Here is a 144,179-nt window from a genome sequence, read left to right on the forward strand (position 1 = left end):
AAAAAAATAGAAAAAAAATATTTAAAAAAAAAATCAAGGAAGGCCTGCTGACTAAGTGGCCTTTGAGCTGAAGAGTAAGGTGGAGGATACCAGGGAAGAGAAATTTGCAGACAGAATGGCCTGTGCAAAAGTCTTGAGGAAGAAAAGGGCTTTCCACCCTTGACAACCAGGGATAAGAGGCCAGGTGGCCAGTTCAGAACAAACAAAGGGGACAAAGCACAAAATATGTTGAGTGGTAGGCATTTTACAGGTGAGGAAACTGAAGCTCAGAGAGGTTTTGTAACATGCTCAAGCTTACCCAGTTGGAGGCTGAAAGTCAGTCCCAGAACCCATGTCAGTTTGACTCAAAGCCTATTACTCCTAACCCCTCCAGCAGACTCCCCAAACCATCCTCATTTTAAGAGTCACCTGAGGTGCTTGTTAACATACAGCTTTCTGGGCCCTACCCCAAAACTTCAGAATCAGAATCCCATAAGGAGGAGGATCGGAGTCCCACGAGAAAGAGATGGGACATTCAAATTGGGTAACTTGAGGAGAGTTTCATAAAGTGACTGGATTAAACCCCTAATACAGGAGGGAAGCCCAATCCCCAAATTCTTGTCTGTTTCCCCTGTGTAAGAACATACAGACCATGCACTAACTGAATGAAGGTTGGTGCCTGAGAGATCAGTGCCATCACTCTGTCAATTAATTTGGCTTTCACATATGGGCTATTTTTCTAGAATACAGGATCACTACATTACGAAATGCTAATTGTTTTTGCTATCCTGCATGACCTGCCTGGAAGATGAGATGCAAATTAAGACATAATATAATTATGGCTGCTCTCACCGTATTCAAATGTATTTTTCCTCTCCAACAGGCTCAGGTAAGTGGCCCTTATTTTGTTTAATTTCCAGCATTCTACTCTATCTCCCACCTCTTGCAGCCTAGGGATTGTACCCTGATGAAATGTCTAACGTTACCACAATAGTGAGATTTCTTGTTTTAAACAAACATATTAGAACTTCGGCATGCAAATAAGTCTTGTCTTTCTAAATGATCACCTTGGGAAGCTAAATATTTAGTCCACATGGGTGCATTTTTATACCAGTGAATTCTCATTAAAGTACTATATCAAGACAAACCCTGACAGATAATAGTCGTCAGAGAAGGATGACTTACATCAGCTTGAGAGCCACGTGTAGAGACAGGGCTGTGTTTTCCACCTTAACAGCACAGAGAATTTACAGGTAGGCAGAATCCTCTGTGCTGCTTTACCACCAGCTGGTAAAGCCTCCTTGCCAGCTGCCCACCCTGATTCAGTCCCATTATCCAACCAGGACAGAATGAAATACCTTACTGATGGACATGTTTCCAGAAGGCACGGGGAGGGGGAGGAAAGAGGGAAGGAAAAGATCGTATCAAGGGGAAATAAATGTCTTTTGGCAAAGCACCTGAAAATCTGGTGTTAATAAGACATTGTTAAGTACTTAAGAATGCTGTAGTGTGAGTTGTTTATACTTGTAAATACACGAACCTGCTGAAGTGTTCAACCAAAGTGGATTGGTTAAATAATTTATGGACTATCCGTACAATCGCATAGTTTGCTGTGATTTAAAGTTATGGTATAGACCTATCTTCATTGACATGCAAAACTGTTAAGTGACAAAAGCAGGTTGGAGAACTTTATGTATAATGCAATCTCATTTTTAAAAGATGTGTTAATATGTATGTGTGAGTGACTATGTGTATGTGTGTACACAGAGAAAAAGGGAGAAGGAGACCAGGAGAAAGAAACAAAAATGAAAGGAAAGATTCTAATGAAACACCAAGATATAAATGGATATTTTTGAGAGACAAAAATTATGGGTGATTTCTTTCTTTTTGCTTATTTCTGTTTTCTACTTTTTCTACAAGGAACATGACTTGCTTGTATAAAAGGTAAAGAAGGCTGCCAGAAAGAAAACTGAGTGGATGTGGCTAAAGATTATCATCCAGGTAGTTATCAGCATTTACTATTCTATGTTGTCTTTTAAAAGCAGGCAATCTTGTGCCATAGATACTGTGATAGGATGTGTACACAAAGCTCTGGAGTCTACAGCTAGTGCTCTTTTGAAATCATCAGACTTTGCATTCCAACATGTATCATTAACTGAAAAGCAAGATGAAAATCCAGGAAATGTATAGGGTATGCAACCAGTATTTTGCAAGAAATTTTTAATTTTTAATGCAAAAAATTTTTAATGAGTCTTTTGTACTACTCACTAATTTATGTTTTCTATCATGTTTCACCAGGATTGTACCTATGTGATTGGCTTAGTGGGTTAGTATTGATTTAATATTAATTACATTCAAATGTCCATATGCATGCTTTTTTTTAACATTTCTACTTGGTCTCTTTTTAAATGTTAAAGGTAAGATGACCTGGGTAGAAAGGAACAGTTTCAACACCCTAGCAGCTAAATAGGTGAATATTTTTACCCCATCCTTTTTTATAGGAGGTTAACAAAGAAAGTCAAATGGAAAATAAATCACAATTGAGGGTTTGCTGCTAACAGGCATGTAGGAGGCACATGTTCTCGTTCATGATTCTATTCTGGATTCAATATTAACTTCTCTTGGATGACAATGCTGCCTCTTTTGTTTCCCCATTAACACTGTGCACCCAATGGGAACATTGCCCAACACTAATGAGCTATTCACAGGAGAAACAAGAACAGGGTACCCGGAGCCAGGGTAAAACAATTAGAGGGGAAGGGAGACTGTTGGCTCCTGACCTATGTTGAATTGCTTTTAAGAGGCAGAAACAGATTTTTAATTATGTAATCCCTTTGTTCCTCATTTCCTTTAAAATGTAAAGGTCAAATTCTCCTTGCAAATGCTGAGGACCAGATCTGATATTATTGTATCTGTGACAACTGGCTGGACTGAAACCAGAGGAGGAGCCCTGTTCAACGGGATGGATGGAAAGCATTTTTTTTTCCTTTTTGTTATCATCCAGAGTACTGTTTGGAATAATTAATTAACAACAACTATCTTTCTCCTTTTGCATCTCATTTTTCTTTCCAAATGCCATTCTAAGGGAAAGTTAGTCTGCCTTTACTAAGAAGAAGAATTGTTTCAAGGCATGAAGATTTGGGATAAACAGAAGTCTAGTTAACTTCAACTTTTGCAACCTCACTTTGCCTTGAGGTTGCTTTAACCTACTTTTCTCTTTCTCATATTTTATTAAGTGTGCATTTCAATGATGGAAGAGGTCTTCCTTCCCTCTGCCCTTTGTTCCGCACCCTCACTCCCATCCCAGCCCATACCCACATCCTTCTGAGTCCCGCTAAGTCAACCTCTTCAATAGTGACTTCCCCGGTTACATCAACTCCCTTGTCTTGTCCTGTTCTGAATTTCTGCATATTTCTGTTTATGCTATTCATGCTGGCACTTGAGCCCACATTGTCTCATCTTTCTTTGGCAAGAAATCTAATAAATGGACTGCATCAGTTCACGTGGCAGGAAATAAAATGAATTAAGGCACAGCTGTGCCCAGAGATTCAATCAGTGTTGTTGGAATCTCTCCCTCCTTCTCTAGCTCTCAGCTCTGTTTTCCCTCTGTGCAGTTTCTTTCTCAGGCAAGCTCTCCCCACGAGGTGCTTGTATGATCCTAGCAGTTGGAGATCCCAGGAAAAGAGGACCCTCTTTCCCAAGTTATAGCAGAAGTCCTAGGGCTGATGGCAGAGGCCCAGCCCTGAGTTATATGCTCACCTCTGAACCTAGGGTAGAGATCAGTTTCAACCAAAATCCACACTCTGTGAAGGGGAAAGAGGTAGATCCCAAAAGAAAAGAGGGATTCTGATACCAGAAGGAACAATGCTGGGCAGACACACACCGCCCCCCAAAAAAAGTTGTCCCTCTCACTTAGCATCATTACTGCCCCAGATTTATGTGTATATACCTTGTTTCACCTGCCTAGAGAGTAAGTTCCTGAAGATCAGAAACTTTCACTACCCTCCAGCATCTGGCCCTGTATGAAACACATCTTTAGTGAATGTATATGTATATAGAATATTCACTAATGGTGTATATAAATATTAATATATATACACACAATTTTTTTTCATTGAATCAGAAAATTCCTTTTGTCAAACAAATGAGAAGCTCAGTGTAAACCTCATTTGCTATAGGGCTGGACACCTCCGCACACAGAGCAGAGGAAATCCCATCTTTTGGGGCCAATAGATAGTATTTTCAATGGTGATAGGCCCCCATGGTTCCTGATTCCCTAATTGGAAATACCAAAATGTTGGCCACTCCTTATGCTGTGTGGAAAATTCCAGATGCTGATTCCTTTTGAAGAGCCTAGAGCAGGAATCAGTGAACTTTTTCTGACATAGACTACACAATACATATTTTAGGCTTTGTGAGCCATATGGTTTTTGTTGCAGCTATTCAGCTCTGCTGCTGTAGTTCAAAAGTAGCTCTAGACAATATATAAATAAAGGAATATGACTGAGTTCCAGTAAAACTCAGACACTGAAATTTGAATTTCACATCATTTTCACATGTCATAAAATATTACCTTCTTTGATTTTCTTTCAACTATTTCAAACTAAGAAATGCATTCTTAGCTTATAGGCCATAGAAAAATAAGGAAGGCGCTAGAATTGGTTCATGGACCATAGTTTGCCAATCCCCGTCCTAGAGTATTTTTGTTTTTTCTAGAAAGACCTTCTTACAACTTTACTGGAATAAGATAGAAGCAAAAACCAAATTTGGCAAGTTTAACACTTTCATTTTTAGGTTAACTTTTTGAGAGAACATAACCAGTTGCAGTATCAATGTGCATAGTACTTCAGTGTACTGAAATCTTTCAGATATCTTCTTAGTTTGAGGGCCTACAAAGTAATTTAGCCATGTTCACTGGGGTTTTATAGAATTGAAGCCACAGACGCTTAATACCAGGAAAAAAAAACTATAGATTTTAAAGTATCAGGTTACCAGTGAACATATGGATAATTTAGTTAACATTTACATTACCATTTATTCAGCCCCAAATTGATCAAAACACCTAGTTAATGGAGAAGGTAGCTTTTCTAAATTCATGTATAGATTCAATCAACATTTATTGAATGCTTACTATGCTCCAGACATTGAATAGCAGTAGCAATGAATATTTTACTTTATTTCGCAAAGGAATTGAGGTAGCTAAATAACAACTACACAGTGTTCTAAAATTGTCAAACTGTTGTCAATTTATGTCATTGACATGTGTGTGTCACTGCATCATTTAGGTGTCATTGTGTCATTTAATTCTCATCCTAACTTAGCGAATCATTTGGGAATGTTTATATTATTATTATGTTAACCCACTTTCCTACGAGAAAACAGAGAGCCAGTGACGTTAGGCAACTTGAAGAATCAGAACTCGAACCTAGGTTCTTTGGCTCTACATGCTTTTTCTTTCCGTGATACTTGCTCAAAAACAAGAGACTTTGTGTGTAAAGGCAGGCCCTTTGTGAACATCAAATATCTATGGTATACCTGAGATTTTAAAATCCACACATGAAGACAGATATGGAACAGTCAGGCTATCAGTCTGTTTACAAAAACAGAAGTTTAAATAGAAAATCCTGTCTTGTGAGGCAAACAGAATTTCCAGAACAGAAGATGCCCCATTTGCTGTGCCTTTGGAAAACCTGAGCAATGGAAACGCAGGCATAATTTCTGCAGACGATACAAACATACTTCCCCATGAAGAGGATAAACTTGGCAAAGGGGGGTCAAGGTATCATCCTTGACCCCCCTTTGCCAAGTTTATCCTCTTTGCTCTTGTCACACACAGGTCCACTTTTCTTTCCCTCCTGAGCTAAAGTCTGTCCAACAAATCAGAAGCCTTCTGATGAATGGTGATGGCCTAGGACTCTAAAACAAAGCAGCTGTCCATAAGGGACATCACTCATCCCAGGTGTGGGGCATGAAGTATTGCAGACCTTAATGGCCCTGTAGTCACACAGTCAACCACCTTCCTCTTGGGGAAACTCCTACCATCTCTCTCAAGAATCAACCTCATTCACCAAGCATCCCTGATCTTGCCTGAGCATTCTATTCCCATGCAGAACTCTTCTCTTAGCACAAATTTAGCACTTGGATAAGGCCTGATAGCCTTAGTTCAAGGTTATTTAACAGTACCTGTGTATTTATCATATCTCCAACTAGAATGTAACCTTTTGACATCAGTTTCACTTCCTTATATCCCCGCCCTGTTGTTAATATCTACCCCAACAGCAGTCACTGTGAAGTCTATTACATCAGTGGCCCAATGCCCAGTATTCACACACTTGTGTGCTCCCTTCCCATTTAATTGGGGTTTACTGTGTGACTAATCATTGACTGCAGTGAAAGTGACACTGTGCCAGTTCCCAGCCTAAGCCTTGAGAAAACCTGCAACTTCTGTTTTTGAGCTTATGGGAGTTCTGAGCTACTATGTAAGAAGTTGGGCTACCCTGCTCTTGAGAGAGAGGCTCCTCCATCCCAGTGTCCCAGTTCAGTCCAGCCCCCAGCAGACCCATAAGGAGTGACCATCAGTAAGACCCGGCACAACTATCCAGCTGACCCTGTATTACAGAATCATAAGAAAATTAAGTTTTATATTTTTAAGTGATTAAATTTTGGATTTGTTATGCAACAATGAATAACTAAAACAGGTACTCAGAAAATATTTGTTGACTCAATAAATGGATGAATGGAGTTCTTGACTGATTTATTGCTTTTGCTTAAAAATACCATAGCAACAAATGTGACATTAAAAATTCATAAAGAGTGATCATAAAAAAGGAGAATGTATGAAAAAAGATAAAATAACATTTATTTAGAAACTCCAAGGCCCAGACACTATACTAAGGAATTTTCACATTCACATTTCATTTTCTCAACAACCACCCAATGAGGTAGATTTTTTTCCCCTACATTTTTTGATAAAACTAAAGTTCTGACAAGTAAATTAACTTGGTCAAGGTCACGCAGCTATAAAGTATAAAGACTTGGATTCAAATACAAATTTTTGTGCCTATAATGCCCATATTTTTCCCACTTCATTGTACTGCCCTAATAGACATTGTAGTCTGGGGGATAACTATCAGCCCCAGCTTCACCATTGGCTTTCCATGAGATTTTGAGCTTATTCTATGATCCCATACACACAGGTTTCAGCTCCCTATTCATGACACTGCTAGGCTGATCCTGCCACCTGCTCCCTAAAATTCATCCAAATTCCTGGAAAGGTTATAAAATTCCAGCAACTTTTCTTGAATGACAGGTGCTTATCCCCTCAGGACAGTCAGGGTGCAAGAAGCCCTTGGGACCGTGAGACAAGACTCAATGATCCCTCTGGACCAGAAGCACCTTTGCCAGTTATATCCCAGAAGCTTATAAAAGCAAGAGGAAAAGGGATGTGCCCCAGTCCAAGGACACCTCTTTAAATGCACTCCCAAATCCTAGCACACACATAGATATGCTGGGTAAGTCTGGGTGTGGTAGCAAATAATTATGCATTTTGACAAGTTCTCCAGTGGATTCTGAAGCACAGCCCGGTTTGAAAACCACTATTCTAGTCCATTTAAAAATATAACTAATTTAAAAAATTTTTTAAATACAACTAATTCAGGAAAAACTGTTAGTCTTCACTTCTCAGAGTATATGTCATACTGATGATATGTGAAAGATAATACATTTTTAATTATGTGGATTGTCTATCTTGGCATCTTCAATTCACTAGCTGTCATCAACCATCTTCTTTCATGCTGACTTGCATAAAACCAGTTTAATATCTCAAAAACTGAGTTTTTAAAATCTCAGTAGTCATCCTAAAACTGGTGCCATTACCCCATAAAATGACAAGATATATTTAGGTTTGCCTCTTTGAACAGTCACTAATGTATCTTTACTATAATGTTTCCAGCTGAGATAATTCAGTAGATTTAAGAATGTGTACCCTACCTTCATGTTTCTCTACTTTGCCAATTAAATGTAATGTGTTATGACTTCCAGATCAAAGCAGAATCTGGCTAACATCCTCTCATAAAGTTACTCCTATGGTTGTGCCTTTATCCTCAGTCAAAAAAAAAAAGTTACTCCTCTGTTTCCACTAAAAGTATCCATGAAAATGTAAGACAAAACCCACCACACATATAGCCAAGTGATCAATAACCTCATGCTAGACAGAATCTTAGTGGAATCAACAGAAAGGCCAAGGTATTCAGAGTTGCACTGAGAAAAACCTATTTGTTGTTCAGCACATAACATACCCTGGTTTGGATTATGAAAAAGAAGCCATTTGGGAAAGAAATGTGCAAACAAAAAATATATTTCTATTTTCACACTTCAAGTCCCCTGGCTCAGAGTCCAAAAGAATGCAGCAACCAGAGAAAAAGGCAGCTGCCCTCTGTTCTCTCTTGGATGCTTCTCCATATGTCAAACACAGTACTCTCCTTCCCCACCTCACTCCTCCAAATCTCTGCTCCAGGCAGAGACTGGAAATTCAAGAAAATGGTAGAGCAATAAGTATGTTCAGAGGTAGGAGGTGCAAGGAAGCACTAGTGGCACCTGGTGGCTTCTACCATGGGAAGAATAAGTTCTGGGGATTGTCGTTCTGTTTATTGTGGTGGTTCGCAGATCACAGAATCAAGCATTAGAGATCGAAGTCATGTCAGTTAAACAAATGCCAACATAGAATGGGCAAATTGGGTTGAAATCTCAGTGCATTGACCTCCCTTCACAACTCCAAAAACAATACCATATCAATACATCTGTGGACCATAGCAACATATCAATATATCTTTGTGAAAACTGTGGGTAAGGAAGAAATAAGAAAAACTCTACTTACACTGTCTGATGACAAACACTGGGTCTGGATTCATCTCACCTTGTTGAAGGAAAAAATAATGAACACAAGTCTATGGGAAAAATTACAAGACAGAAAACAATATTTAAAGAGAGCAAGAAAAAGATCTAACCTCTGAAAATAAATTCCTTTTATATTCAAGAAGCAAATTTCCAAATTCTGATTAACATTCCAAGTCCAGTATTGAAAGACACAGTTTCTAACAAAGAGAAGCAGGACAAGGAAATGAGAAGGTAAAATGATAAATGATTTTAAGGAAATTATAAACAATATAGCACACAGCACAATTCTGATAAATGGTTGGGCAATATCTACTAAAGCTGATTATATGTATACTCTATTACCCACAAACCCTCAGTAGGTATAATATTGACCCTAAGAAACTTCACAGAGGCACCAGGATACAAACTGCAACAATGTTTATAGCAGCATTGTTTGTAGTGGCCAAAAACCATAGAAAATCTAATTGTCCAACAGAAGACAGGATAATGTGGTGGTATACACAAATGATAAAAGACCATATAGAAATGAAAATGAGCAATCTATAGCTAGTCACAACGACACAGACGACTCTCAGAAATACAATGACTTGTGAAAGTAGCCAGACAAAAAATTCATATTGGTTGATTTCATATCTAAAAGGTTTAAAAACTAGACAACAATATTTAGAGATGCATACTTAGGTTGTCAAACTACTAAAAAAGCAAAAGTCAGGCAGTGATTGCCATCAAAGTCAGAAGAGTGTTGCTGTTAAGAGGAGCAAAGGGTTTGTGCTGGGGATGAGGCATGTGGGGGCCTCCGGGATGCCGCCGTGTTCCATGTCTTACCCTGGGGTGACACACACCATTTATTTTCATAATTCCTCAAGCTGCACATATAGGATTTATATATTATACTTTTCTGCATTGTATATTTTATGACTTTTTAAGGTTTTATAAACATATTAGCAGAATTAAAATCTAGGTTGAAGGAAAAGGCAGGTTTGATAAAAGAAAAAAATGAGGATAAATTTGTACACTCTTATAGAATATAAAAGAAAAGACTAAAGATTAGTTTTAAAATGAGATAATATAATGATCATGAAGGAAAGAGAATGGAGAGGCCGGGCGCGGTGGCTCACGCCTATATTCCTAGCACTCTGGGAGGCCGAGGAGGGCGGATCGTTTGAGCTCAGGACTTCGAGACCAGCCTGAGCAAGAGCAAGACCCTGTCTCTACTAAAAATAGAAAGAAATTAGCTGGACAACTAAAAATATACAGAAAAAATTAGCTGGCATGGTGGTGCATGCCTGTAGTTCCAGCTACTTGGGAGGCTGAGGCAGAAGGATTGCTTGAGCCTAGGAGTTTGAGGTTGCTGTGAGCTAGGCTGACACCATGGCACTCTAGCCAGGGTGACAGAGTGGGACTCTGCCTCAGAAAAAAAAAAAAAAAAGAGAATGGAAAGATTGAAATTTAGACAACTGATGTTCTCAGAAAAAAGTTCAAAATGAAACAGAAAGATATAATAGGTACTAGGCTAAGTACTTCATATAAATTAACTCACTGAGGCCTTACAATAACCCTAAGATATTAAATACCATGATTAGTTTCCTTACACTAGTGGGAAAAGCAAGGTCTAATCTTCCTAAGGCTTTATGACTCGTAAGTGGTAAGCATGTGAGTGGCAGATAGAAGTCTTGACCTCTCCTCTGTCTGTGAGTTCCTAAGGTCAGCTCTCTAGGCCACCACACCACACTGCACCCTACTTTTTCCTGCTCTGGATTAAAATACAATATACTACAACACTTCAGGTTAAAGCATAGTAGAAAAAATCTTTTAAAAGATTTCAGGGGAAACTCATATTTTGATCCAAAAATTTTATACGCAGTTGTAATAGTCTGGCTGCTATTATAAAATATCATAAACTTGATGGTTTATAAACAACAGAAATTTATTTCTCGCAGTTCTGGAAGCCGCTAAATCCAAGATCAAGGCACCATCAGATTCAGTGTCTGGTGAGGGCCTACTTCCTCAGAGATAACCTTCTTACTCTAACCACACATGGCAAAAGGGGTGAGGAGGTCTTTCTGGGGCCACTAAACCCACTCATGTGGACTCCACCCCCATGACCTAATTACCACCAAAAGGCCCCACTTCCTAATACCAGTACCTTGTGGGTGAGGATTTTAACATATAAATTTGGGGGGGATATAAACATTCAGACCATAGCAGCAGCCAAGTTGTTCATACTTGTAAAAGCAGTAAAACAAACTCAGATATTTTAGAAAATATACTTACTCATGTATAAACTTTAAAAAAAAATCTTTGAAGACAAATTTCAGTTGACCACGAGAAGCAGCCCTAAAAGGAGGTAAAAAGGAAGGAGTCATGACATTTCAGAGCTCTGAAAATGACTGATACAAAGACAGATTTAAATGTTGTAGAAATAGTTTTAAAAAAGAAAAACTAAAGCAATGTCAAAACATTCTTGATAGATACAATTTTTTAAATATTTTTTACAATAATCTAGATTTTAAAACCTAGAATACATTAACATAAACTGGGTGGGTGAGGAGCAACGAGCAACAAGCAGGTAGAAAGCCAGCCTGCCTGCTCAAGCACAGTAACTGAAGACGTGGCTGTACGCTTTAACAGAGAAATGTAAGTTAAAAAGTGCTTTTGAAAACTAAGTGCTACTAGCAGAATTTAAGAGTGTGTGTGTGTATGTGTGTGTATCTCCAAAGGAACACAAAAGTAAAGAAAATGAGATCCTTATTTCAAAACAATGGAAATGCAAAGAAATATCAAAACAAAACATGAAGCAAGATGCCAGTAAGACCAAATGTATTAAAGTCAAAAGGCTGCAAATTGAATCCAACACTGCTATTTTGGAGAGACCCATTTAATATAAAGTGACATAAATGTGATAAAAGTAAAGGAAAAGGAAAATATACGAAGGGCAAGGACAAACAAAAAAAAGCAATGAAAATACTAGTATCAAATTAAGAGAAATTTAAAGCCAAAAGCACTACACAGGGCAGATAGTATCAATTTATATTAATAAGTGCTATGGTCCTTAGCACCACAATAACAGTCAAATCTTTGCTGACTAGAATTATATTAAAGCACATACAGGAAATATTTTCTTAGAAATACAAGATTACATTTTCAGTAACTCAGTAGTTAAAGACTTTGACAGTCTCCATCATGACAAATTGAGTAGGCAAAAAATAAACAAGAACAATGTTTTAAGAAATACATAATATAATCAATTTAATGAATATATATATAAAATTATATATGTCAAAAGCAGGAGCCACCTTCTAAAAACCTTCTAAGTAAAAGAAAAAACCCAAAACTACCATTAGGATCAACTTAGAAATAACCAAAATGGGAACACTGTACTACATATAAAAGGATATAATATCACCAATGAAGTACTCAGAGAAAAAAGTTCATGAACACTTTAAATATTAAGCAAGTGGCCGGGCGCGGTGGCTCACGCCTGTAATCCTAGCACTCTGGGAGGCCGAGGTGGGCGGATCGTTTGAGCTCAGGAGTTCGAGACCAGCCTGAGCAAGAGCGAGACCCCATCTCTACTAAAAATAGAAAGAAATTATAGGGACAGCTAAAAAATATATATAGAAAAAATTAGCCGGGCATGGTGGTGCATGCCTGTAGTCCCAGCCACTCGGGAGGCTGAGACAGGAGGATCGCTTGAGCTCAGGAGTTTGAGGTTGCTGTGAGCTAGGCTGACGCCACGGCACTCACTCTAGCCTGGGCAACAGAGTGAGACTCTGTCTCAAAAAAAAAAAAAATAAAATAAAATAAAATAAAATAAATATTAAGCAAGAGAGTATCAAAATAAATGAACTGAGCACTTATAAGAAAGCAATAAAGCAAGTCAAGAGTAAGTACAAGCAAGGAATTCATAAAAGAAGAAACTAATGAATAAGAAAACAGAAAATATTAGAATCAATAAATAACTCCAAAAGATGGCTCTTTAAAAGAACCAATAAAATAGAAAAATTTCTGTTGAATCTAATCAGGAAGCAGACAGAAAGTACTCATAGACGATCAGGAATCCAGATGTGAGAACATTTTTCTGATAAAAGATCAAAACTTTTGAAAATCTGGATCAAACAATGAAATATTGTTTCACACCAATTACTCTGGAAAAAAATAGAAAAATCTGGTCGGGCACAGTGGTTCAGGCCTGTAATCCTAGCACTTTGGGAGGCTGAGGTGGGAGGATCACTTGAGCCCAGGAGTTCAAGACCAGCCTGAGTAACATAGTCAGATCCTATCTCTACAAAAAATTTAGAAAACAGCCACACATGGTGGCGCACACCTGTAGTCCCAGCTACTTGGGAGGCTGAGGCAGGAGGATCGCTTGAGCCTAGGAATTTGAGGTTGTAGTGAGCTATGATGACACCACTGCACTCTAGCCCAGGCAACAGAGTGAAACCTTGTCTAAAAAAAAAAAAAAAAATTGGCTTGTGAAGGAAAGTGGTGGATTAGTGGTGACCTCCGGGCTCTCTGCTCCCAGAGTAGGAGGTGAAGAACACAGACAGCCACACACGAAGGGATCGCTCTCCCACAAGAACAGCACTGTTCTGAACCTGCAGAGAAGCAGTGCGGGACAAGCAACGCTGGGGGAAAAAAAAAAAAGGTGAATTGGAAAATCGACTGCAAAGCCTAGAAAGTACGAGATATACAATAGGGAATAGAGCGTGGGACAGCCACACTGGTCGGCCTCCAGGGCAGTGTGATTTGACCCACAGGTGGACCACGCTTCCTCCACCGACCTCCACATCCATTCAGGTAGGGAAGCGCCTGAAGTCAGTGAGAAGTTGTGGCACGGGATGACAGGCTGTGTAGAGAAGAGACATTAGCGAGAAACAGTTCGAACTTTCCAGGGCTCTGTGCTAGGTCCGCACTGGGCGGGGGAGGGACTGGTCTGAGAGGACACTTCCTGGGTCCACAGGAGGGAGTTTGGAGACAAGCATCTTGTCTCTGGCACTCACTGAGACCAGAGCAAAGGAGGTAAATGCCGAAAGGGATTTACCCCTGGAAACCGCCAGAGATTTGGCTGGCACAGGGTGGGACAGACAGTGCAGGAGCCCCTCCCTACTGGACTGACATGAGACAGTGGGTCAGGGAAGCAGGGGGCAGCCGGTGGCTCGTTGAGACAGCCTGCCAAACCCAGCACCTGCAGCCCCCCAGCAGTCGCCTTCAGTGCTGGCTCTCTGTGGGTGGGCAGCCGCCATTTTGGGGTCCATAGCCTAGAAATCTGTGGCCCCTCACGGTTCTGGGCACCACCCCTTCCCCTGCCCAGCAGAGCAGGCCCTACCCTTGGAGGAGGGGAGTAACGAGAGAAGCCACTTTCTGAACATTACTCCCCCAAAACAGCCACTTGCCTTTTCGCAGGGGCAGGACAAACCCTGCCCTTGGAGGTGCGGAGTAAGGGGACTCCCGGCAGCCTCAGGCGGCGCTCCTCCCCCGGCCCAGCCACTTGTATTTCCGCCCGTGGAGGGGTGGAGTAACGAGAAAAGTCGCTTTCTGGGCTGAGACCCCAGGGGGCCTCAGGCAGCACCCCTCCCCCAGCTCGCTGGCTTGACTTTCCCTCAGGCAGGGCAGACCCCACCCTTGGAGGAGGGGAGAAACCAGAGAAGACGTTTTCTGAGCTGGGACGTGTGGTGGTATCAGAAAATGCCCTCCCCCGACTCCCTAGCCTGGCAGGCAGACTTCACCCTTGGAGGCAGGGAGAAGAGAGAAGAGTCACTTTCTCAGTGCAATTGGTGTGAATCTGTGGGACCTTGGAACTAAGCAAAAGGGGACAGATGATTGATTCAGTCCAGAGGGTTGGTTTTGATCACCTGATAAGAACATAACAGTAGGGCTCGCCCTTGGCGCCCAGGCCACGAGCTTTGGGGCTTGTGGTCTGGGAAGGAAAACCCTGGCCAGAGGCATCAGCGATTGCACCAATTGACACCCCCCACCTGGAGCCACCTCGCAAGTGTGGCCAAAGAGCCTTGAATAACACATTAGCAGTTCTCCCCAGCAGCAGATCAACCAACCACAGACGTATACGCTCTCAGGTTTGCGGGTACCTATTGCCCTTACGCCGCCTAAAGTGGCAACAGGGCTTGAGTAACCCTTGAGAGTGACAAGACATTTCCCAAAGATCAGGACACTTGTATACCCCATTCAAGGGTTTAGAGCCCAACACAAAGATATTGGAATACCTTGATAATCAACTCCTCCACGCAAACTACAAGCAACAACAGAGAGGGTAACCCCATAGCTCAGCACAGTGCCTTCCATCTCAAACTACTGGAGGGCAGCAGAGTCACACACACAAGAGGGATTCATCACCTGGGAGTTTAAGCAGGTGTGGGACCTCATCAGCAAGGGGTCATGGCCGGGCTGTCCTGGAGCATCTCTGAGAGAAATAGCCCACAAGTATGGGGGTGACAGACAATGAGGGAAAGGCTGATGGCCAAAGACCAAACAGAATAGTCTTCCAGCCAGAAGCCACTGATGACAAATGTCCATTCCTTGATCTCAGGACCACACGCAAGCTCCGTAGGAGCCTGATCACCCTCAGGGAAAAGTGCAGAAAGAGGGCATGGATTCTGCAGCAAACCACCTGGGCTTACATCTCAAGTCTGCCACTAAGTACCTATGTGATCTCGAGCAAGTTACTTAACCACTCTGTGCTTAGTTTCCTCACTGGCAAAATGGGAATAATAATGGTGCCTGTCTCAGAGGTTATCCTGGCACATAGAACCACGTTTAGTACAGAGCTGGTGATGAATTCATGTTGTCAGTTACTACTGAAGACATTATTAGTTTGCACGTGGTGATGCATCTGTACACAATCTGTACAGTGCAATCTGTGGGCATTACCATTAATACTTACTGGTTCTAAAACTTTTTGTAAGGTCTTTAAGCCTCAGTTTCCTTGTCTGTAAAAGGTAGATAATAATATGGGGTGGGCCGGTCGAGGTGGCTCACGCCTGTAATCCTAGCACTCTGGAAGGCTGAGGCGGGAGGATGGCTTGAGGTCAGGAGTTCGAGACCAGCCTGAGCAAGAGCGAGACTCCGTCTCTACTAAAAGAAATAGAAAGAAATGATCTGAACAGCTAAAATTATATATAGAAAAAAAAATTAGCCAGGCATGGTGGCACATGCCTGTAGTCCCAGCTACTCGGGGGGGCTAAGGCAGAACGATTGCTTAAGCCCAGGAGTTTGAGGTTGCTGTGAGCTTGATGCCACGGCACTCTAGCTCAGGCAACAGAGCGAGACTCTGTCTCAAACAAAAAAAAAAAAAAGGGGGTGCCCAACAGACAATGCAGAATCAGACAGTAATGCCTACCACAGGAATGATGACAGCCAACACTTACAGGACATTTATGAAGTGCCAGGCAGTGTTCTAAGCATATTACACACACTCAATCATTTAATCCTCACACAACCCTGTGAGTTGGTACTACGATTTTCCCCATCTTTCAGCTGAAGAAACAGGCCCTGAGAGGTGAGGAAACGTGCCCAAAGTGACTCAGCTGGGGAATGGCAAAGCTGTGCCTTCAATCAGACCTTGTTCGAGGTCCCTGCTCCCGAATGCTTCACTTTGCCAGTCCTCTGCTCTTTGTATTTGTGTTTTAAGTCAACATCAGTGGGTTTTTTTCCTTAAAAGATGTGGACTAAATCTGTTTTCTTCTCCTTGATAGATGAAAATATATTTGATTATACTAAAAAGAAAATCTCTGAATCTAAACTCTGTTGGGTTACCCCTACTGGGAATAGCAAATAGTCAGAACTTGATACTCAGAAATAGCTGAAACACCCACTATTCTAACATTTAGCAAAGTTGTTTATCCCCATATGATAATTTACGCAAGCATAGAAACTGAGTAAGAGTGACAGAATTTTTAACATTTTAGGATCTAAATATAACTTTCTGATATAAATTCCCCTGGGTACAGTACTTGTACTTTTGCTGAATATGGAGCATCATCATACTTTAAATCTATATTTAGGTTGTGACCAAAATGAAAATGTGGCCAAATATTAAACATCCTATGAGAAATCATGGGTCAAAAATGTGGTCACATTAGGAGATGATAGGATGAGGGGACCTCAAAAATCCCACCCAGCCTCTCCTGTTGTGGTATAGTGTCCACAGTGGCTGCTTTCAAAAGAATTGACTTACAGGACAAATAAGGAATTTCACGTATTTATAATTTTCTTATGGGAACTCAGATTTTGAAAGCCTTTCATGCATGATGTGGAGCTAAGGTATTTTCCAATTTTGTATCCTTTCAACAAACTATTTTTTACTATTGGGGTCCAATTATTTCAAACAGGATTAAGGATTCGCTTTCAAAATTCAAGGACTAAAGCATAGGTATTGATAGGAAAAAGATCACATAAAGAATTAGAAAAGTTCAGAATTTAAAGTGGAGGAGAAAGGTATCAAAATTAGACTTGAGTTTCCTATTATGTAGTAGCTACTGCCCCCCTGCGGTGAGAAAGTATCAGTGCCTTTAGATTATATTTGCCTCTTAATTTAAACAGCATTTTCTGACATGTTACTCTGAAATACTTTCCTCTTTATTTTTAGTATATCATTCTTTATTTTATTTCTTTAGTCATTCTCTCTTTGTTCACTGAAGGCTTAATAATGTAAAAAACCAAGTGAATTAAAGTGTTCACTCAACTCAAGAGCTATTTCAGCAATTCTACAAATAAGTAGAAAATGAAAATAACACAGAGAAATGTAATGACACATCTCCCAACAGAACAAAAGAGCACAGAATAATTCGAATCTCTTGACAAGTTTTTTTCATAACCCTTCCAAAATTTAATAGTAAAGAACACTTGGCTGGAAATAAAATTGTTATATTAATTTTATTAAATCACAAGCTTCAGAAATAAAGAACAATATACTCTGAGTCATCTAACACATGGAAAAGTCTTCCATTGATTATTTGAAATGAAATTACAATTTTCCTTCCAGGGAGTTTTTTGGGAGGATAATTGATTAAATACTTTATGCCTCTCTCCCTGCAGATTATCTGAGTGGTAGGTTAGTTCTGTTTCTAACTTTCTAGAATCATCAGCAACTGATATTTTTAGCACAAGGCACTGCTTTATAAATCATTTCTATCTCTAGTCTATCAGCACTTACGTAACCTACATACTATTGCATATATAAAATTATTATTAAATGATAATATCCCTGAGCTATTTTTTAGCTGCAATTGCAAAAAAACATTTAGTGATGTTACACAAGGTGTCACAGAGTTGTGCAAAGGAGTGTCCGTTTTTGGTTCAGACTCCAAGCAAGGAGGGACTCTCTTCACTAAAACACACTTCCTGTGGCTTCAGCCCACAAAGAATCCCCACACTTCAGGGCAGACCCAGCAGACAGAAAGAATATAAACAACATTCTGCAGAAAGCTGCAGCATTATGTCACCATTTTTATTAACAAGCAGAGCAGACAGCTGGCCTTGTCCAGCATTTTGGAGGCACACCTAGCCTTTCATTAGAATTAGTTGACAAAGGTGGGTCGTGGTGGCTCATGCCTGTAATCCCAGCACTTTGGGAGGCCAAGGCAGGAAGATCACTTGAAGCTAGGATTTCAAGACCAACCTGGCAACATAGCGAAACCCCATCTCTACAAAATATTAAAAAAAAAAAAAAAATAGCCAGACATGGTGGTGCATGCCTTATAGCCCCAGCTACTTGGGAGGCTGAGGTGGGAGGATTGCCTGAGCCTAGGCATTTGAGGTTGCAGTGAGCTATGATCGAGCCACTGCTCTGGGCTTCAGAGTGAGATTCTGCCTCTAAAAAAAATTATTAAAAAGTTGATAAAGATGTGGCTCTTAAGGTTGATTTTAGGCAGCTTATAAGCAAATCTTGTCACTAGGAATAAAGGCACTGAAGTAAGGAACCGTATACCCCAGAGCAAACACCATGGGGCAAGAGTTGAGTGGGTGGGACTCAGGAAAAAAATCTCCATGTCCTGGAGGAAGGATACATGGGAGAACAGAACTATTCTCAAGACATACTGATTAAAAGTATCCCAGAGAGAAGAACAAGAGAATGATAACAGAATTCCCTGAGTATCATTTATACTCTTCTTGTGGATAAAAGTGGGTTGGACTAAGATGTCAAAATAACATATTATAGATAGCAGATTCCAAGTGAGCTATGAGACAGAGCATCCTGTGGAAATGTAGATGAGACGGTGCATGTTTCCCACTTCATTAGCACCTGGCCATTCTGAAATGAGGCTATCTATGTCTATGACTTAGAGTTATCTTTCAGTCTATTAGATAAAAGTGACCCAAAAATCATCAGTTGGCTAGAGTCTTTATTAAGTGGTTGGGGAGGTGAGAGACTACACACATTGAGCAAGTTTAAAGGGACAACTGGAAACAAAAATGCAATAGCTTTCACAATTATAATCCATGTTCCCTGCTCATTCAATGCACTACTTAAAAAAGGTGTGGGGTGAATTTTCTGTTGTCTTCAGAAAGCTGCATATTAGTCATCCTGCTAGATATTATTAGAAATGCACCTAGACCACATGAACCTTATCTGTTCTGAGTGGACAAATAAGGTAAAATAGTGCATCTTCTGGAACTGTGTCCCAATGTGCCACACATTTCACTTCTGATTCATTTTCTACATGTTGAATCCTTATACTTTGCAATACAGGCAGATCAAAAGGTAAATCTTCATGGTCACTGTGATCTTTGTTTCATGAGTAAGTTTAACCCATCTCAAATAATGGGGATTTATTGTACCTAATGAGCACACTTGGGAGTAAGGGTGAAAGGATCCCAGAAATAGCCATGCTTCAAGACTCAGGGCCGTCTAGGAACTATCCCCTAGCAGAAGGCATTTGTGGACCTTCACCCTGATGTTCCACCATCAATACACCTCTTCCACTCCTTGTTTCTGCTTTATCATTTTTCCTCTCATTACAGAATGTCTGATCCTCCCTGAATCTTCCTATTAACTTTTCAGGGAGGAGAGTGTAATTAGTCTAGTTAATTAGCATTATCCTTACTAGGGAAACTTTTTCATGCCAAGTCATTTCATAGGTCAGCAGCCAGTCCACGGATTGGATGCTCTTAGGAAACTTTATTCTACCCCTTTGCTTAAGGAAGAGAGTGAGGCTGGCTGCTTAGTTCAGCACAGAGCTGCAAATGGGAGGACGTGGGCATGATGAATGATACGTCTGGTATACTAACGTTAAGGATTCGTGGTTTTTACTCTGTACAGATAACTTTAGATTTTGTTAATTAACAGATTTTATCTATTACAGAAACAGAGCCATATATAACATACAGCATATCTACATCATTGTTATTTTATTTTATGACTGCATTATTCTTTTTTTTTTTAAGGCGGAGTTTCACTGTGTCACCCAGGCTAGAGTGCCGTGGTGTCATCCTAGCTCACAGCAACCTCAAACTCCTGGGCTCAAATGATCCTCCTGCCTCAGCCTCTCAAGTAGCTGGGACTACAGGTGCGTGCCACCCTACCCTGCCCCCAGCTAATTTTTTCTATTTTTAGTAGAGACAGGGTCTCACTCTTATTCAGGCTTGTGCATTCTTCTTAATAAATAAAAGTATGCTCTGGACATGTTTAAACATACCTGTATTTTAAAATCACAGCTTTAATAATCTATTTATTATAAGAAATCCCCACATCGGTCCACAGAGCTATTATTTAATATTTTGTGGATGGTCTTACAGAAAGGTGGAGATTTTTCAATCCCATTAGTTTTCTTCAGCAGATATAGGCAGATTCTTAAATGTTACAACTAATGATATCAACTTAAAACCGAAAGGTACAGATGGAGAAGCAGATGTAGCTGTCATCGTATATGTAGGCTGAGTAAGCACAGCAGGCACACTGAATGTTCTTGCCAAAGAACCTGAAATAATAAAACATTAGCTCCCTGAAACCATGCTGGACTTTAGACTCCAAATGGAAACTAATCATTACAGTCATTTATAACAAGCCATGTCAGAAGTGCGTATGGCACTCAGTAAGTAAATATAATCCAAAAGGCCCGTTGTAAATACATTGGAAGATTAAGAGAGCCACCACACAACGAACACACAAAACAGAACTGTTTGTCCTAAGTCTGCTCAGAGACTGTCACATTTATTTTTCTAACTCCAGGGAGACCCTTGTCTATCTACCCCATAATAAGTATCTAACCAATTAATAAATACACTTAAGAACATTTCATAACATGCCTTAGCAATCTATTTCATGATCCTAAAAAAATGGGAGACATCTTCCTTAAGATAATTGAAGACAATTATTAATTAAGCCATTTCAAAATTTATTGCTCAGGATCTTATTTTCTCAACATCCCTATTAAAATACAGAACCTAATTCTGGGCATTATCAAAACCCAGAATTCAATGAAAACATTCTCTTTGGTCACATGATATTGTACTACCATTAATATTTCAGCAACTCGATAGCCTTTTTAATAGAAATACTTCCTTGCTGAAAAGATATACTTGATAAATCAGTAGGCTTAATGCTTTCATTAAAAATAGAATTTTAGAATCAAACATTGCAAGAGATCATACATTATGGCATAATCTGTGCTCAACAGAGAAATCCTGTCTGACTCTGTGCTCCCTACCTACCTTATTAGTATTTAGTAAATAATTAAAGAGCAATCTCATCTAGTCTTGTAACTTCAGCTTTCAATTCTACGCTTATGGGTTCCCAAACCTGAGTTTCCTGATTCCAGAATGCGACTGATTGCCGGACTTCTTCCTATGGAAGCCCCAAAACATGACAATGTTGCTCTTAGCTGATGTTGCCATTTAAATTGTAGTCTGTAGCAGCAGGAGGACTAATATCACCTGGAGTTTTTTAGTATGCAAAATCTCAGACCTACTAGATCAAAATCTGCATTTTATCAATCTCTCTCGGTGATGCCTATGCATGTTCAAGTTTGAGAAGCACTGTTCTGATTCTCTCATCTCTGTTGAATTTTATTTCTTTACAAATGTTTTCAAACATGTAGAATACTTAACCTATCAGCATATCACAAGGATTTCATGAAGATTAATTTTTAAACCTCTGCAGATTAAGTTATTTTTAAATTGCCTTGAAGAAAGTCTTCTAAGCCACTAAATAAAGTGAAATGTGATCCTTCTTTATTGGAGGTTCTTTAATCAGTATACCTCTCACTTCAAAGTGACATCTTTACTGCTACTCATAAGTAATCTCCAGATTTGTTATTCTTAGAAAAAGATCTAATTCCTACAAAAAATTGTTAATTTTGTGGATTTCCTTATTTTGCCAAAACAAATAGTGCAGTCCCCAGGACAGGTTAAATGTATACATAGGATCATTCTGTAGATGCTTTGCCCTGTTAAGGCAGCTGAGCAAGGTCTTGACACAGTTCAGAAAACAGCAGCTTCCCCAGCAGAGCAAGCCACATTTTCCATAGGAAACAGATTCATAACACCAGGCTCTACAATATACTTTTCTCCGCCTAAATACTAAGGTTCTTGTGGTTGGGAAACAACACAATACAGTTCCGTGGACAATGTGTCCACAATGTCCTGCTTGGGAGCATTCTTCTAATTGGTAATCACCACCTGCCTGTCCCGCTTTAATGACAGTATCAGAAAGTGCCAGATGGCTTTGTAGGTCAATGGTTATCGTGTAAAATGAATTAAGTAATTTCTCCATAAAATTCTGGTCAAATCTTACTTTGGTATGTCACGTAGGAATCCTTTCCGACTCAGTAATATTATCTTTTCTCTAAAAGTGTAAGTCACTCAGAGCATTCAGCAACTGACAGCTATGTTGTTTGACTTGTCCCTGAAAGCACTTTACAAGGGTCAGATGACCAGTATGATATTGTGGGAGGATCCTTGAATGAATTGGGTAAGGAGATAGGACTTGATGACCTCGATGGACCCTTTAACTTCAAAATTACAGTTTCTCAACTTTGTAACTACTTCTACATTCATGAGTGGTAAATATATGATTGTAACATCAAGTCTTACCTTAAGTTCATTAAAGGAAAAGATGGCGTGGTCATTAAACAATTAAAGAATTATGCTTCTTGGCCGGGCGCGGTGGCTCACGCCTGTAATCCTAGCACTCTGGGAGGCCGAGGCGGGTGGATCGCTCAAGGTCAGGAGTTCAAGACCAGCCTGAGCGAGACCCCGTCTCTACTAAAAATAGAAAGACATTATATGGACAACTAAAAATCTATATAGAAAAAATTAGCTGGGCATGGTGGCGCATGTCTGTAGTCCCAGCTACTCGGGAGGCTGAGGCAGTAGGATCGCTTAAGCCGAGGAGCCTGAGGTTGCTGTGAGCTAAGCTGACGCCACGGCACTCACTCTAGCCTGGGCAACAAAGTGAGACTCTGTCTCAACAAAAAAAAAAAAAAAAAAAAAAGAATTATGCTTCTTAATTGGCCTAGACCAAAATTTTTGAATAGGTATTCATTTAAGACTTCAATTTTTTAAAAAACACTTACTTAACTCTTAGAAGAGCTGACACTCAATTTCCTTCTAAGCTTTAGAAAGGAGTTTGATTTATTAAGATTTTCAAACTATCACCACCTTTTAGGTTTCATGGAACATCTCCATTGATTAGTTTTGTTTTCCATCTCATTAAAATTCTATATTTGATCATTATTTCCTTTGCCTTTCTTTCTTTAGGTTTATTTGTTGTCCTTTGCTATTTTGGGGGGTTGAATGCAACATTCATTTCTTTTAAGTTCTTTCCCCAGTTACATTTAAAACAGCATAATTCTGTGTAATAATCCTTTTCCCCATAAGTTTTGTCATATAGTACCTTTTATTGTTCGATTCTAGATATACTGTAATTTTCATTAAAATTTCTTAATTCATGAGTAAATCAAACCTGATTGCTTTCCAAACAGTGGTGTAACCAGAATAGACAGCAGGTTTGAGTTTTATTATCACCCTGTGCCAGCAATTCTAAACCAATGTCAGTGATAAAACACCTCAACCTGAAAAAAATTTTATTGGCCTAAGATCTATATTTCTATGGTTACTGCTAAGTTTTAATAATGCGTGTGCAACATTTTTATAACCTACCCTTTAATAAACATTGTGTTCTACATGGAACTTAATTTAGAAAACTCCCAGTTTTCTGAATCTGGCCCCAACATACAGGGACACTCTTACATTTAGAAGATAAGTTAGTAACATTTTTTTTGAATCATTTCCACTCCCTTAGAGCTGCAGTTTGTGTTTTTAATACCTGTGGTATTATATATCATGGTGTTTAAACAGTAAATTCAAAATAAACAATAGTACAGTAATTACAAAGATGAAACAATTCTGTCAATCTATCTAATCACTTAAGAGTTTTTGTGATTAAATTTTAAAATTTAAAAATAGCAACTAGAAAAATTTTAAAATAGCAACAGTGTGTCCAGGCGCGGTGGCTCACGCCTGTAATCCTAACACTTTAGGAGGCCTAAGCAGGCGGATCATTTAAGCTCAGGAGTTCGAGACCAGCCTGAGCAAGAATGAGACCCGTCTCTACTAAAAATAGAAAGAAATTAGCTGGACAACTAAAAATATATAGAAAAAATTAGCCAGGCATGGTGGCACATGCCTGTAGTCCCAGCTACTCAGGAGAATTGCTTGAACCCAGGAGTTTGAGGTTGCTGTGAGCTAGGCTGACCCCACAGCACTCTAGCCCAGATGACAGAGCGAGACTCCGTCTCAAAAAAATAAAAAATAAAAATAAAAGACTAACCAAGAAAATAAATCACTGCATCAGTAGTACAATTTAAAGTTTTTTCCTGTGAAGTTTTAGATAAGATTAATCAAAACCCCAAATATTTGCCAATAGTCTAAATCAGGCTTGAACGATGCACAGTGAAACACTAAGCTTTAAAACTGCTCCTAGAAAATGAGCACACAGAAAATGTAGAGAAGGTTATGAACTAGGCAACAACAAAATATAAGAAAATAGTCATTTACATGGAAAAAAAGAATCAAATTTCAGAGAAAAGCAACAAAAGATGCTGGTCAGTATTATCCATAGGTGGGGAAGAAAAAAAATCCATAGATTTATTTAGTAATGTAACTTTATTATTGCATACCTGGTAATTGTTATATTCACTGGATAATATTAATAACACATTAAGCCTAGACAAGCTGTTGTTTCAATTGGTAAAGGAGAAAGAATGAACAGAAGAAAGGAGAATGCTTTCGTTTTGTAAGGTAAACTATTAAAAAGCAAACAAGAAAAATAGAAACATCTGTAGAATTACTTGATAAAATGCTCAAGATGAACACAAATTAAGCATATAAAAGTATAAAAAGTACATATACATGCATGTATATTGGAGACATTGAAAATTAATGTAAAGACAGTGTCAGAAAATAATCCTAACTTGTCAGCACTGTTTGAAAAATAACTGAAAAAAATGTTCATTTAAAATAAGACCAAGTGCATTAAGCCACGGGATTTAATTTGTAACATCAGTAAGAATACATTTGCTTTTGTCACTATATAGATCCCAAATACCACACCTAAGTAGAACTAGAGACTCCTATCCAATACATCTTTTCAACTGTGTCCTTGCATCATTTTTTCTAGGGGAGACTTGATGTAGTATACAATGTTACCAGGCCAACTTGTTTGGATTTTATTGTGGACAAGAAAAGTGACATGATCAGATTTTTATTTCAAAAATAGCACCCTTCTTACAGTGTGGTAAGTGAACTGAAGAGAGGAATGGAGAAGAGGACACTGAGGAAAGCAGACTGGCTGGGGGCTATTGCACCAAAACAGGTGAGATACACTGAGGGTAGAAGACCAAGCAGTAAGATGGTGAACAGTAAATAGATTAAGGAGATATTAGAGAGGTTGAATTGTTAGAATTTGATTACTAAAGCTGTTGAGGAGAGTAAGAGTTGAAAATGATTCTTTGGTTTCTGGCCTTAACTGGATAACTACGAACATTCATTAGATGCACTCTCTGAGTTACGGAATATGAGAGGAAAGTTTATCAAGTGGGGAACTAAATAAAGAAATGTCAGCTCAATTTTTAAATCAGCCAACAAAAGAATAAATTTATCCTGTTACACCAAAATATAAATGTACATAGATGAGGTCTAGGGTTATTTTTAGAGATTATGCCAATAGAAGTGGTAGGTTCAAGAATGAATTTCAAAATAGTTCTGGGCAATGTACCAAAGCCTCTCAGTGCTGCTGACAATTTAGCAAATTTTTTTTTTTTTTTTTTTTGAGACAGAGTCTCGCTCTTTTGCCCTGGCTAGAGTGCCATGGTGTCAGCCTAGCTCACAGCAACCTCAAACTCCTGGGCTTAAGCAATCCTTCTGCCTCAGCCTCTCAAGTAGCTGGGACTATAGGCATGCACCACCATGCCCAGCTAATTTTTTCTATATATTTTTAGTTGTCCAGATAATTTCTATTTTTTAGTAGAGATGGGATCTCGCTCTTGCTCAGGCTGGTCTCGAACTGCTGACCTCAAGCGATCCTCCCACCTCGGCCTCCCAGAGTGCTAGGATTACGGGCGTGAGCCACCGCGCCCAGCCCGCAAATATTCTTTATCCACCCTGAGTTCTTTAAAGGGATGCTGTGGTCTAAATGTTTGGGTCCCCTCAAAATTCCTATGTTGAAACCTAATCTCCAATATGCTATTTAGAGGTAGGGCCTTTAAAAGGTGATTAGGGCATAAGGGCTCTGCCCTCATGAGATTAGTGCCCTTACAAAAGAGGACTGAGTGAGCTTGTTCACTTCCTTCCCTTCCACCATTTGAGGACACACAGAAGGTGCTATCTATGAAGCAGAAAGCCATCACCAGATGCCAAAGCTACCGGCACCTTGATCTTGGATTTTCCAGCCTCCAGAAATGTGAGAAATAAATTTCTGTTGTTTATAAATTATCCAGTCTAAGGTATTTGTTCTAGCAGCCCCAATGGACTAAGACAAGGGCTAAACATTTTTTCAACAGTCTATTTAAATAGCTAACAATTTACAAGTAGCTAAAGTATACACAAAAATGACCCAGGATGGCCAGGCATGGTGGATCATGCCTGTAATCTCAGCACTTTGGAAGGTCAAGGAGGGAAGATCACTTGAGGTGATCTGCCAAGGCCAGGCATGGTGGATCATGCCTGTAATCTCAGCACTTTGGAAGGTCAAGGAGGGAAGATCACTTGAGGTGATCTGCCAAGACCAGTCTGGGCAACACAGCAAGACCCCATCTCTACCGGAAAAAAAAAAAAAAAAAAGTTTTTAAATTAGCTAGGCATGGTTGTGCACCTGTAGTCCTAGCTACTCTGAGACTGAGATAGGATTGTTTAAGCCCAGAAGGCTGCAGTGAGCTATGACCACGCCATTGCACTCCAGCCTGGGTGACAGAGCAAGATGGTAAGCTAATAGGGTATGATGATGTTAACATACTTGTTCATCTTTAACCCTTAAATACATGTTAGTATGTTAGCACCTTCAGCTGTATATGATTTAGAAGTAGAAGAGAGGCCAGGCACGGTGGCTCCGCCTGTAATCCTAGCACTCTGGGAGGCTGAGGCGGGTGGATCGTTTGAGCTCAGGAGTTGGAGACCAGCCTGAGCGAGAGCGAGATCCCGTCTCTACTAAAAATAAAAAGAAATGATCTGGACAACTAAAAATTATACATACAGAAAAAATTAGCCAGGCATGGTGGCGCATGCCTGTAGTCCCAGCTACTCGGGAGGCTGAGGCAGGAGGATTGCTTGAGCCAGGAGTTTGAGGTTGCTGTGAGCTAGGCTGATGCCATGACATTCTTAGCCTGGGCAACAGAGGGAGACTCTGTCTCAAAAAAAAACAAAAGTAGAGGACAGTTTAGGGGTAAGTAACATCTTATTACTCAAGCCTCAAGACAGCATTCTTAATGAACATAATTTAAGGGGCCAGGTAAATTAAACAGGTAACATCATCGCATGGTCTTTCCTCAATTCAAAACATGTGAACTCCAAAACAAACTAACCTTATGGCAAAAATGAATAACTATTTTCAAGGTGATGGAAATGCTCTAAAACTGATTGTGGTGGTGGTTATACAACTCAATGAAAATATGTATGGTAATGTAAATTATACCTCAATAAAGCTGCTATTTTAAAAATGAGTAACTTTTAATCCACTATTAGATTTTAAATGGTCTAATTTTACATTAGGCTTCTTAGGCTTTACTAGATTTCAAAATAACCAGAAAAAACAGAGAAAAGTATATTTTATTGGCATTTAGGCCTAGCACAGTCCAATTCAAATAAAACAGAACAAAGTAATTTATTTAAACTAATTGAATATATCATATAAACAATTTTTGCTTAAGTTTCTGTTTTACCATCATACGATTGTGTTCATGCAAATACAATCATCAAAACTGTCCTTCTAATAATATATCATAGCACCACCTTTTATTTGCAGTACTTGATACATAAATTTCATTGTCAAAACACATCTGGCTTTAGCAATGTAAACATATTTGCTACAAGTAAACTTTAGATGATAAAACTGAATGATACTAATGAATAAATCAAAATAGAACTGAGCATCACCACATGACATAATTAAACAAACATTATATAATACTGTCTCAAAAAGAACCACAACTTAATAAATTTCACAAAAAGGAAGCAGAAACAAAGAGTAATGCGTAAACTCCCAAAGTAGTGTTAAAATACTGAAGGATACAATGTAAAATTTACCTCACAAAAACATGGGGAAACAACAAAACCATGCAGTGAAAACCAAATTGGTTTAGTAGTTACAAGAGTCATTTTACTGCAAAGGCTTACTAAAATGCACTCTGACAAAATGATTTATTTTCTAGCTCTCCCTTTTAAAAAATTATCATAATGTTTTGTCACATAAGTTGGGTACTTTGTAGAAATTTCACATTTATTGTCAGTGTGGGATCATTATCCCCAAAAACTTTTCATCTCTACTTTTCCAAAAACCCAAAAACCATTAAATTATCTTCATGAAAATTACCACTATAAAGTCAAATAACTCCTAAAGAAATCATCATAAAAATAAATCTGCCTTAACAGAGTAAGTAGAGAAAAAGTATATGTATAAGTGCTGAAAATCACAAAAAATGGAATAAGCAAAAATGTTCACATTTATCATTACTTTTTTTTTTTTTTTTTTACTTTCTGACTAAAATTAAGAAAGAAGTTTCTAAAATGTCAGCAAGGACATTCAGTGCTGCTTTGGATTTGTCTGCAGTGTACAAATGAGTGAAATATCTGCAGTACGAGGCAGACTTTATTTTTACCCTTAAACATAATTCAGTTATAAAGACCTGAAATTTCTAAAACCAGTTATAATACTGTGGCAGGCAAAACAAATTTGTTCTTATTGCTCTCATTATATTCCAGCTTAGTCTACAAACGTGAACATTTTTCCTTATGTTGTCTCAAACTATACTAAAAAAAAAAGTCTAAAGAGAGATCTCTGTTGGTTTCCACAGATAAACTGAAAAAGGAGAAAAATGAAATTGGAATATTATTTTATCTTCTTAAATGTCCTTAAAATGTTTAGCACTTCAGGCAGCACTTGACACAGCAAGTTTCTTCAAGTGATCCATAAACACTTGTAAACTAACATCATCTGTTAGAATAGGTGCTCCAGACTCCTAGAGGAAAAGAAAAGATATTAGCTATGATTAAAACATAGCCTTGGAATGTATAAGCAAATGTTTAAAATAGACAAGGAAATCATTTTAAGTAAAATAATGCTTATGCTCCTGTTGAATGAAAAATAATCTAACTGGCCTTAGTCCCTGGTTTCTGGGAGTGAGACTCTACATTCTAGAATTCCCTAAGCAATAGAAGTGTCTTTGTCATTCATGGGCTGATGGGACTACACCTGAGTTTATGCTATGAGATGAGATGGCTCAGGATGGGGGCTGGTCACCAGCAAGACCAATGATGTGATTAGAGGGTTGGGGCTTTAAGACAGCCTGACCTCCAGACCCTTTGTCCCTGGCATTTTAACAGAAAGGCCAGCTGGAAGGAAGTAAACTCATAATATCGTTTTTAAAATAAACTATGCTTATCAAGTTTTCAAGTCATTTTAATTGATTTCTGTTATTCTAGATAATTAACAAGAGTTAGGGGAAATTTCTACCATCAATTTTAATAAAAATTATGTTGACAGAATGACGTTGGTAACCTAATCCATTAACAATGAAATTTTACTAAAGCTAGAGAAAATATTTCCAGAATTTATATCTGAATTTTAAATTTTCTTCTGATGCTCAATTTCTTATTTATTAATAAATATATAAAAAGTCTAAAACAGAAATTAAATAATTTTCAGAAGAGATCAGCAAGTTAGTGGCAAATATATGCTCCTATGGTTCTAGTCTGGCATAGCCACAGACATGCTATAACCTCTCCTGAATACAGGAAAATCAATTTTATCATGTTAATTATTAAGAACTTGAAAAACTTGATAATGAAGGGAGGCAAAAGCACTAATTATCCATAAGACTTTTTTTTTTTTTTTTTTAAGAGACAGGGTCTTACTCTATCACCCAGGATGGAGTGCAATGGCATGATCATAGCTCATGGCAGCCTCAAAATCCTGGGCTCAAGCAATCTTGCTACTTCAGCCTCCCAAGTAGCTAGGATTACAGGTACACTGCTATACCCAGCTAATTTTTAAAAAAAATTTTTTTTTGGTAGAAACAGGGTCTCTATATGTTGCCAAAGCTGGTCACAAACTCCTGGCATCAAGTAATCCTCCCACCTTGGCCTCTCAAAGCACTGGGATTACAGATGTGAGCCACTGAGCCTAGCCCTCATATGACTTTGAAGAAGGAAGTCACTTAACCTGTGTCTTAGTTTCCTCATCTGTAAAATAAGAGAAATAACAAGATCTATCTTACACAGTTGTTGCAATGATTAAATGAGTTAAATTGTATAAAGCAAGTAGAACAATACCAGGCACACAATATGTTTTAGCCATTTTTATTATTCCTTCTTTTGAAAAACCTATTATAACACTGAAATAATTCTCTTTATTCTACATTCCTAGTTAACACAGAGAAGCACAGGTCTCAAAAATGTGATCTAAACCAATAATACACTGGTGGCTCTTGCTTTTTACTTCCTGTAACTAGACCAAATTTTTTTTTCATTTTACAACTGTTTTTCACTTCAAGTCACCCAACCTCCGATCTATTTCCCCTAGTCATGGATTTTCTAATTTATATACTGCAGAATTCTTATCTGAAATTATAAATACTAATGCTCAACTCAATTTTATCAAAAATTAGCAGTTGATTGATCTCAATTTTTCAAATGGGCCTCTTTTCTATTTAAAATATATCCAGGATTAGGCAGAACGGTTCAAGCTTTACATTATTTAGTATATGAAGCACTACAGCAACAGAGGCCTCCAGGACCCTGTCACACAAGCTGTGTTGCAGTGGTGCCCTCTTCAGGCCATTCATGGATAATACTTATCACTAGGTACTTGGATTTCTGACAAACTCCTTAGATGTTAGATTTCATTAATTTTTAGTAAAATGCTTGGCTGCTAAAGTTAATTCCCTAAATTGCAATCATCAAATTAGCTTAATTATTAAAAATTCACATCTGCAGTCTTGACAGATCTGAGTTAAAATCTGGACCCTGCCACAGTTTAATTATGTGATCTTGGTAAGACATTGAATTTATATGAGCTTCAATTTCCTCTTCTGAAAAATAGGATTAATAGTACTCAACTTATAGACATTTTTAAACAATTAAATGAGAATACATAAAAATCTTAGCATAGTGATTAAAACAGTATAGATTCAATTTATTATGATTATAAAAATATTAACATAATTTCTCATAATAATCATGCATCAAGAAAGACCTTAAGTTTTTGTTTATGCCTCTAATGCCCTTACTTGCACACAGTAATAATTAAACTTCAAAGTTTAAAATAGGTTTTCTTTCCTGTGTCAAATATCTTTAGGAAAATTTTTTTCCATTGATAACAGTGAAACCTAACAGCTAATATTTACTATTACTGTCCATATCAAGCACATATATTATTAAGCTCTGTAGACAAGGAAGTGAAGGCAAAGAGAAGTTAAGTAACTTGCACTCTCAACTACCAGCCTTCTACACTTCCAAGATTAAGCTCCTTCCTTGATATAAAACCTCCTGTAACTATGCCTGCTAGTTAGACTTCAGGACTTTTAGACTTTGGATTCAATTTATTTATCTATATCACAAAACCTCCTTAATTCCTAAACACCTCCACAGAACTCCCATATTCTTATCTGTGCTCTCTCCTGTCCAGATCTATTCTATTTGATATATGCTATGTTTAAGGTACTGTGGGAAGTCAAAAATGAGAGTAACAGTTATTGCCCTCAAGTAATTTATAATCTAACAGGAGAAATAAGTGCCATAGGAAACGGATGGGAAAAACGGGATGACAGGCAGTGATACTACACAAATCCAGTCATACAATCACAGGAAGACTGTGATATGGTTTGAATGTTTGTCCCCTCCAAAACTCATGTTGAAATTTAATCCCCAATGTGGCAGTATTGAGAAGGCAGTGCCTTTAAGAGGTGACTGGGTCCAAAGGACTTGCTCTCATGAATGGATCCATTCATGAATTAATGAATTACCACAGCAGCGGGACTGGAGGCTTTGTAAGAAGAGGAAGAGACACCTGAGCTATCATGCTCAGCCCCCTCACCATGTGATGCCACACACCACCTCAGGACTCTGCAGAGAGTCCCCACAAGTAAGAAGGCCTTCACCACATGCAGCCCCTCAACCTTAGACTTTTCAGCCTCCATAACTCCATAACAAAGAAAAGAAATTTCTTTTCTTTGTAAGTTACTCAGTTTCAGGTACTGTTATAATCAACAGAAAATAGACTAAGAAGAGTTTCATGGAGTCAGTGACCTTTGAAGTGAACCTTGAGGGATGGGCAGAAAATGTCCAAGTGGTGATACATAAAGTCACAGAGATGGGAATATGCTCAATGTATTCAAAGCAGAGTGAGAAGTCTAGTTTGGCTAAAAGAACTACATAATAGCTAAAGGTAGAAAAAGATATTTGGGTCAGGCCAGGCGCGGTGGCTCACGCCTGTAATCCCAGCACTCTGGGAGGCTGAGGCGGCAGGATCGCTTGAGGTCAGGAGTTCGAGACCAGCCTGAGCAAGAGCGAGACCCCGTCTCTACTAAAAATAGAAAGAAATGATCTGGACAGCTAAAAATATATAGAAAAAAATTAGCCGGGCGTGGTGGCGCATTCCTGTAGTCCCAGCTACTCGGGAGGCTGAGGCAGGAGGATCGCTTGAGCCCAGGAGTTTGAGGTTGCTATGAGCGAGGCTGACGCCACAGCACTCTAGCCCGGGTGACAGAGCGAGACTCTGTCTCAAAAAAAAAAAAAAAAACCAACAACAACAACAACAACAAAGATATTTGGGTCATACCAGAAAGGATTCTCAATAGCAATATAAAGTGTTTATATGTAATTCAATAAAAGGTTACGGAAGATTTCGGACCTGACATTCAGGACTACTACATTAGGGAGACTATTCTGGCCACTGCCAAAATAAGAGAAAAAAAGCTGAAGCACTAAGACCATTTAGCAGGTAATTCCAACAGTCCATGTGAAAAGCACAAGAACCTGACGTCGGTTAGGGACAAGGAAAGGGAAAATAGGGCAAAGCATTTGTGATTAATTATGGGCAGAAAGGAGAAACTGTAAATGACTGAAGTTCTGAGCCTTAGGAATTGAGAGAATAGTGAGAACTTCTGTAAAAACAGGAAATTAGGAAGAACAAGATAGTATTTAAAAAGAAGTCAAGTTGGGACATTCGGCTTTATAAAATGTCTATAGGAAATTCAAATGATGTGCAACAGACAATTAAAGAAATTCAAGTCCATCACTCAATGTGAAGCCAAACAAAAGACAGAGGTTTGCAAGTTAGCCTTCAGATGAGAGATGAAGTCCTAAGAGTGAATACAATCACCCAAAAAAAAACAGCGAATACAGAGAAATCAGGACAAAATCTTGAGACACCTCTATATTCAAAGGGAAGAGGCCTTAATTGCAATTATTGCTTCATTTCATTTATTTTCTACCCAACCTGGACCCCACAGTTATATTGTCATAAATTATTCTACCCTCTTACTAATGTGCCCATCTTTCCCATTTCCAGTCCTAAATTATCCCCAAAGTTTTTTATTATGGAAGCATGCCCTAGAAATTTTTAGTAAATAAAATGCGTCCTCACCACTGCTGTAAGAGCCTTTTATTCATCCTCTGTTGATTCCTTATATTCCTTAAACCTGTTTTTAATCTTTTCCATTTTTCATCCTTAACCCCAGCCTTTCTCACCCTTAAAATAATCTCCTATTACTGAAAAGGAACAGGCAATTATCTAATGACAGCTTCCACTCCACCTCAAAATCTTTCTGTCTTCCCCCTCTTCTCACCTTTTGCTTTTGCAGAAAGAAATGTACTGCCTTCTTACCAGTGCTTAACCCCCATATAGTGCCTGTGATCATATCGTCTCCTTCTAAGGATCTTAAACATCTATTCTTTTGTGTCTTCCCCATACTGGCTCCTTACATTTGGTCTACAATTAAGTTCTGTGCTCTTATCCTAGTAACAATCAAACCTATCCTACTATTTATCCTCAGGCTAAATTTGCAGTTGAATCATTTACACTTACAAACTCCACTTCTTTGCCACCAATATCTTATCAATCTATCTTACTCAACCACTATATTAAAACTGCTTACAAAAGGCCACAAATGACTTAGTCATTTGGCTTAGTCATCAAATCTGAGCACATTTTCTCAGTCTGTATCCTGCAACTGTTTACACCATTTCGGTGTTTGTTTCCCCCTTCTTATTCCTTCTATAAAGTCACCTTTTATAACACACTATTCTTTTCATTCTTCTTCTACCTCTCTGGTTATTTATTAAATATTCCTGCCACTTGTACTCCTTGAAGGTTTTGTCTCATCCCTCCTCTATCTTTCTACTCTCTCCTCAGACAAACATTCACTGTGATAACTTTAAGTATCACCTTTCTAAAATCAACTTTCACTTCCTTACCCTGACCACCAAACCCAAATTTCCAATAGCCTGCTCAATATGGCCATCCCATTGTGGCTCGTGTAGATAGTATCTCAAACTGACAATGTCTAAAATGAAACAATTTCTCTCCACCTTCCCACTCACTGGTATGTGTTTACCTAGTCACCCAGGTTTAAAATCCCAAATTACCTTATTTCCCCTCAACTTAAAATATTTATTTTTTAAAAATTCAACCCGGCCGGGCGTGGTGGCTCACGCCTGTAATCCTAGCACTCTGGGAGGCCGAAGTGGGCGGATCGTTTGAGCTCAGAGTTCGAGACCAGCCTGAGCAAGAGCGAGACCCCATCTCTACTAAAAATAGAAAGAAATTATATGGACAGCTAAAAATATATATAGAAAAAATTAGCCGGGCATGGTGGTGCATGCCTGTAGTCCCAGCTACTCGGGAGGCTGAGACAGGAGGATCGCTTGAGCTCAGGAGTTTGAGGTTGCTGTGAGCTAGGCTGATGCCACGGCACTCACTCTAGCCTGGGCAACAGAGTGAGACTCTGTCTCAAAAAAAAAAAAAAAAAAAAAAAAAAAAAAAAATTCAACCCTACAGAAAAGATGAGAGAGAAATACAATAAACACCCATATACCACATACCTAAATTCAGTGACATTTTGCCACATTTGCTTTATGTTTTTGCATATTTTTCCTTTTTTTCTTCTTTTTGTTAAATCATTTCTGCAAGTTGAAGACATTATGACATTTCACCCCTAAATACTTCAGGATATATCTTCTAAGATTAAGGATAATCTCCTATATAACCACAACACCATTATTACACTCAAGAAATTGAATAATATTATACTACTTCTCTGATATATATTCTATATTCAAATTTCACAATCATCCCAATTATGTTTTGGGTTTTTTTTTTTTTTTTTTTTGTGAGACAGAGTCTCACTCTGTTGCCTGTGCTAGAGTGAGTGCCATGGCGTCAGCCTAGCTCACAGCAACCTCAAACTCCTAGGCTCAACCGATCCTACTGCCTCAGCCTCCCAAGAAGCTGGGACTACAGGCATGCACCACCATGCCCAGCTAATTTTTCTATATATATTTTTAGTTGTCCAGCTAATTTCTTTCTATTTTTTCAGTAAAGACGGGATCTCGCTCTTGATCAGGCTGGTCTCGAACTCCTGACCTCGAGCGATCCACCTGCCTCGGCCTCCCAGAGTGCTAGGATTACAGGCGTGAGCCACCGCGCCCCGGCCCCCAATTATGTTCTTAACAGCTATTCTCTCCCTCTAATCCAAGATCCAATCAGAATTCAGATTTGTGTATAGCTGTCATGTCCTGGAATAATATACTTTCTTATAACTTCTAATCAAGTCCCATTGAGTCTACTTTTGAAATATCTTCCAAATCTATTCCTTTTTACCATCGTGCCTTCATTTCCTCTCACTTGGATTACTTCAATTAATATAGTTTCAATCTACAAACTGCTCCAAATTAATCTTAAGATTTGGCTGTACTATCTAAGGCTTAAATTTAGCCCTGTGCCCAAAAACCTTCAATGACTCTCAGTTACTTACTAAATAAAGACTCAACTTCTCGGTCCTCAACTTGACATTCAAGATCCTCTACAATCTGGTCACACAACACATTTCCAGTTTTATGTTTTATTATTCAGCTCTACATGTAGTCTCTTACCTTAGCCCACACTATCTTCTACCTAGAATTCCCTTCCTCACGCAATTTCCACTTACTGAAATAATAACCATTCTTAAAACATTTAGGGCCAGGTGCGGTGGCTCACGCCTGTAATCCTAGCACTCTGGGAGGCTGAGGCGGGTGGATCACTCAAGGTCAAGAGCTCGAGACCAGCCTGAGCAAGAGCGAGACCCTGTCTCTACTAAAAATAGAAAGAAATTATCTGGCCAACTAAAAATATATATAGAAAAAATTAGCTGGGCATGGTGGCACATGCCTGTAGTTCCAGCTACTCGGGAGGCTGAGGCAGTAGGATCCCCTGAGCCCAGGAGTTTGAGGTTGCTGTGAGCTAGGCTGACGCCACGGCATTCACTCTAGCCCGGGCAATAGAGCGAGACTCTGTCTCAAAAAAAAAACAAAAAAAAAAAAAAAAAAAAAAAAACAACCATTTAAATGTCCCTTTTTTCCTGATCTCATACCCTCTACCTGCTGTCACTGTGCAACGTCTTCCCTCTTCCTCTTCAAATCCCTATAATACTTTATATCTTTCTAAAGTCACATCTGCCTTGTATTTTACTTAGGTATGTATCCTATCTCCAATACTTGACTACAAGCTCTTCAAAGGCAGGGATGATAACTATGTGGCTTGAAGTGCCAACACAGATTCCTGTACATATCGAACACTCAACAAATATTGATATGGTATATCAAGAGGTAGGACTTCTACCAAAATAAACTATATCAATAATGATTTGCAGGCTTTCCTCCTTTCCCACTCAACTACAATCCCTGGCCTCTCTTGGCTTCTTGTGGCCTTTTGTGGTTCATGGCCTAGCATTAAGCTGGAATCATCACTTCCTGTCTTATATACTTTATTGCTTTTTGTTTCAAGGATATGGTGCTACACTTGGAATATGAAGGGATTCTGTCTATTTGACAGGATCACTTTTTTATTTTCTGTGGTGCCACCAAATATTAATTCTGTTTTCTACTCTTATTTTTTCATTACTTTTCCAACAGAATCATGCTAAATGCATAGGAAAAAACATAGCTTTCACTAAAATAACAAACTATAAATACACAAGGAAATAATTTCCAGGACCTGCTATTTACACTTACCTGCCCCCAAGCATACATATTATTATGAGTCTGTGAAGGGTTGACTTTTGAAAGCAGGAAACGGGCCTTAAAAGCAAAGAAGAAATAACATTATCCATCAAAACTAGATTTAGTCAATATAAGCTCAATAAATATACCATCTAAAATAAATTTTATTTGTGTTGGTAAAATTAATTTTATTAAATCAACTTTTTAAATGATTAGCTACATTTTAAAGTTTTATAAATAAATAATAAATGCACCCTCTTCTCTCCAAATCATATATTCATAATAACAAAGAAACTGTTGGCCAGGCGAGGTGGCTCACGCCTGTAATCCTAGCACTCTGGGAGGCCAAGGCCGGTGGATCGTTTGAGGTCAGGAGTTATACAGAAAAAATTAGCCGGGCATGGTGGTGCATGCCTGTAGTCCCAGCTACTCTGGAGGCTGAGGCGGTAGGATCCCCTGAGCCCAGGAGTTTGAGGTTGCTGTGAGCTAGGCTGACGCCACAGCACTCTAGCCTGGGCAACAAAGGGAGACTCTGTCTCAAAAAAAAAAAACAAAAAAACAAAGAAACTGTTGAGTCCAAAGCTCAGCATATAAAAATTAGATGTGCAACAATTATAACAAGGTTAGTGTGAAAATACTAACTACTTCATCAGAAACATCAGAAGTTCGAAATCCCAAATAATGATAAAAATAAAAACCATGAAAAATAAATATATAAATAAAAATAAAAACCACCTATATATTCTTTTATTTAAACAATGACTCTCAAACTTTTTTAGACCACAGGTCTAAAATGTTGAGACAACTTACCCAACATTTTACCCATCCACCCACTATGGCTTATCTGATATCAAGAAAATAATATAGGCCGGGCGCGGTGGCTCACGCCTGTAATCCTAGCACTCTGGGAGGCCGAGGCGGGTGGATTGCTTGAGGTCAGGAGTTCGAGACCTGCCTGAGCAAGAGCGAGACCCCATCTCTACTAAAAATAGAAAGACATTATATATGGACAACTAAAAATCTATATAGAAAAAATTAGCCGGGCATAGTGGCGCATGCCTGTAGTCCCAGCTACTCGGGAGGCTGAGGCAGTAGGATCGCTTAAGCCAAGGAGTCTGAGGTTGCTGTGAGCTAAGCTGACGCCACGGCACTCACTCTAGCCTGGGCAACAAAGTGAGACTCTGTCTCAACAAAAAAAAAAAAAAAAGAAAATAATATAATAAGATATATAATATATTAGATATATGATATAATAGATATATAAGAGTATAATAAGATATATAAGAATAAAAGAGAAAAATGGCAATACATAAGGTGAAACATCAATGAGAGAACTAGTCAAATTTTTAATTCATACTGGAAGGACACAGGCAGTCGTATCTTTTAAAATTTAGTATTATACAAATCTTTTTCTACTCTCTAAGTAATTAGTTTAACATAACAGTCAAGAGCACTGGCCCTGGATTCAGAACACCAGGATTCAAATCCCACCTCCTCCATTTACTGTGTTCCCCTGGCCACAAGTAACCCAAGTCTCAGTTTTATTATCTGTAAAATGGAGATGACAATAGAATTCTTATGAGGCTCAAATGAGATAAAGCATATAAAGTACTCTGCAACTTCTCAATACATGACGGCTCCTATATAAATACTTTAAAACCTTAATAACTGCTATCATTTCTGAATAATAGTTACTGATATTTGCTACCTATTTTATAATACTGTGCTAGGAACTAGGGAATATAAAGCATGGTCCCTGCCCTCAAGGAGCAAGTGAAACAAACTTATAACAACTTATAATTAATGTACTATAACTGACAAGAATTACAAGGGAGAAATAAGTATCTTATGAGTGTACATTAAGGGAACCTAACTTAGCCTTTTGAACGGCTCACAGTACCTGCATGTCTATATACATATATCACATTTTAACCTCATAACCCTAAAAATTTTCATAATACCACAATGCTTTCTTATTACATGACAATTTATTTTCTAGGAAACTGGGGCTGAGTGCAGTAGCTCACTCACATCTGTAATCTCAGCATTTTGGGAGGCTGAGGCGGGAGGATCACTTGAGCCCAGGAGTTCAAGACCAGCCGGGGCAACATAATGAAACCCTATTTCTACAAAAAGTTTAAAAAATTAGCTGGGCATGGTGGCAAGCACCTGTAGTCTTAGCTATGCAGGAAGCTAAGCCAGAAGGATCACTTGAGCCCAGGAGTTCAAGGTTATAGTGAGCTATGATAGTGCCGTTGCAGCCCAGCCTGGGTGACAGAGTGAAACTCTCTTAAAAATAAATAAACAAAGGAATAATAATAATAAAATATTTTCTAGAAAACTGGAATGACATGAGGAAAATGTAAGAGTTATCACCAACTTCATATTCATAGACTTTATCAGTAAATAGCTTTAAGAAACTTTATTTTCTGTGCTGTTCACAGCTTGCATACCACCACAATGCCACCCTGGCCCTGTTAAGAGAGCTGAGCTAGAGGCAGAAGGTGAAGGAAACTGCCAGCTTTAAGCAACTGGTCAATAATCTTATTGCTTTGCTCTCAAAGCTAATGCGTTAAGCAAGCAAGGCCAGGTGCAGTGGCTCATGCCTGTAACCCTAGCACTCTGGGAGGCAGAGGCAGGAAGATTGCTTAAGGTCAAGAGTTCGAGATCAGCCCGAGCAAGAGTGAGACCCTGTCTCTACTAAAAATAGAAAAAAAAAACAGCCAGACGTGGTGGCGTGCACCTGTAGTCCCAGCTACTCAGAGGCTGAGGCAGGAGGATCACTTGAGCCCAGGAATTCGAGGTTGCTGTGAGCTAGGCTGACACCACAGCACTCTAGCCTGGGCAACAGAGCGAGACTCTGTCTCAAAAAAAAAAAAGCAAGCAACTTTCCCCTCCTGCCTTTTTCCCTTTCTGTTTGCTTATGAGGCAATCTATTCAAATTAAAGTCAGAAGGCAAGTAGGAACATCTCACTGTAAAACCTATCAACAAACAAACACACAAACTAACACTACTTACCTGGCTGCCCCCGTGTTCAGTGTCAATGTATCTTGGCATTGGAAATCTGGAGTGAAGAATCTCCTGTGCATCATCCACTGGGGCTTGCAGAAGGTGGCGGAAATTTTCATATTCTGGCATATCCTGATATCCTGACTTCCGCCACTGCGCTATGGTCTAATTTTGAAACAACAAAAGAAATTGTTTTAAATTTCTTGCCCATCAAAAAATCTTAAGGGAAAAATTTTTTAAGGTAATCTTCAGAAAAAAAATCATAGATCATTCCATTATCTCAACTTTATAAGTTACAAATACTAATTTCAGTAGAGAAAATATTCTGAAGTAAATAGATGCAAAATTAGGATATTTCTTCTCCTTTAAAATTAAAATGAAATAATACTTAAATAAGCCAGAAAAATTTTTAAACAATATGCTTATCAAATTAATGTTAGCTAAAAGCTATCTACCTAAGCTTATGGTATATGAGGAGGAATTTTGTTACAGAAGATTTCCCAGAGACTTCAAAATTAATGACTTACTATAATGAAGTCTGTACCAATGGACTTATATTCTGGAAAGACATATAAACATAAAAACTTTAATAATAGCAGCAATAACATTAGAAAGATAATATACCTGTAGAAGACCTAGTGAATCAATTCTTTTATTAGGGTAAATGGCTCTAAAAACCATGTAATTAAATCATTCAAAAATCTAAACCTGGTTTGGTTTCTAAGTTAGCTGAATCAGTCAATGTATATTCTTTATAGCTATATACCTCTCCATATAGCTATGTATACACTGTACTTCTGATTTCTCCTTTAAGCACATTAACAAGCTGTTTGAAAAAGCAAAAATTACTATAAAAACAAAAAACAAAAAAATCAAGCTCTGTCAGTATTACAGGTATTATTCTTAACAAATAAAGGGCATTACAAACTGGTATGAATTAAAAATAATCAAAAAATAATAATCAAATCTCTAAAGTTCTGGATAGTTATTACTTAAAAAGGTATTTTGAGTAATGCCTTTACTTTTACAGTGCAAATGTAAAATCATTTACAAGTAAAGCAACTGGAAAAATAAATCTGCATAAGTTACTAAAATATCAGACTATAAACTCGAGAGCAGGTCTATGAAAAAAATAATCTCTGTATCTTCCAGAGCGTCCAGAGTACAGTGCTTTTTACAGAAGCAGCACTTAAATACTGGCTGAGTGAATAAATGCAGAAATGAATATAGTTCTGCTAAATACCTGGATTAAAGCTTAATGTCCACTCAAATATTGTGTTCTTTTTAATCATTTATCATTCTAATTAAGTTATGAATTTTAACTCACTTATGCTTTAAATGAGTTTTTAAGATCATGTGTCATCCTGATCAACTGGGGTTAAAAAAAAAAAAGATATAAGAAAGAAAAAAAAATTTTTTTAATAAAATAAAATAAAAAGATCATGTGGAACACTTTGATAAATAACTTCTTATAATGATTACATAAAATAATAAAAAGCCAGCCACTGACAAAGGCTGGATTTTCCCCTCTTAATGTTTTCAGGTAAAATCCAAGTGTCATATGTCTATGTATTATGTCAATGGGTTTACTTTAACAACACTTTGCCTTTATGCAAAATCCATTTGTCCAGTCGTGTGTGGACAAATGAACAAAATAACCACAGGTGGGTCAATTACAGTTGAAGCCTAAAAACCTATAGTAGGAAGAATCACATTTTATACATTCTTTATAAAAATGGGAATCAAAGTTTATCATATATAAATCTCTAGCCACATAATAGAGGGGAAAAAACTTCCCTAGGTAAAAAGAGTTTACATGCATAGCTTTAAATGCTATGGAATCTTACCTCACCATGATAAATCAAAATCTGGAAGAATGTGTCCATGAGAAGAATACGATCTGCAAGAATGCTACTGCTATCAAGAAGAACCGGCTAACATGAAGAAAACAAAGAGAGATAAGGGAAAGGTAAAACAAATTACTTAAAAATACAAAATAGATCTTTCTAGGATTATTTTCTAAATTTTTTTTTTTTTTTTTTTTTTTGAGACAGAGTCTCACTTTGTTGCCCAGGCTAGAGTGAGTGCCGTGGCGTCAGCCTAGCTCACAGCAACCTCAAACTCCTGGGCTCAAGCGATCCTCCTGCCTCAGCCTCCCGAGTAGCTGGGACTACAGGCATGCGCCACTATGCCCGGCTAATTTTTCTATATATATATTTTTAGTTGTCCATATAATTTCTTTCTATTTTTTAGTAGAGATGGGGTCTCGCTCTTGCTCAGGCTGGTATTTTCTAAATTTTAAATTTATATTTTATTACTTAAAAGCTCTCGCTATTATGAATTCTTATGGTGTATTTTAATTTTCCAAGGAATCTCTTTAACCTGAGGTAACAAACAATTAAAAAACAGAGTAAAGTGAAGAGAAAATCAAGAATGGCACCTGAGTGAAATGGGAAATGGCACCACTGAGTGAAATGCTCTCTTCGGGACAGGGCAAATTCAGAGCAACAAGAACATAGTTCTGTGTATGAAATGAAAGGGAGTAACCTGGACTGGTGACATAAATAAATTTGGTGCCATATACACAAAGACAATAATTAAAGCTATGGGATTAGACTACATCTCTTAAAGAGAGGGAAGTTAGGGAAGGCCAGAAGATTGAGCCCTTAAGCATGCCGACACTTAGAGGTCTGAAAAGGAGAAAGAAGCAAAAGAAGACTGAGAAGGAACAGTGAGGGAATGGAACCAGTCAGGTATAGCAGGTGTCACAGAAGCCTAGAGTAAAAGGTTTTACCTAGTCTTCACTACATAAATGCTGTTAAGAGCTCTGGCAAGATGTAGTACACTGGTGATCTTGATAAAAGTGGTTTCAGTATAATATTAGGGACAAACGCCTGACTAATACAAGTTGAGAAGAGACTGTCAGATGAAAAAGTATAAACAACAAATAACTTTTTTGAGTTTATAACCAGGAGCAGAGAAATGGGTTGACAATTAGAGAAAATGTGGAGCCACAGTGGGTTTTTCTGTTTGTCGATTTTCTTTTTTAATATGAGTGCTGTTTCTGTGTTAATGAGAACGATCCATATGGACAGAAAGTGATGATGCAGGAGAAAGAAGACGACTCCAAAACCAAAGCCTTAAGAAAACGAAACTAATGGGATTCATGGATTAAACAGAAAGGTTGAAATTTAATACGAGCAGCCACCAGGGATAGTGGGATTCCAATTTTCTTCTAAACACTATTCTACCTTTTTGTATCCTTTCTTTTGCTCCCTCTGCTGCGACAGTGGGTCCGCTCATCATTTGTGGCGTATGTACCATGCTCTGTAAACCTATACCTTGCTCTTGCCCTATAATCCTATCCTTCTCTCCTCAATAAACCTCATTTTTGTGCTTGCCTTAAAAAAAAAACACTATTCTACACTTTCCAGAAATCTATAATTTACATATATTATACCAAAATAAGAAAAAGTTTTTACTGAAACATACTTTCCTGATTCAAAGAACTACAAAGCCAAAATATATAGCTAGACCAACATATTAAAAATATTTTTTTCAGCCAGGCACGGTGGCTCGACCCTGTAGTCCCAGCTACTTGAAAGGCTGAGGCAAGAGAATCACTTGAGCCCAGGAAGTTCAAGATCAGCCTGAGCAATAATATACCAAGACCCTGTCTCAAAAAATACATATATTTTTCCTCTAGAAATATCTGGCAAATTACTAAAAAAATTGTAGTAACAAAATAAAATATTTTACCCACTATTTTTACAAAACAGTGAATAATGGCAACATGAGGGATCATCAGCCAATGGATATGATAAGGCCGGGCGCGGTGGCTCATGCCTATAATCCTAGCACTCTGGGAGGCCGAGGCGGGTGGATCGCTCAAGGTCAGCAGTTGGAGACCAGCCTGAGCAAGAGCGAGACCCCATCTCTACTAAAAATAGAAAGAAATTAGCTGGCCAACTAAAAATATCTATACAAAAAAATTAGCCGGGCATGGTGGCACATGCCTGTAGTCCCAGCTACTCGGGAGGCTGAGGCAGTAGGATCGCTTAAGCCCAGGAGTTGCTGTGAGCTAGGCTGACGCCACAGCACTCACTCTAGCCCAGGCAACAAAGCGAGACTCTGTCTCACCAAAAAAAAAAAAAATAGATATGATAAATATTCTCTTTATACTGACCCTTTCTAAAGTATTATATTCAAATATAGTCACTACATACTTTAAGTATGTAAAACAGACAATTTTACCTACAGAATATAAAAACTGTTCATTTGATAATAGGTTAAAACAATTGGGACAACCTTCTAAGGTTAATGGATGTCTTATCAGTCTTCTAAGTATATGTCTTTATAATCAACTATATTTTATGTTCTCAAAAGACCAAAGGAAAATCAGGTTATATTGAAATAAGAGACTTTGTTTAGACAGAATGTCATAACTGTCAGACACCAAACTCTGGAATAAGCTATAGGCTACAGAGTCCTAATCACTTCTGGACATTGCTAAAGACATAAAGAATAATCATAAGTCCTAGAGGATCTGATCAACCAAATGCCTAGACAAAATAATCTACAAGTCACATTTTTACATATTCTTTAAACAATTTCCTAATATAGCCTAGCATGATATATAGCACATAGTAAGCACTCATAAAGATTTTAAGTTAACACATGAATACCTTTTAATTAAATTCCTATATTTAATAACTATATTTCAAAAAAAACTTAATTGCTTTCTTTTTTTTTTTCTTAGACAGGTTATGTTGCCTGGGCTAGAACGCAGAAACATCATCACAGCTCACTGCAACCTCAAATTCCTGGGCTCAAGCAATTCTCCTGCCTCAGCCTCCCAAGTAGCTGGGACTAAAGACGTGCACCACCACATCCAGCTAATTATTTTATTTTTTGGAAGGCAGCTATGCTCACCATTATACCACTAACGCTATTTTATCTTTTGTAGAGATGGGGTTTCCTTATGTTGCTCAGGCTGGTCTTGCACTCCTGGTCTCAAGTGATCCTCCCACCTCGGCCTCTCAAAGTGCTAGGATTAAAAGTATGAGCCACTGTGCCCGGCCCTTAGCTGCTTTCACTTTTTTAAGGCCACAGATAGCAGTAACAGACAAATTTTTTTTTTCCTGGCTATCTTACCTCTGGAGGTCCACTAAAAGAATATGCATACAGAATAGGCTGAATCATGATTAGAGACTGGGTCAGATCTTGACGCATAAAATGGTGACGATAATATGAACTCTCATCAGGACTATTGTTAAAAACTTGCAAGAAAGAAGATCTTCTTAAATGAAACATAAACTACAAGATAAAACGTGAGATAGTTTTTACTGATTTTAATATTGTGACAGGAGTTTAATGTTAAAAGCACATAACTATTAACGCAATAAAACAAGTTATAGTAAGAACATTCTAAATTGTATTTCGCAGACAGCAATCTTATTCATAATATTTATCAGCTGCTAAAAAATTCTATAATAATAAAAACAATTAAAGTAAGAGAAGCGACTCAAAAGGAAAAAAATAGGGACAAAAACCCCTTGCTCAAATCTAAATTATTCAGAGGCTATGCCAGGCAGTGCATTATCACCATTCTTTGTTTTTATTCCTCATCCCTCTGACAACATCTCTGGGCTTTTTTATTATTACTCATTACCACCACCAAAAGATTCTAAAAGAACAAAAAGACAGATTAACAGTTTTTGTATAGCTTTCAAAAAATTGCACTGAGAAGGGTCTACACTGGTTTACAAAAAAGTACACCCACATAATTTCTTAATATTTAAAGTTTTATCTATCCCTAAGAAACATTCCCCAGACTTTGTTTCACTACTTCTTTCTCCTTTCACTTTCTCCCCCTTCATCTACTTCTCACATTAAAGAGATCACAGGGGGGGACAGTTAGACCATAGCTACATTGGGTCTTTTGACACAATCAATAAATAGGATTACCTCAAAGTACTTCCATTTACCTTTAGTCACTTATCTTAAATTCTTTCAGCCCTCAAGTCCCAATATGCCTACATATTGCTCTTGCCTGGGACTCACTCAACAGTTCTCTCCCAACACAGGCCACTCACTGAAATTCTCTATCCTTTTCTTTTTTCAGTGATCCCTAATTCATTGACAAACTCTCTTACCCCTTACCACTTCAGTCATTCCTGTTTACTCACAGGAATGTCTAACTGGTAAATTTTTAGGTAAATATTTAGGGAATGAAGACTTCCCTTAAATTTAGTCTATGTCCCCTTTTAGAAGATCATTAGGCTTTGAAAACCCAAGAAACAAGGTATTTCCAGGTCCTCTGCTTCCTATTTCCAGCAAAGGGGAAAAGATGAAATGCCCAGATCTCTCTGAAGATCTGTAAGCCTAGTGAGAAGAGTTGCAGTAGGAAAAAAAGAAAAAGGAAGGTAAGTGTGAAGAATTTAGTCAGATACTTAGGCTAATGCCCTCATTTCTTTTTTTTTTTTATAAATAGAGACGGGGTCTCGCTCTTGCTCAGGCTGGTCTCGAACTCCTGACCTTGAGCGATCCTCCCGCCTCGGCCTCCCAGAGTGCTAGGATTACAGGCGTGAGCCACCGCGCCCGGCCTAATGCCCTCATTTCTTTACCTACTAGTTTCTGCTATGAAAATGAGGCCTGAGAATTCCCAAAACAGAAAGGATTTTGGCTGCCTTAAGACAAGCAGACCCCGCCTTTTCTGGGTTCTCCAAAACCTCACCAAGAGGTTTTAGGGCAGCCTCCCTCTATAAGCATGAAGCTTCTAGATCACAAATCAGTAAAGTATCTTCAAAGAAACAGAGTAGCTCTGAAAAGAAAGATGAAGCTTTAGACAAACTTTTCATGGCCAAAAATTTGAATTTCCTTATCTCAATATTAATCATCCTTCCAAGCTGAGCTAAAATACCATCTCCTCTAAAAGATGCATCAAACCATCCATTTGGAAAGATTCCTTTAATTTTCCTTTAAATTTTATATATCTCTCATAGCATTTCTCACTTTCTGTTCTGTGCTGTTCATGTGTATTTCAGGTCTCACGCTTCAGACTGAGAAAGCTCCTTGTAAGTGGGATCCAAGTCAGTCATCTTTATCTTCCTTGCACATAGCACTCTAAACATACAGACTTTTAAAAATATCTACCAAATCAAGAGAAAGAGGGATAGATTCCACTCCTCCAGGTGAAAAATATTCTGTAAGATAAATCAAATTAGTTTCTTTTCTATTTACCTGGTATGGCCTCATAAAATTGTTCTCAGGTGATGATACCATGCTGCAAGACTAGGTAATTGGTAAAATTACCTCAGAAGAAATTCTTTTGATGCCACTGTAATCAGATTCCCTTATATCAGAGGAAAGCTAATCAGCCTTACACCTAATTCTACCCTCCATAGGGTTCTAATGTAAATCTCTTTTCGCCACAAATAAATGACTATTTTTTTTTTTTCTTTTTTTTTTTTTTTTTTTGAGACAGAGTCTCACTCTGTTGCCCGGGCTAGAGTGAGTGCCGTTGCTTCAGCCTAGCTCACAGCAACCTCAAACTCCTGGGCTTAAGCGATCCTACTGCCTCAGCCTCCCGAGTAGCTGGGACTACAGGCATGCGCCACCATGCCCGGCTAATTTTTTTTGTGTATATATATTTTAGTTGTCCATATAATTTCTATTTTTAGTAGAGACGGGGTCTCGCTTTTGCTCAGGCTGGTCTCGAACTCCTGACCTCGAGCGATCCACCCGCCTCGGCCTCCCAGAGTGCTAGGATTACAGGCGTGAGCCACCACGCCCGGCCATAAATGACTATTTGTAAGGCCAAAAATACTGTATACTTCTCACCAACTACCACAGCACAATATTAATTTCTTAGCTATCCCAAAACTTGCCTAACCAAAAGAATAACCCAATAATTTAGGTTTTGTAAGGTAAGCAATAAAAGACAACAGGAAAAATTTGACCCAATGCTATTGACAACAGAAGAAAACAATATGGACCTTTTTTATCTACTTACCTGTGGATAAAGGGAGAAAGTTTCTGAAAATCTGAAGGAACTTGGATCATCTTTGTGATACTCTCCAAATTTCTGACACTAAACAAAATAAAATATGTTAGCAATATATTTCCTGGAATAAGAGCTAACACTGTTGCCTGTATACATTCTGTTGACAGAAAGTTACTACTGTTTAGGAGGCAGATACTTGATATAGCATAAAATTATATTACTTACAGACTTACCAAGAGACTGATTAAAACCAAAGAAAAATATCTGAATTTCACACACAATACACTGACCCAGTGCAATAACACTCACTGAAAAATGTTTAGAATTTTTTTTTCACTAAGTGTCTCTGATGGCAAAAAAAAAAAAAAAAGCTCTTAGACAATGACCAAAAAAGCTCAACATGTGCCCCTTAAGACTCTACCTAAAAAAGAAGCCAACTGACAGAAAGATGTGCTATCAAAATACCACAGAGGCTACAAAAACAAGTTGCTGGTATAAAATTTGGTACACCAGAAACAATACCAAAAAGAAGGATCAGAGAGACCAAGAGGCAATCTGGTAAATGAAGAAACAAAAAGGCAGAAATTAGGAAATAAAGTAAAGGAGACACCTACACTGACAACAGAGAAATAAGCCTTCTGTGATAATGTGACAAAAAACTGGAGAATTAAGTGAGATTATCTACATGAGAAACCACGTAGCCCAATGACTAGTACTTACTAAGCACTCAATAAACTGATAGCTTCCTCTCCTTGTACTTGAGCAAAGTCTCTGCTCTTAAAAGTTTTTATAGTATTTATGAAACTGGTCTATTTTCTGGCAATTTTTCTTTTTCAAAACATCAAGGGGGTTACAAATGTTTTTCTTACATGGATACCTTGTATTAATATAATGCTTAAGTCAGGGCTTTTGGTGAGGCAATGTTTATCATAGTAGTTGCATATGAATCATGGGCAAAAATAAGCAAAATAATAAACAAAAAGTAACGAAAGGTTTATTGCTACATGTAGTACAGGACTTTGCCTAGAATGTTCAATTGTATCATTTATGTATTTATCTGTGCACTATACAGCTCATAAAAACATACAACTGGTTTGATAGCATTTTTAGCTTCTAGGAAAAAACTATTTCAAAATCACAATTAACCGAGGACAAAAAAGCTACAGTTGTGTAGCCAATCCTCAGAAAATAGACCTTGGATCTCGGAATAAGAGTGTTGCTATCTTCAATGACTCCTAATAATACTTCACTAATGAAACTTACAGATTAAGACAATAATCTTCACTGTATATGATAGCAACTAGCTACATGTCAGATTTTAAATTAATTAAAACTGAATAAAAATAAAAATCTAGTTCCTCAATTACACTAGTGTTATTTCAATTGCTGAATAGCCACATGTGGATAGTAGTTCTCTAATGGACAGCACAAATTATAAAGCATTTCCATTGTGGCAGAAAGTTCCTCTGGACAATGCTAATCTTAAATATCAAGTACACTTTAAAAGATCTGGAATATCAAATATAGTGAAAAGGTTCTGTAAAAAAGGTAGTATGTCAGGTATTATTCAGAACTATCAATCGCATTATACCATATTAAACATATATATTTTAAACTGTGTCTAAAATTCTGCTAAAATAAAGCATTAGGTAAATCTGATGTTATGATTAATGAGGGTAACAAAAAGATTGTTGACTTTTATAGTTGGGTAACTGAAGATGTTCAAAAGGCTAATTCCAGCAGCACAATTCACAATAGCAAAGATGTGGAAACAACCCAAATGCCCATCAATACATGATTGGATTAGTAAGCTGTGGTATGTGTACACCATGGAATATTACTCAGCTATAAGGAATGATGAAGATACGACATCTCTGTGGTTCTCCTGGAGAGAGTTGGAACCCATTATATTAAGTGAAGCATCCCAAGAATGGAAAAACAAGCATCACATGTACTTACCAGAAAATTGGTTTCCCTGATCATCACCTAAATACAAATCTGGGAACGACACCAATTGGATATCAGACTGAGGTGGGGGGTGGGGGAGGGGATGGGGGTATGCCTACACAATGAGTGCATTGCGCACCGTTTGGGGAGTGGTAACACTTGAAGGTGCTGACTCGGGAAGGGGGGGTGGGGAAGGGAGGGATATATACCTCATGATGGGTGCAATGCGCACGACCTGGGGAACAGACACGCCTGGAGCTCTGACTTGGGGGGAAAGGCGGTACAGGAGCAACGTATGTAACCTGCAATTCTGTATCCCCCATAACAAGATGAAATAAAAAAAAAAAGAAAAAAGAAAAAGTCCATCTTTACAATGAAAGGTACTTATCAGTGGGTTTTACTTGGGCTAGTAATCCAAGTTGTACTATTCAATTTTGTGTCATATGTGACAATCTACAAATGTACCAATAGCTCCAGCAAAATGGAAAAAGCACTTTAATACAAATCACAGTCATCTGACATATTAAGGTGCTGATTACTTCAAATAGCTAAGCATTTGTTAAGACAAAGTCACATTCAGTGAAAAGGCTCAGAAAGTAAGGTTTTGCAGAGCACAACTTATTACCCAGAAAAAAAAGAAAAGTCACACAGTGGGTGAGAACCTAATAATGCCAACATGTAAAATTACAATAAGTAAAATGCTAGGATAAGATGCAGTCTGAGAAACTGAAAAGGTTCCATTTTAAAACAGTACAATATGTCAAAGCATTGATGACATGTCACATGATATTGAAGAGTTTGTGTAATGAGCTGAAAAATAACAGTGTCTCTACATGTTGATCAGTTAATAGGTTTCATCAATGTCATGTCAGATTTCTAAATAATAATGAAATTCAGGAAAACTTTTCTGCTCCAAAGAGAAATTTTTCTGCTGCCCTAAACAAGCCAAGGTCAAAATATATTTATGCTTTATCTTCCTATCTGGAAATAAAAGATGCATCTTGAAAGAACTGAGTTGGCATTTATACTGATGGTGTCCCATCAATGGTGGATCCCATGAGAGGCTTAATCTCTCATTAAAAAAGACACGCTAAGGCTGGGCACGGTGGCCCACGCCTATAATCCTAGCACTTTGGGAGGCCAAGGCAGGAGGATTGCTTGAGGTCAGGAGTTCAAGACCAGCCTGAGCAAGAGCGAGACCTCATCTCTAGTAAAAAAAGGAAAAAATTAGCCGAGTGTGGTGGCGAGCACCTGTGGTCCCAGCTACTTGGGAGACTGAGGCAGGAGGATCACTTAAGCCCAGGAGTTTGAGGTTGCTGTGAGCTGGCTGATGCCACGGCACTCTAGCCTGGGCAACAGAGACTCTGTCTCAAAAAAAAAAAAAAAAAAAAGTATGTTAATATCATAATGATGCTTTCTTCACAGAAGTGCTGATGTAAAAAAAAACTTGGAGATTAAATGAAAGTTCTGGATGATGCTACAAAAATGGCTAACTTTTACTAAAGTGCTCTAGGTCATAATATAAGTAAAGTAATGAGGTCCTGGCATGTTAAAACCCAAGTAAATTGACATTACCAATAACTTTATTAGCACATACTTTAATAATCTAGAACCAAATAATCAAGACTTGTTTACATTTTTCCATGTTAATATGGGTAATTTTAATACCCCAATTTCTTTCTTTTAAAAGATGCACATTATAATACTTCCATTAAAATGAAAGCATAAAACTAAAACCATAACAATGAAGAAAGAATTATGGAAAAAACCAATAAAAACTGTTGTAGTAATTCAGAATTAAATTTGGAACTAACCTCAACCAGCCAATAAGAATAGAAAAATAGTAGGTTCTATAATTGTCACTCTTCTATTTTAAGGAAAAAAGGCAATCTAGTTTACTGGAAGAGCTCACTGAATTCTATTATACTATTCACTACTGTGCTACTATCTCAGTAATTGTGAATAGGGGTCCCTCATAGAGTATTTCAGGTACACTGTTAAGTAACTTTGAAGGAGATGATCTACAACAAACCTTTAACACAAATGAAAACACAGATTTAGCAAAGCACATTGTTTACTTCTTACCAGTCGAATGAGCTGTCTGTCCAGCCACCTAAGCACATCTGGCCCCTCCTCTGTTTCTGCTCTATATATTGCCAGCCGGGCCATAAGAATAGCAGCTGCCTCCTGGTCAAAAGATGCAGCGATGTTTTGGATTTGTGTTTGAGCATCTGCCCAGCTAACGACAATAAGAAAGTGGAGAAACGCTGCTAAATTATTATATTCACAATATCATAGTTGGCTACCAAACAAATAGAAATTTAAAAGATATAGAAAACTACTTCAATAATTCAAATTTCCAATACTGGACAAATTAGCATGCTTTTTAAAAACAATCATTAATATCAGTTTCAGTCTAGCATTCACTGTTTTTCAGAAAAATATAACCAAACCTAAAAAATCTTCTAAAGTAACTATAAAGGCGGATCTCTAACCACATTTCTTAAAACATTAAGATTTTTACAAGTAAAAATAATAGGATATGTGTGTGCACACATAAATACACAAGTCTCTGCATCAGACTTTAAAATTTTATTTCTTCAATTTTGTGAAAGCAGAAATATGGAAATACAAAAATAAAAGTTTTCTCTCAGACTAAGTAATTCTCGTTAAACTGGAAAATGAATAAAGTGCTAGAATTTTTTCCTCATTGGTCTTTAACTCAATCATTAGTGATACAAATCACATAATTAAAATTACTTTGTATTTGGTTCTCTCCATGTTAACGCATTGACTAAAACCAATTAAAAGTTAATACGGGCCGGGCGCGGTGGCTCACGCCTGTAATCCTAGCACTCTGGGAGGCTGAGGCAGGTGGATCGTTTGAGCTCAGGAGTTCGAGACCAATCTGAGCAAGAGCAAGACCCCATTTCTACTAAAAAAATAGAAAGCAATTAACTGGACAACTAAAAATATATAGAAAAAATTAGCCAGGCATAGGTGGCACATGCCTGTAGTCCCAGCTACTCGAGAGGCTGAGGCAGTAGGATTGCTTGAGCCCAGAAGTTTGAGGTTGCTGTGAGCTAAGCTGACGCCACGGCATCTAGCCCGGGCAACAGAGTGAGACTCTATCTCAAAAATAAATAAATAAATAAATAAACAAACAAAAATAAATAAAAGTTAATACGTAAAATTTTCAGTGTAAGGGATTAATTGATATTATGTAAAAAACAGCAGTAATTCATTAGATTCATATGTTCTGTAAATCCAATCCAGTCAAACTGATCCTAGGTAGACCCAGTAATAGTTTTTATTTGTTTATTTGTTTAATATTTCATAGACATAGTAACTGGCAATATTTATATACTTCCTGAAAATAAATGCTGAACCACTTTTACATATAAGAATGATCCCAAGGGAATTCAAGCAGTAACATATTTAAAATTCTTCTTCCTTCTTCCTCTATTTTTAATTTTCTTTCTACAGACAAGTAATTTTTAAATATTTTCTAGATGGTTGACAAGTGTGAATTATCTCAGTCTTGTGAAATAGTAAGAGGCAGAAAGGAGTGAGAATGAGTAAAAGAGGACACTAAATTTTGAAAATTATTTTTAACCCAATTTAAACAGTGATTATATGAATAGTTTAACTGTTAATTATTTAATTTTTAAAAATCAAAGAATTAAAACCAAAATTGTTTGAATCTGTACTTTCTCAATTAGGATGACCATGATAGTTGCTTTAAACTGAACCACAAAGGTGACATTTTTTTCTTCTGAAAATATAATGGTACAATACATTAGCAAGTAAACACATGAAAATTTACTAATGATAATTTGGTTAGCCATAAATTAAAATGTATGACCTTAAAGCCAAATTCAAAGGGCTTGTCGACATCGTAAAATTTGCCCTCTGCATTTATAATAGCCCTTCACTATGATTCTTGTATCTAGTTTCAAACCAAACTTTTGAGATTAAAATTATTTTCTATATGAAAAATAAGGTTACTTTGTTTTCTCAGGAGCCTGAGTCCTTATTTTCACATGGCCTTTTCACCTAACAAAGACACTTGCCTGGACCCGGAAAGTCATATTCCTAGTAAATAAAACAAACATGAAGCCCTGATTATTGAAAATGGTCAGGGTAAGTTAACTTGAAAAGATGGGTGCTTTGGTGAGACACGATGCTATAAATGGTACCTTAACACAAATAATATCTCTGTACAAATGGCCTCACAAATTCTGTGCAAGCTGAAAATACAGAAACCCATGAAATTTCTCAAAAGAAAGCTCACTTTTTCTTGAAAGATTAATCTAACTTTTTTAAACTTTTCATTTAAAAAATATTTTAAACACTGTAAGAGAAGAATGAACTCCTATATATCCATCACCTAGATTCATCAATTGTTATAAGAGCATTTTAACACATTTGCCTTCTCTCTCTCTCCCTTTATACAAACACATTTTTTTTTGCTGAACTTTTCGAGACTAAGTTGGAGATAGCATGACCCTCTGCCCTAAATACTTCAGTGTGTATCTCCTAAGAACACAAAATTCTTATGTAGCCCCACTCAATTATCAAATTCATGAAATCTAACACTGATAAAATGCTATTTTCCTATATACAGACCATATTCAAATTTCCCCAATTATCTCAATAACATCCTCTACAGCAAATTTTTTCATGACATAGGATTTTATCCAAGATCACGCATTGGCTTTAGTAGTAATGTTTCTTTAGTACCTTTTAATCTGAACCAGTTATTCAGACTTTCCTTGCCTTCCAAGACATTTTTGAAGAGTGTAAGCCAGTGGCTTTATGAAAAATGTCCCTCATTTAATATGTCCAGTTGATTGTTTCTTTAAGCACATGTTTTTTGGATAATCAACATAACTTACACATTGTGTACGTGTGTGTGTGTGTGCGTGTGTGTGTGTGTGTGTGTGTGTGTTGAGGGGCATAAATAAATCGACAAGTTTGGCAAGAATCAGTACTTCCAAGTTCCTTATTTGAAATCAGAACAAATCTAAGGGAATGTCCAGTTGACATTTTTCTTCAAATGAATAATATAGTCCCTTACCATTGTTCCAGGATGGTAAGTCAAAGCAAGGCAGCAGAACAGGATGCTAAATCTATGCACAACCCTGTGCTAAATAATAGATCCTCCAACACAAAAAACATTCAGTCCAAATGTTGGGCTCATGTCCATCACTCACCTAAACAGTCTTTTGGTTTTCAGGAATTAAGCTAGAGTTTAAATACGGTTAAATAAAATGAGAGCTACAGAGGCCTTCAGTGTCCATTTTCTAGTCCATGCCTAAATTAGGTAAGTTTACTGATCAACACTCTCCCTACCTAGATAATCAAGTTCAACACAAACAGAAATAAAGACCAAAAGCCTGTTCACATCTAGACTCACCTCATCCAAGAATTTCTTCCTAACTTCATTCCATAACCATTTTTCCTTTGTTTTATACTTCACAAAAACATACAGAAGGATATCAAAGTGGCTGAGAAATAATTTATTCTTTTTTTTTTTTTTTTTTTTTTGTTGAGACAGAGTCTCACTTTGTTGCCCAGGCTAGAGTGAGTGCCGTGGCATCAGCTTAGCTCACAGCAACCTCAAACTCCTGGGCTCAAGCGATCCTACTGCCTCAGCCTCCCGAGTAGCTGGGACTACAGGCATGCGCCACTATGCCCGGCTAATTTTTTCTATATAGATTTTTTTAGGTGTCCATATAATGTCTTTCTATTTTTAGTAGAGACGGGGTCTCGCTCAGGCTGGTCTCGAACTCCTGACCTTGAGCAATCCACCCGCCTCGGCCTCCCAGAGTGCTAGGATTACAGGCGTGAGCCACCGCGCCCGGCCTAATTTATTCTTAATAAAAATAGAGGTACTAAATTCAGTTCAACTTGTCTTTGCAAATGCTGTGCAAAGAACACATGACCAAATACACACCCGATTCAAAGAATCTATCATACGGATAGGAATAAGAAAAAGTATCTGTTGTGCCTAATTATTCCCTTTTGGAGACTCTGCTTATATCAACAAATTAGGACATGATTATGTTAAACAAAATACTATCCTATATAATCTTAACTGTTAGAAACTTTATCTTTTGTGATTTCAACAAATGCTAGTCAAAGTGTAGTATGCAAACCAGTGCCAGTTTGCCATGACGTAAGAGCAGAAACTGAGAATAACCATTTAGAAACCTTCTGAGCAATAGGAAAAAATAATTTTATGTCTAATGAAGTTCATAATAAAAAAAAAAGGCATTTGTGGTTTGAATGGCTTTTTGAAATTTTTTTTTTCTTTTTTTTTTTTGAGAAAGAGTCTCGCTCTGTTGCCCAGGCTAGAGTGAGTGCCGTGGCGTCAGCCTAGCTCACATAACCTCATACTCCTGGGCTCAAGTGATCCTCCTGCCTCAGCCTCCCGAGTAGCTGGGACTACAGGCATGCGCCACCATGCCCGGCTAATTTTTTCTATATATATTTTTAGTTGTCCATATAATTTCTTTCTATTTTTAGTAGAGATGGGGTCTCGCTCTTGCTCAGGCTGGTCTCGAACTCCTGAGCTCAAACGATCTGCCCACCTTGGCCTCCCAGAGTGCTAGGATTACAGGCGTGAGCCACCGCGCCCGGCCTGAAATTTTTTTCTTAGTGTTTTATTTTTATTGTATTTAATAAACATCTGTCCCCAAAGGATTAGGGAAAAAAACACAACTGGTCCTTTACCATAGACAGTTTGAGGACTGGTCTAAACCACACGCTCACATAACAGATTAAGTATGTTCATATCTTTTGCATTCACACCCTCCTATAACAGTACCTAAAGCAAAAGCTGAATGAAGACTTAATAAATGAACTAAATGACTCATAACACTTGAAAAAAAGCTAAGAATCATTAATTGAAAAGTAAGTAATGCTACTGATTATTGTGCCATATTATTATATATGTATATGTAATGGATTTTACATATATATTATCACAGTCTATTATAGGAAAATGTTTGCTTTTCTCCTTCCCTCATGGGAATAAGGTAAATAAAAGAATGTTTTGAAAGGTGTATCTTTTTTTTTTTTTTTTTTTTTTTTTTTTTTTTGAGACAGAGTCTCACTCTGTCGCCCGGGCTAGAGTGAGTGCCGTGGCGTCAGCCTAGCTCACAGCAACCTCAAACTCCTGGGCTTAAGCGATCCTCCTGCCTCAGCCTCCCGAGTGGCTGGGACTACAGACATGCACCACCATGCCCGGCTAATTTTTTCCTCTATATATTTTTAGTTGGCCATATAATTTCTTTCTATTTTTAGTAGAGACGGGGTCTCGCTCTTGCTCAGGCTGGTCTCGAACTCCTGACCTCGAGCAATCCACCCGCCTCGGCCTCCCAGAGTGCTAGGATTACAGACGTGAGCCACCGCGCCCGGCCTGAAAGGTGTATCTTAGGAGTACTTTTTTTAAATTGCTCTTACAGTTCTTAACAATGAATACTCTAACAATAAGCTAGGTTAGAAAGAAATAAAATAATTAATCATAAATCTTCAGTTGCTATAGTTATAAATGTCACCAAAATAAGAACCCAGTTTGGAGCATGACCCAGAATAGTTTTAATATCAGAATTAAATCTCTACCATATGCAACTTACTTCCTAGCAATCGTGGTCACTCGAATGCGTCTCTGCCCACTTGAATGCTGATACTGAGTCACAAATTGGATTGCACCGCGCCCTCCTTGAGGAATTGGAGCGTTATGCTGTGTAAAAATAATGGAGTAAAAACTAAACAAAATCTGCTGTGGCGCTGTCTTATAATCATAGACTATATATCCTAGCACTAATAAAATTAATTCTACAATTGATTAAAAGGATGCTTGTTTCCAGTGTATACAAAACAGTCATGATTTGCCATACAGAAGAAGAGAAATGGATTTGTGGGGAGAGGGAAAATAATGAAGGATGAGAGGAGTGAGTCCTGCTAGGGAATCACTTTTCAAGTAATATATATCAGAGGGACATGAAAGAACAAAGTGAAAGGAAAACATAAAGAAATTAACAGATAAGGAAAAGCCTAAGTGAAGCAATTTAAGCCTAATTGCACAGGTTGAGTATCCCTTATCCAAAATAATTGGGACCAGAGTATTTCGGATTTTGGGGGGATTTTGGAATATTTGCATTATATCAACTGAGCATTCCAAACGCAAACATCCAAAATCCAAAATGTTCCAGTAAGTATTTCCTTTGAGTGTCACGTTGGTGCTAAGAAAGTTTCAGATTTTAGAGCATCTCAGATTCAGATTTTCAGATCTGGGATGTTCAACCTGTAATTGGATAAAGAGAAATCAAGTCTAAGTCCTCCTTCCCTAGGTATAGAAGATGAAAGAACTTTTAGGAAGATAATCACATCATGAACAGGTAACGAATGAAAGACTATTAATAGAAAGAGACTAACAGTAATATATAATAATCATCATCAGAAAGGAGTAACAAGTAGTCAATAGGGAAACTTTATTCAAGCCCTTTGACTTGAACATTCTTGCTTTGTTTTTTGTGTTGTTTTGTTTTTGTCAGTAAGAGGCATTATCTTTCTCACAAATTTTAATGGTGTAAAAAAAATTCGTATTACTGTCTTAGGAAGGCTGACCATTAATACTTTGTGGTTCACTTTATGCCTAATAACTATTAGTAAATAAGTCAGTAATTTATATCATTTACTAATGGAATTAATTACCTCCTGTAGCAGAAAAAAATTTTCAAATATGATTACCTTCCAATCTTTTTCTATGAATTTTGATATATTAGATTTTCTAGTAAGAGGACTTATATATCATTATATTCCTTGGGACATCTAGGAGGAGCTATATACCTAAATGCAAAAATGCATGGCTAGATGGAAATTTTAAATAATTTCATTTATGCTTTAATTTTGTGTTAAAAAAGAAAACAAAGTTGGACTACCGAAAATTTGGCATTTGCAGGTTTCCCTGCATTTCTATTATAATATGTTCTCTCACCAAAAAGTTTAACCTTGAAAAACAGAAAATAACAAATACTCCAATCAGAATGATAAACTTTGGGTCATATTTACTATTGGAAAAAAATATGAAATATTCATGGCCTAAAGTAAGTACTTGTTCAAATATACTTTTTGATATTCAAATACAGAAAGTCATACCTGATTGACAACCTCAAAATAAATGGCTAAGGTTGTAGTGGGACTAAGTCCACATATCTTCCACTGACAAGTGCCACCTGTTCCAATCTCCTGTAAAAATTAAATGTAGCATGTTTGAAAGCTATACACATCACTTAGTAGTACCATATATATTAAAGTGAAAAAGTAAAAGAAAACCTGCAGTAAGAAAAAATTTTTTCATGTTTCAAACTAATTCTATTGACTGTTAAAAGCTTAAGATTTTTAAAACCATAACATGAAATAAAATTAAACAATTTTACAAAATAAACTTACAAAACAATTCAAATTCTTGCTAAGAAAATTACAAAACTATTGATACAAGTTCCTCATATTGTCTTTAAAAGCACACACTATGTAATGGAGAAATTACATTATCCTTCTATCCAACCATTTGATCTGTATATGGAGACACTGATTTAACACAGAGGTTCTCTGGATCAGAATTGTAAGCAGTCTGACTCCAAGAAAACTTCTTAGATATAGATAGATCTTTACTATGCAAACTGCTTAAACATTCATTTTTTAATTTTGTCATTTTCAAAGCTGATTATCTATAACACTTTGTGTTATTTGTTCCATCGTCCTTTCTATAACAACATGATTCTACCGTTGTAGAGTACATGATAGCTCCATTACATGAGATAAAGAGAAAGAAGGAAATTGAAACTTAAATCTGGCTAATTTGGTTACTTTGTTTGAAATTCTAGTAATAAAAATCAATTTAGAATTAATTTTAACTTTAGACATCTTCAAATTTCCAAGTCATGAAAATTATTTTTTAAGCACACTGGGGCAAAAAAAGCATACTTAGGCATAAAAAGGAAGACTGGTGACAGCACAAAAGTTTTAATTAGGGGTGGATGGGAAAAGGGTATGCAGAAAGTAAACACAAACAGAGGTTGACCAGTAGAAACTGAACCACATAAAACAGCCTATACAAATAATTTGAAAAGAATGCTACAGGCTGCCACCCTAAGTCTTTGTTGGTGCTGCTCTGAGAATTAACTGTATTTTCTTGTTAGAGTAAGGGTGACTTACTTTTGTCCTTACGGTACAGGGGTTAAAAAAAAAAAATGAATGTGACTTACATTTTCAGACACACAGGGTCCTTTAGAATTGAGAGATACACAGGGTCCAATAGCTCCTGAAATCTTTATTTCCCTTGAAGTCTGTAAAATAAGAACATAATATGTTTGGTTTCCTTAAAGATAAGCTCAAATGTTCAACTATAAGTCTTAAGAATATAGGATATCCATATTTATAACTCAAATGCCAACGAAAATATATGAACATTAAAAATAATCAATGAGCACACACCTATGCTCAGTGCCAAATTCAAACTCTAGTGCTAACTTAATTTTAATCTTCTATCAGCACATAGGAAGTCTACATTTGGGAACCTCATCCTGAATTCAAACTTGTATCTACCCAAAATTCACATATCCTAATCCAAAACCTTAGCCACCATCTTCTATTTTTCCTCCCATAAAAAATCCGTCACCAAGATTGGTCTCTGCCTTGTCTCCACTGCCACCAAAATTTAAGCTATCACAATACCTTCTATCTAAAAAAAAAAATTAGGCCGGGCGCGGTGGCTCACGCCTGTAATCCTAGCTCTCTGGGAGGCCGAGGTGGGCGGATCGTTTGAGCTCAGGAGTTCGAGACCAGCCTGAGCAAGAGTGAGACCCCACCTCTAAAAATAGAAAGAAATTATATGGACAGCTAAAAATATATATAGAAAAAATTAGCCGGGCATGGGGGTGCATGCCTGTAGTCCCAGCTACTCGGGAGGCTGAGACAGGAGGATCGCTTGAGCCCAGGAGTTTGAGGTTGCTGTGAGCTAGGCTGACGCCACAGCACTCACTCTAGCCTGGGCAACAGAGTGAGACTCTGTCTCAAAAAAAAAAAAACAAAAAAAAAATAAAAAAATAAAAAAAAAATAAAAAAAAAAATTAGAAAACCTACTTCAATTTTCTTGAGATTCTTTTCCTGACATATCCTGAATACCACTGTCAGATGAATCTTAAGCAAAACACATTCATTGTTAATCTACCGTGACTTCTCCTACATAAGCGTCTCCAAACTACAACCAACCCACATAATTATGCCTATTTCCCTTACACTCCAATACAAACCATCCACTCTCACTGAGTAATTTTCTCAAACATACCATGCTGGTTCTCACCTCTAGGCCTCTCCTCACACTGGCCTCCTAAGTAAAATGCATTTTTTTCTGGCATATTTCAAACATCACTCTAAGTCACACGCTCCTAGAATTGTGTCCAACATACATTCATTTTTCTCTTCTAAACTTTTATCTCACTTTTATAATCTACTGTTATTTCATTCTATTATGTGTGTTAGTTTTGCCTTTCTATCAAAAATAAGTTTCTTGGCCGGGCGCGGTGGCTCACGCCTGTAATCCTAGCACTCTGGGAGGCCGAGGTGGGCGGATCGTTTGAGCTCAGGAGTTCGAGACCAGCCTGAGCAAGAGCGAGACCCCACCTCTACTAAAAATAGAAAGAAATTATATGGACAGCTAAAAATATATATAGAAAAAATTAGCCGGGCATGGTGGCGCATGCCTGTAGTCCCAGCTACTCGGGAGGCTGAGACAGGAGGATCGCTTGAGCTCAGGAGTTTGAGGTTGCTGTGAGCTAGGCTGACGCCACGGCACTCACTCTAGCCTGGGCAACAGAGTGAGACTCTGTCTCAAAAAAAAAAAAAAAAAATAAGTTTCTCTATAACAAGACGTGTACCTTAGATATCTCTTACATGTCTATAATTTCCTAGCATAATGCTGGGCACATAGCAAGCATTCAATAAAATAATAAGATTAATAAAAAATATTTAATGAAAATTCAAAATCAGTGTGCTTGAAATACACTTGTAACTAATAGTAAAACTTCAGATTTTGGCCGGGCATGGTGGCTCACGCCTGTAATCCTAGCACTCTGGGAGGCTGAGGTGGGAGGATCATTTGAGCTCAGGAGTTCGAGACCAGCCTGAGCAAGAGCAAGACCCCATCTCTATTAAAAAAATAGAAAGAAATTAGCTGGACAACTAAAAATATATAGAAAAAATTAGCCAGGCATGGTGGCACATGCCTGTAGTCCCAACTACTCAGGAGGCTGAGGCAGGAGGATCATTTGAGCCCAGGAGTTTGAGGTTGCTGTGAGCTAGGCTGATGCCACAGCACTCTAGCCCAGGCAACAAAGTAAGACTCTGTCCCAAAAAAAAAAAAGAAAAGAAAAGACTTCAGGTTTTTTTAAATCAAAATTTGAAATGAGTGATAGAATTATGTAATAATCATTAATCATAAAACAATTACTGATTATCCAAAGGACAAAGAACAGTTTCCTCCTAAGTTAGATAACAACTCCTGCCATTAAAAAAAAACCTTGCACTGGGCCCAGCATGATGGCTCATGCCTATAATCCTAGCACTCTGGGAGGCTGAGGACAAGAATTTGAGATCAGCCTGAGCAAGTGTGAGACCTGGTCTCTACTAAAAATAGAAAAAATTGGCTGCGTGTGGTGGCACATGCCTGTAGTCCCAGCTACTCAGGAGGATGAGACAGGAGAATCACTTCAGCCCAGAAGTTTGAGGTCGTAGTGAGCTATGATGATGCCACTGCACTCACTGTAGCCTAGGTAACAGAGCGAGTCTGTCTCAAAAAAAAACCCAAAAAATAAAAAAAAAACTAGCACTAACATAAATACATATAGCACTACAAAAGATAAAACATACTTTAAAAAGCGGAACCCTATATAAAGAAATAATAAAGAGTTAAAGGAAATTTTACCTATATTGTTCTACTTTTCTAACAATTGTTCAGAAATGCTCGAGTGAAGTCTTGCACATTTAATAATGACATTTTTCTGATGAACAAAATTTCTAACTCAGGTTTCAATATAAAATAACCACTATTTTTAAAGCATATATTTTAAGTTATGGTGAAGCCTACAAGATTCTCTCTTGATAATGTATCACACAAGTCAAGTTTTGGTTCTTACCTTTATTTCTAATGTACCACCAAAGCCCATTTTAAACTGTCCATGCATATCTTTGGTAAAAACTCTTTGAAAAGTTTGCTTGAATAAGGAAGTGTTGAAAGAATCACCCATTACCATGTATCCTCTGCATAGAAAAGAACAAAAAACAATGTACATGACACAGTTACCAGGTCAACATATTAAAACCAGAAAATTAACTCTCAAGACTATGAACAAATCTTAAAGATATTTCCCAAAATGTGCTGTATTACCATTAATTTTTAGAACTCAAATAAAAATATCCTCACCCTACAAATAATCTCAATTCTAAGGGTATCTGAGTGCCCCTAACACCTGCATTTGTCCTCGGTAATCTTTTTAAATTCTTCTTTTAATAGGAAATACATCCACACATTACAAAATTCAAAAGGTACAAAGGGTATATATTAACAAATGTGTCTCTCCCATCCCTCTCACCCAGTTCTCCATATTGGTGAAGACAGGTGACAGTTTACAGCAAGCATTCTCATTCAGACATACATATATATATGCATACATTGTAATGTGTCACATGAAACTTATGAGTATTATACCCAATGAACAAGAACAGAGGGACATTAAGGGAACATTGTCACTTTATGTACTTATGTTTCTTTAAATTTTTTTCAGTAACCATGTACCTACTTTTTTATTTAAAAGTTGTTTTAAAAACATGATTAAAAACTATTCTGGGCATTTCTTCTCTACTAGATTAGCAAAAAATCACAGTTTGACAATATAGGCTGTTGGTGAAGCTGTGGGAAAAAAAGGCACTCTCACATATTGCTGGTGGGAATGCAAAATGATGCAACTCCAACGCAGAGGAACTTGATAGTAACTGACAAAAATTACCTACAGATTTTATCCTTAATCCAGGTACCCCACTATTAGGACTATCTATCCCAAAGATATTCTGGCAAAACAAAAACAAAATGCAAAATATATGCACACGGTTATTCACTGAAGCACTATTCATAATAACAAAAGATTGAAAACCATCCAAATGAACATCTATTAGAGACTAGTTGAATAAAATACAGTACATCCATACAACTGAGTAATACACTGCTACAGACTGATTTCTAGGATATAAGTGAAAAACACAAAGTAAGGGAAAGTGTGTAGAATATTCTGCTGTTTCTATAAAAAGGAGGATCACACACATGCATACATATACACATACATACAAATATTTAGATAGATTTGCTCATATTTTTAAAAATATTTTAAGTATTTTTAAACAATAAAAGATACAATCAAAAATTAAAACAGGCAAAAGAATAAAACTGATGTAGTATAACTAATAGTAATTTCACTTTTGATAATGTTAAAAGTTCCCACTTATGTTATCTCTGATAATTATTAGCCACTGTATTTTTTAAATTTTGTTTTCTATTTATGTTAGTGGCATATAAAAATATAGCTGAACTTTGTACAATGACTGAACCAGAAGTTTTGCCAATTTCATATTAATTCTAATAGGTTATCTGTAGATTCTTTCAGATTTTCTACGTTTACAAACATGTCATCTATGATGATCCATGTTATCACTGTACCTGATAATGCATCTAGATTAATGACAACTTATATCACACCATTTCTTTGCTACTTTTTACCATAAACCTCCATGAAAGAGTTGTCCATACTCCTACTTCTACCTTCTAAATACATCCAAAATCCAACCACTTCCCACCACCTGAGCTACCACTCCTTGGTATTCTTGCACTCCTATACTCTACTGAAGACAAGTGTAATCAGTGATCCTTTTAAAACATTAAATCAGATCATATCAGTCCTCTACTGAAAACTCTCCAATGACTTCCCATCTCACTCAAAATCCAAAGCCCTTAAGGTAGTCAAAAGGCTCTTAAAATCTACCCTCCTCATTCACTACACTCCTGCTACATTGGCCTCCTTGCTATTTCTCCACATTCCAGGTATGTCCTCAACTTTGCACTTGATATTCCCTCTGCTTGGAACACTTTTCCTTCATATATGCACATGGCTCACTCTCACTTCCTTAAAGTCTTTGCTAAAACATCACCTTCAATGAGGCAATCGCTCCCTTCTCATCACATTTAAAACTGCAAACCCCTGTCCTCCATTCCTGACTTATCCACTGTACCTATCTCAACTCCTCTCATTTAGAACTGTACTGTCTAATGTGGCTAGTTAAATGTAAGTGTAAATTGATTAAAATTAAATAAAATTAAAACTTCAGTTCCCCAGTCACACTGGCCACATTTCAACGGGACAGCACAGAGAATATATTCATTAGAAAATCATACGAAAAAGCCCTACACTAGAAGATAAGCTCCACAAGGGCAGAGATTTTTACTTTGGGTTCATTGCTATATCTCCAGTGCCTTAAACAGTTTGCCACAGAGTAGGTTCTCATTAATATTTACTGGATGAATGAATTAAATAAATAAACCTGAGAAACCAGTTGACATACCTAATTGAGTTTTTTAGAGCCTAATTATCTCAGAAATAATGACTGCTAACAGAAGAAGAGGGAACAGGTCCCAAGTCATTCTGTGAAGTGAGTTATCATTCTGATACCGACACCAAAAAAAGATATCACAAGAAAACTAGAGATCATTATCCTCTGTGAGGACAGATGCAAAAATCCTCACTAGTATACTAGCAAATTGAATCCAGCAATAATAAAAAGAATAATATACCATGACCAAGTGAGATTCAACCCAGGAAAACAAGGTAGGTTTAAAATACAAAAATCAATGGAATACACCATATTAATTAAAAGACAAAAATCACATATCATCTCAATAGATGCAGAAAAAGCATTTAACAATATTTAACACCCTTTCATGAAAAAAAATAAAATAAAATAAAAAAAACACAACAAACCAAGAATGGAAGGGAACTTCTTCCACCTGATAAAAGGCATCTACTAAAACCCACAGCTAACATCATTTAATGGTAAAAGACTAAATCATTTCCCCTTAAGATCAAGAAAAAACACAAATGACGGGCATGGTGACTCCTGCCTGTAATCCTAGCTCTCTGGGAGGCCAATTCTAAAGTGTATATGCAAATAAAACCAATCAAGAATAGTGAAAAAATTTGAAAAACAAGAAAAAGATGGAGGACTCATACTTTCCGATTTCAAACCGACTACAAAGCTACAGGAAACAAGATATTGTTGCGCTGACATAAGGATAGACATATAGATCAATGGAATTGAATTAGGAGTCCAGAAACAAATCCTTAAATTTAAAATTGACTCATTTGGAATGGACTGTTGCAAAAAGGAAAAAAAAAACAGAGTTGACTGATTTTCAGTAAGGGTGCCAAGGCAACTCAATGGGAAAAGGAGTCTTTCAACAAATGATGCTGAGACAAGTGGATATCCAAATTCAAAAGAACAAAGTTGAATCTCTTTCTCACTCCATATATAAAAATTAATGCAAAATGGACCATAGGATCTAACTGTAAAAGCTAAAAGTAGAAAATTCTTAGAAGAAAACACAAGAGCACATCTTCATGATCTTGGTTTAGGCAATGGTTTCTTTTTTTTTTTTTTTTTGAGACAGTCTCGCTTTGTTGCCCGGGCTAGAGTGAGTGCCGTGGCGTTAGTCTAGCTCACAGCAACCTCAAACTCCTGGACTTTAGCGATCCTACTGCCTCAGCCTCCCGAGTAGCTGGGACTACAGGCATGTGCCACCATGCCCGGCTAATTTTTTATATATTTATATTTTAGTTGTCCATATAATTTGTTTCTATTTTTAGTAGAGACGGGGGTCTCACTCTTGCTCAGGCTGGTCTCGAACTCCTGACCTTGAGCGATCTACCCGCCTCGGCCTCCCAGAGTGCTAGGATTACAGGCGTGAGCCACCGCGCCCGGCCTTAGGCAATGGTTTCTTAAATAAGAAACCAAAAACATAGGTAACAAAAGAAAAAGCATGACCCAGACTTCATTAAAATTTAAAACTTAGCTGGGCATAGTGGCTCACACCTGTAATCCTAGCACTTTGGGAGGCCGAGGCAGGAGGATTGCTTGAGGTCAGGAGTTCAACACCACCTTGAGTAACAGCTAGACCCAATCTCTACTAAAAATAGAAAAAATTAGCCAGGCATGGTGGCATGCTCCTGTATTCCCAGCTACTCCAGAGGTTGAGGCAGAAAGATTGCTTGAACCCAGGAGTTTAAGGTTGCAGTGAGCTATGATGATGCCACTGCACTCCAGCCCAGGCAACAGAGCGAGACCTTGTCTTCAAAAAAAATTAAAACTTTTGTGCTGCAAACAATACCATCAAGAAAGTGAAACTAAAACCCATAGAAGAAAATAATTCTAAGTTATATATCTGACAAGGGACTTATACCTAGATACAAAGAACTCGTAACTCAATAAAAAGAAAATAAACAGCCCAATTTAAAAATGGGCACAGGATCTAAATACACATTTCTCCAAAGAAGACATGCATATGGCCAGTAAGCACATAAAAAGATGCTCAACATCATTAGTCTTCAGGGAAACACAAATCAAAACCACAATAAGATATCACTTCACACCCACTAGGACAGGTATTATCAAAAAGACAGACAATAACAAGTGTTGGTAAGGATGTGGAGAAACTGGACTCCTCATACTTTGGTAATAGGAATGTAAACTGGTACAGTTACTTTGGAAAACAATTTGATGGTTCTTCAAAATGTAAAGCACAGATTACTACATGACGCAACAATTCCACTCCTAGTTACATACTTAAAGAAACAAAAACATCACGTCCACACAAAAACTTGCACACAATGTTCAAAGCAGCATTATTCATAATAGCCAAAAAGTGGAAATAAAATGTTCATTAATTGATGGATTAACAAACAAAATGTGTTATATCCATCCAATGGAACATTATTAAATGAAGTTAGGCCCCTTCTTCACTTTTTATTTAGCAATAAAAAGAAATGAAATATTGGTACTTCATACAATATGGATGAACTTTGAAAACATGCCGAGTAAAAGAAGCCTGTCAAAAAAGACCATATGATTCCATTTACATTATTGTCCAGAATAGCAATTAGTGGCTGCCTAGGGCTGAGAGGGTTGGGGGTAAGGGGGTGGAGGAAGAAATGAGGATTGACTGCTGATGGGTACAGAGTTTCTTTCTGGGGTAATGCAAATGTTCTAAAATCAAATTATGGTGATGGTTGTGCAACCTGTGAATATATTAAAAACCATCAAATTGGCTGTGTGTGGTGGCTCACACCAGTAAGCCTAGCACTCAGGGAGGCCAAGGCGGGAGGATGGCTTGAGGTCAGGAGTTCGAGACCAGCCTTAGCAAGAGCAAGTCCCCGTCTCTACTAAAAATAGAAAGAAATTAGCCAGGCAACCAAAATAGAAAAAAAAAAAAAATTAGCTGGGTATGATGGCACATGCCTATAGTCCCAGCTACTCAAGAAGCTGAGGCAGGAGGATGCTTGAGCCCAGGAGTTTGAGGTTGCTGTGAGCTAGGCTGACGCCACAGCACTCTAGCCCAGGAAACAGAGCAAAAACTCTGTCCCAAACAATAAATAAGTAATATTTAAGAAAATAGAAAATGAACTGGCCGGGCGTGGTGGCTCACGCCTGTAATCCTAGCACTCTGGGAGGCCGAGGTGGGCGGATCGTTTGAGCTCAGGAGTTCGAGACCAGCCTGAGCAAGAGCGAGACCCCATCTCTACTAAAAATAGAAAGAAATTATATGGACAGCTAAATATGTATATAGAAAAAAATTAGCCGGGCATGGTGGTGCATGCCTGTAGTCCCAGCTACTTGGGAGGCTGAGACAGGAGGATCGCTTGAGCTCAGGAGTTTGAGGTTGCTGTGAGCTAGGCTGACGCCACGGCACTCACTCTAGCCTGGGCAACAGAGTGAGACTCTGTCTCAAAAAAAAAAAAAAAAAGAAAATGAACTAAAAACCATCAAATTATATACTTTAAATGGGTAAATTTATGGTATGTAAATTATACCTCAAAAATGCTGCCAAAATAATAAAACAAAACAATGACTGCAGATTATCAAAGTGAGCTTTTAAACAGATCTTGCACCTTTACAACTCTATTATTTTAGAAAATATTTTAAAGTGTGCTTTACTAAAAGAAATATCAAAAAGTGTTAACAGATGTGTAAACAGATCTTGAAGTGGTAGGATAATAACTCTTTTTTTTTTTTCCTGAACTGTGATTATTGGTTCCTATTTGTAAACTCATCATTAGTTCATGATTACAAAAGTGTAAAAATCTAAAAACATACCCAGTAAGGTTGGGACAGCACTTCATCTCCAGGAGACCTGTCTGATCTAATGCACATGCATAGATATCAATAACATGGCCAGTTGTAGCAGCTCGATTAGCCAATGCTTCAAAATGCTACAAAAGATTTTTAAAAGTTAAATCAAGGTAATATATAAAATCATCCTATAAACCTTTTTTCCATCAACAGATCAAAATGATCTAAGAAAAACTAAAAGAATAACCCATCATAATTTAAATATGATTTATTCTTATTTAATTCTCTATAGTGTTCATAAAATGATACCCTAACTTCTGTAAGTCTGACATTTTCACAATTTTTTCCTTAAATCCCCTAAATGAAGCTAAATGTAAAGAAAGGCATATTGAACATCTTGTTCTTCATATATAAACATGGTAGAAGAATAACAGGGAACTCTTCTTCCTGGCTAAATGCACACCCAAGTAACAAAAATATCCAAAAATAGTGAAACAATACAAAGCAGTAAGATAATCTAAAACATTTTTTAAAACTCTAACCTAGAAAAATTCCACACTTAAAAAGGAATTAGTTGGCAGAAAAAAAAGCATCCACTAACAGAGATAAAAATTATCTGTCATTAATTACTTTTAAAAATACAATAATGACTACCAAATAATATGAGATAATACAGTAAAACTAAACTAAAACTGAACTCTAGGGAATTTTTTTTAAAAATTAACAAAGACATTAACAGGTAGAACCAATATAAGAGAGTCAAGAATCAACATTAGTGAAATGTACTAACATAAACCCAAAAAAATGTGAAGTTACATGAACATAAAACAACTCACAAGAAAATGATGGAGACTATTCAAGCTATGAAGAATACTGATACCTAGAGGAAACATTAGGGACTGTCTCTTAGAAATGAAAAACTGTAAAATGTAAGAAACTTTTTCTAAAGAGAAAGAAATTATTTAACATGAATATTTAAAAACGCACAGAGAGTTTCTCTCAGGAGTAATCTTTAAGCAGATACCTATTGGTACCTACCCTGAAGTTGTTAAATATTTCAAACAAGAAAAACTATAACAAGTTATCAAGAAAAAAAGAGTATTTCTCTAACTCTGAATAGCAGTTATAGCATCAAATTTCATAATATCAAATTTCTATCAAAAAATATTTGTATTCTGCCTCTTACATCAAATGAATATCTGATTTCTAATGACACAAAAAGATTTAAAAAGCCAAAATTACCTTAGTTCCCTTTTTAACGTATTTGGCATTGTCTTTTTCAATGTCATGCCATGATCTTATAGGTGTCTTCAGTTCATCTCCAACCACCATTCCAGGCCCCTGCGTAGCAGGACCGCCAATGAACATCATGATACGAGCCCCAGTATTGGGAAAAGTACACTATTGAAAAAAAAAAAATAACTTGTCAAAAGAGTTTAAAGAAAAACAGAAAACATATGGATATACATTTCTGATAAATTTTGACACTCTTTCTAGGTAAGAGAAAAGTAAATTTTTCTAATAGATAAAATAATCAAATGTTTAAAATAAAATTCAAAAGCAAGGTGTTTGAACAACTTTTAGGACCATACAACTATTTATAATAGAATTTTTAAAGAATCTATAAACCTAATCCTTATAAACAAGGACGTTTTTTTCTGCTTAGCTTGTCTTAAACTAGAAGAAGTAGAAAAAGAAGAAGAAAGGGCAACTACTTCTGCTTTGTTAATTTTTTCTTTTTTAGTATCTTTTTAGAGATAGGGTCTTGCTGTGCTGTCCAGGCTGTACTCAAACTCCCAGGCTCAAGTGATCCTCCTGCCTCAGCCTCCTGAGCAGCTGGGACTACAGACATATGCCACTGCACCTGGCTCTTCTCTTTTGTGTTGCTGTTTTGCTTTTGTTTTATATGTTTAAAACATAAGTATGACTTAGAGTTTAAGTTGATATATTAATTACTCCAATCTATTTCCCCTTCCTCATAAGGTACCAGTGAAATAAGAGAAAATGTATTGTTTAAAAAATAAGTAGGTCAGGCACAGTGGCTCACACCTGTAATCCTAGCACTCTGGGAGGCCCAGGCGGGACGATTGTTTGAGCTCAGGAGTTTGAGACCAGCCTGAGCAAGAGCGAGACCCTGTCTTTACTAAAAATAGAAAGAAATTATATGGACAACTAAAAATACATATATAGAAAAAATTAGCTGGGCATGGTGGCGCATGCCTATAGTCCCAGCTACTCGGGAGGCTGAGGCAGGAGGACTGCTTGAGCCCAGGAGTTTGAGGTTGCTGTGAGTTAGGCTGATGCCACAGCACTCTACCCTGGGCAACAGAGTGAGACTCTGTCTCAAAAAAAAAAAAAAAAAAGTAAAAAAAAAAAGAATGCTAAAGAGAAATGTCTGAAATTTCCAAGTGAACATTACTTTGAACCTAGAATTCTGTAGCCATCCAAACTACTAATGACGTTACAGAGCAAAATTTAAAAAACATTTTTAGATATGCAACAACTCAGAAAATTTATAAGAAGCAAAAAGGCAACAGTACAATCCAAAAGAAATGACGGAATCTAAAAAAAAATTTAAAAGGTACCCTAGGACTTTGATACACGAAAGTATCCTTCTCCATGTGTATAATCACTCTACTTTATTATATAATTAATATTTGTATAGTAATATTAGAAATGCTATTTTATTTCCAATTTCTATTAAGCAGTTATTGGACAAAATACAAAGCTACATTATAGATTTTGAACAGAATATAAATGATATAAATTTTGATGATAATTTTAAAAATCATATGATTAACTAATCTGGAGGAGAACAAGGAAACCTGCCTTTTACTTTTCATTTGTATTGTACCCTTGCATACTGTTTGAATGTTTTCACAAGATATGCTATTACTTCTATAACTTTCTTAACTAGTTTAATAAACAAATACTCTTTTCGGCCGGGCGCGGTGGCTCATGCCTGTAATCTTAGCATTCTGGGAGGCTGAGGCGGGTGGATGGCTCGAGGTCAGGAGTTCGAGACCAATCTGAGCAAGAGCGAGACCCCGTCTCTACTAAAAATAGAAAGAAATTATCTGGCCAACTAAAAATATATATAAAAAATCAGCCGGGCATGGTGTCATCTGTATTCTCTATAATATCTTTATAATAAACCCATAAATTTAAGTAAACTGTTTCCCTGAGTCCTGTGAGCCGCTCTAGCACATTAATCAAACCCAAGGTGGGAATCATGGGTACCCCCGATTTATAGCCAGTCAGTCAGGAATATTGGTAACAACCTACTACTTGCAACTGGCACCTGAAGTAAAGGGCAGTCTTGTGGGACTAAGCCTTTAATCTGTGAGATCTGTCACTATCTCCAGGACATGAAGCTAGAGTCCAATCACTACCTCCAGCAGTCCTACAGCTATAGAAAGTGCCACTCCAGAGGAACGCAAAGGTCTCTTTCCCTGTGGTACAGGCCAAGGGTCTCGCTGAAGTTCTCCAAGAAGATCTGTGAGATTCATGTCTATTTTTTGTACTGGCTGTAAGAATCTGAAAAACAAAATTAAATAAAAAAGCCATTTATAAATGTTTGTAGGTGAGGGCTTAAGAAACAAATTGTCCACTTTCCTAAAAATAGAGAAAAATATTTTGAATACACAACAAACCAGTGGTTCCCAAACATTCATATACATCAAAATCAGTTGGAGGGCTTAACACACTGGGTCCCAGTTCTAGAGTTTATTTCAGTAGGTCTGGGATGGGGCCCCAAAAATTTGCATTTCAAACGTGGTCCCAGGTTATACTAATGCTGCTGGTCCAGGAAACACACTTTACCACTGCTATAAATGAAACACTCAAACTAAGTATTACTTTAGGACTTTATATTCATTTATTAACCTAGTAAATTTTGAGGTTACAGAAACATTACAAGAAGATACATTAACTCCATTTTCTTAATACTACCTCTGATTAGAAAGTTTGTTGGGGGAAGTTTAGGGGAAAAAGCTACCTCTAAGGTAAGAAGACAAAAAGCTTTTACAGCCCTATTTGGCTTGATGGCTCTCAAACCACAAAAAATTAAGTTTTTCTGAATTTAAAAATAGAAAATCAGGAATATATCAAAATTAAGTAACTCCTTACATTGTAATGATGAAAAACAAACCATTGCAGTGTCATAATTTTTCCTCAACTCTTTAAAAAGCATACTAATGTAATTTATTTATATTCCCAAAAATATTTAACAATATGGTATCACTGAATGTCTAGATTCAAGTTAAGGGTATGGGATGCTTAAAATATCTGCATGAATTATCAAATTCTCTTTCTCATATTTAATTATTACCTATTAGAAGGAGGTGGCTGCTGTACCTGAGGACCACGTGTTGCCTGAGTAACCGGTACTTTAGAGAGTCCCAGCATTTCCTGTAAAGAGATTATTTGGGTGATACCCATTTAATTATTTCTACAAAGATTTATCAACTATTTACCATGTACAAGGTGCTATACTAGACATTAAGAACACAAAAATAGAGAACAGAATGTTTCTTTCCTCAGAAAGAAAACAGTCCAGTGGAAAGATTGTCAGGAAAATAATAACAATACAGTAAAATAAGCATCATGAGAGAGCAAAGTACAAGGTGTTATGTAAGCGAAGAGGAAGAATATTAGCTCAGAAATACTTTATCTCTCACTAATAGTCAAAATAAGTTATTGTATAATTTAAATGCCCATTCTTCTTTTTTTTTCCCAAGAGTCTTGTTGCTCTGGGCAGAGTACAGTGGCATCATCATAGCTCACTGCAACCTCAAACCCCCGGGCTCAAGCGACCCTCCTGCCTCAGCACCTTCCAACCCGCAGTAAGTGGGACTACAGGAGTGTGCCAGTATGATTGTCTAATTTTTTTTATTTTTGGTAGAGATGGGGTCTTGTTCTTGCTCAGGCTGGTCTTGAACTCCCCATCTTAATTGATCCTCCCATCTAGGCCTCCCAGAGTGCTAGGATTATAGGTGTAAGCCACTGTGCGTGGCCCCATATTTCCTAATTTATATTTATTCATCCCTTTCAGCAAACTATATCTTAAGCACCTACTATATGTCAAGAATATAATGGTGAAAAAATAAATAATCCCTGCCCTCATGGAAATTGAAATCTGGAAACAGAAAGGAATTAATTAAATCATTAAAGAAATGTAGAACTGCAATTGTAATAAGTATGATAAAGGAGAGGTACATGGAATCGCATAAATGGTGTTATAAGGTACCTAACGTGTATACTTTTTAATTTTTTAACTTAATGCTGAACCAAACTGTCAACTTTGTGTTGAATTTCAGACATGTGCACAATTCATCTCCAGACATATGAAAATAATGTTACTGTACCAAAGTTTTCTTGAATCTATAAATGCTTAATCACGAAGTAATAAAGTGTAAGTATGTAATAGAAAAATCACAAAGCCTAAAGATCTGCAAAGATAAAATTAAACTATTCCTGCAGTATTTCCTAGTTCCTTCCACGAACAGCAACTTCTTACTAAGGATTTACTATGTGCAAGACTCTGGGCTAAATTCTTTATATATACTATTTCCTCACAAAACCATAATAAAGTAGATTTCTTAATTTCTACTTTACAAATGAAAATTAACAATCAGAAAAACTAAGTAATTTGCCCAAGGTTATACAACCAGTAAGTAACAAAGCAAGATTTTAATCCATGTTTTTCTATAAAGCCCTATAAGCATTTACACTATATTGAGAATTCTCACTTACATTATTCCCTTGAGTACTAATAACAATCTGGCATAATAGGTATTATTCATCCCTTTCCATGAAGGATGAGAAAATTCGCAAAGAGATCAACCCAAGATCATTAACTAGAAGGATTTAAGAAGCTGGACACAGTGGCTCACGCCTGTAACCTAGTACTTTTGGGAGGTCTAGGTGGAAGGATTGCTTGAAGCCAGGAGTTCAAGACCAGCTTGGGCAACATAGTGAGAATGTGTCTCTACAAAAAAACAGAAAAATCAGCTGGCTGTGGTGGCAAGAGCCTGTAGTCCCAGCTACTCGGGAGGCTAAAGCAGTAGGATCACTTGAGCTGGGGAGTTTGAGGTTGCAGTAAGCTGTGATGACACCACTGCATTCTAGCCCAGTCAACAGAGTGAGACCCTGTCACAAATGAAATGAAAACAAAAAGATGTGAATCCAGGACTATTTAGGCAGCAAATATCAGGCTTTTATCAACCAGAGGTATAGAGAAAGCAGATAAAACGTTTTAATGAAGAAAAAAATTTTAGTATGCAGGCATTCACTTGCCTACTGCAAAAAAGATGCTTCATATACTACACATATTATATAATTTAAGTAAAACGTACTCCGCAATCATAACATTAAACCACTCTAAATAAATTCATAATTTAATAATAACATTAACAATAGCAAACACTTAAAGATACAATCCATTTAATTCTGATGAACACCCTGTAAGGTAGATAGTATCATGGCCATTTTACAGATGAAAAAACCTAAGGCACAGAGATTAAAACTGGCCCACTTCCTCTCCTTTCTTGTGGAAACAGATGATTCTGCTCTCCAAGGTACTCTGCTTCCTGTGCTCCTGAAGGAATTTCTACTGTCTTCTAAAACCTCACACTCCTCATTCCACTCTTGCTTTCACTCACCCTCTTTGGTCTCTTTCCCTTCTTTGTATAAACACACTCAAGTGTCCTTCCTCCTAAAGTATCTCTCTTTAGCTCAGTTCTCTCTCAAACTCCCACACTAACTTCTTCCTTACCTTCAACAACAAACCTCTTCAAAGAACAAACTTCCATTTTCTCCACCTCCTCAAATTTTATTCACTACTCATCCTCTACTCATTATCCTCCTCATCCAAACCTGCAATTCCTCCAGTACATTCTTTCAGTTCACTGTAGCACCACTATCCCAGTCTGCCAAGCTTCAAATTAGAGTCATCCTCAAAAATCTTTTCCTTTCTTTTTCATTTTAGTCTACCTGAATGCCTCTGAAGTCTGATTTTATGTTTGTCAATTTTATCTCAGGCTTATCTAACATCTTCTAGGGTAATAATTCTCAACTGGGGGTTGTACCAGAATTACTTAGAAAGTTTTTTCAAAATATTTACGTGAATAATCCTATCCTCCCAACCACCACTAATATAAACATACATTCACTCACTCTCTCATGGACTATCAAAATCTCTGGGCAGAATAAAGATTTTGAAAAATATCCCCAGATGATCCTCGTATGCTACACATAATCATTTGCCTTGGAAGATAAGGTTCAATTTGCCCCAATGATAAAAATCATTGAAAAACATCTATACCCACAGTTCATATACCAGTAACTCTAAAGTCTCAAAATATCTCCCCTTGCCAAACATACTAAAAGTATTTAGTTCCTAAGTGAGATGTCAAGAAACAAAGGTTAATATTCTATGGTTGCTCTCTCTTAGCCTTCACCATGACTATTCTATAAGCCCTTTAAATCTCTAGTAAAATAGCTTCAGTTTCACTTTAAATTTTAAAGATATAGTTAAAAGTGAAGGGTCTTCAATCTGTATGATAACAATTTAAGGTACACAAAAGAAAACTGATGTCAACACTAAAATGAAAGCCTTTGTTATAATGCAATTACATTAGTCATTCATAATAAAAATATTATCTAGAAACATAAATCCAGGAGACATTTATCAACATATATAGAGTGATGTTAACAGATAGGTTGAAACTACCATTCTTGTTTACCTGCAGTTGTTTGGCAGACAGATCTTTTGTTCCTCTGAAGACATAGCTTTTTGAAATGCCTTCACATCCAAGTTCATGAACCTGCACCATTCTCCCAAAAGTAATAAGTCCAACCAAAGCTGTAGGTGGTAAAAGACTTAATGACATCTGCATGGATTCTTTTAAGGCTTGTAAATCTTCATCTTCCATGCAAGTATCAACCACGTAGAGGAATATCAAAGGCATCTGAGGACCACGCTTTTAAAAAAATTTGCCATAATAAGAAAAAACAAGATTATTTTTAAAGTTATTAACATTTAAACACATACATAAGAGCTAATGTAGAACTAATTAAATAATATATACAATGTAATCCTAATAAAGCCATTTCAGAAATGAAATAGATTATATGTGCTGCATTAATGGAGAGCTTCGAAGACATATCATCATTGAGTGAAAAATTAAGTTTAAAAACATTGTGCACAGTTACACAGAGGGGATTTTCACTTTCCATTTTATTTAACTGCATAAGGCTTCATTTCTTCTAATGAGTATTTATTAATTTTAAAATAAGAAAATAGGCCAGGCATGGTGGTTCATGTACTTTTGAGAGGCCAGCACTTTGAGAGGCCAAGGCAGGAAGATCTCGAGGCCAGGAGTTCAAGACCAGCCTGAGCAACACAGTGAGACTTCATCTCTACAAAAAATAGAACAATTAAACAGGCGTGGTGGTGTATGCCTGTAGTCCCAGCTACTTGAGAGGCCAAAGCAAGAGGATCACTTGAGCCCAGAAGTTCAAATTTACAGTGAGCTATGATCACATCAGTATATTCCAGCCTGGGTGACAGATAAGACCCTGTCTCTATAAAAATGAAAAAGAAAAGAAAAGAAAAAGTATAAAAGTAAATAACAACTACAAAATTTAAAAACAAAGTGAGGTGATTTTTATAAAATAATTATCTAAAGTTGAATTGGATTTTCAGAAAACTAGAAACTAGCCAGACTGGACAAATGACTGAATAGCTCAAGTGAACCATAATTCTGTTTCCTCTAAAACATTCATAAGAGATATTATTACTTCCACACTTAAATATACAAACAACTATATAAAGCTGTTCAGAGAGAAAAAATATGATTTTCCTAACAAGGACCAATGCAAGAATATTTTCATTAATTAGATAATTAGACTTGGGGATACACTAGCAAACTACAGAATGATACTAAGTATTTATGAACTGAACTTCCAACTATAAAGCAAGACTGATACTCTATTGTTTATTTATCTGCTTAATATAGCAAATCACACCACCCTCCCCAGTATCCTGGCCACTAATCAAGTTACTACAACAGAGAAATTACCTTGCTCAAACTGATCCTGATAGTTCTTACCTTTGATTTTTTTTTTTTTTTTTTTTAGTTCTTACCTTTGAAATGCTCCATGGAATCAACGTGAGAATTAAGAATGATCCCATTTAAGTCATCTCAATTTAATAATTATTTTAGTATAAAGCAAATTACTGGATATTTAAAACTTTCTTAAATATTGCTCTTATGTTCTTACCAGAACTACATATTCAATGCTAGAAAACTGAGGTAAAAGTTCAGCAGGTTGATTCAGTTCAGATATACCGGCATAAGTAGGTGGAAACTACAGGTAGAAAAAAAAAAAACACTTTTAAGAAATCGTTTGCCATAAAGAGTAATAAAATTTTAAACTGAAAATAATTATTTTCTAATCATTTAACTATTTTAAAAATAGGTATTTTCATTATACGAAAAATAATTATTTTATCTTTCTTTTTAAATATGCATTTTCTACAGGACTAGTATTATAGCATTAACAGCTACAATGGGGATTTTCTTACTTGATTTCTTTGATAACAAAAGTTGCAAGCCCAGAGTTTTGCTCTATAATCCACTTGACTGTTTTAAGAAAAGAAAACATACATTAGCTCAAGTTTCAGTTCAATTTTATAAGAATTCTAGTGTCAATAAAATTAATATCTTTCTAAAACATGAATGCATTCAAAGTGATCTTTAAAAGCCATGTATTTTTAGACATTGCCCATACCTAATTCATACTTTGAACATATACGAGTTCACCTAAACGGTGAATGTACAGTAACTTTTAATATATAGCAAACATCAAAAAAATTCAGATAGTACTATTTTTTCTTCAAATGACTTTAGTAACATCTACACTCAGACCTAGAAAACATTTATTCAAGTCAAAAATATATTTACTGAATGCCTAGTATGTACCAACCATTATTTTAGGTGCTGGTGATACAGCAGTGAGCATGAGAGAAAAGTTCCCTCTCTCATGGAGTTTACATTCTAGAAGAGAAAGACATAAAAAAGACAAGTAGATGCACAAATAACAAAATACTTTTAGATAGTGATAACAAAGATTAAAGAAGACAAAACAGGATGTGAGAATGCATTTGGAAGGGCTAAAGGAAAGCCTTCTTAAATAGACAAGTATGACATGAATGAAAAGCAACCAGTAACAGGAAAATCTGGAGACAGAGCAATCCATACAGAATACATAGCTACTGTACAAGTTCCAAGGAAGGAATAAGTTTGGTATGTTTGAGGATCAGAAAGAGGGCAATAGAGTTAAGGTATTATGTAGATGAGAATAAGAAAAATGGATAACACAAAATGAAGGCAGAAATATACACAGAGACTAGATCATGTAGGGCTTTACAGGTCATGATAAGGGGTTTGGATTTTTCATTCCAAGTATAAGCAGCAGCTATTGGAGGATTTTAACAATCTGATTTCCATTCATAAAACCCTAGCTCCTGGGTGGCAAATAGACTGTTGAAAGATGAGAATGAAAACAGGGAGACCAGTTAGAAGGATATTGAAATTGCCCAGGAAAAAGATGGTGGTATCTGAAGCAGGATATACTAGCAGAGATTGAGTATAAGAGACAGAGTCCATAATGTGCTGAAAGGAGATCAATCAGAGTTGCTAGCGCATTGGATGGGGGAGAGGGAGTAGAAAGAGGAAAAAAAGATGATTTCTGAGATTTTGGCTTCAGCAACAAGAAATCATAAAATTTTTCCAATACCATGCCACTCAATTATACTTTTCTAATGCACAAGATGGCTTGATACATAGCCAGCACAACCATCTAGAAAATACTGATAAGATCTAATGGTTTTTACAGTGACACTTTTACATTTGGTGGCTTTGTATTATCAACTTACTACAACTAGAATGATCCTAAAATTTTATAGCTTTTTTAATTTCTTTGACCTCATAATTTGAAAAAGTAACTATGAACAAAAGCAAAGGTATTTTTATATAAATGAGCCAAAAAGACACTACATTTTTGAATCATATTGCCACATTAGTTTTTTCCATGTATTTTAATTACCATAAAGGATTCAAAACTGCACGGCAAGTGGTCCTACTACAAAGAACAGGTTCATATTGAATAGGTGGTAAATCAGGTCTCTCCTTCAGTGGTGTAAATAGCGCTGCCACAGGAACAACCATTCTTGTAGCTTCCAGTCGACTTGATGGCCAAACATTCCAACTAAATCGGACTCCATCTCGTTCCTCATTTTGTTGAATGAATTCCAAATAGGTTGTCATTGTGGAGCTTGATTCTTATTTCTGTACCAAAATTAAAAAAGATTTAAAAATCTAGGATTCACTTAAGATTGAAAATAAGTACATTTTTAAGCAGATCTGAGAGGTAAAAAAAAAAAAGTATGTTTTTCCCACATTCAGCAATATTAACACATTAGAAATCATGACCAAATGAAAATATTTATTTCAGAAAAAAATTAGCAAGCAAAAATAATCCCACTTACATAACAAAATAATTAGTGGCTATACAGAACCCAATGCCCATTAGGTCCATTAAGAGGTATTTTATACTTTTTTATTAACTCTTTAGAAAAACCATGGCAACAAATAGTAAGTGTCCTGTTCATTTAAAGGTGATAGGAGCTTTGCGCAGTGGCAGCAATGTGGCCAATGAGGTTTATCCGAGGCATGATTATTGCTAATTGAAAACTTTTCCCAATACCCCGCCATGACGACTTGAAATATAGTCAGCATTGGCAATTTTTGACAGTCTCTACGGAGACTGAATAAAAAAAATAAATAAATAAAAATAAAGGTGATAGGAAAGAAAGGCAAAAACAGTGGGAAAATCTAGATCCTAAGTTTTCGATTATCGGCTTTTTAAGTCACATCAGTTTAACAAACATATTGAAATTACAAAATTCTAAAACACATATGGTTTTCTATCCAGAACATAACAAGTTTCCACTTAACTTTATAGAAGACAATGCTTAATGGTGCATAACAAAAAGATTTTCCTAAAACATGGTACTTCTACGTTAGACAGGTAATTTTTTAACTTTGCAAATACAGGTTATTTGTGTCACAATTAATAAAATGCCTGATAAATGCTGTTTCCTCACGATTTATATACACTGTTTAACTTCTTTTGCAGAAGCTTAATTCAGAATATTTTTTAAAATTTCAGCTTATGAGAGTGTATTACGCTCTAATTTGAGATATATAATTTCAATATAATAATTTAAAGTTTACTACCAGGGGAAGAGGATGCCACTCTGTTGAGGGTCCACTATCTAGACATTTCTCCATTTGTACTATCTACCTAAGATGCCAGATTCCTACCTAGGCAACAGTTCTCCTTCATGGTCTCAAACTGCAACAGTGGTTAGTCATGGAAGGAAGTCGAAGGTGTGTAAGGATAAAGAGTTTCAAGTGCTATGTGGCAGACACGAAGGATATCAAGTTAAAACAACTAAAGAAGCCAGGTGTGGTGGCTTTTACCTATAATCCCAGCACTCTGAGAGGCCAAGGTGGGAAGAACTGCTTGAGCCCTAGAGTTCAAGGGTGCAGTGAGCTAGTAAGCTATGATCATGGCACTGCACTCCAGCCTGGGCAACAGAGTGAGACCTTGTCTCGTAAAAAAAAAAAAAAAAAAAAAGAACTTAAGAATTATGAACCTACAGTGGCAGAAAAAGAAAACACAACATGGATATAAAGATTGATAATAGTAGGACAAGAAATTGATTCTAAAATATAAGTGAGGGAAGGAAGGTATTATTCGAAAAAAATGTTAGATATAACAATTTTAATTTTAGAAAAGTTTTCAAACAGATTTTGATAATACAAATTACAGAAAGTGAAGCTTAACAAATATGAGTATTCCAAGCAGCTAAGAACTTTGTCTTCCTTAAAATAAGTAAGAAAATAAAAATGAAAGAAAACACTATTTCTCCTATCATGCCAGCATCTTGGTGACAACTAGAGAATTTTATGCTAATCAAAAGAGATTGTGGCCAGGCATGGTGGCTCATGCCTATAATTCTAGCACTTATCTCTTGAAGCCAGTGAGACATGCACACCCCCAACCCCCACACCTCTACTCCCCCGACCCTGTCTCTACAAAAAACAGAAAAGATTAGCCATGGCATGGTGGCTGGTGTCTGCAGTCCCAGCTACTCTGAAGGGTGAATAGCTTGAGCTCAGGAGTTTGAGGTTGCAGTGAGCTATGATGATGTCACCACACTCTAGTCCAGGCAACAGAGACTCTGTCTCCAAAAAAAAAAAAAAGGCCAGGCTCGGTGGCTCACACCTGTAATCCTACCATTCTGGGAGGCCCAGGTGGGAGGATCGTTTGAGCTCAGGAGTTCGAGACCAGCCTGAGCAAGAGCGAGACCCCATCTCTACTAAAAATAGAAAGAAATTATATGGACAACTAAAAATATATATATATAAAGTTAGCTGGGCATAGTGGCACCAGCTACTTGGGAGGCTGAGGCAGTAGGATTGCTTGAGCCCAGGAGTTTGAGGTTGTGAGCTAGGCTGATGCCATGGCACTCTAGCCCCGGCAACAGAGTGAGACTCTCTCTCAAAACAAGGAAAAAAAAAAAAAAATACAAAAGAAAGAGATCGTGGATTTTCAAAGGTGTATAAAGGGTAAAGAGGAATCCTAAGACCACACTTATTTAGAAAAGACTATTTTGAAGATAAATACAGAAGACAACTTTGAGAAGGATGGTATAAGCTTCCAAGGAAAAGTAGCCCTTGAAAGATAATGATCCAACAAAGGTTAGAGGGAATTAGAAGATGCCAAATTGTTATAACACAAGCAGTCATAAAGAAAAAATAACCTGAGGTGAGGGAAGGCGGAGATCCAGTTTTTAGCAATGACTTCCATGCTACAGATGTGAATACAAATTCTAGGAGGCAATCCTCCCCTTCATTTCTACAAAACATAAAGCAAATGAAATTTTCTGTTTATTCTTTAATTGCTCCTATGATCTAAAATGTATCTAAAATGCAACTGCAAAAAGCATTAAAATACCCAAACATCCTAGACCAATCATGGCTGTTCATCTGAAACACAAAATAAAAAATGTTTTGAATGATTATTTTCTCAATTCTCCCAAGATAGTATATAACTAGTAGTAGGTATTTCAAAGACATTTTCTCAAAATGGATGAAATGAGCCTGTCACTTTACTTTATGGAAAACAATTGACAGTATGATAAAACTGGGGCTTTCAAGCAAATATCAAAATTTCTGAAAACTTGCATCCACTCTTTGGGCTTGACAGATTCCTAACATGTAAAGCTTTTTCTGAGGAGATCACTGTAATAATGTGATTTTTTTTTATTGGCATTGTATAATGAAACATGTCAACATTTGGAAGATATACTAATACATTACTCAGTGAAGCAATGTTTTCCAAATGGTCAATTCATAATGTTAAAATATCATGCATGGGTAGATGATCCATTCAAAGTATAGGATAATCCTAGCACTCTGGGAGGCAGAGGCAGGAGGACCGCTTGAGATCAGAAGTTCGAGACCAGCCTCAGCAAGAGCCAGATTCCGTCTCTACTAAACATAGAAAAAATTGGCCAGGCGTGGTGGTGTATACCTGTAGTCCCAGTTACTTGGGAGGCTGAGGCAGAAGGACCACTTGAGTCCATGAGTTGAGTTAGGCTGACGCCACTCTAGCCCAAGCGACAGAACAAGACTCTTGTCTCAAAAAAAAAAAAAAAAAAACACAAGTACAGGATGGACCCATGGGTTTTAATGTTACAAGAGTACAAAAAGTTCACTTCCAAGGCTTCCAATTCCACACTGCAATTAACTTTTAATTTCTTAATTAAAACTCTATCAACTTTGGTATAGTATCAAAGAAGAATATGCAAAAGTATCAGAAAAAGATTAAAATAGTTCTTCTATTTCCAACTACATTATCTATATGAGGCCACATTTCCTCCATACAATTCAACCAAAACAAAATATTATGTAACAACAGACTGCAGAAGGAGATGTGAAAAGTTACCTGTCTTCTATTAAGCCAGTTTTTTTCCTTGGATCCTCACTGTTTAAGACTGTAAATATGTTCTAAGAACCACTGCCTTAGGACCATTAGGGAACCTCACTTAGAAAGGTTCAGGGAATCTTAGTAGGAAAACATTCACACACAGGCAACAGCCAGGTTTAAGTTTCTACAACAGGTAACACTCTACATCTTTATTTTTTATTAAGACATACTAAATATCATCTGAGTGACATGTCAGCAAAATTCCCCTCCTCTTCCTCACACTTTTTTCTCTCAATCTCTCTGCTCTAAGATCATATTTGCTTGCTAAATTATATCCATTATATTTCTTACATTCTCACTTTCCAGCAGAAAATTTTTTCTAAATTGGTCCAATTACATGGCCATGGACAACATCTCCCTGACTTCACCTTTTCAAAGTTGGAATTGTGCAATCTTAAAATCACTAATTTGAGTACAAAATTAGCCAGCATGGTCCCATGTCTAATAATTGCATATCTGAAAAAGTCCTTTTACAAACTAGCTTTACATAAAATGGTATTATTTGACAAGCACTCTCCCCCTAATATTAACATACGTTAGCATAAAAGCATCAAACCAAATAAACATTATTCACACACTATATTAGAATGCAAACTTTACATACCAGTCTTTATTTTTTTTTAAGTGATACAAAAGACCATTCTAAAGAAATGTCCCGGCCTGGCATGGTGGCTCACGCCTGTAATCCTACCACTCTGGGAGGCCGAGGCAGGAGGATCGTTTGAGCTCAGGAGTTCGAGACCAGCCTGAGCAAGAGCAAGACCCCGTCTCTACTAAAAAAAAAAATGGAAAGAAATTATCTGGACAATTAAAAATATATAGAAAAAATTAGCCGGGCATGGTGGCGCATCCCTGTAGTCCCAGCTACTCAGGAGGCTGAGGCAGAAGGATTGCTTAAGCCCAAAAGTTTGAGGTTGCTTTGAGATTCTGTCTCAAAAAAAAAAAAAGTCCCATTTTTCACTACAATTTGTAATCTGTAAAACTACTTTTTTTTTTTTTTTGGCCCCCCGGTGTTTTCAAGGAACTACTTCAGTTAAATAATTTCTCATGATAAAACTAAAAGCAAAGAAGCAAAGCATTATATCACTTTAACCTAGTATATCAAATGCGTGCCAATAGTATAACTGTTTTTCAATATTCCCATTTTAGCCCTTTTATATATTATTTAATTGAAAAGCATACAAAATTGCAAGTAAAACTTGAGTTCCTTCGAATCGGGTCTATTTGTTACTCAACAAATGTGCCTCTCCTACTTTTCAGCTGTAAAATCCTCCTCGATGAACCCTCTTCAGTTACTTCTGATGACTAGCTTTATGATCCTGGACAGTTTACCTTTCCGATCTCACCAGTAAGCTCAGAGATTTGAACCAGAAATCTACAAGGTCCTATTTAATTGTAAAATTCTGTACGTCAATTTAAAAATGGTTAGACTTCCGAAATGATGATCATTACACTACTGGAGAAGAGAAAGAAGGAAGACTTAACGTGCATTTTACTCTAAAACTTTTTCTGCCACAAATTAATGTGGCTAGTTATTCATGGTGGAGGGCAGAGGCCGAGGAATTTTCACGTTAAAACGTGAATTCAACACCCCCACTCGAGTTTACCTGTATATTAAGACGTGACTTAAGTAAGTACCTTTCCCACCAAAACGGGAAAACTCTTAGATAGGATTGGTCCTGTCTGAAAACTTTCTATTTGTAATCAAGGCCCAAGCAATCAGCTTTACCTAGCACTTTTATCGTTAACCCCTTTAAGTCCCAAGGTCGAATTACGGGTGACAAATCATCTCGGTTCAAAGTCTAGGGCACGGCAGATTATGCAAGGAATGAATCAAGAAGCCCCAGTCTCCAGAAGAGATGACGGGCTGGGGTAGAGAAGACTGGTCGCCCAGGAGACGGGGGTGGGTGCAGGGCGAGATGCTCGAACTGCCTGTTTTTCACCCAACTCCCATCTTTCCATATAATCCAGGAGAGCTGGATGAGGGGGGCCGGGCCCCCAGGCCTCCGGGAGACCGAAGCAGAGGGCGGTGAAAGGGTGACATGTTCGGTGCTCAACGTTTCCACCGCCGGACTGCACCCAGCTGCAGCCTCCGGAGCGCCTCGCCTGCTCCAGGGAACCGAGGGGGCAGAGCCGGGACCACCCCGAGACCCCGGCCCGCCAGCCCGCCGCCGCCACCCGCCCGGGTTTCCCGCTGAGCGCTCGCAGCCCCTCCGGGAGCGAGAGGAGGCGGCCCTGAAGTCGATCCTTACCTCAGTGCCTCCCCTACAAGATCTGAGCCTGTCGCAGCCTCCGCCGTACAAAACCAGCCTTCTCCGCCGAGCAGGAGCAGCTCGTGGCAGCGAAATCAGGGCCGGCCCCGCCCCGCCCCTGGCCTCTGCAAAGTCCTCGGCCGGGCCAACATGGCTGGTCCGCCTCTGCCACGTCAAGGGGAGGAGGAGGGGCGGGGCGTGATGGGAGGAAGGGGCGGGGGATGGTAGAGAGGGGAACGGAAGCAAAGAAGGGGTGGGGTGTGAGGGGAAAAGGGGCGGGAACAGAGCTGGGGGCGGGGCGATGGACCAGGGCGCTTAAGGGAAGAGCCGAGAGCTGGTTAGGGCGGTGGGGGGACGCGAGGGGGATAAAGGAGACGGGGACGAAGCCAGAGGGGCGGGAGGGGAGGAAGGGCCGGGACAACCCGCCCGGGGGGCGGGTTCCTGGCCGAGCTGGACTGGGGGAGTGGGGCCGGGTGGGGCCGTCTCCCGGGAGCCACTGCGGGTCCTACTCTCTGCAGGTCGCAGAAAACATGAAGAACTATTGTTGCCATTCAGACTCCTCAGCTCCCCAAGAGAAATGGAGGCCTCCTCTAGGACATCTTCTCTAGGGCCCTAGTTGATTCCGAGAATCACAAACCACATCTCTGAAAAACAAAGTAAGAAGTTTGTTCTTTCATTTAGTGCAACAAATATTTACTGAACACCTACTATGTGCCAGACACAGTTGAGATGCTGGTGATGTGATGTAAGCAAAATAGGCCAAAATCTGTGGCCTGAAAGAATTTAAATACTATTTATGTATTCCTAGCCTACCTGTTTTCCTCCTACATTGCTTCTGCCACTCCAACTCCACCAACCCCCACCTACTACACACAGTTTTTGGCTGGTTAATCTTGATGTGCTTGCTTCTCTTTCCAAGAAAAGAACTAAAGAAAATGAAACAGCAACAGCTGAAAAGACATTCGAGGTGGCGGTCTCAGGAAAATTCATCCTTCAGTGAGGGCTGCTCATGGAATTAATTCGTTATGACAACACCTCAAAAATCCTGCAAAACTTCGCCCTATCAGCAATTTATGGAATAGAAAAAAAGACCAAATATGTGTTCTTCAAAGCTTATATAAGTTCATGAGAAATAAGATAGCACCAAACATCACTTTCCTTCCTATTAATAATATAACGTGTTAATACATGCTAAGGTTGTTTTAGAAGGTGGAAGAGGATGAGTTTGCCTGTCAAATTTTAATACAATCCTGAAGAGGGAACAGGAATCAAAAGCCAACATTCAGTAAAGGCCTCCAAATAAAGTGGGTTCAGGGTGTTACCTTAACAAGAATTTCAGGCTGCGGAGTGGAAGGGGGATAAGGATTCCTAACTGAGTACAGCATGTAAACAGCAGGGGCAATCTTATAAAGGTGGAATAAGAACACACAGAAAGAAACAAAAACCAATGGGTAGGGTAAAAAGATACGTGTCTTAGTACTTTGAGGCTGCTACAACAAAATACCATCAACAGGGTGGCTTATACACAACAGAAATGTATTTCTTAGTGTTCCAGAGGATGAAAAGTCAAGGATCAAGATGCCAGCAGATTTGGTGTCTGATGAGAACCCACTTTCTAGTTCACAGATGCTGATTTATAGCTTTGTTCTCACATGGTGGAAGGGGCTAGCTAGCTCTCTGGGGTCTCTTTTATAAAAGCACTAATCCCATTCATGAGGACTCTGCCCTCATCACCTAATCACCTCACAAAGTCCCTACCTACTAACACCATCACCTTGCAGGTTAGAATATGAATTTTGGGAGAAGCCAGGCACAGTGGCTTGTGCCTATAGTCCCAGCTACGTGAGAGGCTGAGGTGGGAGGATCACTTGAGCCCAGGAGTTCCAGGCAGCAATGAGCTGTGATCGTGCCTCTGCACTCCAGCCTGGATGACAAAGGAAGACCCTGTCTCAAAAAAAAACAAACAAAAAAAAACTTCAAGTCTTATATTTTGATTATGTAAGTACAGGAAAAAACAGAAATAAGAATAAGTTAGGAACTAGTAGAAATGTATTTGAAATCAACAATCACTGTCTACAAGATGAGTGTGTTCTAGATTTATACATGACAGGTAATGAGCAGTTAGTTGTGCTCAGAGGACATTGCCCATTTGGGTATTATATCTTCCAAACCAAAAAAATATGGAATAAAAATTGGGGTTTGCTATGTTTCCATTCTTATTAAAATTTCTAATAAAGTTATTTCCTAGCTCTCTGAGGGGCCGAGGCAGGTGGATCGCTCAAGGTCAGGAGTTCGAGACCAGCCTGAGCAAGAGCGAGACCCCGTCTCTACTAAAAATAGAAAGAAATTATATGGACAGCTAAAATATATATAGAAAAAATTATCCAGGCATGGTGGCACATGCCTGTAGTCCCAGCTACTTGGGAGGCTGAGGCAGGAGGATTGCTTGAGCCCAGGAGTTTGAGGTTGCTGTGAGCTAGGCTGATGCCATGGCACTCTAGCCAGGGTGACAGAGTGGGACTCTGTTTCAAAAAAAAAAGTTATTTCCTACTATCCCTTTACTTTTTCTAAAAATAGTTATATTAAATATTCCTTTAATTTGTGTAAATTATTCATGAAATGACTTAAAGCTATAAAAATTTAAAAAGGTCCATTGGACCAAGATGACAAAGACTATTTTTTCTGGTATACTGAGAGTTACAAGATTTTGACCTGAGTAAGAATGTAGAGAGAATGGAAAATTTTTTGAGCGCCTGTGAAAGGAAAGTCAAACCAGGAATCACAGAAAGGGGAGAATCTCCAAAAACAACCTTCTCTGCTTTCTAATTTAATCTATAGACATCCCTGGACCAATGCATTTGAGACCAATCTGTGAATGTAAAGGATATTTGTTGTTAAACATTTACCAGCATAAGTGATCATAATTGTTTGCTTTCAGTTACAACACTTTATGAAAATCCTATCACAAAATGATTATTCCCTAAATATTCATGAATGAGCATAAGAACCTAAAGAGTGGGGTGGGCATAGTGGCTGACACCTGTAATCCTAGCACTCTGGGAAGCCAAGGCAGGAGGTTCGCTTGAGCTCAGAAGTTTGAGGTTGCAGTGAGCTACGATGACGCCACTGCACTCTAGCCTGGGCAAAAGAGGCTTTTTTTGTCTCAAAAAAAAGAAAAAAGGGCCGGGCGTGGTGGCTCACGCCTGTAATCCTAGCACTCTGGGAGGCCGAGGTGGGCGGATCGTTTGAGCTCAGGAGTTCGAGACCAGCCTGAGCAAGAGCGAGACCCCATCTCTACTAAAAATAGAAAGAAATTATATGGACAGCTAAAAATATATATAGAAAAAATTAGCCGGGCATGGTGGCGCATGCCTGTAGTCCCAGCTACTCGGGAGGCTGAGACAGGAGGATCGCTTGAGCTCAGGAGTTTGAGGTTGCTGTGAGCTAGGCTGACGCCATGGCACTCACTCTAGCCTGGGCAACAGAGTGAGACTCTGTCTCAAAAAAAAAAAAAAAAAAAGAAAAAAGGAAAAAACCCTAAGAAGTGTTAAGTATTATTTTATTATATAACCATCATCATTGTTAGTGTATTAAAAGATTGATTGTAAAAATATAAATTCTGACACAAGCCCCCTTCAAAAAAAACTCTTTTTTACTTTTTTCTCAGTTTCCTCTTGCCGCAGAACCTCCAGGGCCTTGCTCTGTCACCCAGGCTAGAGTGCAGTGGCATGATAATAGCTCACTGCAGCCTCACACTCCTAGGCTCAAGGGATCCTCCTTCCTCAGCCTTCCAAGTATCTGGGGGACTACAGGTGCACACCACCACACCCAGCTAGTTTTTTTTTAATTTTTGTACAGATGGGGTCTTGCTATGTTGCCCAGGCTGGTCTCCACCTCCTTGCCTCAAGCAATCCTCTCGCCTCAGTTTTCTAAAGTGTTGGGATTACAGGCATGAGCTACCATGCCTGGCCCATAAAGTCTTTTTGTAAAGCTAATGCCCCTAATATCATTACTTCCTCAAACTGGCATTTCTCAAAACACCATACATTAAAAAGAGAGAGAGGGAAAAGTTCTATGATCAAATAAAGTCAGAAAACACCAAGTTAAATTATGAAAAATAGGTCTCTAGACTTGTCAGGGGTTTTAGTATGACAATACTCACGGTAGATCCACAAGATGGAATTGAAGACCATTTCTCAAAGATATTAGACCTTGGAACTTTTTCTCCTGGGACTATCTTGGGGCAAGTATTCTAAACACCCTGTGAAAGACTTTGTCTTCCACCATTAATTACCTTAAATATTAGTTAATACATAACAGCCAGTAATTTCCTTCTTACTTCAGAACTCACAGATGTTTCTAAACTAGAGATTCTAGCACTAACTACACAGTCAGGTGAAGTATGATGTCAACTTGGAATTTTATATGTTAACCACAAGATGGAGCTTTAGCCTCTACTTTTTCTTTTGAGGTTTATTCTGTTTTTCAGTATTAATGAAACACGTGCAGTTTTGTTTAACATGGATTCTCTTCCATTTGTTCAGATGGTGACAGAATAAGGCAGTGGCCAACTGTTTTTGGAGTAGTAACTAGAAAAAGCAATACTCAGGGTCTTCTAATTTTAAATTTTCAGTGTCAAGTTAATATATATGGGATAACATCTCTGTGGTATTCTAATCTGAACTCACAAGTATGTAAAGGAAATTCAAAATCTCAGGATCTCTCCGCAACTCCTTTTGCAAAAAGAAAGTTCAAGCCTGGAAGCTGAGTCATGCAACACCCTCTTCCAAATGAATAGCAGTTACTAATATTATGCATTAGTCAGATCTCTACAAAAGATAAAAGACCTCAGGCATCTATAAGGACTGGTCCCACACATTCATAAGGAAATTCCTTGCAGGCCTCCCATAAACAAGGACAAGCAAATTATAACTTTAGGTCTACAGACTAAGTCTAGCTCCAAAAACTAAAGTGTGTTTGATTCTACACAAATAATGTTGATTACAAATTTATCTTCCCAGGTGCAGAACAGAGACAAGATAATATCAATCATTCTTCCACTTACCCAGGGACATGTGCATAGTTAATTCTTCCTTTACTCTCTTTTTCTCTTCAAACATTCACCTCATCTTATGTAAAATGTAGATTTCCTGGGCCTCGCTGCCCAGCCCCCTCCTACTTTTTCTTTCTGTATGCCCTTTCCCTCTTATTTACTGAAGTTCCCAAATCCCTGGTCAGGAAAAACAGTCACAGATACATCTGTGGCTTGTGGTTTTCATGGGCACACCCACAAACTTTGACTTAATAAACATCTACTGATTGAGAGCTTTGTCTCAGTCACTTATTTTGAGTTATCAACTATGATTGTATTAAATATAATAATAAATAAGGGTAGTAAATAAATCACACATGAAAATGTGCATTGCTCCAGTGATGGATGCAATAAGGCCCTGACTTCACTACAATGCAATATATCAGTGTAGCAAAATTGTACTTGTACCCTATGAGTATATACAAATAAACAAATTTTTAAAAAAGGAAAGAAAATCATAGAATTCTAGCTGGTTGTGGTGGCTCACACCTGTAATCCCTTCAACTCCAAAGGCTGAGGCAGGAGGATCTCCCAAGCCCAGGACAGCCACTGCACTCAGCCTGGGTGACAGAGCAAGACCCTGTCTCTATTATTTAAAAAAATAATAAAGAAAGAAAATTATAGACTTCTAAACTCAAACAGACCTTAGTGATCATTTAGTCTAATCCCTATGCATGACAAATGAACGAGGAGAAGAAAGGTTAAGCAGCATACCCAAGGTCATACCCAAGACACCCATTTAAAATCTACAACATTAAAAATAAATAAATAAAATCTACAACGTTGAGTTTTCATTTCATGCCTGTCTTTTCTCTTTAAATACTGACAAGAGTAGACATTAAAATTTCTAACTCTTGTCCAAATAGCAATCATGTCTATTCCACAGTACCCCAACGGTAGTAAAATCCAATACCTCTTCATTCTGCCACTCTAACCAATCCCAAATTAGTAAGAGTTCATTTAATCAAACTAAACAAATAAAATTCTTTGATTTGCTCTTAAACCATTTACAGTGGCCCAATGAAACAAAACACAGTTATCTAGTAGCAGGGTTGTTTTTTTCCTTTTATCTATTATTTATTTAATTTGTAAAGAACATAATTATTTTAAAATCATATAACCAAGGAGGGAAATCCTACTCTAAAAGAAAGAAACCAGATTTGTAGTTTTACTTTAAAAAGAGGAGTAAAGGTTTTATGTTCAATTATTAAAGTAGACCTTACTTTGATTTTCTGACATCAAGTCAGCTTTCTAGCCCTCTTTGTGGATCTGTACCCCAGAGCTTGAGGACCGCATTCTCAGACAAAGAAAAGAAGATTACTCACGCCCAGAGGACTAGGAACCAAACCAGATCTCTCTGAATCAATCTTCATTGTCTCTCTGTAATTTATGACCAGCAGGTCATAAAGGCTGGTAAGAACCTTCCCTGGGGCTTGTTGTTTTTGGTTTTGGGGGTTTTTTGTACTTATTTTTATGAATTCCATCTTGTGCAGCAGAGTGATTTAGAGCAATGGCTTGGCAGCCAAGATACAGTCTCAACTCCAACACTTCCTACTTGGGTGATCTGAGTATGTCACATAACCATTTCTGAACCACAGTTTCTTCACCTGCAAATGAAGCTAACAATAGTACCTACCACTTCAGATAATTATTGTGAGAATTAAATGAGATAATCTAAAAGATTTATCCCTGAGAAAGAGAAAGCCTTAAGTGGGAGAAATTAGCCTGGCTCTTTTTTTGAGGTGGGGGGCGTGGGGTGTGGAGTGTGGGGATCCAGTCTCCCCCAGGTAGCCCGTGCTAGGAAACTTTTTAAGCAGGCTCCTTGGTGGGAGCTGTCCCTCTATCTCATTTTGCTTGTTGACGCCCTTAAATAATTTATGGGAAAAAAGAAGAAAATCTCATAGTGGAAAAAGTCCCTTAACTATTTACATACCTCCTCTGCCAAGAAGCTCATTGCCTCCCAAGGCAGCCCATTTCATTCTTGGTTAGCAGTCCCCGTGAGAAACTTTTTCTTCCCAGTGAGCTAAAACTGCTCACCATTGAGTCTCATCTTTGCTTTTTGTCTCACCCTGGTCAACCATGCTGGAGGGCCATGTAACAGGCTACTTGCCTCCACCCTTCAGTCTTAGAGACAATGACCTTGTACCCCTGTGTCTTCTCTTCTCCAGGCTGTGATCTAGAGTCTTTGGGGTAAAGAGGGACTGTCACCTCCCCAGTTAGACCTCAACTAATACAACCTAACCTTTAGTCACATAGTCTCACATTAAAACAAGAAGTTCCACCCAGGGGGGTTTTACACTGGCTGCTGCTGAGCAACATCCCCTTCTCTGCTTGCACTGGGGCAGCTTAAACACAGAATTTTATAGGTCAGAATTATGGGCTCATAAAACACAAAAGTTTAGGGTTATGCTATAACAAATGCCTTAGGAAAGAAAAAAAGGTAACTTTAGGGTTACTCCTGGCTTTAGGCAAAGTCTGACTCAGCAACTCAAATAATGTCACTATGGACCCTGGTTCTACTGCTATTGTCTTGAGGCTCTATCCCTAGACCCCAGTATCTCCAGATGGTCCCCTTAGAGTCACAAACGGCTATCACACTTCCCAACCTTGTCCCCATACCTCGCCCCCAGCTGCGAGCTAAGGGAGTGAGCAAGAAAGGAAGCTTCTCATTGCCTACCTCTATCACCTGGGCCTAGCTGTTGCTAGGCACTGCCCTGGCATTTATAGCCAGGCCACGTTTTTCTTGTATTGAACACAAACCATTTCACAGAATATCAACATCAGAGAAGGCTACTCAATGACCCTGAAGGATCAACACAAAAACAATACTACTCTGCGATCATGTCTAACTCAGACAAAAACAAGAAGATTGTCCAAACCACAAATGGCCAAATACCCCCATCCTTCCTAATATAAGTGACTGCTGCTTCTTTACCAATTATAGCATTAGTCTCCCTTCTTCCTTCTAGATAACAATTAAGACACCTAATCATAGAATTAGTCAAGTGCTAAGATGAGATAGATTTAGAGCTGAGCTGCCAAGTGCCAATTAAAACAACAAGAAGCCAAAATAAGAATAACAGTGAAGACTTCAATCACTTACTGTGACTGTAAAAACAAGAGTCTAAACCTGGAGATAGCACTGACACATACACAAATCCCCCTTCCACTTACCTCTACGGAATGGTGGCGAGGTACTAAGTCAGAGTGGAGAAGTTTCCTGATAAGGAGACCTCCAAATGAAGGCACCTGGACTGGAAATACAGCTATACAAAAGTGCATGGGGGTGGAGGGACATACCAAGTCCCTGACTGCAATCCCTTCAGAGACTGCAATGTACTGGCTGTGCCCCCAGTCTGATGTGAGGCCTGCCAGGTAAAGCCTTCATAATTGCCTACAGTCAGGCCTGAACAATTTAACCAGGAGCTAGACTCCTCAGAATTATCCCTATTTCCCAACAGCAAAGTCCCACTTTCTCCAAATCACCTAACAAATCCTAAATCCTATAACAAATAAGTTAGTTCTAACACTGTCTTACTAAAACATTCCCCAGTTCCCCCTCATGCAACTACAGGAAAGTTCCAGTGGTTTTTGGTTGGAGGGCATCAATAGCCCCCTGACACATAGTAATAGGATGCTCCATAAATTTTTTTTTTTTTTTTTGAGACAGAGTCTCACTTTGTTGCCCAGGCTAGAGTGAGTGCCGTGGCGTCAGCCTAGCTCATAGCAACCTCAAACTCCTGGGCTCAAGCGATCCTCCTGCCTCAGCCTCCCGAGTAGCTGGGACTACAGGCATGCGCCACTATGCCCGGCTAATTTTTCTATATATATATTTTTAGTTGTCCATATAATTTCTTTCTATTTTTAGTAGAGACGGGGTCTCGCTCTTGCTCAGGCTGGTCTCGAACTCCTGACCTTGAGCGATCCACCCGCCTCGGCCTCCCACAGTGCTAGGATTACAGGCGTGAGCCACCGCGCCCGGCCCATAAATATTAACTATATGAATATATGTAGGGATAATGCAGGCAGTGTCCCAATGAAGGGAGGATGGCCCCCTGAACTCGCAAAGTGAGTTCTTGGCTTTGTGCTAGACAGAACTCAAGAGCAAGCCAACTATCAACAGGAAGTTTGAGAGAGAGACAGACAAAAGATCCTACTCCACAGACAGACTAGGGGTCCTTTCCTGAGCAGGAAGGGGGCCCCTTATGGGGCAATGGTAACATTTTTAAATGTTCAAAAACTCCATTAGGAACTGTATGTGACCAGTATTGTGTTGTAGTCCAGCTATAAAGGTTAATCATAAACTGCTGTCATAGAAAGGTAAGTGCAAATAGTTTGTAAGGCATGTGGCTTAATAATGAATCCATCCTCAGGTGGTCCCATGCTGGCGACATGCTAGTGACTTCCTTGTTCAGGGTGTTTAGGGTCTGGTATCAGCCAAAATAGCTGCATTAAGGCTCTCTTGACCTTCCTTTTCTGTCTTATCCCTACATTAGTTACATTCCTCACAACCCTGTCCAGTACACTCACTCCCTACTCTGCATGCATTAGCTGTACTGGCCTTCCAATTTTCCAACAAGACCTGCTGCCTCCAACAAGGTATTGAACAAATTTTCCTCTATCTGCTGATAAACTAAATATGCAAAGGGCCAGTTCATATATATATATGTGTGTATATCTATTTATGTATGTGTATACACACACGCACATAAACTCTGACCCACAATCTGCAGCAACCTGCCCAGGAAACCAACCTATTATCTACTATAACCAGTCTGGGAAGCCAGCCTGCTACATGTCAGACCTACAGGAAGCCAGACTGCTATCTTTAGCAAGCAATTCAGGAAGCCATGCAATAATCCCTGTAACAATTGGCACAAAATGTCCAGGACTTAATAACTGGCAGTTTTCCTAATTTTTGTCCCACTTCCAACTAAGGACCAACCAGAGAGCCAAATATGTACGCCTAACCCATGACTACTAGAGGTCCCCCTCCTGGTTAGTCTGCCTACAGCTTCCCCCATGCCAACAGCCTCCAATAAGGGCATATCTAAAGCCTTCTCTTTTTCCACTATAAATCTTTCCCACTCTTCTGCCTGCCTTTGATCTCTGCCAAAATATAAGTGGTAGTGGCTTACTCCCTTCCTATAGCAAGTTCTGAATGAACAGACTTTGCTTGCTCTCATTCAGTCAGCCTTCATTTATTTTTACACTGCAAGGCTCTTTCTCTCCTTTGAACCTTTCCTTAACATTACTTATCACAGTTAAGGTTTAAAATGTCTCTCTGTGCGCTAGACTATAAGCACTTTGAGAGAAGACACTCACTGCTATAACTCCCAATGCCTACCACAGTGCCTGGCACATAGTAGAAAACTGATAAATATTAATTGGATGACTGAATTCATTAAAGTTTAAAGCTAATGAAGCTTTAGATCATGGCCAAGGAAAAAAGAACTAAGAAGATATACGACAGAAGAAATTCTATTGTAGTATATCTTTAAAAATAGAGAGAAAAGGGATAAGATGAATGGGCTAAGCTACCTTTCTCACCTGGAATACTTCTTAAAATGTCAATTTCTAAACACCACACTCAATCAACAGAAATAGAAGCTCTGGAGGAAAGAGGTATAGGACCTAGGACTCTGAATTTTAAATAATTTCTTCCAGATGATTCTTATACATACTAATATTTGAGAATAACTGAGCTGCTTAAAAGGGATAGAAAACACAGAGACAACTTTTGCAGTTAGCTGCATAAGGTTGACTTAAAAGAAGCCACCATCACCAACAAACAGCCACATCATCAATGTGCCACATCATCAATAAACACTCAGCAGTGTTTTGTTCTCACAACCCTCATATAACTACTACATCCAACAACCAATGTAAGAAATATTGAAACAATTTTTCCATCATAAACTAGGGCACCAAAAATAGTTCAGTACCCCAGGAATAGTTCTTCTTCCTGGGAAGAAGTTAGATGAAAAGGTTTTTATAGTTTTAGAAGTTCACCTTTCCAAAAATTAAGCATTTTTTCAGAATAACTTCATCAACCAAATATAGCTTATTCTCAGGTGTTCCATGTCTCACTGAAACATTCAAAAATACCTGGTGCAATTTCTGATTTATAATCATTAAGAATCTCCAAATCTCATTAGTAATTCCTTTAAATCAGATTAGATTTGAAGTAGCAGAAGGCCCAGTGTGGTGGCTCATGCCTATAATCCTAACATTCTGGGAGGCTGAGGCAGGAGGATCGCTTGAGCTCCTTAAGCTCAGAAGTCCGAGACCAGCCTAGGCAAAAGGGAGACCCCCATTTCTAAAAAAACAAAGATTTGAAGTAGCAGAAAACTACCTTTATAGGCCTTTACTTAATTTACTTTCCTCTCTCCTGAATATTCATTGCTGTGTAATTAAAATTTCAGAATCATTTGTATACTTTATAACTTACCTCTTTTTTTTGGAAAATAATTTATTGTTATTTCCCAGGACAACCTTCCTCCTATTCATCTACTCCTCTTCCTTGATTCATATGTAGACCTGACACATACTTACAGAGTCCAGTGTTAACCACTGTTCCATTGGTGGTTGGTCGGCAAGTTAATCACCTGTTCTTTTCTCCATAAAAATGGGCGGTAATTGCTAATAATTTAGTTTAAAAAAAAAAAGTATTTGTAAGAAAATCCAGAAATGAAGTCACTGTTTACTTTTTCAAATTTGTTCTTGATTATCACCAAAATGTTGGGGGACAAGAGAATTTCTCCATATTTCTTCTGTTTTTCCCAAAATCAGTGAAAAAATTTTAACCAAGTAACTTTCCAGTTTGACTACAGCCAGGTGGTGTCTTTCCAAGTCTCCCAACTGTTCAGTTACAACTTCTGAGCACTAATTCCTTACTTCTTAAGCAAAGGTCTATCCTCACTTTATCTTCAATTAAGAGAAAACATCCTGGTTTGAAATCAGTTCCTTGCAAGCTAAAGGCAGTGCTTTAAAAAAAAAAAGAAAAGCTTTAAAAATAAACATAAACGTTAGAAAGTAAAGGTCAATTGTATTCACTCAATTCTGTTTAGGAAAAAAAAGATATAATACTTCCACTGTTCCTTGTATTTTGTGACGTAGCCCTAGTTACTTAACCCATTCTTGCCTCTTTCTTCACCTGTAAAATGGAGATAATAATTTTATCTACCTCACAAGATTAACATTAACACTGGCAATTTCTGGGTGTTGGCATTAGCTTTATTCTTTGCAGTATTCTTACTTAAGCAAAGATTTTTCTTAAAAAAAAAAAAAGAGAGAGAGAGAGAAATTCTGGCTACCCTAGAAGTAATATTCTTTTCAAATAAACATACAGTGATCTTTGAAGTACCCACGCACAAGAAATTCCTGTGGAAAATTAATTTTTCGTTCATTAGGCATCAGATAAACTTGGGTGGAAATTGGCTCTTCCTTTTTGGGAGAAAGTCTCATTCCTAGTACTTATTTCCTCTTTACATCGATTTCCTCCCCTACGAAACTGTAATATTACCACCCATTTCACAGAGTTGTTCTAAGAATTAAATGAGGAAATGTATGTAACGTGTTTACCAATGGTTTAAGAATTTAGAGCTCCAAGAATAATTACAGGAAAATTATTCATTAATTAAAAAAATATTTAAGGATCCCTCACTACTAGGGAAGCATAAAAGTTAATCTTTGCCCTAGCTTTAGAAGAAAGACGGTAACAGATTGAGAAACACTTTAGACACAGCCACTAGCGCCACTAATTTAATTCGCCGAGGCTTCATTACACCACCGGAGCCCTAACCTTGGGCAAGCAGTAGCTTGCTCACGCGCAGTTACGTTCCCTAAACCCGGCGGCTTGCTCCGCTCCTTGCCAAAGGTGCCCACTGGTGCGCCTGCGCCGTGACCTTGACCAGGCGCATGCGCTGGGAGGGACTGGCGGGATTGAAAGGCATGGCGTGGGTACCAGCAGAGTCTGCAGTGGAGGAGTTGATGCCCCGGCTGCTGCCGGTGGAACCCTGCGACTTGACGGAAGCTTTCGATCCCTCGGTACCCCCGAGGACACCTCAGGAATACCTGAGGCGGGTCCAGTGAGTGATTTGGCCCTGTGTGGGTGGGCTGGTCGTCCGCCCCGCCCCTGGGCACAGCGTCTGGTGCCTTGCTCTTCCCCTGTGTGTGATAAAGCCCCGCCTCTATTCCTGTTCCATCCTCTCGTGAACTCGGATCTGCTCGAGATCCCTGGATTACATCCTAACGTGGGCTAGTTTGTTTTGAACTTGATTGCACGTATCAAGATGTGTGCTTGTAGCTTTGTTTGCTTTCAACCCAGATAATTTCAGAAATATATTGTTTAGTATTTCAATTGGAAGTCTGAATTTTTTTCTGATTTCACAACTGTAGAAATGGATTGCTTGTTTTACACCTGAGCAAAGCACAATAGTAATTAAATTTGCATTTATTACTTATTTGTAGGATCGAAGCAGCTCAGTGTCCAGATGTTGTGGTAGCTCAAATTGACCCAAAGAAGTTGAAAAGGAAGCAAAGTGTCAATATTTCTGTGAGTTTTGTTAACCGTCCAGAGACCTGCCCCTCCCCCAAAATTAAAAGACTAAGGCTCTTATAGTATCCGACAGTGTCAATTATGGTGTAGGTAAGATTTGACTACTCCCAAAAAGTTATACATTCGTTTGTACTTTTCCTCCAGAAGGACATTTGGCATATACTGTCAATGAAGAGACTTTCCATAACGCTCGCATTTGCGGAGATGTGCCCATCTTAGAGACATAATCCAAACCTGAAGATATCTTTAGGTTACTTAATGCTATCCTTTATTTTTTAAGGAAACTCGTTCTGGTTCTGTCTTCATAATTATTATTAGACGGGTGTTTAGTCTAATTTTGTGTACTTTGCGTGTTTTGAATTTGACCAAGTGTCCTTATTTTTTCTTTTTCTTTTTTTTTTTAAGAATAGAAACCCAAATGTCATACTTTTCTAGCTGTTTGCACACTGGGAACACTCATTCATTTATTTATCTAGCACTTTTGGGGGGAGCTACTCATCAATCAACTTAAAGTAGCTGGGACTTCATACAGGTACCTGCTACCACACCTGGCTAATTTTTTAATTTTATTTATTTATTTATTTATTTTGGTAGAGATAAGGTCTTGCTATGTTGCCCAGGCTGGTCTTGAACTCCTGGCCTCAAGTAATCTTCCCACCTTGGCGTCCAGAGTCACTGGGATTACAGATATGAGCCACTGTACCCTGTTTACCAAATTTTAAAAAAAGTGGTCCCACTAAATTCTATTTCAAGGCAATATGTGATTAGTTGTGAATTATGTGCCATTTTAGATTACAGGTTTGTGCCTGTAATCCCAGCAGATTCAGGAGGCTGAGGCAAGAGGATCGCTTGAAACCAGGAGTTTGAGAGCAGCCTGGGCAACACAGGAAGATCCTGTCTCAAAAAAAATAAATGAAATAAATAAATAAAATGTCTTTAAGTTACTTGAGTACATTTTGCCCATACCAAAATTCTTTTTTTTTTAATTTTATTGATACATAGTAATTGTACATATTTACTGGGGAAGTGTGATATTTTCATACCTGCATATGAAAGATATGATCATCACACATTTCAACATGTAATGATCAAATCAGGGTAATTAGGATATCCATCACCTCAAACATTTATCATTTCTTTTTGTTGGGAACATTTCAAATCTACTCTTCTGGCTATTTTGAAATATACAACAGGCCGGGCGCGGTGGCTCACGCCTGTAATCCTAGCACTCTGGGAGGCCGAGGCGGGTGGATCGCTCAAGGTCAGGAGTTCGAGACCAGCCTGAGCAAGAGCGAGACCCCGTCTCTACTAAAAATAGAAAAAAAATTATATGGACAACTAAAAATATATATATGGAAAAATTAGCCGGGCATAGTGGCGCATGCCTGTAGTCCCAGCTACTCGGGAGGCTGAGGCAGGAGGATCGCTTGAGCCCAGGAGTTTGAGGTTGCTGTGAGCTAGGCTGACGCCACGGCACTCACTCTAGCCTGGGCAACAAAGTGAGACTCTGTCTCAAAAAAAAAAAAAAGAAATATACAACAAATTATTGTTAACTATAGTCACCCTATTACGCTATTGAACTCTAGAACTTATTCCTTGTATCTTAACTATATTTCATACCAAAGTTCTTTACTTGGGGTATCTCTCCTTTTGTTCTGTTTTGCTATTACAGAAAGATAAGACTAGATTATATTAATATCTTCAGGGCTCATGTCATTTAGATTTCTTAGAAACTCTCAACTATAAACCATTCCAGATTTCTCTTATTAAAGTGACTAAGGATCTTTTCCTAGCGATTTTAACTGGGACATAAATAGTAAAAAGTGTTTATTTTTCTTGAATAGTCAATTATGTAATTTATTATTCACTCTTCTCTGTTTTACTCTTACTCTGTAGAGGATGAGATTCTGGTTATGACACTAACATTGATCCTAATATTCATGAACTGATCTCTAGCTTTCAGGATGCCAACCTGCCCCTGAAGGTTATTCCCCAACACTTCAGTGGCAACAACAACAAGTAGCACAGTTTTCAACTGTTCGACAAGTAAGTGTCAAATTTAATCAAATGAAGCTCCTGTTGGATTTATTTCTGTTCTTAGAAAATAGTTGGAAAAATAAGATTTATGATTCTGAAGTATACAGAATCTTCATGAATTAATTACCAAATTATGATAATTAAACATAATATAGTTTGAAACATATTTTCCAAGTTTTAGTTAGAATTTTGTGCAGAAACTGATTTCTTTCTTTTGTTTACCCATTCTCTGAAGAACACTGTCTAACTTTTCTTCTTTTAGAGTGTGAACAAACATAGAAGTCACTGGAAATCACAACAGTTGGATAGTAATGTGACTATGGTATGTAAGTTTCTCAGTTTAAGTTGTACAATGTATACTTGTTTGAAATAGTACATATTCCATTCTTTAAAGATTAATTTTCTTAGTTCATGTTGTTTTTGTTTTCTTCCATATACCATTAATGGTAACAATTCCATTATATTAATAGCCTATAAAGTATAGAATTAGTGCAAATTGTTATTTTCATGATAATCTTAATCCATAGTACCTTGGGAGACTTTGGATACGTGATTGTTAGGCCTCTACAAATTTTTAAGGATTCTTCTAGACGTTACTTTTTGGGAAATAAATACATTTTCAGTATTTATAAAAAAATTGAATAAAGGCTTATTGGATTTCCCAGATGAGGTTGTGGTACACACAGTAAACCTACACTTTTACAGAATATCACTTCTGCTTCACAATACCAGTGACATATTAGGGAAGCCTGTCATGCATACTGGGAAGTAGTATTTTCCTGCATTTTATCAATTTAGATACAATTTTAAGCTCTTCATGCTTAAAACCCCAAATAAAAAGGGGAGTTGAGGAAGACATGGCTACATTGTTCCAGGGAAGTTGTTTTTTTTATTTTGTTTGTTATTTAATGTAGAGACAGGGTCTTGCTATGTTGCCCAGGCTGGTCTCGAACTCTTGGCCTCAAGCAGTCCTCCTGCCTCAACCTCCCAAAGTGCTGGGGTTATAGGCCTGAGCCACTGTACACAGCCCAGGGCAGCAGTTTTTAACCTTTTAGGGAATCTCATATTCCTTCTGAGTATCTAATGAAAGCTATTTATCTTAAAAGGGGAACAAAATGCACCTATGTACAAAATTTTGCACATAGTTTCAGGTAGTTCATAGATTTCAGATTTTAAAAGTTTCCTGTAGGCAGTGCTGTCTAACATCTTTCACATGGTGACACATTGGGGTAAATGGCTGCTTGTATACTCCTGCTGAGACTACCAGCTGAAAGCTGAGAGATCAGTATATGGCATCTCTGTATGCTTCTGCATACCACTTGAAAGCTTTGCTCTGGGAGAAGTGTGAAGGAAACAAACTTATCACTTGCCCAAGGCTATTTAACTCATAAATGGTATAGCTAGGATTCAAAACCTAGTTTGTCTGACTCTAAAGCCTGTGTTCCTTTTACTATGCAGTGGTGCCTTCCTAGTAAGAAGGGAGGGGTGGGAATATAGGTATATATTTTTCTTATTCAGTGTGAGGACTTTTGGGTACATGCCCACTAATTCAAAAAGAAGCCACATCAGTATCATGATGACTTGATATAATTTTGTCACAAATGGAAATGACCTAACATGATTGATTCAATAAACTATGGTCCATCAAAATAGTGGAATAGTATGTAGCAATTATAAATGTTCATCATGGCAAATGTAAACATTATGTAAGTAATCAAATGAAAAAATTTAAAAATACTGATGGCACCTATGTAAATATAAACATTTGTTTATTGATTTATCTAATCATTTATTAAGTACATATTATATTTAATAGTGCTAACCAAAACAGAAGGAGCCTTTGACCTAATGAAATAATAGGAAAAGGTAGTTACCTTGTTCTAGGACAACAGGTTTTAAACCTTTTAGCAGTCTCATATTCATCATGAGAATCTAATGAAAGCTATTTATCTTCAGGGAGGAAAAATGCACCTATATATATAGAGTAATTTGCAAGGCAGTATGTACAAATAAAAGTTGTTTTGTTAACGTGGTTGTATTGGACTGAATGCTTCTCCTAACTGGTCCTGCTTTTTCATCTGGCAACTTAGAATAAATGTATTCCTTGTCTGACTGGGCAGCCCTTCAAGTATACAAAGTATGTAATCATTTCTCCTTCACTGGGATAAACATTCTTCATTCTCATGAGTATTCCTAGTGCATTTTTTTCCATACTGATTTCCATCTTTATCACCCTCTTTTGGACACACCCTTGCTTGTCAGTGTTCAGTAAAGTGTGGTCCAAACTAAACATACCCCACATACAGTGTAACCACTTAGGCACTATGTTTGCTAGGGCTGCCATAACAGACTAGGTGTCTTAACAGAAATATTTATTTTCTCACCATCTTGAAGGCTGTAAGTCCAAGATGTCAGTAGAGTTGATTTCTTCTGAGTCTTTTCTCCTTAGCTTACAGATGGCCACCTTCTCCTTATGTCCTTACCTGGTCTTCAGTGTGTGGGAGTTCCTAGTGTCTATATATCCAAATTTCCTTTTTTTTTTTTTTTGAGACAGAGTCTCACTCTGTTGCCTGGGCTAGAGTGCCATGGCATCAGCCTAGCTCACAGCAACCTCAAACTCCTGGGCTCAAGTAATCCTCCTGCCTCAGCCTCCTGAGTAGCTGAGACTACAGGCATGCGCCACCATGCCCGGCTAATTTTTCTATATGTATTTTTAGATGTCCGTATAATTTCTTTCTATTTTTAGTAGAGACAGGGTCTCGCTCTTGCTCAGGCTGGTCTCTAACTCCTGAGCTCAAACGATCCACCAGCCTAGGCCTCCCAGAGTGCTAGGATTACAGGCGTGAGCCACCGTGCCCAGCCCTAAATTTCCTTTTATAAGGACACCAGTCAGATTGGGTTAGGGCTCTTTCTAATGGCCTCATTTTAATGTAATCACCTCTTTAAAAACCTTGTCTCCAAATATAGTCACATTCTGAGGTACTGGAGGTTAGGGCTTTAAGGTGTGAATTTTGGGAACACAAAATTCTGCCTGTAACTGGCACTGTATCTTTGAGTTGAAGTGATGGGACTATGGGGGATCCTTACTTCTTTTTACACTGTTCAGTATAAAAATAAGTACATAGAGATAAGTAAATTCATTTTTTTCTTTCAGCCAAAATCTGAAGATGAAGAAGGCTGGAAAAAATTTTGTCTGGGTGAAAGGTTATGTGCTGAAGGTGCAATTGGGCCAGCTACAAATGAAAGTCCTGGAATCGATTATGTACAAGTAGGTAATATGTGGATAAACTAGACAAAAAATGTTCTAATTTTGGTGCATTACTTGTCTTAGGAGATCAGCAAATATATCCCATGAGCTAAGAATGATTTTTAGGTTCTGTTTTCTTTAGGTTTTTTTAAGAGGCAGAGGTCTCTTCTGTGTCATGATCACCCCCGAAAACAAAAAGAAGCGGGGGTCTCCTTTTGTTGCCCAGGCTGGAGTGCAGTAGCACAATGATAGTTCCCTGTAGCCTTAAACTCCTGGCATCAAGCCATCCATGCCGGGTGTTTTTTAGCTTTTTTCTTTTTTGGAGACAGAGTCTCACTCTGTCGCCCTGGCTAGAATGCAGTGGCATCATCATAGCTTACTGCAACCTTGAATTCCTGGTTCAGGTGATCCTCCTGCTTCAGCCTCCTAGATAGCTGGGACCATAGGTGCATACCACAACACCTGGCTAATTTTTTCTATTTTTCTTTCTTTTTTTTTTTTTTTTTTTAATTTTTTTGAGACAGAGTCTCACTTTGTTGCCCTGGCTAGTGTGAGTGCCGTGGCGTCAGCCTAGCTCACAGCAACCTCAAACTCCTGGGTTTAAGCGATCCTACTGCCTCAGGCTCCCGAGTAGCTGGGACTACAGGCATGCACCACCATGCCCGGCTAATTTTTTTCTATGTATATTTTAGTTGGCCAGATAATTTCTTTCTATTTTTAGTAGAGACGGGGTCTCGCTCTTGCTCAGGCTGGTCTTGAACTCCTGACCTCGAGCGATCCACCCGCCTCGGCCTCCCAGAGTGCTAGGATTACAGGCGTGAGCCACTGCACCCGGCCTCTATTTTTCATAGAGACGGGTCTGTTGCTTGCTCAGGCTGGTCTCAAACTCCTGAACTCCTGAGCTCAGGTGATCCACCTTGGCCTCCCAGAGTGCTAGGATTACAGGCATGAGCCACCATGCCTGGCCGGTTTTTAGATGTTTTAAGGGTTGTAAAAAAATAAATAATATGTAACTAAGACTACATGTGGCATGCAAAGCCTACAATACTTACTGACTTTTGGCAGCCCCTGACTTAGTTTATTAGCTTTTTAACTTAAAAAGTGACAGCTCAGTTTCTGAACAGTTTCCTGTGACTTATTTTGAGTTGCCTTCATATCCTTTATGTTTAGCTGTGTAATAATTTTATGAATTAGATAGAATTCAGTTTTTTGAAATGATAAGGCATTGGGCAAACAAGTTAGTAGCAGTCAGAGGAAAAAAGGAAAACAAGATACAATTAGAAAGGTGTTGTAAAATGCTTAGTAAATTGCATAATCTGAAGATGAAATGTTGAGGATATATTTAAATTTCACATGGCATTAATCATAAATTATGTAGCCAATTCTTTGTCCTTTTGGATTCACTTGCCCCTGAGTTTGCAGATGTTCCCATAGATGTTCCCACTGTATACACCTACATTACTACTTACTCCTTATATCATGTTATTCTGTTCTGTTCAACAGGTATTTATTATTTGCTATATGGTGCCATACTGTGTTTTTCCCATTTAAAACTAATTTTTCCCCAAAATGAAAAGAGCTCCAAGAATCACTAAAAAGACCAAGAACTACTCCCTCCCCGCCCCACCGAAGGAAAAAAAAAAAAAAAAAAAACCCACAGGCAAAGAGTATAAATAGACATCTCACAGAAAGGAAATACAAAATTGTTCTTATATGACAAGATGCCAAACCTCACTGTAATGGAAATATAACTTATAACTCTGCTGAGCTCCTATTTTTCAGATAACATATTGGCAAAGAAAGTTTTTAAGGCCGGGCGAGTTGACTCACACCTGTAATCCTAGCACTCTGGGAGACCAAGGCAGGAGGTTTGGTTGAGGTCAGGAGTTCGAGACCAGCCTGAGCAAGAGCAAGACTCATCTCTACTAAAAATGGAAACTGGCCGGGCATGGTGGCACATACCTATAATCCCAGCTACTCAGGAGGCTGAGGCAGGTGAATTGCTTGAGCCCAGGAGTTTGAGGTTGCGATGAGCTAGGCTGAAGCCACGGCACTGCCCTAATTCTTGAAAATGTTAGATTTAGCTGAAAATTTTGAAATGGCGTGTATAACATATTAAAGTCATCTTATCAATATGTTATAGTTTTATTGAATGTGTTTGATAAGTTAACTTTTTCAAGTAGTATCATTTTTTAAAATTTCATACTTTTGACATTTTAGTTGCTAAAATCATACTTTATTTTAAAATTTATATATTCAAATTTCAAAACATTATTTTCTTCAGCATTACCAACATAATTGTTCCTGAAATGTCTTGTTAGAATGGGCAATGAAAGAATTTTCTTTTATTTATTCTTTGTTACTAAACAACAGTGTGGTCAGAAATTCACCTGTTTGATAAAAAAGAAGTCCCTCCTTATAATACCATTTAGTAAATTTCAGTCTTGTTTTTTCTTTCAGATTGGTTTTCCTCCCTTGCTCAGTATTGTTAGCAGAATGAATCAGGTAAAATTCATCTAATAATAAGATACATGCATTCTTTTGTTTGCAATGTATGTGAAAGTATTTGAATACATTTACTGAATATTTACAGTATGCAAGACTTTGTCCTAAGCTCTTTAATGGTTCTTATTTAACTCTCACTATAACCCACTTTTTATAGATACCCACTTTATAGATAAGGAAACAAAATTTGAATTCAAGTGTCTTGCAGGTGATTTTTCTGCAAATAAATAGCAGCACTGGGATTCAATGAGTGGTAGATTTAACTCCGGAGCTCATACTCTTAATCATGGTACTAGTGTATTTAATTATGTACATTTCAGTTGTAAGTTTTAGATTCCAGGGCTTGAACTGAATACAGATAGTCCTCGACTTACGGTGGTTCGACTTAGGATTTTTCAACTTCGTGAGGGGTTTATTGGGATGTAACCTCATCATAGGTCGAGGAACATTTGTACTAAGGTTAGAATGCCATTTCTAGTTCTAGATGACCTACATATTTCACTAAAATTGAAATACATAATTTCTTGGATCAAAAGGGGAGAATTATGGAGTTTGGTTCTTCAGTCTTTTTGAAGTAGAGACTCGTCATTATCCATTTCAAAAGCAAATAAAAACTTTGTTTTGTTCTTCTGGAAAGAGACTTAAAAAATTAAAAAAATAAAAGACTTTGTTTTGCCCTCATGTAGCATTGGGTACTTTGGAAGATAATATTTTTTTTTTGGAGACTAATACTCTGTTGGAAATAATATACAGGCTGACAGTTTTTCTTACTTAATCATTTGCATTAAGATACTGTAGCAGTCACACTAAATTCCATCAGTGTGATTTTTTTTTTTTTTTGGTAAGCATCCAACCGTATGAATAAACCAGAGAATATTTTCAAGACTTTGATAAATTCTATCTGTATAGCTTCAAAACAGATCTTTCTCTACCTAATTTTCTCTTTAGATTTATAATTTGATTTAATTTGAATTGGGAAATAAACTGAAGGTTTTTATGCAAATGATCCTTTTTTTAACTGCATGTGATTTTTTTAAGTGTTTATAAACTAACTACTAGGATTTAAACCAAGACGTAAGTTGAATTTGAAAGTATAAAAATATTTGTTTTAAAAACCTCTTCTCGGGCCGGGCGCGGTGGCTCACGCCTGTAATCCTAGCACTCTGGGAGGCCGAGGTGGGCGGATCGTTTGAGCTCAGGAGTTCGAGACCAGCCTGAGCAAGAGCGAGACCCCATCTCTACTAAAAAATAGAAAGAAATTATATGGACAGCTAAAAATATATATAGAAAAAAAAAAAATTAGCCGGGCATGGTGGCACATGCCTGTAGTCCCAGCTACTCGGGAGGCTGAGGCAGGAGGATCGCTTGAGCTCAGGAGTCTGAGGTTGCTGTGAGCCAAGCTGACGCCACGGCACTCACTCTAGCCTGGGCAACAAAGTGAGACTCTGTCTCAAAAAAACAAAACAAAAAAAAAAAAAACCTCTTCTCACTGAGTGAACTGTCTAATCAAATTACTAATTAGAATAACAGTTTTCTTTGAAAGTCTAGAGGATAGGCCATTTTAAACATTAGAGTTATTTTTAAGTAAACTTAATGAAACTCATGTTTTATTACTAATACAACTCTTCTTCTCTGCCCTACCGTTTTCTTTTAGGCAACAGTAACTAGTGTCTTGGAATATCTGAGCAATTGGTTTGGAGAAAGAGACTTTACTCCAGAATTGGTAGTATATTGCATCTTCTTATTTTCATAATGCAGGCAAAATTCTTTATATAGTCATGCACCACATAAAGACATTTCGGTCAGTGTTGGCCTACATATACAACAGTGGTCCCATAAAATTATAATAGTGTATTTTTACTGTATTTTTTTTATGTTTAGATGTGTTTAGATACACAGATACTTACCATGGTGTTATGATTGCCTACGGTATTCAGTACAGTAATGTGCAGTACAGGTTTTGTAGCCTAGGAGCAATCAGCTGTACCATATAGTCTAGCCATATAATAGGCTGTACCACCTACATTTGTGTAAGTATACTCTGGTGTTTGCACAGGGACGAAATCACCTACAGATGCATTTCTCAGAACAGAACATATCTATCCCCTTTGTTAAGCAACTCATTACTGGACTTATATATGAGTTGGGCCTCTATAGTACTTATATTTATATATATGTATGTGTACATATATGCATAACTATATGTATAATCCAAACTATACTTATTTGTAGTAAAATAAGGAAAATACATCCGCATGTAAATCAACATACTACTGCCTTCAATGAGAAAGTTTTGCTTTGAGAAAAAAATATCAGTGAAAGAGTTGGTTTATATACTAGTACAAGCACTTACCTTGTTGTAGACCAATAACAAACAGATCACAGACTGGCAGCCGCTCTGCAGACCCCACTTTGAAAAGTTTGAAATGCCTTTTTTTTTAAGAGATAGGGTCTTGCTATGTTGCCTAGTTGGCCTTACTCCTGGGCGCAAGCAATCTTTCCACCTTAGCATCCTGAGTAGCTGGGACTATAGGCACAAAAGAATGTCAGAAATAACAATGATAGCAAGTACTACATGCCATGCCTTTTTCTAAGGACTTGGATATAATAACTCATTGAACCCTCCGATAACCTATTCCCTGTTACAGCCTTATTTTACAGATAAGGAAATAAAGATACAAAGGGGTTTAGTAACTTGCCCAAGGTGACAGAGCTTGCAACTGGCAGAACTCAGACTCAAGCCCAGGCAATCTGGCTCTAGAATCCATAATCTTAACATCTATACTACATTGTTCCTTTATTTTATTAGTTTATATTCACAGCTCATTTTTTACATTTAAAATTGAATAAATTTGGTGAATATTATATAAATGAGTTACCTGCTTAATCCTCCTAATTTGATTTTAGAATTTTTATCTAAACTCTTCGTGGTCCAGGGCTAAAAGAAGAAAAAAAGAAATTTTACCCTCCTTTGAAGTAGATTTAATTTTTAGAATATTTGCAAAGAGCATATTTGAGACGCAGTGGCTCACGCCTGTAATCCTAGCACTCTGGGAGACCGAGGCAGGAGGATCTCTCGAGATCAGGAGTTCGAGACCAGCCTGAGCAAGAGCAAAACCCTGTCTCTACTAAAAAATAGAAAGAAATGATCTTGACAGCTAAAAATATATATAGAAAAAAATTAGCCGGGCATGGTGGCGCATGCCTGTAGTCCCAGCTACTCAGGAGGCTGAGGCAGAAGGATCGCTTGAGCCCAGGAGTTTGAGGTTGCTGTGAGCTAGGCTGATGCCACGGCACTAGCCCAGGCAACAGAGCAAGTCTCTGTCTCAAAAAAAAAACATATTTGAGGCTGCAAAACTCCTTGTCAAAACATAAGATATAATCTTTGCCCTCTAGAAGTTTCTAGTCTCCTGGGAGAGAGAAATAAACCAGCATTGCATTATAGTCTGTACGTTTCTCAGTCTACCTCAGCAAAATGTCTTAGGTAAGTCATTTCCATGAGTACAATGACCATATTTTTTATCACTAGAGGTTTTTTTTTTTTTGAGATAGAGTGTCACACTGTTGCCTGGGCTAGAGTGCTGGGGCGTCAGCCTAGCTCACAGCAACTTCAAACTCCTGGGCTCAAGCGATCCTCCTGCCTCAGCCTCCCGAGTAGCTGGGACTACAGGCATGCACCACCATGCCCCACTAATTGTTTTCTATATATTTTTAGTCATACAGCTAATTTCTTTCTATTTTTAGTGGAGACGGAGTCTCGCTCTTGCTCAGGCCAATCTCAATCTCCTGAGCTCAAATGATCCACCGGCCTAGGCCTCCCAGAGTGCTAGGATTATAGGAGTGAGCCGCTGCGCCCAGCCTTTTATCACTGGATTTTTTTATACTTTTATATTTTTATTATTTTCAATCTCTACTATATACCATACCATGTATTTTTTTTTAAACCACATACTTTTTCTTTTATATGGAAAAAATTTATGTTTAAAATTACTGCCTCTGATTCCTTCAGTGCACACGTCTTTTACATAGTTGTAGTCAATGTGCATATATATATTTTTTAGCTCATATTTCATATATATATATTTCTATATAATCTAATTTACATAATTGCCATTGTCTTACTGTCTCTTAATTTACTTTGATTCTGTCATTATTGACCATTTGGGTTCTTCTTCATGTTTTGCATTTGTCAGTAAATTATAAACATTTACACTAATTTTTTATTAACTTCTCAAGATATTTCTAGATTGGAATTATTAGATCAAGATTTTCTAAGCCTTTGTTACATTTTGCCAGATTGCCCTCCAGAATAAATGAATCAGTTTATAATGGCATCAGCAATGAATACTTAAATTTATTTCTCGTCTCTGCAACCATACTTTAAGTTGAACCATGTGGAATTATCATTTTTGTAGCTTAAAAATGTTTGATTAGGCTGGATGTGGTGGCTCACGTCTGTAATCCTAGCATACTGGGAGGCCAAGGCGGGAGGATCGCTCAAGGTCAGGAGTTCGAGACCAGCCTGAGCAAGAGTGAGACCCCCCCCCCATCTCTACTAAAAATAGAAAGAAATTAGCTGGACAACTAAAAATATATAGAAGAAATTAGCCAGGCATGGTGGTGCATGCCCGTAGTCCCAGCTACTCGGGAGGCTGAGGCAGAAGGATGGCTTAAGCCCAGGAGTTTGAGGTTGCTGTGAGCTATGCTAACGCCATGGCACTCACTCTAGCCTGGGCAACAGAGTGAGACTCTGTCTCAAAAAAGAATGTTTGATTAGGCTGGTTATGGCTGCTCAAGCCTGTAATCTCAGTGCTTTGGAAGGCTGAGGCAGCAGGATCGCTTGTGGCCTGGAGTTTCGAGACCAGCCTAGGCAGCATAGTGAGACCCTGCCTCTACAAAAAAATTTTTTAATAGTTTGCTTGTCAACAATTCTGTATTAGTCCATCTAGCATTATTTTATAATTTATTTTTCAAATTTAGCAAATTTGTAGTAGTACTTCAAATTAAACATTTCTTTTAATAATAGTGAAATAGAATATTTTTCCCATATGTTGGTATATTAGTTACATTTTCAATAGATAACTTTGTTCTTATTCTTAGGCTGCTTATTTATTGAAATCTAGATGTTGAATTTAATATTCAATATCAGTTCTTTCTGTCTGAGAGTGACCTTTTATTAATATTAACTGACCTGTTTTCTTTCTCTTCCTTTTGTCTTCTTTTAACTCCTTATTGTAAGATTTTTTTTTGGATTTCTTTTTAACTTCTAAAGATTACTCACTCGTGAGGGTGATGAATTTGGCTTTTTCTTTTCTTTTTTTTTTTTTTTTGAGACAGAGTCTCACTCTGTTGCCCAGGCTAGAGTGAGTGCCGTGGCGTCAGCCTAGCTCACAGCAACCTCAAACTCCTGGGTTCAAGCGATCCTCCTGTCTCAGCCTCCCGAGTAGCTGGGACTACAGGCATGCACCACCATGCCCGGCTAATTTTTTCTGTATATATTTTTAGCTGTCCATATAATTTCTTTCTATTTTTTTAGTAGAGATGGGGTCTCGCTCTTGCTCAGGCTGGTCTCGAACTCCTGAGCTCAAACGATCCGCCCACCTCGGCCTCCCAGAGAGCTAGGATTACAGGCGTGAGCCACCGCGCCCGGCCTGAATTTGGCTTTTTCTGTTACTTAGTGAATGCATATTACGAAACAGCATAGCTGTATTTGCCAGAGAAACCATTAAAATGTTTCTGAACCACTGACAACTGATTTACTGAATTTTTTTCCCATTTAAAAATTGTTTTTTATTTTTAATTATTTAGGGTACATAATAATTGTATATATTTTTAGGGTACATATAATGTTTTGATACAGGCATACAGTGTTTATTAATCAAATCAGGAAAATTGGAGTATTTGTCACCTCAGGCATTTATCATTTCTTTGTGTTAGGAACATTCCAATTCTACTCTTTTAGTTATTTTAAAGTATACCATAACTTATTGTTGAATATAGTCACTTTGTTGTGCTATCAAATATTGTTCATTCTATATGACTATCTATGCTTTTTTTAGACAGTCTCACTCTGTCACCCAGGCTAGGGTGCAAAGGCATCAGCCTCCTGCCTCAGCCTCCCAGAGTGCTAGGATTATAGGCGTGAGCCACCACGCCTGACCCTAACTATATTTTTGTACCCATTAACCATCTCTATTTTATCCTCCCCTCTCCACTATCCTTCCCAGCCTCTGGTATCCATCATTCTACATTCTGTCTCCATGAGATCAATTGTTTTAATATTTAGCTCTCACATATGAGCAAGAATATGCAAAATTTGTCTTTCTGTGGTTGGCTTATTTTACTTAACATGATGTTCTCCAGTTCCATCCATGTTATTGCAAGTGGCAGGATTTCATTCATTTGTATGGCTGAATAATATTCAGTTGTATATATATACCACATTTTCTGTATCCATTTATCTGTTGATGGACACTTAAGTTGATTCCAAATCTTGACTATTATGATTGCCTGAGGTTTAACACTGATAATCCTTTAAATCTTATTTTGAGTAATGTGTCCTTAAAGATATTCAGTTTCTCTATACAGGTAACCATACCATCAGAATTCTGATACTAAGAATATTAGTGTTTAAGATAAAAACTTATGTCATAGGAAGTTTGCTTATCATAAAATAGCAGAAGAAAAAAGGACCTTTTATTTTTTCTTAGTATTACTTGTCTGTTTTTGAGCAACATAGCCTTATTTTATCATCTGAGTGTGAAGCTATTAAGAAAGGTTTTTGGGGTTTTTTACTTATTATTATTTAGTATTATCACAGCGTGCTCACTGACTTTGAGAGAAGGAACCTTTCAGCAGGAATACATTTTTGACAATCAGTAGAGGTTTTAAAAGTGTAGAAGACATTTCAACACCTGAATACTAGTTTTACATAGTAAATGTGTGCCTTAAAATTTGAGTCAAGTGTAAATGTATAATTTTTTTTAATATAGAAGAGAATTCCACTATTTGTAAAAGAAACCTGGATATGAACCTTTTTGTTTAAGAAAAAGTCATCTTATTGATTTGGGGTTCCCTAAAGAACTAAGTGTGTTGTACAAATTCCCATTTAAACTTTATTCTGATATTCTTTAGTTTTCCCCAAAGTGATGTGCTGCTCAGAATAAACTAAGTCTTATACACTACTGGTAGAAATATAATTTGGTATAACCATTCTGGGATACAATTTGGTATTACATCTCAGAAACCTTAATGGATATACATACCCTTTGATGCCACCATTTTATTTGTAATAAATAAACATTTCCTATGTTGTCAAGTGGGATTAACAAGGGAATGTTAAGTGCCATGTTGGGAGTTTTTAATAACATTCCCTTGTTAATCCCACTTCACAACATGGGAAATTTTATGTAACAAGTTTAAAAGAGGCTACAAGATGGTATTATAATTGAAAAAGGGTTGTACATATAAATAGGAAAAAGGTGAATATTTTACAAATTAGCACAAATTTTATCTGGTTGATGGGACTGTAGGTTTGTTCTTTCCTTTGTGCTTGTGGAATTCTTCACAGTTTTTCTCCATCAAGTATATATTAGTTTTGTAATTGAAAAGCCCATTTTAAAAGGGAATGGGGATAAATTCACCCTGTCATGGTATTTATAGAAGTACCAAAACATTATTTCATCTACAGTATAGTTTGTATGGACTCAGGGGACAAAATCATTAAATGATATGTAAATCTGTCCATAGAGAGCAAAGAAAAAAATGTATATTAATTTTTGTAAGGATTTATACATATCTTAGTGTAGTTTTCTGCTTATGAATGAGACCTTCAGCTGTCATAAAAATATCGGAAATGAACTCTTTGGGGGTCAGGGAATATTTTGAGGTATCCAATGTTCTGTGTCTATGGTTACAAGATGCAAGAAATAGCACTTTGCTTTCTGAATGATACTTTGTTGTCTGTATCCAAACATAATACAGTTAAGTGTTTTGTGAATTTATTCATAGCAAATAACCAGGCAAAACATTGGACTTTTTTTTTTTTTGAGACAGAGTCCCACTTTTTCTCCCAGGCTGGAGTACAGTGGCACAATTGCTGCATCCTTGAACTCAAGCAGTCCGCCTGCCTCAGCTTCCTGAGCAGCTGAGACCACAGTCATGTGCCACCACACCCAGCTAATTTTTAAAATTTTTGTAGAGATGGGGTCTCACTGTGTTGGCCAGGCTGGTCTTAAACTACTGGCCTCAAGCAAACCTCCTGACTCAGCCTCCCAAAGTGCTGGAATTACAGGGATGAGCCATCACACCCATGGACATTTTTCAAAGTAAGTTAAATTTATGGCTCAGTATTTTTGTCTAATTATCACTTTTAAACATTTTATTTAGGGAAGATGGCTTTATGCTTTGTTGGCTTGTCTTGAAAAACCTTTATTACCTGAGGCTCATTCACTGATTCGGCAGCTTGCAAGAAGGTGTTCTGAAGTGAGGCTCTTAGTGGTAAGTTGCAACTTAACTATTTCAAATTGAAAGCACTCACCTATTTATATGATGGTAAAAAAGGATTCCAATGAAATAGGAGAACACATGGATTATTTTATTAGTTGAGATTAGATTTGGCCACATAACAGAAAAGCCCAAAATAATAGTAGCTTAAATAAAATGGAAATGTTTTTCTCAGATAAAGGAAGCCTGAAGGTAGTCAGATAAGATCTAAGGTGGCAGTAACACAGACCTTTGAGTTCTGCCACATGTGGTTTTATCTTCAGGATCACCTTGTGATCCAAGATGGCTGGTACAGCTTCAGCCATTTATTATAGGCAGCTAGACAGAAGAAGAAAAAAAGGCCATCTTCTTTAAATAGCCTTCTCAGAGGTTCCACAAGCATATCTTCTTAAATAGCTTTGGCCAGAATTGAGTCATATGGCCATAAAAGACTGCAAGAAATGTTTCCTTTTGGCTGGGTGGCCATGTGCCTAGCTAAAAATGAGCTTTTGTGGCTAAATATTATTATTATAGTAGTAGGGGGAGACAAGCTAGAGTAGTCAACTAGCAGTCTCTGGCACAGTGATTGTTTTGAATTTCTCCATTTGGACCCTTCCTCTAACTCATGTCTGCAGCATTACTATATAATTTAACCTGATACCAAGTTTGCCCAGTTCTGATTTTTTTTTTTCTTTCCTCCCTCCTTTCCCCTCCCCAAAATGTATACTTGTTCTCCATTGACCACTCTGAAATATTTTCATTCATCTTGCATGATGTAGCCCAGGCTAACTTTTATATGGCTTGTGCGCCAAACAAAATGTACTTTCTGTTTACTAAATATCCCCTGTCCTTAGTTCTTAGACTTTATTCTTTCTACAGAAGTGCCTTTCACTCTCTTCCAAACTGCATCTAAATATTTTTCACTGTTTGGCTTGTATATTCCACCACTTGCTGTGCTACATACTTCCCCTTAACTAGAAAGAATCTCTCCATCCTGTTTTTCCAGCATACTTTGTATCCTTTTTTATGGCACTTAATACATTATTCCTTTCATGGAAGTTACTATGTCAGTATTTCATCTTCTGTGCTATTAGCAGATAATGTTTTATTCAGCTTTGTTCCATGTAGTGCTTGGCACATGGAGGAATTAAATACACTACCATCATGGAAGTGTGTCCCAAGTTTGAATTAATATATGACATTTTTGATGTAACATTATTCAATAGGTTATTGTGACTATTCCTCGAAATCTGTAAAACTAAGTTTTATATTTATAAAATAAGACTGTCTTCCATGTCTGTTAGGCCTGTCATTTTAACAAATATTTAAAGTGGACTTCCTAAAATGTATAATTCAGAAATTGCCTTCATCATAATTCAGAACTCTGATCTGGAATATTTTCTGGTATGTCTTATCCTGAAGCCAGGATTTCACTTTCTTGATTGTAAGTTCCTTAAAATATCTAATTTTTTCATTGCTCTCCAATTAGGACATAGGCTGTTATTGTTCTTCTGATAGGAACCAGGAAAACATTTCTCCCATGTTATCATCTTTAGAGCCCTCAACTCTTTCTTTTCCCTATTCAGAATCTTTCTTTAGGCCGGGCGCGGTGGCTCACGCCTGTAATCCTAGCACTCTGGGAGGCCGAGGCGGGTGGATCGCTCAAGGTCAGGAGTTCGAGACCAGCCTGAGCAAGAGTGAGACCCCGTCTCTACTAAAAATAGAAAGAAATTATATGGACAACTAAAAATATATATAGAAAAATTAGCCGGGCATAGTGGCGCATGCCTGTAGTCCCAGCTACTCGGGAGGCTGAGGCAGTAGGATCGCTTAAGCCGAGGAGTCTGAGGTTGCTGTGAGCTAAGCTGACGCCACGGCACTCACTCTAGCCTGGGCAACAAAGTGAGACTCTGTCTCAAAAAAAAAAAAAGAATCTTTCTTTAAAAGATGCTCTTAATGGAAAAATAAGCACCACATGTACTCACCAGCAGATTGGTTTCCCTGATCATCACCTAAGTGCACATTTGGGAATAACACCAATTGGGTATCGGACAGAGGAGGGGGGTGGGGGGAAGGGATGGGTGTATACCTACATGATGAGTGCGATGTGCACTGTCTAGGGAATGGACACGCTTGAAGCTCAGACTCGGGGGGATGGGGGGGCATGGGTAATATATATAACCTGAACTTTTGTACCCCCATAATAAGCTGAAATAAAAAATAAAAAAGATGCTCTTAGTTGTTTCTCAAGGAATTATTAACTCTACAGTTTTCTCCTTTTTGAGGGTTCCTAATTCCATGTGATGATTACTATCATCTTAATACAGTTTTCATGTTTTACATCTTAAGAGGAAATTTATTTCAAAAATAATAGGGAGGAACAAACTATTTAAAATTTTTCTTTCTTTTCTTTTTTAGGATAGCAAAGATGATGAGAGGGTTCCTGCTTTGAATTTATTGATCTGCTTGGTTAGCAGGTATGGTTAAGTAATCCTTGACTTCTTCCTTATTTGATTATCACTGAGAGTAGAACATATTTAATTTTATATTTATATAATTTTATATTTATATATTTATATTCTTTTAATTTCCTATGTCCTTTGTTTTCAGTTGGGGCATATTTTTATTTAGTACATGTTTGATTTTATTTCTTACATTGAAATTCTACCCGGAATTTATTTGTAAACTTTTTCACATTCTAAATTCTAAATAAAACACATTTATTTTAGATGTCTCCCTGGACATATTTTTGTTCCATTGGTCAGGATTTTTATCCCAAAGCCAATACTTTTTTAAAGCTTTATAGTAGGCTGGGTGCAGTAGCTCACAGCTGTTGTAATCCTAGCACTCTGAGAGGCAGAGGCAGGAGAATCGCTTGAGCTCAGGAGTTCAAGACCAGCCTGAGCAAAAGTGAGACCCCCATTCTCTACAAAAAAAAAAAAAAAAAAACCTAGAAAAATTAGCCGGGTGTCTTGGCATGTGCCCGTACTCCAGCTACTCGGGAGGCTGAGGCAGGAGGATCCGTTGAGGCCAGGAGTTTGAGGTTGCAGTGAGTTATGATGATGCCACTGCACCACTCTAGCCGGAGTGACAGTACAAGATTTTGTCTCAAAAAGAAAAATGTTAAAAAAAAGAAGAAGAAGAAAGCATAGGTCTTGACTCTCTTTGCAATAGCATCTTCAACATAAGTATGAGATACTGCTATAAACCTCTTTTTTTGTTGTTGGTTTGTTCGCTTTGGTACCTTTAAGTCAATAACTGCTAATTGAGAGAAATAACCTACTCAAATGAATGGAATCCTTTTTATCCAGGGTCAAATAGTTACATATGTAGCCACCTTAATTATTTTGTCAATGACAGTTATCTTTAAGTCTCCCCACCAACCACCTGGATTTTTTTCTTTGCCATTTATTTGTTGAAAAAAACGGGTCATTTGACTTGTAAAATTTCCTGTGTTCTGAAATGACTGTGTCTTCATGGTGGTATTTAATGTGTTCATTTATCGCCCGTATTTTCTATAAATTGGTAGGTCTAAAGGCCTGCTTATATGGAGTGTTTTTTGTTTGTTTGACAAGACTCCGTGGGTGCTGCTGTGTCACGTCAGGAGATAGATAATGGCTAGTTGTTCTACTTTTAGTGGTCATAAAGTTGATCACTGGGTTCAGGTAAAGTCCATACCTGTTACCTGTTGGTTTGGACAGCCATTGATGACTGTTGCTTAGGTCCATTATTTCACTAGAGGTTCAGAAATGCTGGGTTTTCTGTTATTCCCTATTCATGTATTAGCTAGAATTTTTTCTATAAAAAGTAACTTCCCTTCAACAATTTGGCTACCCTGAAATATATAATTTATACAAACCAGGCCAGGTACGGTGGCTCAGACCTATAATCCTAGCACTCTGGGAAGATTGCTTGAGCTCACAAGTTCAAGACCAGCCTAAGAGCAAGAACCCATCTCTACTAAAAATAGAAAAAAGTAGCCAGGCATTCTGGCACATCCTAAAGTCCCAGCTACTTAGGAGGCTGAGGCAGGAGGATCACTTGAGCCCAGGAGTTTGAGTTTGAGGTTTCAGTGAGCTATGATGACGCCACTGTAGTCTAGCTGGAGTGACAGAGCGAGACCCTGTCTCAAAAAGAGCAAACCAAACAACAAAAAAAAACCCAACAAGATGCATGATCAATTTTTCCCTACATTTACTAATTTTTGAAATAGTGAGAGGTGCTGTGGCAATTTTCAAAGAGGACCAATAAGGTTGTTTCTAATGGGATTATCATTTTCAATTTAGGAAATTTTTTTTTTCTTTCTTTTTTGAGACAGGTTCTCATTCTGTCACCCAGGCTAGAGTACAGTGGCATCATCATAGCTCACTGCAGCCTCAAACTACTCGGCTAAGTGATCCTCCTGCCTCAGCCTCAGTAGGTGGGACTACTGGCACGTGCCACCACACCTGGCTAATTTTTCGTAGAGTGGGGTCTTGCTGTTCTTGTTCAGGCTGGTCTTGAACTCCTGGCCTCAAGCAATCCTCCGGCCTTGGCCTCCCAAAGTGCTAAGATTAGAGGCATGAGCCACCGCACCCGGCCTTGAATTTAGGAATTTTAACATTTGATGTATTTCAATCCATTGGAGTCACTATTATTCTTGATGCTCAAATTGTTCCATTTTTGGCCAGTGGGACCACTTGAAGTCAGTTTCTGTGTCCTTTGACACAACTCTTAGTCGGTTTGAGACAGAGACTTGCCTATGTTGCCCAGGTTGGTCTCAAACTCCTGGCCTCAAGTGATCCTCCTGCCTCAGTCTTCCAGATAGCTGGAATTACAGGGATTTGCCACCATTCCCAGCTGGACACTTAGTAGACTTTTAGAGGTTTCTTACTTTCTGGTGTGCCAAGATGATTCAAATGTACTTTAGACTTTTCTGGCTTCAGATATAGAACTAGTCTTTTCTTCCAGGAGTGCTCATTCCTTTTTTTAAAGTAGAATATGGTATTTAGAGACTACAAGTTGGACACAAGGAAAGCTAGTTGTTAAGTTGGTCATAGCTTTTAGGGCCTTTTGTTAACAGAGCTAGGAAGTGCATTTTTTTAGAAAGAGAAAAATAAAATCCTGAGTTCAAATTGATATTTTAGTTCTAATTTAAGATTACATGATTTTTCTGTTAATGTTATGTTTATTTTTTCCTGTGCTGCAAATCTGGCTTTTGACATTAACATAATTATTGGCTATATCCTACAATATGTACATAATAGTTATAGAATAATAATAGTAATGTTACTGACAGATAACTATTGAAATAAGTTTAAGAATTCCTGGCCGGGTGTGGTGGCTCACGCCTGTAATCCTAGCACTCTGGGAGGCTGAGGTGGGCGGATCGTTTGAGCTCAGGAGTTCGAGACCAGCCTGAGCAAGAGCGAGACCCCATCTCTACTAAAAATAGAAAGAAATTATATGGACAGCTAAAAATATATATAGAAAAAATTAGCCGGGCATGGTGGCGCATGCCTGTAGTCCCAGCTACTTGGGAGGCTGAGACAGGAGGATCGCTTGAGCTCAGGAGTTTGAGGTTGCTGTGAGCTAGGCTGACGCCACGGCACTCACTCTAGCCTGGGCAACAGAGTGAGACTCTGTCTCAAAAAAAAAAAAAAAAAAAAAAAAAAGAATTCCTTGCAGGTTTTTTTGGTCGTGATAATATCTCACCCGGGACATACAGTCAAAATGCAGTATTTAAGGTCACTTGAAGTTATTTTCTGTGTGATTATGGCACCAACTTGATACACTGTAAGATTCATTTGGTAGAATTTGATTAGTGGTTTTCCTGTTTATTTAATCTTGTTTTATAATTACAGAAAATAGTTATATTGTTCCAAAGTCAAAATTATAATTCAAGGTACATTTGGAGTATTTTTGACATTTACCTTTATCCTTATTAGCTTCTTTTCTCCCTTCTCTTATAGTTAACCATTTATTATTAATTTTTGGTTTATCCTTTCATTCATTGTTTCTTTTTAGTAGTATAAGCAAATATGTATAAATATATTTGCGATCCTGCACACACTCACTGAACAATCTGTTCTTTACCTTTTTTCTACTTAATAAGTCCTAGAAATCATACCGTAGCTGTATAGACATTTTCTTCATTCCTTTTTTGTAGCTTCATAATCTTCTACCGTACAGATATACTATAGTTTATTTAACCGGTCCTCTTATTGATGGACATTTGGGTTGTTTGTGTTCTTTTGCAGATAGTGCTTCAATTAATATCTTTATGCATAAATTCTTTTACTAGGTATTTTGATCAGCGTGATTTAGCTGATGAACCATCTTGATGCAGCTGATCTCACAGGAATAGAAGATATTTCTGATGAAGGCACCCTAAGTCTGAAGAAATGCAATGCCAATTCAAGTACAGATTGCATCACATCTTCAGCAGTATATGAAGGGTCCTCATCTTAGCCTGTGCAACTTAAGTTGATATTCAGAATATAATTGTATTGATTTGAATGTCTGAAATATCCATGGAAAATCACACCCAGCTTTTGATAAACAATTGGAACAGTTTTCTGCAATCACATGCATTTAAAAAAAATTGAATGCCATTTATTGGTGAAGCAGCCAGCATAGAAATTTTACAGAGGTCCTTGGTGCTGTTTATTGTTTATTTACATATATGTATAAAATTTTATTGAAAATGTGTTTTGATTACTAAAATTCTGACTTTTGAACAAAACAAAAGATGATGGATGTCCTTAGTGTTAGAATTAATATAACATAGGTTAAATAGCTAATGTGTTCATAGTCAGCAATAAAATTAATCTGGTATTTCCCCTTTAAGCTCAATACTTTTATTTTTCAATGCCTTATTGCACAAACAAAACTTTTTCTAACAAACCATTTTCAATAATATCCTACCTAATAGATCAATGGTTTTTTTTTTTTTTCCGGTAAAGACCGGAAAACCTACTAGACAAATTCTAAAAGAGCTATAACACTTAGGTCCATGGTTTTAATTTTTCTGTTAAATCTTTTATTTATATCACTTATAATTTATTTCTGTATCAGGTAGGAATGTTTTCTTCTTTAAGTACAGAAGATCCAACTAGCAATGGTTATTCAAATAGGGATTTATTTTTCTCACAGAACAAGAAGCATAGAGGAGCTGGCCACTGACAGTGGTTCAGTGACTCAATGATGCCACGGTCTCTAAGATTCATTTAGCTTTTCCATAATGGCAAGTGTGTCTGAATTCCAGACACACAAAGCAGGGAAAGAGGCAAAGCCTTCCACAGCTGACCCTGTTCTCATAAAAGCAAAACCTTTCCCAGAAATTCACCTCAGGTTTGTATCCATCCATCTACTGGCCACAAATGTAATCACCTCTAGCTCCCAGAAAGGTGGAAAATGAAGTTGTGAGCCTTTTCAGTCTGTAATGGGAGATGGAAAAGGAAAAGAGGACTGGAAATAACCATAGATCAGGCAACCAATAGTTTTGCCACTAGTTATAATTAGAGCAGATGTAATTTTATATTTGAATTTTTTCTGTTATGTCTTTATAAAGCTCATTTTAAAATGGCAGCCTAATAGTCCAGGTACCATAAGTACTTAAACATTCCTTCATTGTTGGATATCTAATCTTTTTTTCAGTGCTAATCTAATACAAAAAATGCAACAGTGATGTTTTCAGGTACATAACTTTTTCCTTTTTCAAACATTTTTCCTTTGATCAGAAGTTTCCAAAAGGAGGGTTTGCAAGTCATAAGAGTCTATCAGTTAATAGCACATTTGAAAACTTGGCTAAACTGAGGTTTCTAAAATTATTTTTGTTTCTCATATACTAATGCCGGTGTGAGTAGTTCAGGATGGTGCAGCAGCTCTACAATGTCTTAAATGCCCTCGGTTCCATCTAGATTTCCCTTTCATCATTTTTAGTATGCAGTTTTTATCTTTTTGGTTATAATTTGATTGCTTTATCTCTTGCCTCCCATCCACACTCCAGGCAGAAAAAAACAAAGGCACCACTCCTTGTTGCTTATATTAAGGGAGCAAAGCTTTATAAGAAACCTTCAACTTACATCTCATTTGCAAGAGTTATGCCACATGACTGGCCCTAATCATAAAGAAAGTTGGAAAATATAACTGAGCACATTGCCACTCTTAACAAAAGTGGGGTTTTATTAAAAAGAAAGGGAGAGTATTGTAAGATTTTTGGGTGGTCGGTGCCAGAGAAAGAAAGACGAGCAGAGTAGAAAGGGGTAAGCAAGGAAGCTTTATCTGAGTGCTCCCAGGCAAGGGTAACGGGTCCCAAGAGAGGGGCCTGGGCGAGGTTCATGGGGCCGGAGAAGTCGCACCGCTCAGAAGTTTTGAGTGGGCTTATATATGTTTTTAGGGCTGGGGGGTGGGACTTTCTGGTTCCGTTATGGTTTTAGGGTGGGTATTGAGAACTAGGAGGGGCTGGTGGTATGTATGGATTCCAGGAACCGAGACCCTTATCAGGGTAACCAATCATGTGTGGTCATCCTTTAACTTAGCTGGGCCCTGCAGGCATTGTTTTCGGCAGGTCTCCTGGGTTTCTTCTCTTTTTCATTAGGGGGGGAGGGGTGCCCACCACCAGCCTTACAAGTAGATATTGGGTAGGCAGCCAGTAGTGTCTACTACAAAGGGTTTAGATCATCAAGCTGTACCACCGCTAGCTGTTATAACCTCTCATTTTTTTGCTGATTTGATGCCTGGGGTGGAGAGGTGGGGGTGGCTTGGGGATTGATTTAATAAAGGTAAAATGTCAATTGTTTTACGTTTCTTTCATAACTAGTGGCTGAATATATATTATGCAGGCTATTCACACAGAAGAATAAAATTCCTGAGGAGATAACATTAAAAAGAAGGCAATTTTGCATGTGCAATAGACAAGAGGTGTAAAAACTTATTTTAATGGAGTGACACCTCTATTTACTAGCAAGCTGGAAGATCTCTAATAAGTTAACTAAGAACCCATTTTTATAACGGCTCAACTTGGCATAAGGATATTTTTCAGGAGTGTAGAGACAAATAGAAGTAGACATTTTAAACCACAAAGGCAGACATTTTAAACCAAAAGGACGCTACCAAGTGCTCCTGCTTACTTACTCTAGCTTGAGGGCTGTACTCCTGCCCCTACTCAGCTCCCCACCTAGATCACCCGGTGGAATTCTAGGACTCCAAAAAACAGTTTAAAAATCACTGTTTTAACCCAAATGCCCATCAATACATGATTGGATTAGTAAGCTGTGGTATATGTATACCATGGAATATTACTCAGCTATAAGGAATGATGAAGATACGACATCTCTATGGTTCTCCTGGAGAGAGTTGGAACCCATTATATTAAGTGAAGCATCCCAAGAATGGAAAAACAAGCATCACATGTACTCACCAGAAAATTGGTTTCCCTGATCATCACCTAAATACAAATCTGGGAACGACACCAATTGGATATCAGACTGAGGTGGGGAGCGGGGGAGGGGATGGGGGTATGCCTACACAATGAGTGCATTGCGCACCGTTTGGGGAGTGGTAACGCTTGAAGGTGCTGACTCGGGAAGAGGGGGTGGGGAAGGGAGGGATATATACCTCATGATGGGTGCAATGCGCACGACCTGGGGAACAGACACGCCTGGAGCTCTGACTTGGGGGGAAAGGAGGTACAGGAGCAACATATGTAACCTGCAACTCTGTATCCCCCATAACAAGATAAAATTAAAAAAAAAAAATTAAAAAAAAAAAAAATCACTGTTTTATTGTGTTTTCTCACCCCAGATAGAAATATCTTTATTTGGGGGGTATTTTAAAAACCCAAATATAAAAGCTAAACTCAAAAATTTCAGAGAACTGTACAATTTACTTGTAACTTTCCAGTCTCTTTGATACACTTACATGTGTACATGTTTATTCATAACGTATACTTTATATATTGCGTGTGCAGTATTCTGTAACAAACTTTTTTCTCTTAGACCAATTAACATCTTTCCTTGTATATGTTGGCTCTCCTAGGGTCAAAAAAGGGGGCCCTGTCTTGGTGCTGCCCCACCTTGATCCTGCCCCTAGCAATTGCCACACCTGGGGGAAGGAGGAACACCCTGCCAATCTGCAAAAGAATGCAGGGAGGGCTGGGCGAGGTGGCTCACGCCTGTAATCCTAGCACTCTGGGAGGTGAGGCAGGAGGATCGCTCGAGGTCAGGAGTTCGAGACCAGCCTGAGCAAGAGCAAGACCCCATCTCTACTAAAAATAGAAAGAAATGATCTGGCCAACTAAAAATATATATATATAAAAAATTAACTGGGCATGGTGGCGCATGCCTGTAGTCCAGCTACTCGGGAGGCTGAGGCAGTAGGATAGCTTAAGCTCAGGAGTTTGAGGTTGCTGTGAGCTAGGCTGACACCACGGCACTCTAGCCAGGGTGACAGAGCAAGACTCTGTCTCAAAAAAAAAAAAAAAAAAAAAGAGAATGCAGGGAGTGCCACAGTCTTTGGGCCAGACAGCCCAGGCACAATAGGGTATGGAAAATAACCAAGAGTAACCTAAGGCAAATTATCATGTCATTAACTGTCCATCAAAGTGCTTCAACGGTGACCTTTGAACAACGAGGAGGGCCCAATCCAGACAATATAAAACTGGACCCCAGACCATAATCAGTGCCTCTTGTTACAGCAGGGGGTCTGTTCCTTGACAGGGTAACCACTCATTTTCTGTGGCGAATGTATCTTGCTCTTCCTCAATAAACTTTGTTTCACGCTGCTGGCCTTGCTATCGGTGGAAAACAGACTGCCAACCTGATAATAAAAACATATAAATCTATTTCACCCTTTTTAACAGCTGCACAGAATTTCTTTGTATGCCACCATCATAATTTAATTAAGTGGCATCAATGAACACTTAACCAAATAGTGGAAAAGGTAGATAGTGAAGGATTTCGGGTCTCCTAGGGACGAAAGTGGGTGCTGTGGCCCCCATCTTGGTCCTGCCCCACCCTAATTCTCCATATCTGGGGGAGGAGGGAATACCCTACAGATCTGTGAATCAGAACTTGGCGCACCAGCTGCAAAAGAATGCAGAGGACTCTCTAGCCCACAAGCCAAGCAGCATGGGTACCATAAAGTCCGGAAAATGACCTAGAACCCACATGTGTAGTTAAGGCTAAGGTCATGTGACTCCCAACTGTCCAATCAAAGTGGTTCCATGGTGACTTCTGAACCATGAAGGAGGGCCCTATCCAGGCACTATAAAATAAGACAGACCACAACCAGTTTCTCTCTTTGCATCCTTCCTTTGGCTCTCACTTTGCTGCAACAAAGTGTCGGGTTGCCATCTGTGGTGTATGTATCATGCTCTGTAAACCTATATCTTGCTCTTGTCCTATAACCTGTCTTTCTCTCCTCAACAAACCTCATTTTCGTGCTTGCCTAACTTTGGCATGTCGGGTCATTCTTCTGCCATGAGTGTGCCAAGAACTGACAGTTTCATAGTAAAACCTGACAAAAATTCTTACACATAAAAATTGCATACTTTTTTTTTTTTTTTGAGACAGGGTCCTGCTCTGTAGCCCTGGGTAGAGTGCAGTGGCATCATCATAGCTCACTGCAACCTCAAACTCCTGCGCTCAAACAATCCTCCTGCCTCTGGCTAGCCAAGTAGCTGGGACTATAGGCCTGTGCCACCATGCCCAGCTAATATTTTTATGTCTTGTAGAGATGGGAGTCTCAGTATTGCCCAGGTTCATGCTCATTTTCTTAGGTTAAGTTTGTAGAAATAGAATTGCTGAGTTAAAGGGTGTATTTGTTTTTAAATTTACAAGTGCTCTTTTTAAATGCAAATATTCACTTATCTCTGGTATGCATTGTAAATATTTTTCTTGATTTTAACATTTTTATTATACTTTCTGCCATGCAAACTTTTTTGTAGTAAAAAATAACATGAAATCTGCCCTTTTACATTCCTACTACCAGTGCACTAGGGTTCAAATCTCTCCACATCCTAACCACCAACACTTGTTACTTTTCTTTTCTTTTCCTTTTTTTTTTTTTTTTTTTTTGAGACAGAGTCTCGCCCTGTTGCCCGGGCTAGAGTGAGTGCCGTGGCGTCAGCCTAGCTCACAGCAACCTCAAACTCCTGGGCTCAAGCGATCCTCCTGCCTCAGCCTCCTGAGTAGCTGGGACTAAAGGCATGCGCCACCATGCCCGGCTAATTTTTTTTTTCTATATATATTTTTAGTTGGCCAGCTAATTTCTTTCTATTTTTAGTAGAGACGGGGTCTCGCTCTTGCTCAGGCTGGTCTCGAACTCCTGACCTTGAGCGATCCACCCGCCTCGGCCTCCCAGAGTGCTAGGATTACAGGCGTGAGCCACCACGCCTGGCCACTTTTCTTTTTCCTTTTGATAATGTCCATCATAAGAGCTGTGAGGTGGCCGGGCACGGTGGCTCACGCCTGTAATCCTAGCACTCTGGGAGGCCGAGGCGGGTGGATTGCTCAAGGTCAGGAGTTCGAGACCAGCCTGAGCAAGAGCGAGACCCCGTCTCTACTAAAAAATAGAAAGACATTATATGGACAACTAAAAATCTATATAAAAAAATTAGCCGGGCATAGTGGCGCATGCCTGTAGTCCCAGCTACTTGGGAGGCTGAGGCAGTAGGATCGCTTAAGCCGAGGAGTCTGAGGTTGCTGTGAGCTAAGCTGACGCCACGGCACTCACTCTAGCCTGAGCAACAAAGTGAGACTCTGTCTCAACAAAAAAAAAAAAAAAAAAAGAGCTGTGAGGTGATGGCTCATTGGTTGTTTTTTTTTTTTTTTTTTTTTTAAGACAGAGTCTCACTCTGTTGCCCGGGCTAGAGTGAGTGCCATGGCATCAGCCTAGCTCACAGCAACCTCAAACTCCTGGGCTCAAGCAATCCTTCTGCCTCAGCCTCCCAAGTAGCTGGGATTACAGGCATGTGCCACCATGCTCGGCTAATTTTTTTTTATATATATATTTTCAGTTGTCCATATAATTTCTTAACATTTTTAGTAGAGATGGGGTCTCGCTCTTGCTCAGGCTGGTCTCGAACTCCTGACCTCGAGCGATCCTCCCGCCTCGGCTTCCCAGAGTGCTAGGATTACAGGCGTAAGCCAGGTTGTTTTTTTAGCATAACAGGGTATGTTTATTTTGCCACATCATGAGTGTTTTTATTTCAAAATATTAAAGGGATACAAATGTTTTTGTTACATAGATACCCTGTATAATGCTTAAGTCAAGACTGTTAGTGTGTCATTGGGGTTTTGATTTGCATCCCTATTAGTGATATTAAGCATCTTTTCATATACCTGTTGGCGAATTTGTATGCCTTCTTTGGAGTAATGTTTATTCAAGTCCTTTGCCTATTTTTTAATCAGGTTATATGTTTTTTGCTATTGAGTTACAGGAGTTATATTTGGAGATTAACCCTTTATAAGATACAGTGGTCCCTCAATATCCATGGGGGATTGGTTCCAGAATCATCCCTCCATATCAAAATCCGAAAATGCTCAAGTCCCAGATATAAAATGGGATACCATTTGCATATAACCTACACACATCCTTCCCATATAATCATCTCTAGATTATTCATACCTAATACATTGTAAGTGCTATGTAAATAGTTGTTATACTGTAGTTTCTTAACTTGCATTTTTTAATTGTATTTTAATTTTGGGGTTTTTTTCCCCCAATATTTTTGATCCACATTTGGTTGAATCCTTGAATGAGGAATCCTTACATATGAAGGGCCAACTGTACATGGTTTGAAAATATTTTCTTCCATTCCATAAGTTGCCTTTTCACTCTGTTGTCTGCTTTGCTGTGTAACTTTTTAGTTGTAGGTATTTCCATTTGTCTATTTTTGCTTTGGCTGCCTGTGCTTTTGGTATCCAAGAGATCACTGCCAACACCAGTGTTATGAAGCTTTTCCCCATGTTTTCTGCTAGGAATTTTAGTTTCAGATTTTACATTGAAATCTTCAATCAATTTTGACTTTTTTTTTTCCCCCCCAAAGTCTCACTTTGTTGCCAGGCTAGAATGCCATGGCGTCAGCCTAGCTCATAGCAACCTCAAACTCCTGGGCTCAGGCAATCCTTCTGCCTCAGCCTCCCGAGTAGCTGGGACTACAGGCATGCACCACCATGCCCAGCTAATTTTTTCTATATATTTTTAGTTGTACAGCTAATTTCTTTCTATTTTTAGTAGAGACAGGGTCTCACTCTTGCTCAGGCTGGTCTTGAACTCCTGAACTCAAATGATCCACCCGCCTCGGCCAGGTGTGAGCCACTGCGCCCGGCCTTAAGTTGACTTCTATGTATGGCGTAAAGACAACAGTCCAATTTTATTCTTTTGCATGAAGATATCCAGTCTTCCCAACACAATTTGTTAAAGAGATATTATTAGTTTTTTCATTCTTTTTCTTTATGATTTTCTACTTTTCCTTTATAATTTTCTACCTTTGTATGTTGGAAAGGCCTTCACCACCACAAAATCACAAAAGTATTCTTATTTTCTTTAGTACTTTATGATTTTATTGTTTTACATGTAAACCTTTATGTTTGTCCGCACCTTCCCCTCCCCTCCCCTCCCATATTGATTTGTTGAAAACCCTAACTCTCCCCTTGTTTCTACTGAGAGATTTCTTTTTGGCTACAAGTAACAAAATATACAACCAAAAGTTACCTGAACAATATAAGGAATTTAATATATCAAATAAAAAAAATCCAAAGGTAAAGCAGTTCTAGGGTTGGTTAATTAAGAAGCACAGTTCAGGTGCTTTCTATCTGCATCCTGCTATCCTCAGTGTGATGGCTTTTATCTCCATGCTTGTCCTTTCATAGTCAACAAACAGCTGTTACAGACAGATTAGCTCCGAACATCCATCATCACATATCTTCACTGAGAAGCAGAAAAGGGGAGGGGGCAAATACCTATCTTGTATCCATTTTTTAAGAACAAAAAATTTCCCAAAAGTCCTTCACACTTCCCCTATTTGTCTCATTAGCCAAGATTTCACTGCCTGGGACTAAAGAAACACCTTATTCAACAGCACAAGGCAGCCACACAGAGTTAAGACCAAAACAAAAATGGGGCTTTGTTAGCAAGGAAGGAAGAGAGAAATGGCTGATGGGTAGGCAAATGAGTGTCTGACCCACTTACTTGAAATATCACCTTTCTCACACACTCAATTTCTATATACTGCACCTATTTTGTTTATTTTGAAGATCCTTATTTTGTTCCACTTTGATCTACTTCTGTGTCATTAGCTATTCCTGGGTCATTATGACCCTTGAATTGCTAAGCTTTATATTAAATTTTTATATTTGGTATAATCTTTCCTAAATTTATTTTTTCAAATCTAAAAATTAGGATTACTGTCATGTATCACTTAACAAAGCGGATATGTTCTGAGAAATGTGTCATTAGGCAATTTTGTCATTGTGCAAACATCATCAAGTATACTTAAACAAACTTAGATGGTATAGCCTATTGCTCCTAGGCTACAAACCTATACAGCTTGTTACTGTACTGAATACTGTAGGCAACTGTAATGCAATGGTAAGTATTTCTGTATCTAAACATAGAAAAGGCACAGTAAAAATCTGGTATTATAATCTATGGGACTACCGTTATATATGTGGTCCATTGTTGATTGAAACGTCATTGGCCGGGCGCGGTGGCTCACGCCTGTAATCCTAGCACTCTGGGAGGCCGAGGTGGGTGGATTGCTCAAGGTCAGGAGTTCGAGACCAGCCTGAGCGAGACCCCGTCTCTACTAAAAATAGAAAGACATTATATGGACACCTAAAAATCTATATAGAAAAAAATTAGCCGGGCATAGTGGCGCATGCCTGTAGTCCCAGCTACTCGGGAGGCTGAGGCAGTAGGATCGCTTAAGCCCAGGAGTTTGAGGTTGCTGTGAGCTAAGCTGACGCCACGGCACTCACTCTAGCCTGGGCAACAAAGTGAGACTCTGTCTCAACAAAAAAAAAAAAAAAAAAAAAAAAAAAAGAAACGTCATTAAGTGGAATATGACTATAGTTTAATAAATTAATCTGAGTTAAACAGATTATTTTTGTAACACCACATCTTTCAATGAAAGGACAGTGGTAAGCCTCTAACTTAACTGAGTTTTCCTTTATGTCCTAAAGTAAATTTTTAGTTTTAATTTCAGTTTTTATTATAATTTTTGGTTTACTATAGGAAGTCTATCTTCTTAATCTGCCATTTTTATGGCAGAGAACCCAGTGAAACATCTTGTTTGGTGTGTCAATCACTCCCTTCTGCAGAGTTCCCTGTCCAACAAATATATCTGAAAGGGTAATAATTAATTGGGAAACAAAGTACAGTTTTAATAATCAAAGTGCTGATACTCCAATATGCAAAGTTCTAATAAAAGCTGGCTTGGAGATACCTGCTTATGCCACATAATTTAAGTACATAAGATAAAGGAAGTGGAAGAGGTGGTAAGAGAAAGACACTAGATGAGCACTGACCCCAAACCTCTAAGGTATGGTCCAATGCATGTAGATGTGGCTAATCCAATAATCTGCCCTTGTGGAAGAATAAATAAGGGAATAAAGATAAAGATGTAAGTCCTGGTGAAGAGAAGTTGAAAATCAAGACTACAACAAAAATAAGCATAAAAATTCCTTCTCAACATACCTAATATTCTTTGGCCCTGCAGTCACTGAAATCACATCTAAACTAATCTATATTTTATTTAAATTATATCAATGGAGTTCTCAAGGACTGAAATCTATTAAAGTGAAATTAAGTTTTTAAGCAATTTAGGCAATCATATGTATTTACACGCATATACACATATGTATATATGAAATCCTTATACAGGCATAAAATTCTCTTAACAAAAATAAATTATAAGCAATAAAATAAAAATTAAGCTTAATCTTAGTGTATTGTTTGCTTTCTTAAATAACTAAAACAAATTCACACTTAACCAAAACTTGTTCATTCTTAACACAAATGATTCTGTTGGTGTGTACTTTTCTTTATGCTAATTCAACAAACCCTGAGCTTTGCTTCTCCATCTGGTGTTACATACACATCAATCTAACCAAATAAAAACGTTTAAAATAAGGGTCCTACATCTTGGTGTCTGGTTATTTGAAATCAGATTTTCATTTTAAATAGTTTCAGTAAAGTGTATGTCATGGCAGAACATTCCTTTATCTGCTTTGAGTTGGTCTGTGTCGAGTTGATAAAATACACTCTTACTCCCATACAAATGTCCAACATTGTAATTAAATAATTGCTACTTGAAATACTTTATACATGAATAATTTATCTCTTTACACTGTTGAAGCCTTCCATTTCAGTGTGTTCTACAGCTTCTGTATCATCACCTGAAATTTGCCTGAAGAGAAAACATAAAAATCATTTTTTGATTTTAGGTACACAGAAAACAAGCCTAAACACCAATTTTTTATTCTATTTAGGAAGTAGTTTTAATCAAGACACTTGCTATGTCAAACAACTTTTCACACTCTACACAATCTTCAATAAAGTCAATTCCATTTTTATGGGATGATTATCTAGTTTGTGAGTAGATGCCTTTGTTTCTCTTAGTGATTCCAACCTTTTGCGTACCGTACTTCATTACTAATATCACTGTGAGTGGAAAGGAAATACACTGAAGCTCAAGTCAATTTTTTTCTTGGTTGGTAGTTCTGGTGTAAAGATCTTTAGGGAGGTGTTTAGTGTTAAAAGACTAGTTGGTTTTACTTAGCTTTATACAATAGATATATTCTAACCAGTTGTTTAAAAATAACATTTATAATACTATAGGGAGATTTGTTATTTTAAAAGAATACTGCAGAACATTTCCTTTTAAAGTTAAGAATTGGCCATACATGGTGGCTCACACTGAGGCGGGAGGATCGCTGGAGCTCAGGAGTTCGAGACCAGTTTGAGCAAGAACAAGAGCGAAACCTCGTCTCTACTAAAAATAGAAAAACTTAGCTGGGTGTGGTGGTGAGCGCCTGTAGTCCCAGCTACTAAGGAGATTGAGGCAAGAGAATAGCTTGAGCTCAGGAGTTTGAGGTTGCTGTGAGCTGGGCTGACGCCATGGCACTCTAGCCCACACAACAGAGTGAGACTCTATCTCAAAAGAAAAAAAAAGTTAAGAATCACCCCTGAAATTGTCTCATATATTTGGATTTCTTTCCTTTTTTGTTTCCATGTCAGTTGGGTAATGTGCTGACGTTGTAACAAAGCTCGAGGTAGGCACATCTCATATATGCTCATGAAAACGCAATCATCACACTTACGAAAGACAAAAGGACCAAATTTGGACTTTGCAGATTTTTCTAAACCATTGTACATTAATTCAAAAATTATTGAATAGGAATATAGTATGCCGCATATTGCTACTTTAAATTTTAAACTGATAAAACTAAAATGAAACAGTTTCAGCATTTGTAATTTCCACTAAGTTAAAAAAAAGAAACAACCAACAGCCGAAAGAAAATTACCAAAAACATTAGTAAGAAATGTGAATTCAACTTACAGGCAGGCATTGAAGACACTTCAGCTGTTACAATACTTTTTATCCCCAAGTTTGATAAGCCACCTCTGATTAAGCCACATGTAAATGCTAAATACTAAAAGGGAAAAAAATGTAAAATATAGTAAGGATTTGCTAAAATAGTAAAGCTACTGACAAATAAGACATTTAGTTAAGTCATGCTATCAGTAAGTCATTGCTGCTTAAAAAAAGAGTTGTGGAAGCACTGTTCAAATTACTGAAAAATACGATTGTTGGAAGGTTTCCCAGCTCCTTGGCAACTAAAACATGGACACATGTCTTAAGCTCAGACAATTTAAGTGCTCCAGTCTAGGACTATGAACCTAGAGTGAATGACAAAAACAAGCTGGAAACAGATTAGAATTAGTTCTGGATCCAGCAAAGGTAGTTTTTGTCTACTGTCCATGCTGCCCACAGGATTCTAACTAGACTCTCCCTGTGGAGTGACTTTGGCTCTTTTACTGGCGGCTTTAACACTCCCTGGTTCTTGCCTGTTTTCTGAGCCTATCAATTCTATAAACTAACCAGCAATATTCCATTCAACCGGAGTTGATTTCTACTATCTACAACCAAGAAGCTTGACTTATTCAAGACTTACAGCCTGCCACAACAAAGAATTATCATCCAGTTCAAAATATTGACAGTACAGATGTTGAGAAACTTTGTCATATAAAAGCAAAGAGAGAGAATAAGATTGAGCTATAGCAGGGAAAATCATAAGAATGGGAATTAAAAAATTAATCCAAGGAATTTTTATTATCTATCTAAATTTCTATATTGCATGATGCTCAATAACACTACATATCTGTGAATATAAAATATTGTTATTTTAAAATTAATATACAAAATGGGTACCATGAAGTAATTAGATCTGAGTCATGAAATCTCTAAGGAAGAGACCTTAAAGATTATCTCAAGAGTTCTTAATCTGGTAATTTGTGACCCCCATGAAAATAAAAACGATGTATATGTGCTTATTTAAGGGGAATGGTGTTCCAATTCTCAAAGATGTCTATAACCCCAAAATAGTTAAAAATCAGGGCTGGGTGCAGTGGCTCACTCCTGTAACTCTAGGCGGCAAGATCAATTTGAGACCAGGAGCTTGAAACCAGGCTGAACAACATGAGACACCCCCCCACCCCCGTCTGTACGAAAAAAAACAAAAAAAACCCAGAAAAAAAAGAAAAATTAGGTGGGTATGGTAGTGTGTGCCTGTTAAGTCCCAGCTACTCAAGAGGCTAAGCCAGGATGATCGCTTGAGCCCAGGAGTTTGAAGATGCAGTGAGCTATGATCCTACCACTGCACTCTAGCCCAGGCAACACAGCAAGATACTGTCTCAAAAAAAAGAAAATAAAAAGTCAGACCAGGCAGAGTAGTTCATGCTTGTACACTTACAACTCCAGCACTATGGGAGGCCAAGGCAGGAGGACTGTTTGAGGCCAGGAGTTCAAGACCAACCTGGGTAACAACGAGATCTCATCTCTACAGAAATAAAAATAAACTAGCCGGGCATGGTAGTAGTAGTCCCAGCACCTGTAGTCCCAGCTCTTCAGGAGGCTGAGCCAGCAGGATCACTTAAGCCCAGGATTTTGAGACTGCACTGAGATACGATAGTGCCATTGCACTCCAGCCTGGGTGACAAAGTGAGATCTCCTCTCTAAAGAAAAAAAAATTAAAAAATCACTGAACTGGTCCAACTTACTCTTTTTCTGTTGTTGTTGTTGTTGTTAAGATGGAGTCTCTCTGTTGCCCAGACCAGAGTGCCTTGGCATCAGCCTAGCTCACAGCAACCTCAAACTCCTGGGCTCCAGCCATCCTCCTGCCTCAGCCTCCCAAGTAGCTGGGACTACAGGCATATGCCACCATGCCGGGCTAATTTTTCTATTTTTAGTAGAGATGGGGGTCTCACTCTTGCTCAGGCTGGTCTCGAACTCCTGACCTCAAGCGATCCTCTAGCCTTGGATTCCCAGAGTGCTAGGATTACAGGCGTGAGCCACCGTGCCTGCCCCCAACTTACTCTTTTCACAATTGAAAAAACTAAGATTCTCAAAAAGTTAAATGAGAACCAGAAATACTAAAACAAGTTAGGAAAAAAGAGAAAATATACATATCAATCATAAAAAAATGTAATTAGAGCCTGGTCACCCCAAAAATACAGACAATAAGCCATCTTTAATCAGTGAAATTAAATTATGAAAAGAAAGTATCGTATCCATTTCTTGGCTCAGTTTACTGACATCTTATAGCTGTAATAATAATCATTTAGTAAGTACCTCCTATGAGCTAAGCACCATGTTAAGTACTTTAAATACATTTAAGTATCAAGACAATCTTATAATAATACAGATATGATTGTACCCTTTTTATTAATGAGGATCTGAATTTAAGAGAGCTTTGTGGAAGGTACAAAAAAAAAATTAATAAAAAATAAAAAGAATTAATGAGGAAACTAAGGTCCAGAGGGGTTATATAACTTACTAAATATCACACACTAATCTATAAATTATAGAGCTCGGCTTAAAATCTAGATTTAATTGGTCTATGATTTTCCACTATACCTATACTGCCTTTCTGTTAGATAATTTAGGTCTGGACAAATTTTTACAGACAAATGGCAGCTTATATAATACTTGCCCAGATATTTTAATCACTTCAAGGAACCTTTACATTAAAACTGGTCAGCTTTCTTTGATACATCTACTTATTCATTAATTCCTACATAAGATTAAAAAACAAAAACTATACGAAACCCAGAAACACAGATATACTTAACACAAAACATGTAGTCTTAGAAACAAATGTTAATAATATATTTTTTAAAATGTTTTAATCTGCTAAAGGAGATTATAAACTCTGAGGTGAATAATTTTGCATAGCTAACATCAGTTTTATAAGTTTGAGTATCTTTACTGATGTATCTATGCTATCTATATTCAAGAATCTACCATAAATCTACATTTCACTGGAATTTAGTTGTAGTATTTAATTAGTCACTGTAAGCCTGCTAAGCTTACAGTTTAGTGTAAGTTATTATAACATGAACATCTGTCTTCTATTTCATAGAAAACTCTTTTTACACAAAAGAACAACTTTAAAACATATTTTTAATTCAAGAGTTTATTATGATTGGCATTGTACTTTTCCCTGTAGTTCTACTCTTAATAGAAAACCCCAACCTTCTATTCCATTAAATACCTTAGATGCATGTTCTAAATATTGTTTTCCTGCAGACATTTGAGTAAGCAGACGAAATTTGTTGTCTTGAAGTACATAGATGCCCTATTCCAAAAACAGAAAAAACATCAAAAGGCAATGTAGTCTATAGTTCTTAAAATTACCTTATTGCTACAAAACAACATAAAAGGTTTTTAATGTTATTAAAATTCTCCTTTCCATTTGTTAAATTTTCTTTAAATGAAAGAGGTTTGCAATGTTCAAACTTTAGAGTTGTGAGTTCAATATTTCATAACATTAATATTTACTGAATTTTTTTTTTAAGAGACAGGGTCTCACTCTGTCACCCAGATTGGAGAGCAGTGGCACAGTCACAGTTCACTGTACCCTCCAACTCCAGGGTTCGAGCAATCCTCCCGCTTCAGCCTCCGAAGCAGCTGGGACCACAGGTGCATGCCACCACCCCAGCTAATTTTTTTCATTTTTTTTGTAGAGACAGGGACATGCTGTGTTGCCCAGGCTGGTCTCAAACTCCTGGCTTCAAGCAGTCCTCCTGCTTCAGCTTCTCAAACTGCTGGGATTATGGGTGTGAGCCACTACAGCCAGCCCATTTACTGAACGTTCTTTTTTTTTCTTTTTTGACAGAGTCTCGCTCTGTTCCCCCGGCTAGAGTGAGTGCCGTGGCGTCAGCCTAGCTCACAGCAACCTCAAACTCCTGAGCTCAAGCGATCCTCCTGCCTCAGCCTCCCGAGTAGCTGGGACTATAGGCATGCACCACCATGCCCAGCTAATTTTTTCTATATATATTTTTAGTTGGCCAGCTAATTTCTTTCTATTTTTAGTAGAGACAGGGTCTCACTCTTGCTCAGGCTGGTCTCGAACTCCTGAGCTCCAGCGATCCGCCCATCTCGGCCTCCCAGGGTGCTAGGATTACAGGCGTGAGCCACCTCGCCCGGCCTTTTTTTTTTTTTTTTTTCTTTCTTTTTTTTCCCAGGAATGAAAAATAAACCTAAAACTGAACATTCTTTACACTTTACAAATATTCATAAGACATAGTCTCTATCCTTAAATTACTTACATTCTATGGCAAAAAAATCATTAATACATGCCCATGTGAAATTAGCTGTTATACATAATTAAATCATGTCTAGAAAGTCAATAATTAGAGTCACTTTTTATCATTAGCATTTCAAGTAATTCCAAGCTACAGTTGATATTGTCATATGAAAAAAATGAATTCTATTGGTAGTATCAGAAACATTATAAATATTTTAATTTTTTACTTAATCAAAATGCCAAACCTGGTCAGGTGAGGTGGCTCATGCCTATAATCCTACCACTTTGGGAGGCCAAGGAGGGGGTACTGCTTAAAACCAGTAGTTCAAGATAAACTGAGCAACATAGCGAGACTCTGTTTCTACAAAAAAAAAATAGAATAATCAGCAGAGTGTGGTGGTACACACCTGTAATCCCAGCTACTTGGTAAGCTGGGGTAGGAGACTGCTTGAGCCCTAGTGTTTGAAGATGCAGTGAGCTATAACGCCACTGCACTCTAGCCCAGGCAACAAAATGAGACCCTGCGCCCATCCCCACCCAAAAATGTCAAATCCACTCTAAGTATTTCCTCGAGGTTTATAAAATAAAATCAATCTATTTAAATGCATAGTTTTTAAAATCAATCTATTTAAATAGTTTTCTATGCAATCTACTAATTTTGTAGTAACAAAATATTAGAATACAGAATGACATCAATAATAAATAATGCAAGTTATTTAAGAGTAAAATATGCTGTATAAATTAGACCTTAGAAATTAAAGATATAAATATGATAGATTTGTGGTTCTGCATATTAAGACAACTAAATAACTAAGGAACCAAATTCTGAAACCTATATCATTCTGACATTTATTACTTCTTAAAATTTAACATAACTTATATAATTGGGGAAAAGGAACAGTTATCATTACCGATAACTGTCCTTTTGTCTTTATTCACTTTACCCTAATAGAGAAAAAAACTAATGACTTATTAATAACATAAAAGAAACATTCCAAATTCAACCAGAAATTATTTTAAGTTTTAAATAAGTAAATCACTAAAATGGGACATTCATATTAAGTTAAAGGACTTAAAAGAAAGGCCTTAATTTATCTAAATACCTGATGATTTGTCCTTAGATTGTCGATTTGTTTCTTGAATACTGTAGTCCAAAAATCTTTACAAATGAACTTCATGATATCTAACTCATCCTTAAATCTTGCAGTATCTTTTGTAAACCTAAGAAGATCAACTAGAAGTAACATAACATTTTTCTCCAAAGAAAGCAAGAAAGGCAAACTATTAACTAATTTCCAAATGCCAGAACACCAAACATTTATTGACAGTCATAAAGTGGTAAGCACCAAGCAAAGTAGATCCTATGTCAATGAATTCACATTTTGTTATATGATGGGGCCTAAAATTAGTCTAATAGTATATTAGCCTAACAGCATAGCCAAAATTTTAGGTACAATTCATTCTAGCACATTAAAAAAAAAAAGCTGAGCATGATCATTATATTGTTATATAAAATATAATCAAAATTCAACTACACAGTAAGAAGGAAAAATTAAAAAGAATTAATCTATTATAAGCTATAGTTCTGCTAAAAAAAATTGATCTATAATACAGATTGAAAGATACATGCACAAACATAGACCCTAAGGCATTTTCATCCTTAGGCACCTAAACAAATTTCTATTCAGGTAAAAGAACCTACTAGGCCTTAAGTAGGAAATGCAACACAATTTTGGACAGTTCTTTCAATATACCAACATTTTCAGGAAAAAAAACTAAAATATGTATTTTCTTCAAATATTAAAACATAAAATTTGAATAACTGAGTTAAAATTGCATTGGACCTAAAAAGAATTTTAATCTGTGAATTAAAGAGAAGAATTAAAATTTGGATCTAAAGTTTTATGCAACTTTTTGAAATGGATCATCTTTGTTCATAACCTACCTGGAAGAAAATTTTCAAATCCATACTGCTCACCTTTCTATCAATCCTTGTCCCACTCGAAATCCCATGTTTTCCAGCTTAGTAATACATCGTCCATTTTCCTATTTAAAAAAATAATAGTTTTGAATACTTTTAGAATACTGAGATGTTAGTATTCAAAACTAGTTTTAAAATACTAAAAATTTTAATGTAAATATTTATACTTATTTAACTGCAACATTTTAAGAAAAAGTGAATTATAAGATATCCTTGCATTTTCTTAGCATTAATCATTTTCATAGGGCAATAAGATAAACTATTGCTTATTATTACTTTTTGGAAATACCATCTTCCTAATTACTCTCCCTCTCACCTTTTTCCCTGTTTTCAATCATTCTTTTTTTTTTTTTTTTTTTTTTTGAGACAGAGTCTCTCTCTGTTGCCCAGGCTAGAGTGAGTGCCGTGGCGTCAGCCTAGCTCACAGCAACCTCAAACTCCTGAGCTCAAGGGATCCTCCTGTCTCAGCCTCCCGAGTAGCTGGGACTACAGGCATGCGCCACTATGCCCGGCTAATTTTTTCTATATATATTTTTAGCTGTCCATATAATTTCTTTCTATTTTTAGTAGAGATGGGGTCTCGCTCTTGCTCAGGCTGGTCTCGAACTCCTGAGCTCAAACGTTCCGCCCACCTCGGCCTCCCAGAGTGCTAGGATTACAGGCGTGAGCCACCGCGCCCGGCCATGTTTTCAATCATTCTTTTCTCCTAGGTTATAAAACCTGCCTTACTTCTCCTCATTCATTCCCTTTGTGCTGTCACTAAGTTCTATTGTTCCTTGCTTCAAAATGTATCTTAAGAGTCATCCACCAGGTTTTCCAGTTCTCAATGTGTCATAGTTGATGACCATCCTATGCCTTTGTGATTGCTTTGCTCTTCCTTTGACAATCTCATCTACTAATAATGTTTTTTTTTTTGAAACAGGGTCTCCTCTGTCCCCCAGCGTAGAGTACAGTGGCATGATCATAGCTCACTGCAACCTCAAATTCCTGGGCGTAGTGATCCTCCTGGCTCAGTCTTCCAAGTAGGCAGGATTACGTGTGCCACCACATTAGGCTAATTTTTTTTAGGCTTTGTAGAGACAGGGTCTTGCTATGTTGCCCAGGCTGGTCTCAAACTTTTGGCCTCACATGATCCTCCTACCTCAGCATCCCAAAGTGCTAGGGTTACAAGCATGAGTCATGGAGGAGACCAGCCTAATCTTAAGGCTTTAAATACTACCTCTATGTTGACCACTTCCAAATCCTATAGAGGACCGACCTATGGATTCCCCTACACAATCCAGACCCATACCTCTCCAGCCTCAACCTTCTACTCTCTTAAGACTCACTCTGTTCCAGCTGCATTCATCTCTTTTTTGTCCCTTAAACATGCCATGTATGCTCCAATCTTGCAGTTTTTGCATCAGCAGTTCTTCCAGATATTCACATGACCAACTCCCTTATTTCCTTCAAGTCTGCTCTCATGTCACCATCTCAATAAGGCCCATTTTACCAACTTCTTTAAAATTGCATCATCCCCTTCAGCAACTCTCTATCCTAATAATTCTAAAAGTGTGTCCCCAGACCAGCAAAATCATCATCATATGGAAACTTGCTAAAAAGGCAAATTCTTTAGTCCCTCTCACAATTTACTCATTAGAAATTCTGGGTGTGGAGCCAGTAACCTGTTTCAACAAGACTTCTAAAAGTGATTGATGCTCTATCCCACTTCCCTGCTTAATTTGTCTCCATAGAACTTCTTTCATTGTTTAACATACTATACATTTTACTAGTTTATATTGCCCACATCCCCTTTTTCTTCAATTTCTGCTAGAATACAGCTGCACGAAGGCTGGGATTTTTGTATATTTTGAAGTCTGTTTGTCTCCCATAAAGAAGTAAA

At 37.8% G+C, this 144,179-nt stretch overlaps 3 protein-coding genes and 3 non-coding genes across 9 annotated transcripts in view; 2 read left to right on the forward strand and 4 right to left on the reverse strand.

Moving 5' to 3' along the window:
• Window positions 1-28,161: 28,161 nt before the first annotated feature.
• On the reverse strand, window positions 28,162-87,744 carry SEC23A (SEC23 homolog A, COPII coat complex component). Its single transcript, XM_069464447.1, has 20 exons — window positions 87,596-87,744; window positions 81,330-81,571; window positions 79,807-79,864; window positions 79,503-79,589; window positions 77,963-78,199; window positions 74,548-74,627; window positions 73,610-73,754; window positions 71,460-71,618; window positions 70,242-70,357; window positions 63,968-64,091; window positions 61,040-61,120; window positions 59,931-60,020; window positions 58,406-58,512; window positions 52,848-53,001; window positions 48,825-48,902; window positions 45,965-46,126; window positions 42,658-42,744; window positions 40,820-40,975; window positions 37,813-37,878; window positions 28,162-29,561 (listed from the first exon to the last, which is right to left on the reverse strand). The coding sequence occupies exons 2-20, from the start codon at window positions 81,548-81,550 to the stop codon at window positions 29,472-29,474; spliced, it is 2,298 nt and encodes a 765-aa protein (XP_069320548.1). The 5' UTR covers window positions 81,551-81,571; window positions 87,596-87,744; the 3' UTR covers window positions 28,162-29,471.
• LOC138380963 (U4 spliceosomal RNA) lies at window positions 81,909-82,049 on the forward strand. The gene has a single exon (XR_011232925.1). It is a non-coding gene; the product is annotated as a U4 spliceosomal RNA (small nuclear RNA).
• Window positions 87,745-100,607: 12,863 nt separating the features above from the next.
• GEMIN2 (gem nuclear organelle associated protein 2) lies at window positions 100,608-124,348 on the forward strand. 3 transcript variants are annotated; one of them, XM_069464461.1, is made up of 10 exons: window positions 100,608-100,777; window positions 101,160-101,244; window positions 103,204-103,293; window positions 103,547-103,606; window positions 106,439-106,552; window positions 108,992-109,036; window positions 110,691-110,759; window positions 117,425-117,535; window positions 119,939-119,997; window positions 123,804-124,348. In XM_069464461.1, the coding sequence occupies exons 1-10, from the start codon at window positions 100,608-100,610 to the stop codon at window positions 123,841-123,843; spliced, it is 843 nt and encodes a 280-aa protein (XP_069320562.1). In that variant the 3' UTR covers window positions 123,844-124,348. The 3 variants fall into 3 exon arrangements, with proteins under 3 accessions (XP_069320562.1, XP_069320579.1, XP_069320573.1); XM_069464478.1 differs by lacking the exon at window positions 119,939-119,997; XM_069464472.1 differs by lacking the exon at window positions 108,992-109,036.
• Window positions 124,349-124,448: 100 nt separating this feature from the next.
• LOC138381122 (U7 small nuclear RNA) lies at window positions 124,449-124,508 on the reverse strand. Its single transcript, XR_011233056.1, has one exon. It is a non-coding gene; the product is annotated as a U7 small nuclear RNA (small nuclear RNA).
• Window positions 124,509-134,557: 10,049 nt separating this feature from the next.
• Window positions 134,558-144,179, reverse strand: part of TRAPPC6B (trafficking protein particle complex subunit 6B) — a 14,789-nt gene continuing 5,167 nt past the window's right edge. The window contains exons 2-6 of one of the 2 annotated variants that reach the window (XM_069464490.1): window positions 142,295-142,362; window positions 141,420-141,537; window positions 139,282-139,365; window positions 136,068-136,161; window positions 134,558-134,915 (exon numbers count right to left, since the gene is read on the reverse strand). In XM_069464490.1, coding sequence (XP_069320591.1) covers window positions 134,884-134,915; window positions 136,068-136,161; window positions 139,282-139,365; window positions 141,420-141,537; window positions 142,295-142,362 — 396 coding nt within the window. In that variant the 3' untranslated portion in view covers window positions 134,558-134,883. The remainder of the gene's footprint in view (window positions 134,916-136,067; window positions 136,162-139,281; window positions 139,366-141,419; window positions 141,538-142,294; window positions 142,363-144,179) is intronic. The other variant, XM_069464500.1, reaches the window with a different exon arrangement.
• On the reverse strand, window positions 135,740-135,843 carry LOC138381229 (small nucleolar RNA U13). Its single transcript, XR_011233139.1, has one exon. It is a non-coding gene; the product is annotated as a small nucleolar RNA U13 (small nucleolar RNA).

Source organism: Eulemur rufifrons, chromosome 2 (assembly GCF_041146395.1).
Source record: "Eulemur rufifrons isolate Redbay chromosome 2, OSU_ERuf_1, whole genome shotgun sequence".
Lineage (NCBI taxonomy): Eukaryota > Metazoa > Chordata > Mammalia > Primates > Lemuridae > Eulemur > Eulemur rufifrons.

Bases quoted from the DNA above. Each gene is read 5' to 3' on its own strand.
- GEMIN2 (XM_069464461.1), top strand. From the start codon at position 100,608: ATGCGCTGGGAGGGACTGGCGGGATTGAAAGGCATGGCGTGGGTACCA. The intron at 106,553-108,991 runs GTAGGTAATATG...TTTTTCTTTCAG, and splicing joins CTGGAATCGATTATGTACAA to ATTGGTTTTCCTCCCTTGCT. The intron at 119,998-123,803 runs GTATGGTTAAGT...TTCTTTTACTAG, and splicing joins TTGATCTGCTTGGTTAGCAG to GTATTTTGATCAGCGTGATT.
- SEC23A (XM_069464447.1), bottom strand. From the start codon at position 81,550: ATGACAACCTATTTGGAATTCATTCAACAAAATGAGGAACGAGATGGA. The intron at 70,358-71,459 runs GTAATTTTGGCT...AATCTTTTGTAG, and splicing joins ACGTTAAAAAGGGAACTAAG to CATTTTGAAGCATTGGCTAA. The intron at 40,976-42,657 runs GTAAGATTCCAT...TTTCAAAATTAG, and splicing joins TTTTGATTTATCATGGTGAG to ACCATAGCGCAGTGGCGGAA.